Genomic DNA, 144,179 nt, shown 5'->3' on the forward strand with positions numbered 1-144,179 from the left:
TGGGTACACACACGGCAACTAGAAGGCACATGGCCTGACTATACTACAGAGCCGACGTAGGGCCAGATCGTAGCTGGGACACCAGCTACTCGTCGTCGTCGATGTCTACGAAGAACCCTCCATTAGGGTCATTAGCAACCTCTCCAACATTTATTAAGCAAACATGAGTACGAAGGTACTCAGCAAGACTTTAGGAGAACTAACTACTCATGCAAGGTATCAAAAGGTATTGTGGGGTTTCATGCGGGAAGCCAGCATATGACTCGTGGCTAGACACTTGCATTTTTTAAATAATTTTGACAACTTGACTTCTCGCACACGAGTCCACTAACACCACAACAATACACTATCGTGGAATCATTCCGTCGCCGTACGGAAATGCCGTCCACGACACTCATGCTTATCTTGGCAATTTTAATAGTAGCCGTTGAAGTTATCTATGAACAACATATGTCTCCAAGTAGTCCATATCCGCGGACGCGGCTATTCGAATAGATCATAACCCTGCAGGGGTGTACTTCGTCACACATGCTCTCGCCACTTATCGCCATGTGCACGTCATGCACCTCGGCAACCTTCAAGCGGAAGCCCAGCGAGGGAGTCGGCCACGACCGTTAACCACACTAGTACCTAGTCCAGGTTTATCGCCTATATGAGAGTAACCCGTACGGAAGTCCGGCCGAGGTTTCCGCCATGGCCTCAAACGATGTGCGCAGGGTTCCCAAGCCCACCATCCGGGTGCCACTTGGTACACCGTGCCACTGCCTACCGCATCACGGCCCACCTCTCAGGTCAGCACCATGCACGACCTCCAGCATTACTATAAACACCAGAAACTACATGCAACTCCTGGACCGGGTACTACACAATTAATAGGCCGAGCGGGGTCATATTTCAGGGCCCAGCATGTGGTAGTATCTAGTCTTGGATTACATACACGGAACTCAGTTACTAAGGACGGTTCCAATGAAACAACCCGCCATGTACTCCTACACAGCCTTTCACCGGTACCTTACCAAATCAAGTTCAACACACAACCTTTGCTCACCAAACACATTCCACAATTCTGTTCATCTCCCAGATGACAGACCATACACAACTCTAAGCATAGCATGCATAACAGATAAGGCACATCATAGCTCAAGCAACTACCAGGTATGCTAGGTTGCAAGGTTCGGCTATTTATTGTGACAAGGTTAGGTCATGCAAAGGAGGTGGGTTCAGCTATCGTGGCGAAAGCACTTGAAGCATTTGATCCTAATGCAATAAATAAGTGCAGGAGCAAGAGCATGGGAATTATCGGGATGATCAAAAGGGGTTGCTTGCCTTGTTCCTCAGAGGAGGAACGATATCCATCAGACGGATATTCGGTGGAATCCGGGGGTGCGGAGCCTACCGAAATGAATGGCAACATTCAATAACAATCATATGCACTCAAAATGATGCATGAGCATGGCATGAGAATGCAAGGTGATAAGTTATTATTTTCAACATGTATTAGGTTTAGAGTTGATTTGAATCACATTCGAATAGCAATTCAAACGGGTATTCTCGGATACCGGTTTAATTGATTCGACCTGATGCTCAGATCAACTTGATGTTAACATGCATGAAATGTCATGTTATGGTACTGATTTGTAATTAGGACAGTGGTGAACACTGTATATATAATGGAATTTGAATATTTTTGCAATTTCCATTTAAAAAGTGATTATAAGAATTGAGTTATTCCTTATTCCACAATTTAGGGTTCTGTAACTTTTTCAAACATAGTTGAAAATAGCATATTCAGAATCCTTGAATTTTTCTGATACTTTTTCATATATAAATTATTTTCATTGGAGTTATAGATTAATTTCTATGAATTTTACAAGTTTTAGCAATTTCCTGGAATTATTTCTATACTGGAAATACTTTTATTGCATCAGCATGACATCAGCAGGTCCATCTGGCCGTTGAAAGTCAAACCTGACCAGTGGGACCCACTCGTCAGTCTCTCTGGTCAAATTTAGATTAAGATTAAACTTAATTATCTGATTAACCTTGCTGGACCCACATGTCAGTGACTGATTAACTTATTTGATTTATTTTTATTAGTTTTAAACTTGCCAGAGGCTGGCCCCACTAGTCAGTGGCTCAGGCCAGCCGAGATCCACCGGCGGCGAGGTCGTCCTCGCCGGCGGGGAGCCTCCGGCGACCACCAACACGTCGGAGGGGCTCGGAAACGACGCACAGGGGGCCAAATGCTGCGTGGAGAGCACCAGAGGAACGACACGTCTCCCGCAGCTCCATTTCTACACTTAGCCGGGGCTGATCTGGCCGGAGATGACGCCGGCGACGAGCTTGGCGGCGGCCAAGGCTCGGGCGTCATCGGGGTCTTTGATCCAGAGGAAACTACGCTCGGTTCTTAGCTGCTACAGCATCTACGCGTCGACCTGAAGCTGCTGGGGCCCTCGGAAGGACGAGCTGATCATTGGAGGGCTACCGGCGACGAGCGGCAGCGGCGGTCCTCGTCGGGCTCCGGTGAAACTAGAGCTAGAGGAGGGGATCGACGGGAAAAACTTACGGGAAACGACCGCATGCCCACGGGGAGTGCAGAGCAGGGCTTAGACGGCTCGGGGAAGGCCTGGGGGCGACGAATCGACGGGAGAGGTCCGGTGGCCGGAGGTGGAAGACGATGGCGTCGCGGGCGTTGCAGGGCTCGGGGTGGCTTCGGCTTCTGCAGGGATGACCAGGGCGACGAGGCGGAGCTAACAGCGTGCTCTGGGAGGGGATCCTATGGCTAGAGGTGCTGCTGCTCGAGCTCGAGCTCGGCTCCAATGGCGGCAGCAAGGAGGAGAAAGAGATCTGGGAGGAGGGAGAGAGCCGATGCGGGGAATGGATAGGGGAGGTCTCAGGGGGCTTATCCCCGGCCTTGCCAGCGCGAGGCGGCGGCCAGGCAGGCGCACAGGTGCGTGGCCGCGCCAGAGGAGGCGGCGGCCACCTCCTGCTGCCTACTGGCGCGAGGGAGGGGACGAGCCAGGGATGGGCCGGGCCAGGCTTAGGTGACAGGTAAGGATTTCCCAATTTTTTTCTGTTTTTGTTTTTCTGTTTTGCTAACTATTGTTTTGCTAATTATTTCAGCTCCAAAACAAAAAGTAAAAGCTATTTTAGACCTCCTGAAATATTGTTATAACATTCCCAACCATTTCCAAAGTTTTCAACATTTTTGGAAAATTATAGATTCTGATTTCAAATTTAAAGTTTGAAACTAGTGGCTTTTGTAATAATTTAAAAATACTTAAGGTGTCAAGAAAATAGTTTTCTCCAATGCTCATTTACTTTCATGATTTATCAGAAAGTTTGAACATTTCTTGAGGCCATTTTGGGTTCATTGATTTGAACTAGTTTGAGATTTTCTTTAATTGAATTAGTGGCTAGGGTTTTGAGTTTTTCCTTTGCCACTTTGTTGTTTTTGTTGAAACTTCTTAGATGCAAATGCAAAGAAGACATGAGCACAAGACTAACTTGCTTAAGGGTTACGGATGTGACAGCTAGCCTTCACCTCTACTTAGTGGGCATACTGCTTGTGCATCCAAACTCCTAAACCCATGTTTTTTCACATGAGACACCATACCTACATATATGCGGTATTACCCTCTTGTTCCAAGTAAATTTCCATGTGCACCTCTAAACATTCAAATAAACAACTATTTTGTGTGCTTGTACTGCTCATGGAGCGATGGAGTTGCTGGTATCTTCCATGCTAAGTGAGTTATTCTCAAGATGGTCATTTATTTGCCTTCCATTGCACGAGAGAGGCTTGTAAAAAGGATGCACGTTCTTACATAATCAAAATAAATCAAACAAAACTCCTAGGGCAATTAGTATGTTGGAGGGTACCTATGAATTCGGCTAGCCATGGCTTGTGTTTGGATGGTGGAATAGGAGTAAACATTATATTACCGCTTGGGAAACGCCAATAATGTGTTTAGCATGGAAGATATCAAAAACTCTATCGTGGCATTGGCAGGAAAAGTATACCACCCAAAATTACAATTTCATCTCTGTTTTGAATATTGAGCTCTAGCACCTCTGCAAATCTCTGCTTCCCCTGTGCAAAGGGCCTTTATATTTACTTTTATATTTTGAACTTTCATGTTATTTTATCTTATTTGAGTCATCACCCTCTTACTAAAAGCACCATACCTGAGAGCACCATTGTCATTCTTATGCCTTGAGTATAGTTAATTTTGGATGTGAGCATGACTGGATCTTTTCTACCCTAAATTACAATGTTTAGTCGCGCCTTAGATTTCAAAGGTGCTCTGCATTTATATTCTATAGTATCAGAAACGGCTAGCGAGATACCATATCATCATATTATATAATGATTGTTTTGACAAATTGTTTGCATGTGATATATTTTATTATTGCTCGCTAGTTGGTTATGTATTGCCATGAATGAATATGATGTCTATTTTTATCAAGGATATGGTTATTTATGGTCTATGTTGAAAATGTTAATACTAGCTAAGCATATATATATAGGAATAAGAACAAAAGAGTTTGTAAAAGTTTATCAACTAAATTGCTTTAGGGCAAGCAATGAGTTCAGCTTGGGGGAGTTTATATGTGTGAAATGTATCTACTTTTCCGAACACTTTTGCTCTTGTTATGGACTCTAATTTGCATGATTTGAATGAAACTATCCTGGAGTGATGCAGTTTTTAGCACAAGTGCCGTGGTGTCTTTTTTTTCAAAAATAGAAGTTCTCGGATTTGGCCGAAACTTTTTGTGTATTTTTTCTAGAATATACAAAGAATATGGTGCCAAGAACTTCCGGAGGGGGGCTGCGTATGGGCCACAAGTCAATAGCGCGTGCGCACCCCCCCAGGCGCGCCTCGTTGTTTTGTGGGGCCCATGTGGCTCCCGTGACCCTAATTCTAGTCCTATAAATTCGGAGTATCAAAGAACAAAATAGAGAGAAGTTTTCATCGCTTTTTATTAGACGGAGCCATCGCCACCTCACGTTCTTCCTCGGGGGGGGGGGGGGAGGGGAGGGGGGCTGATCTGGTGTCTGTTTGGGGCTTCGGGGAGGGGAATTCATCACCGTCCCGCATCACCAACCCTTCTCCATTAACAATTCCATGATGCTCACCATTGGGAGTGAGTAATTCCTTTGTAGGCTTCCTAGATGGTGATGTTATTAGCTGAGATTGATCATGTAATCGAGTTATTTTGATAGGGCTTGATCCATAGTATCCACTATGTTATAAGATTGATGTTGCTATGAATTTTCTATGCTTAATGCTTGTCACTAGGTCGCGAGTGCCATGATTTCAGATATGAACCTATTATGTTTTCTCCGAATATGAAAGTGTTTAGGTCCTATCTTGCAAGTTGTATGCACCTATTATGTGTTATGATCCGCATACCCCAAGGGGACAATAATTGGGATTCTTTCCGGTGATTGTCATAGTTTGAGGAGTTCATGTATTCACCATGCGATAATGCTTTTTTCTAGTTCTCTATTAAAAGGAGGCCTTAATCTATCTTAGTTTCCTTATGGACCCTGCTGCCATGGGAGGGTAGGACAAAAGATTTCATACAAGTTCTTATCGCAAGCACCTATGACTATATACATAATACATGCCTACATTATATTGATGAATAGGAGATAGTTCTGTGTCGCTCTAGTGTGTAATTGTTACATGATTGATGTCTTCTAAATCATTATCCATCACCGATCCACGTGCCTACGCTTTTCATATATCGAATCTTGCTAAGTTACTATTGCTGCTCCTACTGTTACAATCACTACAAAATTGTTGTTGTTATCGCCCCTACTACTATTTTACTGTGCTACTAAAATATTTGCTGGAGCGAGATATCCCATCTATGTCTGAATTTACAACTCTGCTGCTATGACCAATAAATATACTTTTGCTCCCCTTGTGTCGAATTAATAAATTAGGGTGTAATACTAGCCGCAAAGACTGTTGCGATCCCCTATACTTGTGGGTTATCACCGTGATCATGGGAACGAAAAACGAAGAGAGAGATAGCCATCTAGGTACTAACTATTGACCCATAGCTGCGTGGTGAACTACTCACACATCACCATGGGAGCAGCAAGGTTGATGTAGAGGTGCTCCATGATCGGCTTCCCTTTGACAGGGCATCGGAACATGACTCAAGATGGGCACACAGTGGAAGAGAGACTTGCGGGGACGGAAATAGAGTTCCGTGAAGGTCCTTAGGGTTTTGGAAAAATTGTGAATTAGTAGGATAGATAGGAGATCAAGAGGCCAAGGAATTGCAAAGCCATTAGGGAGCCACCCCCTTGGGCACGCTCTATTAGCTTGGCGCCATCTCGTGGGGCCTCTGATCTCCTTCTGAAGCTTCCATATCGTTATTTTGTCCAGAACAAATCATCAAAAAGTTTCGGGGTATTTGGACTTCATTTGGTACAGTATTCCTGAAAAGTCAAAAATATGTAGATAACAACAACTTGCACTTGGAACTAGGTTAATAGGTTAATGAAAAAAAATAATATAAATTAGCAACTAAATATCTAAAAATCGTCATGGAATGATAATATAATAGCATGGAACAATCAGAAATTATAGATACATTGGAGAGGTATTAGCAAGAAAGTGGGATGCACACCCACTTAGCTTCAATTGAGCTTTCATACACTTATAGCTCTAGTGCATCAGTTGCATCGCAATCCTTACTCCTTTAATTTATATCAATTGATGGGCATCTCCATAGCCAGTTGATCCTCCTAGTTGATTCGAGACTTTGTTCTCCACTTTTACCTCTTTGAAACCTACCACCATATTCTATTCCACGTATATGCTATATCCATGGTTCACGCTCATGTATTGTGCGTGGAATAAAAAGTTGAAGCGCGTTAAAGAGTAAGATCCAATTGTCTGGATCAACACCATGGTGCTTGCAATTTTTATTTCTGTGGTGAAGATGGAGTGATGCCATGCTAATAAGAGAAAATGAATGGGGGGGTAAACATTCTTTAAGGATTATATATTTTGGAAATTGATTATTGTTTTACTTATGTTCATGGATATTACTATGTTGATATTTGTTAATTCATCAACTCTCAATGATCATACATGCAAAATATTACATGTTGGGTAGCATGTCACATCAAAAATTCTATTTTTATCATTTACATACTCGAGGACGAGCAGGAATGCTGATATGTCTCCAACGCATCTATACTTTTTTATTGTTCCATGCTATTATATTATCATTCTAGGATACTTTTTAAGGATTTACTTGCTGATTTATATTATTTTTAGGACTAACCTATTAACCCAGTTTCATGTGCCAGTTGTTGTTTTTTTTGCGTGTTTTTGGCTTTTCAAGAATACTCTACCAAACGAAGTTGAAATACCCCAAAACTTTTTTATGATTTTTTTGGACAAAATAAGGACCTGTAAGCTTGGGAGGAACACCTGTGGGCACACGAGGCGCCCCCAAGCCAACAGGTCAAGCCGAGGGGGTGGCCATGCCCTAATGGCTTGGGGACACCTCCTAGCCCTCCATCCCTCGTTCTCTGGCTTACAAATTCCCTAATATCCCAAAAGAACCTAGAGATCCACCCACAACACTTTTTCCGCCACTGCAAGTCTCTGTTCATCCATGTTCTTATCTGAAGCTCTATTCTAGTGCCATGTTGGAGTGGGAATCAATCACAAAGGGCCTCTAGATCATCCTTGTTGCTCGCATGGTAAAGTGTGAGTAGTTCACCACAGCCTACGGGTCTGTAGTAAGTACCTATATGCCTATATCTCTCTATTTTCGTTGTTTCCATGATCACCGCGATTCCCGCGGTGATCTATCTTTTGTAATCACTCTTATGTGGTCCATTTTTTGGGATCCTATGAATTTTGCATCTATGTTCAGATTATTCATGAATAATATTTGATTCTTCTCTGAATTCTTATATGCATGATTGTGATAGCTTCGTAATTCTAACCGATCTATTGATTTGGTTTGGCTAACTATATTGATCTATCTTTAGTGGGAGACGTGCGTTGTAGTGGGTTCAATCTTGCGGTGCTCAATCCCAGTGATAGAAAGAGACATGACATGTATCTATTGCTACCACTAAGGTAAAGCGATGGGGTTCATTCATAATAATTGGATTTACTTTGTCTGCATCATGTCATCAACCTCCAAGCATTACTTGGTTTTCACTTAATACTCTATATGCATGCTGGATAGCGGTTGATGGTGCAGTAATAGTTGTATATGCAGGCAGGAGTCGATCTACTTGTTTACGGACATGATGTATATGTTAATGATCATTGCCATGAATAAATATTGCATAATGATAACCCACAAGTATAGGGGATCACAACAGTGTTCGAGGGTAGAGTATTCAACCCAAATTTATTGACTCGACACAAGGGGAGCAAAAGAATACTCTCGAGTATTAGCAGTTGAGTTGTCAATTCAACCACACCTAAAAGACTTAGTATTTGCATCAGAGTTTTAGTAGCAAAATGGTAGTAGTAACGATAGTGGCGGTAACAGTAGAGTAGTGATTTGTATAGCAAGTGTCACAGCAGTAGCGGTAAAGTAACTTAGCAAGGACCAGTATAGGAAAAGCTCATAGGCATTGGATCAGTGATGGATAATTATGTCGGATGACATTCATCATGTAACAGTTATAACATAGGATGATATGTAACTAGCTCCAGTTTGTCAATGTAATGTAGGCATGCATTCCGTATTTAGTCATACATGCTTATGGAAAAGAACTTGCATGACATCTTTTGTCCATCCCTCCCGTGGCAGCGGGGTCCTAATGGAAACTAAAGGATATTAAGGTCTCCTTTTAATAGAGAACCAGAACAAAGCATTAGCACATAGTGAATACATGGACTCCTCATACTATGGTCATCTCCGGGAGTGGTTCCGGCTATTGTCACTCCGGGGTTGCCGGGTCATAACACATAGTAGGTGACTACAACTTGCAAGATAGGATCAAGAACACACATATATTGATGAAAACATAATAGATTCAGATCTGAAATCATGGCACTCGGGCCCTAGTGACAAGCATTAAGCATAGCAAAGTAGTAGCAACATCAATCTTAGAACATAGTGGATACTAGGGATCAAACCCCATCAAAACTAACTCGATTACATGATAGATCTCATCCAACCCATCACCATCCAGCAAGCCTACGATGATATTACTCACGAATGATGGAGAGCATCATGGAATTGGCGATGAAGGATGGTTGATGATGACGGGTCGATTTCCCCTCTCCGGAGCCCAGAACGGACTCTAGATCTGCCCTCCCGAGGAAGAACTGGAGGTGGCATCGGCTCCGTATCGTGAAACGCAATGAACTCTTCTCTCTTAATTTTTTCTGGGCGAGAGAAAATGTATAGAGTTGGAGTTGGAGGCTGCGGAACCACGTGGACCTCACGAGCCTGCCAGGCTTGCCCTAGGGGGGCGCCTCCTGGGCTCGTGGGCTCCTGGCTCCGTGTCTTCGGGTAATTGTCGCGCCAGTATTTTTTGTATATTCCACAAAAAATCCACGTGAGTTTTTAGGTCATTCCGAGAACTTTTATTTCTGCACAAAAATAACACCATGGCAATTCTGCTGAAAACAACGTCAGTCCGGGTTAGTTCCATTCAAATCATGCAAATTAGAGTCCAAAACAAGGGCCAAAGAGTTTGGAAAAGTAGATACGATGGAGACGTATCAACTCCCCCAAGCTTAAAGCCTTGCTTGTCCTCAATCAATTCAGTTGACAAACTGAAAGAGACAAAATAAAAACTTTTACGAATTCTGTTTGATCTTGTTGTTGTAGTTATGTCTAACTCATATTCGGATTTTCAGCAAGATCATAAGCTAACCACATAAGCAATAACATTTAGGTCTCATGGTGTACTCATATCAATGACATAATCAACTAGCGAGCAATAATAATAAGTTTCAAACGTCAACACTTCAATCAAAATAATCATTATACAATATGAACAAATGGTATCTCGCTAGCCCTTTCCGAGACCGCAAGACATAAATGCAGAGCACCTTCAAAGACCAAGGGTTGAGTGAACATTGTAATTCATGGAAAACAAGATCCAGTCACAGTCAAACTCAATATCAAATAATAGCAAAGCATAAAAATGACGGAGGTGCTCTCTAACTGGTGCTTTTTAATAAGAAGAGGATGGAAGCATTGATTTGCAGAGGTGCCAGAGCTCAAGCTTTTTAAAACAGAGATAAATAATTTTGGGTGGCCTACTTTCATTGTCAATGCGATGACCAAGAGTTTTCATCATCTTCCATGCTACACATATTATAGGCGGTTCCCAAACAGAATAGTAAAGTTTTGACTCCCCCACCACCGATCAATCACACTCCACGACTAGCCGAATCCTCGGGTGTCGTCCATACAAACAACAATCCAGGGGGAGTTTTGTTTGCAATTATATTTTTGATTTGAGCATGAAACTGGGCATTCTGATTACCAGCCCCTTCATCGTGAGTGATAGTGAATAAACATGTATCGAGTATAACACACCTAGGATGGAAGATACTGACCGCCCCTTGTCACCACATGAGCGGTTCGGGCATACAAAACAAATTTATTTGAGGATTTCGAGAGTGCCACATGCAAATTTACTTGTGGCGGCAAGCAGATACCGCATATAGGTAGGTATGGTGGACTCAAATGGAACAATTTTGGGTTGATGGAAGTGGTTGCACAAGCAGTATTCCCGCTTAGTACAAGTGAAGGCTAGCAAAAGACTGGGAAGAGACCAACTAAAGATTGACAACAATCATCAATATGCATTGAAATTAACCAATGTTGAGTGCAAGCATGAGTAGGATATAAATCACCATAAACATGAATATCGTAGAGGCTATATTGATTTTGTTTCAACTACATGCATGAACATGTGCCAAGTCAAGCCACTTGAATCATTCAAAGGAGGATACCATCCTATCATACTACATCATAATCATTTTGAAATTCATGTTGGCATCCAAGACAAACCATTATAAGCTCCTAGCTAATTAAGCATGGCATCAAAAACTATGATCTCTAAGTTCTCATTGCAAACATGTTTCTCTCATAAAAATGCTGAATTAGGAACGATGAGCTAGTCATATTTACAAAAAAAAAATAGGTCGAGTTAATACCAGCTTTTCCAGGCTCAGTCACTTAATCATATATCGTCATTATTGCCTTGCACTTGCAAGACCGAATGATGTGAATAATAATAAGAGTGTTCGTGCATTGGACTAAGCTGGAATCTACAAGAAAATTCAGTGGAGAAGACAAAGTAATATGGCTCTTTGACGGATAAACAATAATGCATATGAGAGCCACTAATCATTTTAATCATGGTTTTCTACCTTGACCAAAAGAAAAAAGCTCCCAACAAGCAAAAGAAGAATGTGAAATCTTTTTCGGTTTTCTTTTTAATTACCACTAAGCAAGCTGGAAAGTAAACTTACAACTAATTTTTTTTGTTTTTCTCATTTTTAAACAAACACACGAGAAGAAAGCGAGAAAAAGATATAATCTAGCACGGATGATACAATGGAAAAGTGTGAACACCGACTATCAAAGTGAATGTGTGAGCATGAATATAAAGTCGGTGAGAAACACGTACTCCCCCAAGCTTAGGCTTTCGGCCTAAGTTGGTCTACTCCCAAGGAGGGAAGTAACCGTCTCCAGGGTACTCCGGAGTGTACTGAGGGTGCCACTGCTTGGTGAGCTCCTCTGGCTCCCACTGATAAACTGGCGTCTGGTATTCGACTGGTGGCTCGGGCATGGGCGCCTGTGGTGGCGCTATACCCCAATATGCGTAGATGTCCGAGGGAATAATAATGTACCTGCCTAGATGAAGGTTGAACAAAGAAGGAGCAGGCAAAGTAATAGTCTCACGAGTACCCTAGCTAAATACCAAGTTATAAATCATACGCTTATCATTATCTTTATCAAGAAAATCATGGCGAACCATGCTATCATCATCTAAATATCTTTCAGGAAGAAGCATCTCTTCTTCCTCGCACAGTCTAATAGGTATCTCAAAATGTTTAGCAAGACGGATATCATAGATACCTCCATAAACAGCACCTTTGGTACGGTTCGTGTTCAACCGGTGAGCCACTATAGCGGCCAAGCTATAAGTTTTATCATTATAAAGAGCTTCGTGCAAAACCGCAAGATCTGGGGAGCTAAGAGCCCTAGCTTTCCCATGGCCTATCAAACATTTTCCCACGAATAATGAGAGATACCGAAGCACGGGAAAAAGTACACTAGCAACTCTAGCGCGAGACACTCCTCTCTCCTCTCCTACATCAATAGTATCAATGAAAGCCTCCAAGTCCCATGGACGATGTTCATGAATATCCCCAACATAAGGTAAATTGCAAACATTGCAGAAATCCTGAAGTGACATGAGCTGGGGGATATCATCCATAGGAGGGCTCTTCCTCGGATAAAAATTAAAGATTTGCACGAAAGTATTAGTGAGGAGAAGGTATTGTGGACACTTATCTTTGACAAACGCGGTAAGGCATGCGTTCTCCACCAAGTAATAAAAATCCTCATAAAGACCGGCGACATGTAAGAACACATCGCTTGGCCACTCGCATGCTCGAACTTCTGCAACTCGGGGGACCGGATACTTGGGTTTCTTCTTCTCATTTTCATCTTCCTTGGGGTCATGGCTCGAAGAGCCTCTTAGGAACCTCCTCATCTTGGCCTTTTTCTTTCTTTGAAAATTTCTGAAATTTTTACTCACTCAAAATAAAAGTGAACAAGGCTTAACAAAACTCATAGGAACTACTCCTACAAGTGCCTAGAGGCCAAATGATGCATCAAAACTACTTGGGACCAACTAAAATTAACATACAAAGCTCAAGAACAGGGTCACCAAGGCAGCAATAATATGCAATGAATAAAGGACTAGAACAAAAACTAATTGGACCAATGGAGGAGTCACATACCAAGGAACAATTCCCCAAAACAGTTTGGTGAATGGGGCTTTGCACAAGGAGATCGAAAAATGCAGCAAAATGAGCAAGAACACGGGTTTAAGCTGTGAAATGATTTTTTCTGAAGGTAGACGAAGGAGATGGGTGCTAGAATAAGTGGAGGGGGCCACGTGGGACGCACGAGACTGCCAGGTGCGCCTAGGGGGGTGGGCGCGCCTCCTGGTCTCGTGGCCCACTGGTGCATCCCCCTCACTAGTTATCTATCTCAGGAATTTTTAAATATTCCAGAAAAAATCATACTTGAGTTTCAGGGCATTTTCAGGTCACTTTTTTTTGAACGGATCACGCGGAAAATAGGAAAATAAAGCTAAATTTATTATTTTTCTTCTAAACAACACAAAGTAAAAGTTGGGAACAGAAGGTTGTGACTTCTACATTTCATCCATCTCATGGTCATCAAAAGAAATCCGTCAATGAGATTGATCAAGTCTCCTTCACAAACTTTTTTCGAATCACATAAAACCAGAGAAATTTCGAATAATCACTAGGTTACCTCAACGGGGATGTGCATATCCCCAATAAGTATATCATATTTCATCTTGATAGTAGGAATAGGGCATTCAAAGCTTCCAATAATAATTGATGAAGATTTTTCAATAGCATTAATGCAATGAACTCGATATTGTTTCTTCGGAAAGTGCACCGTGTGCTCATTACCATTAACATAGAAAGTGACATTGCCTTTGGTGCAATCAATAACAGCCCCTGCAGTGTTTAAAAAGGGTCTTCCAAGCATGACCGCCATGGCATCATCCTCGGGAATATCAAGAATAACAAAGTCCGTTAAGATAGTAACGTTCACAACCACAACACGCACATCCTCGCAAATTCCGATAGGAAAAGCATTTGATTTGTCGGCCATTTGCAAAGAAATTTCAGTAGGTGTCAACTTATCCAATTCAAGTCAACGATATAAAGAGAGAGGCATAACACTAACACCGGCTCCAAGATCACATAAAGCAGTTCTAACATAATTTCCTTTAATGGAGCAAGGTATAGTGGGCACTCCGGGATCACCTAGTTTCTTAGGAGTCCCACCCTTGAAAGTGTAATTAGCAAGCATGGTGGAAATCTCAACATCAGGTATCTTTATTTTATCATTCACAATATCTTTCATGTACTTAGCATAAGGAGACATTTTAAGCATATCAGTCAAACGCATTTGCAAAAAGACAAGACTAATTATTTCAACAAAGTGCTCAAAATCCTCATCATCCTTTTTCTTGGATGGTTTGGGAAGAAAGGGCATGGGTTTCTGAACCCATGGTTCTCTTTCTTTACCATGCTTCCTAGCAATAAAATCATTCTTATCATATCTCCTATTCTTAGGTTGTGGGCTATCAAGATCAACAGCAGGTTCAATCTCCACATCATTATCATTACTAGGTTGAGCATCAACATGAACATCATTATCAATATTATCATTAGGCTCATGTTCATCACCAGATTGTGTTTCGGCATCAGAAATAGAAACATCATTTGGATTCTCAGGTGTAACAGCAACAGGTTTACTAGCATGCCAGTTCCTATCATATTTCTTTTTCTTCCTATTACCAGGATGACTAGATGCATCAGTGTTAACTCCTTGAGAATCTTGTTCAATTCTCTTAGGATGGCCCTCAGGATACAAAGGTTCCTGAGTCATTCTACCACCTCTAGTAACAACTCTAACAGAATTGTCATTCAACTCATTAAGCAAGTCATTTTGAGCCTGAAGTACTTGTTCTACTTGAGTAGTGACCATAGAAGCATGTTTACCAATAAGCTTAAGATCATTAACATTTATATCCACATAAGCACTTATATGATTAATCATATGAGCATTTTGTTTCAGTTGTCTGCTAACATAATCATTAAAACTTTGTTGTTTGGGCACAAAGTTATCAAATTCATCTAAGCATAAGCTAACAGGTTTATCATAAGAATTTACCTCTACTACCTGTGTCGGGTTATCAAGGCCATGTATTTCTTCAATAGGTGGTTGATACGTCTCAAACATATCTATAATTTTTGATGGTTTCATGATGTTATCTTGTCTTCTTTGGATGTTTTATGTACCTTTTATATCTTTTTTGGGACTAACTTATTAATTCAGTGCCAAGTGCCAGTTCCTGTTTTTTCTTTGTTTTTGACTCTTTTCAGATCTGATTTTGGAACGGAGTCCAAACGAAATAAAAACCCCGAAATGATTTTCTCCCGAACGGAAGAAGATCAGGGGGCCTCTGGGCCAAGCCAGGTGTTCTCCAGGGAGCCCACAAGCTCCCACTCCGCCACCAGGGGAGGCGGCGGTGTCAGGGCTTTGGCCTCCCAGGCCGCCCCCAAACCTAGATCCTTGGCCTATATATTCCCAAATATTCAACAAAAAATCAGGGGATCCTCGGAAATACTTTTCTGCCACCGCAAGCTTCCGTTTCCGCGAGATCTCATCTGGACACCCTTCCCGGCGCCCTGCCGGAGGGGACTTTGGAGTTGGAGGGCTTCTTCATCATCATCATCGCCCCTCTAATGACTCGTGAGTAGTTCACTTCAGTCCTACGGGTCCGTAGTTAGTAGCTAGATGGCTTCTTCTCTCTCTTGGATCTTCAATACAAAGTTCTCCATGATCTTCATGGAGATCTATCCGATGTAATCTTCTTTGGCGGTGTGTTTGTGGAGATCCGACGAATTGTGGATTTGTGATCAGATTATCTATGATATATATTTGAGTCTTTGCTGATTTCTTATATGCATGATTCGATATCCTTGTAAGTCTCTCCGAGTCTTGGGTTTTGTTTGGCCAACTAGATCTATGATTCTTGCAATGGGAGAAGTGCTTGGTTTTGGGTTCTACCATGTGGTGACCTTTCCCAGTGACAGTAGGGGCAGCAAGGCACACATCAAGTAGTTGCCATCAAGGGTAAAAAGATGGGGTTTTTATCATTGGTTTGACATTATCCCTCTACATCATGTCATCTTGCTTAAGGCGTTACTCTGTTCTTATGGACTTAATACACTAGATGCATGTTGGATAGCGGTCGACGTGTGGAGTAATAGTAGTAGATGCAGAAAGTATCGGTCTACTTGTTTTGGACGTGATGCCTATAGATATAATCATTGCATAGATATCGTCACGACTTTGCGCGGTTCTATCAATTGCTCGACAGTAATTTGTTCACCCACCGTCTACTTGCTTTCATGAGAGAAGCCACTAGTAAACACTACGGCCCCTGGGTCTATTTACATCCATCGTTTACACCTCCGCTTTTACATTGCTTTGTTACTTTGTTGCTTTCAGTTCTTACTTGGCAAACAATCTATAAGGGATTGACAACCCCTTCATAGCATTGGGAGCAAGCTTTTGTGTTTGTGCAGGATGTTGAGATACTCCTCCACTGGATTGATACCTTGGTTCTCAAACTAAGGGAAATACTTACCACCGCTACGCTACATCACCCTTTCCACTTCGAGGGAACACCAACGCAAGCCTCCAAGGGCATGGGGGAAATCCTTTCCATACTTGCCTAGGAAGTCCCTTAAGGCGTAGCCGCAGCGGAAGGATCAAGCCAAGTATTCTCCCGTCGACGTGCCTATTTCTGGCGGCATTGGAAGGTCTTTTGTTGCAGTTTCAAAAGTATTTCTGGCGCCGTTGCCGGGGAGGAGAAATCAAGATCTATCCAAGTAGGTCTCACAAACTCTTCTCTTGCATTTACTTTTGTTGCGAGTTGCCTCTCGTTTTCCTCTCCCCCACTTCACATTTGCCGTTTTCATTTGCCTTTCTCCTTCGCCGTTTTCTTTTGCCTTTGCCATTTTCCTTTGTCGGTTCTCTTGCTTGGTTGTGTGCTTGTTTGTTTGTTGAAGTCATCATGGCTGAAAACACAAGACTTTGCGACTTCTCGAGCACTAATAATAATGATTTTATTAGTACTCCGATTGCTCCCGCCACTAGTGCCGAATCATATGAAATCAACGCACGTTTGTTGAATCTTGTTATGAAAGAGAAATTCTCTGGCCTTCCTAGTGAAGATGTCGCATCCCATCTCATGCCTTCATTGATCTTTGTGATATGCAAAATAAAAGAGATGTGGATAATGACGTGATTAAGTTGAAACTTTTCCTTTCTCGTTGCGAGATCGCGCAAAAACTTGGTTTTCTTCTTTGCCTAAAAATAGTATCGATTCTTGGGATAAGTGCAAAGATGCTTACATATCCAAGTATTTTCCGCCGACTAAGATCATCTCCTTTCATAACGATATCATGAATTTCAAGCAACTTGATCATGAACACGTTGCACAATCTTGGGATAGGATGAAGCTTATGATTAGAAATTGTCACGCTCATGGCTTGAGTTTGTTGATGATTATATAAATCTTTTACGCTGGCTTGAATTTCGCTTCTCGCAATATCATGGACTCCACCTCAGGTGGAACATTCATGGAAATCACGTTAGGAGACGCTACAAAACTCCTAGACAATATCATGACCAACTACTCTCAGTGGCACACTGAAAGGCCGCCTGCTAGCAAAAAGGTGCATGCTATAGAAGAGATTAACTCGCTTAGTGCTAAGATGGACGAGTTGATGAATTTGGTTGCTAGTAGAAACGCTACCATAGATCCTAATGACATGCCACTATCTTCTTTGATTGAGAGTAGAAACGCTAGTTTGGACGTGAATTTTGTTTGTAGGAACAATTTTGGCAACAACAATGCTTTTAGAGGAAACTATGTTCCTAGGCCTTTTCCTAGTAACTCCTCTAACAATTATGGCAATTCCTATGGCAACACTTATGAAAATCACAACAAATTACCCTCTGATCTAGAGAGTAATATCAAAGAGTTCATCAACTCTCAAAAGATTTTCAATGCGTCCAAAGAGTAAAAACTACTTAAAATAGACGATTTGGCTAAGAGCGTTGATAGGATGTCTTGTGATATTGATGCTTTGAAAGTTAGATGCGCTCCTCCCAAGGTCAACTTGGATGAAACTTTGAAAGCTATGCGTATCTCCATGAATGGGAGCAAAGAAAGAACCGCCCAAATTCGCGCTAGACATGAATGGTTTAAGAGGGTGCGTTCTAGTGATGCAAATCACGAAGATCTTAAAGTGCTTGGTGTGTCTCCTCTTGAATCTTTGTTTTCGCGTGTCAAACGTACTTATGGAGGGGCTGGATATGAATCCACTTTGGTTGAAAAACGCCCCAATGATTTGGAGTCCACCTATCTTGATGATAAAGGTGTGGAGAGTGGAGTAGAAGTCAAAATTTTGGGTAGTAATGAAACTCCCACTTTGGATTTCAAGGAATTCAATTATGATAATTGCTCCTTGTTTTAATGCATTTCTTTGATTCAATCCATTGCAAACTCTCCACATGCTTATAGCCAAAGCAAAGCCTTTACCGCGCATATCGTAGATGCTATGATGAAATCTCTTGAAGAGAAGCTCGAACTAGAAGTCTCTATACCTGGAAAACTTCATTATGAGTGGGAACCTACTATCAAAATCAAGATAAAAAACTATGAGTGCAATGCTTTGTGTGATTTGGGTGCTAGTGTTTCCGCGATTCCAAAGTCTTTATGTGATATTCTTGGTTTTCATGAGATTGAAGAGTGTTCTCTTAATTTGCATCTTGCGGATTCTACTGTCAAGAAACCCATGGGGAGGATCGATGATATTCTTATTGTTGCAAATAAGAACTATCTACCCGCGTATTTCATTGTACTTGACATAGATTGCAATCCTTCATGTCCCATTATTCTTGGTAGACCTTTCCTAAGGACTATTGGTGCTATCATTGATATGAAGGAAGGGAATATTAGATTTCAATTTCCTTTAAAGAAGGGCATGGAGCACTTTCCTAGAAAGAAACTAAGATTGTCTTATGAATCTATGATGAGGGCTACCTATGGTTTGAGCACCAAAGATGACTATACGTGATTCCATCACTTTTTGCCTAGCTAAGGGCGTTAAACAAAAGCACTTGTTGGGAGGCAACCCAACGAATCTATCCTTTTTTCTTTCTGTTTTGTGTTTTCCACACTTTCATAATTCTGTGATGATTGTGTTTTTTGTGTTTCTTTTTGCGTTTGTGCCAAGCAAAACCATTATGATTAGTCATGGGGATGATCGTTTGGTCATGCTGGAAAAGACAGAAACTTTCTGCTCACAAAAGGAATTTTCATTTTTTTCCTGTAAGAGCTTTTGAGTTGATTCTTTTTTTCTGTTGATTGCTACAAAAATTATTCAGACTGTCGTAATTTTTCAGAATTGTTGAAGTACCAGAGGTATACGAAATATACAGATTGCTACAGACTGGTCTGCTGTTAACAGATTCTGTTTTTGTTGTGTTGGTTGCTTATTTTGATGAAACTATGGATAGTATCGGGGGTTATTAGCCATGGAAGATTGAAAGTACAGTAACCCAACATCAGCACGAGTAGAATTTAAGGTTGCTACAGTACCTAAGGAAGTGGTGGTTTGCTTTCTTGTACTAATGTTATCACGAGTTTCTGTTTAAGTTTCGTGTTGTGAGTTTTCAAGTTTTGGGTGAAGTTCTTATGGACAAAGAGATAAAGAGTGGCAAGAGATCAAGATTGGGGATGTCCAAGGCACCCCAAGAGATTCAAGGATGTCGTAAAAGCCTAAGCTTGGGGATGCCCCGGGAAGGCATCCCCTCTCTCGTCTTCAATCCATCGTTAACGTTACTTGGGGCTATATTTTTATTCACCACATGTTATGTGTTTTTGCTTGGAGCGTCTTGTATCGTAGGAGTCTTTTATTTTTTTGTGACACAATCATCCTTGCTGCACACCTAGAGAGAGAGAGACATGCACACACCGTGATTTTGTCGAGCTTCACTTATATCTTTTGGTAGACAATTCAGCTCATATGTGCTTCACTTATATCTTTTGAGCTAGATACTTTTGCTCTATGTGCTTCACTTATATCTATTAGAGCACAGTGGTGCGTGGCTTGGTAGTTGATCTATGCTTTGAAAGTAGTCTCAAAGGGGGTAGTTATCCAAAGGGATACGAAAACTTCCACCTTCATGTGCATTGAATAGTTAGAGAAGTTTGATTCATCTCAATTAGTTTTGAGTTGTGGTTATGGTAATATTGAAGTCATGCTAGTAAGGTGTTGTGGATCTAGAAATACTTGTGTTGAAGTTAGTGATTCCCGTAGCATGCACGTATGGTGAACCGCTATGTGATGAAATCTGAGCATGATTAGTATATTGATTGTCATCCTTTGCGTGGCGGTCGGGATCGTGCGATGGTTTATACCTACCAACCCTTCCCCTAGGAGTATGCGTTGAATGCTTTGTTTCGATTACTAATAAAAATTTTGGAACTAGTATATGAGTTCTTCATGACTAATGTTGAGTCCATGGTTTAGATGCACTTTCACCTACCACCATCACTATCTTCTTAGTACCGTGCAACTTTCGTCGGTGCACAAAACCCACCATTAGCCTCCCTCAAAACAGCCGCCATACCTACCTACTATGGCTTTTTCAAAGTCATTCCGAGATATATAGCCATGCAACTACCACCATGACATGTTCCACCACGTCTACATTGCCATTGCATGATCGTAAGATAGCTAGCATGATGTTTCCATTGATGTCTATGCCATGCTAGATCATTGCCACGGTACACTACCGAAGGCATTCCATATAGAGTCATAGTTGCTCTAAGTTTTGAGTTGAAAGTGTGATGATCATTATTAATGGAGCATTGTCCCATGTGAGGAAATAAAAGAGGCCAAAGAAGCCCACCAAAAAAAGGAGGCCAAAGAGCCCACCAAAAAAATGAGAGAAAAAGAGAGAAGGGACAATGCTATCACTTTTTCCACACTTGTGCATACTATGCACCATGATCTTCATGATTGAGAGTCTCTCGTTTTGTCACCACCATATAGCTAGTGGGAAATTTTCATTATATAACTTGGCTTGTATATTCCAATGATAGGCTTCCTCAAAATTGCCTTAGGTCTTCGTGAGCAAGCAAGTTAGATGCACACCCACTAGTTTTCTTTAAGAGCTTTCACATACTCGTAGCTCTAGTGCATCATTTGTATGGCAATCCCTACTCATTCACATTGATATCTATTGATGAGCATCTCCACAGCTCATTGATATGCCTAGTTAATGTGACTATCTTCTCCTTTTTTGTCTTGCAACCTCCACCACACTCCACACCGTCTATAGTGTTATAACCATGGCTCACGCTCATGTATTGCGTGAGAGTTGAAAAGGTTTGAGAAAGTAAAGGTGTGAAACAATTACTTGGCCAATATCGGGGTTGTGCATGACTTAAATTCGTTGTGCAATGATGATAGAGCATAGCCAGACTATATGCTTTTGTAGGGATAACTCTCTTTTAGCCTTGTTATTTTGAAAGTTCATGATTACCTTGCTAGTTTTCTTGAATTATTATTGTTTCCACGTCAATAGCAAACTATTGTTTTGAATCTAATGGATCTGAACATTCACGTCACATAAGAGGAATTACAAAGGACACCTATGCTAGGTAGCATGAAAGCATCAAAAATTCATTCTTTATCACTTCCCTACTCGAGGACGAGCATGAGTTAAGCTTGGGGATGCTTGATACGTCTCAAACATATCTATAATTTTTGATGGTTTCATGATGTTATCTTGTCTTCTTTGGATGTTTTATGTACCTTTTATATCTTTTTTGGGACTAACTTATTAATTCAGTGCCAAGTGCCAGTTCCTGTTTTTTCTGTGTTTTTGACTCTTTTCAGATCTGATTTTGGAACGGAGTCCAAACGAAATAAAAACCCCGAAATGATTTTCTCCCGAACGGAAGAAGATCAGGGGGCCTCTGGGCCAAGCCAGGTGGGCTCCAGGGAGCCCACAAGCTCCCACTCCGCCACCAGGGGAGGCGGCGGTGTCAGGGCTTGTGGCCTCCCTGGCCGCCCCCTAACCTAGATCCTTGGCCTATATATTCCCAAATATTCAGCAAAAAATCAGGGGATCCTCGGAAATACTTTTCCGCCACCGCAAGCTTCCGTTTCCGCGAGATCTCATCTGGACACCCTTCCCGGCGCCCTGCCGGAGGGGACTTTGGAGTTGGAGGGCTTCTTCATCATCATCATCGCCCCTCTAATGACTCGTGAGTAGTTCACTTCAGTCCTACGGGTCCGTAGTTAGTAGCTAGATGGCTTCTTCTCTCTCTTGGATCTTCAATACAAAGTTCTCCATGATCTTCATGGAGATCTATCCGATGTAATCTTCTTTGGCGGTGTGTTTGTGGAGATCCGACGAATTGTGGATTTGTGATCAGATTATCTATGATATATATTTGAGTCTTTGCTGATTTCTTATATGCATGATTCGATATCCTTGTAAGTCTCTCCGAGTCTTGGGTTTTGTTTGGCCAACTAGATCTATGATTCTTGCAATGGGAGAAGTGCTTGGTTTTGGGTTCTACCATGTGGTGACCTTTCCCAGTGACAGTAGGGGCAGCAAGGCACACATCAAGTAGTTGCCATCAAGGGTAAAAAGATGGGGTTTTTATCATTGGTTTGACATTATCCCTCTACATCATGTCATCTTGCTTAAGGCGTTACTCTGTTCTTATGGACTTAATACACTAGATGCATGTTGGATAGCGGTCGACGTGTGGAGTAATAGTAGTAGATGCAGAAAGTATCGGTCTACTTGTTTTGGACGTGATGCCTATAGATATAATCATTGCATAGATATCGTCACGACTTTGCGCGGTTCTATCAATTGCTCGACAGTAATTTGTTCACCCACCGTCTACTTGCTTTCATGAGAGAAGCCACTAGTAAACACTACAGCCCCCGGGTCTATTCACATCCATCGTTTACACCTCCGCTTTTACTTTGCTTTGTTACTTTGTTGCTTTCAGTTCTCACTTGGCAAACAATCTATAAGGGATTAACAACCCCTTCATAGCATTGGGAGCAAGCTTTTGTGTTTGTGCAGGATCTTGAGATATTCCTCCACTAGATTGATACCTTGGTTCTCAAACTGAGGGAAATACTTACCACCGCTACGCTACATCACCCTTTCCGCTTTGAGGGAACACCAACGCAAGGCTCCAAGGCCACGGGGGAAATCCTTTGCATACTTTCCTAGGAAGTCCCTTAAGACGTAGCCGCAGCAGAAGGATCAAGCCAAGTATTCTCCCGTCGACGTGCCTATTTCTGGCGCCATTGGAAGGTCTTTTGTTGCAGTAGCAGTGGTGGATTCTTAACATCTTCAGATTTAATACCGTTCTCTTGCATAGATTTCTTGGCTTCTTGCATATCTTCAGGATTGAGGAATAGAATACCTCTTTTTTTCGGAGTTGGCTTCGGAGGTGGTTCGGGAATGGTCCAAGCATTATCATTTCTCAAGATATTATTCAATAGAATTTCAGCTTGTTCCATAGTTCTTTCCCTGAAAACACAACCAGCACAACTATCTAGGTGGTCCCTAGAAGTATCGGTTAGTCCATTATAAAAGATATCAAGTATTCCATTTATCTTAAGAGGGTGATCAGGCAAAGCATTAAGTAACTAGACAAGCCTGCCCCAAGCTTGTGGGAAACTCTCTTTTTCAACTTGCACAAAGTTATATATATCCTGCAAGGCAACTTGTTTCTTATGGGCAGGAAAATATTTCTCAGAGAAGTAGTAAGTCATATCCTAGGGACTACGCACACAACCAGGAGCAAGAGAAGTAAACCAAGTTTTAGCATCACCCTTTAGTGAGAAAGGAAACAACTTAAGGATATAGTAATGGCGAATTTTTTACTCATTCATGAATAGGGTGGCTATATCATTCAGTTTAGTAAGATGTGCTACAACAGTTTCAGATTCATACCCATGAAAAGGATCAGATTCAACCAAAGTGATTAACTCAGGATCGACAGAGAATTCATAATCCTTGTCAGTAACAAAGATGGGTGAAGTAGCAAACTTAGGATAATATTTCATTCTAGCATTCAGAGATTTTTCTTTCCACTTGCGTAATAAATTCTCAAGATCATAGCTATCCTTACAAGCAAGAATGTCTTCAGGTACCTCTCCCTCCATAACATAACCCTTAGGTATATCAGGAAATTCATATCTAGGAGAGCTAGGTATAACAGGTGAAATAGCAGGTTCCAATTCAATAATTTCATCAGTTCCAGAAGTATCATCAGATTCAGTAGTAACTCTAGCAATTTGTGCATCAAGAAATTCACCTAGTGGCATATCATTATCAAGCAAATCATCATCATAAGCATCATGGATAGAAGAAGTAGCATCGTCAAGCACAGGCGACATATCAGAATTACTAGTAGGTGGTGGTGTCGCAAATTTACTCATAACTAAAGGTGAATCAAGTGCAGAGCTAGATGGCAGTTCCTTACCTGTCCTCGTAGTTGAGGGAAAGACTTTAGTTTTTGGATCTCTCGGATTCCTCATGGTGATCAACAGATATAAATCCCAAGTGACTCAGAGAATAGAGCTATGCTCCCCGGCAACGGCGCTAGAAAAAGGTCTTGATAACCCACAAGTATAGGGGATCGCAACAGTTTTCGAGGGTAGAGTATTCAACCCAAATTTATTGATTCGACACAAGGGGAGCCAACAAATACTCTCGAGTATTAGCTGTTGAGTTGTCAATTCAACCACACCTAAAAGACTTAGTATCTGTAGCAGAGTTTTAGTAGCAAAATGGTAGTAGTAACGATAGCGGCGGTAAGAGTAGCAGTAGTGATTTGTATAGCAAGTGTGACAGCAGTAGCGGTAAAATAACTTAGCAAGGACCAGTATAGGAAAAGCTCGTAGGCATTGGATCGGTGATGGATAATTATGTCGGATGGCATTCATCATGTAACAGTTATAACATAGGGTGATATGTAACTAGCTCCAGTTCGTCAATGTAATGTAGGCATGTATTCCGTATTTAGTCATACGTGCTTATGGAAAAGAACTTGCATGACATCTTTGATCCATCCCTCCCGTGGCAGCGGGGTCCTAATGGAAACTAAGGGATATTAAGGTCTCCTTTTAATAGAGAACCGGAACAAAGCATTAGCACATAGTGAATACATGAATTCCTCATACTATGGTCATCTCCGGTAGTGATTCCGGCTATTGTCACTCCAGGGTTGCCCGGTCATAACACGTAGTAGGTGACTACAAGTTGCAAGATAGGATCAAGAACAATTATAACACATAGTAGGTGACTACAACTTGCAAGATAGGATCAAGAACACACATATATTGATGAAAACATAATAGGTTCAGATCTGAAATCATGGCACTCCGACCCTAGTGACAAGCATTAAGCATAGCAAAGTAGTAGCAACATCAATCTTAGAACATAGTGGCTACTAGGGATCAAACCCCATCAAAAGTAACTCGATTACATGATAGATCTCATCCAATCCATCACCGTCCAGCAAGCCTATGATGAGATTACTCACGAACGATGGAGAGCATCATGGAATTGGCGATGAAGGATGGTTGATGATGATGATGGCGTCGATTTCCCCTCTCCGGAGCCCAGAACGGACTCCAGATCTTCCCTCCTGAGGAAGAACAGGAGGTGGCGGCGGCTCCGTATCGTGAAACGAGATGAACTCTTCTCTCTTAATTTTTCTGGGCGAGAGACAATATATAGAGTTGGAGTTGGAGGCTGCGGAGCCACGTGGGCCTCACGAGCCTGTCAGGCGAGCCCTAGGGTGGCGCGCCTCCTGGGCTCGTGGGCTCCTGGCTCCGTGTCTTCGGGTAATTCATGCGCCAGTATTTTTTATATATTCCACAAAAAATCAACATAAGTTTTCAGGTCATTCCGAGAACTTTTATTTCTGCACAAAAACAACACCATGGCAATTCTGCTGAAAACAGCGTCAGTCCGGGTTAGTTCCATTCAAATCATGCAAATTAGAGTCCAAAACAAGGGCAAAAGAGTTTGGAAAAGTAGATACGATGGAGACGTATCACATAACTATGTGCTTTTCTATCAATTAGCCAACAGTTACTTGTTTTCCCACCATATGCTTTGTATGAGAGAGAAGCCTCTAGCAAAAACCATGTCCTTCGGGTATATTCACAAATATATTTACAAAAACTCAAAATACCTTGCTGACTTTAATTATTTTTATTTAATTTTTATATTCAATATTTGAAATATCTATCTATCACTAATTATCACTTGTAAGTCACGAGCTCAAGGCGATTGACAACCCTCTTGCCCGCGTTGGGTGCAAGTGTGTGGTCTTTTGTTTGTACGTATTAAAGAGGGGAAATTGTATGGTCCTCATATTTGTTCGATAACCTTGGTTCTTACAGCGGTAAATACTTACTTATATTGTGCTTCATCCCCTCCTTTGCGGGGAAAACCCAACGCACATCACAAGTATCACACTACGAGGGTCATTCATATACAGTCACCTTGTATATCTTTATCGAGGTGTAATATCGAGTTGTAGGTAAATAAAAGCGTGATGATCATCATTACTATAGCATTTTCCCAGTGTGTAAAGGATGATGAAGACTGTGACTCCCCCAAAAGTCATGGTGAGACTCCAGAAAAAAAGAAAAAAATGGGCGAGGCGAAGAAGAGCCCACCATGGAAAAATGAGAGACAAAGAGAGAAGGGGCAATGTTAGTATATTTTACCACATTCGTGCTTCAAAGTAGCACCATCTTCTTCATATGGAGAGTCTCCTGAGTTGTTACTTTCATATACTAGTGGGATATTTCATTATATAACTTGGCTTGCATATTTCGATGACGGGCTTCCCCAAATGCTAGAGGTCTTCATGATAAAGCAAGTTGGATGCACACCCACTTAGTTTCATTTGAGATTTCATACACTCATAGCTCTAGTGCATCTGTTGCATGGCAATCCATACTCCTCGGATTGATATTGATTGATGGGCATCTCCATAGCCCGTTGATCCGCGTGTTTGATGTGAGACTTCCTTTCTGTTTTGACTCCTTTGATATTTAGCACCATATTCTATTCCACCTATATGCTATGTCCATGGATCATGATCATGTATTGCATGGAGTTGAAAATGTTGAAGCGTGTTAAAAGTACAATCCAATTGCCTAATTTGACATTGTGGTGCTCATGATTTATACTATGCGGTGAAGGGGGAGTTATGCCATGCTAATATGATAAAATGTATAGGGAATAACATTTTTGAAGGATCATATATTTCGAAAAAGTAATGTATATGCTTCTTATGTTCATGAATATTATTATGTCAATATCAATTACTTCACCGTTTCTCGACACTTATACATGAAAAAAATTACATGTTGGGTAGCATGCCACATAAAAAATTCCATTTTTATCATTTACCTACTCTAGGACAAACATGAATTAAGCTCGGGGATGTTGATACGTATCCAACATATCTATAATTATTTATTGTTTCATGCTATTATAGTATCAGTCTTGAATACTTGATATGCAATAATATGATATTTTATGTAATTTTTGGAACTAACCCATTAACCCGGTATGGAGTGCTAGTTCTCTTTTTCATTTTTTTGACTTTTTTACAAAACACGATGAAACTTTTAATGACTTTTTCGAAACCAATTCAGACCCATGAAGCTTCAGGAGGAGTCAGGAAGCTACACAAGGGAGTGGTGATCCTGGTGGGCGCGCCATGGGGGTAGGGCATGCCCACCAAGATCGTGGCCCCCTCGCATAGCTCCATGACATAATTCCACTTCTATAAATCATCAAAAATTCTCAAAACAATGGAGAGCCACCAGAAGCACTTTTTTTGCCGCCACTAAGTCTATTTCCCTCCATGATCCTATCTGGACACATTTTCCGGTACCCTGTCGGAGGGGGAATTGATCACAGAGGTCGTCCACATAAACCTTGTTTCCTCCATGATGATGTGTGAGTAGTCCACCATAGAACTATGAGTCCATACCTAGTACCTAGATGACTTCTTCTCTCTCTTTTATTTTCAATACCATATTCATCGCGATTCCCGCGATGATCTATCTGATGTAATCCTCTTTTGTGATGTGTTTTCTAGCATCCGAGAAATTGTGGTTTTATGATTAGATTATTCAGTGAAAGTAGTTGAGTCTTTTCTGAAGTTTATTATGCATGATTCTTATAGCTTCATACTTTTCTCTTATCTAGTTGTTTGGTTTGTCCAACTAGATTGGTTTATCTTCACTCGGAAATGTGCGTTGTAATGGGTTCAACCTTGCGGTGATCTATATCCTAGTGACAGAAGGGGGAAGGCACGTATTTCTATTGTTCCCACTAAGGATAAAACAACAGGGTCTGAACATATTGCTTGTTTTAATTTTCTACATCATGCCATTTTGCTCCAAGCATTACTCTATTTTTCATGAACTTAATAACTAGAGAGGCAAGCATAGAAGTGCTCTCGAAGTGGAGTAATAGTAGTCGATGGGGGTTGGTTTCAGTCAACTTTTTTATGGACTTAATGCCTATATGGATGATCGCTACCATGAATAACATGTCATAACTATGTGTTATTATCTCAATAGCCCAATAGTAATTTGGTTACAGACCGTATGCTATATTTAAGAGACAAGCCTCTAGCGAAACCTATTGGCCCCAAGTCTACCTAATCATATTTACTAAAACCATCAAAATTCCTTGCTGGAATTTATTATTTGTTTTCATCTTTAAATGTATATATCTATCTCTATTAGAATAAATCCTTGCAAATAACAAGTTCAAGGGGATTCCCAACCCTCTTCCCCGCGTTCGGTGCAAGTGTTTGGTTTTGTATGTGTACATGTTGATGACAAGTGTTTGACTTGATTATCCTACTAGTTTGATAACCTTGGTTTTCACTAAGGGAAATAATTATCGCCACTATATTGCTTCACCCTTCCTTTTTGGGGGAAACCCAACACAGCTCACAAGTAGCAACCTACGCAAGAAGATCCTCGATGGTGTGAATCCAGTCATCGGCATCCAAAGGATCAGCAGTCTCTGTGAAGGTTGGATACGAATTCCCCATGAACTCCAACAGAGTGGAGTGGCCATTGCCTTTCCTTGCTTGATGCGGGTTGTTCACAAGGGTGTGAGCCAACTGTTGGATGGCAGCGGTGTTGACTTGGCGCTCCTCTCAAAGAAGTTGGAGAAATTGGTCCATGATCTTGTTCTCTGGTGGGGGTGGGGTGGGTGGAGTAATGTCCCCTTGTGTCTACTCCTGGTAGTCTCTAGCCTGAGCGGATCCGTGAGCTCCTTGCTACTGGCTAGCTCTACCCACATTAGTGTTGGCAAAGGTGAAAGTGCGGGTTGTAGTCATCATCCTATCGGGGGAGCCGAAGTCACATGGTGGGGATAGATGAGAGGGAAAAGAAAAAATGTGGGAGGCACCTAAGGGGAGTGGTATAGTGCAAGTGTGATCAAACAAAGGCCGAAAAGGAAAAACACATTTATTAAGATAAGATAGGTGATAAAGTAGCTTACATGTTGCCTAGGGAAAAAAGCACGGCTTATATCAAAACATAAACATCAAAATCAAACAACAAGATTACATGGTTTCATTAGAACCATTACACGGACTCGACTTTGCATGCGGGGATCATAACATATCCTAATTTAGGTGATCTTCAAATGACTAGCAAGTTTTCAACTTAGGTGGTGGAGTGTTCAATCTCGTACTCATGCTCTTCTGGTCCTTCCTCCTTGTCGTCATTTGTAGAGTTACCATTTCCAGTCGAAGGGGTTCGAGAACAAAGAGGTCAATCCTGACAACGCTTCATTGATGGTCCGGTGAAGATCTCTCGGTACTCCTTCACACTCCAGCCATGACGCTGAGATGATCCATCAGCAGGTGCATCTTTGGCTACGGGTACTCCTCCTTGGTAAGCGATGGTTGGACATCCATCGGGGGCACCTTCCTTTTTGATATGATCTGACTTCTCTTGGGCTTGGCGAAATAGCTCCCACGTGTGGTGAAGTTCCTTCCGGAGATTCCTGGACTCCTTAGTTAGGTTCTCAGTGAGACTATCAGCGCAAAAGTGGAATTACGCCTAGAACCTGAGCGATGGTCCATCCTCCTTTGACGGGGTCAACGTCCAACTCTCCCCAATATACTCCTTTCTGAAAGGTTGGTGGCAGGTGGCTGGTTCGTCTCCCTTCTCTCGGAGTATGTCTCGAAGGTCGGTGAGTGCCTTCCATGTTGTTGTCTCGCCTGTGATCACGAGGGTCTTCATCTATGGTCCATCAAAGAACCAACTTGCAGGGGCATAGTTCGCCATCACTATCACATCTACGTGGTGTCCTTCGTGGTGGCATCGACCTAGTGCTCGTGGTAGAGGAAAATGGGAGGTCGGGGGAAACTTGCACTTGTGTAGGTTGTCCTCAAGGAGTAGGGGGAATCGGTGGCTAGTAGGTCCTCGGGTACGACAACCATCTACAAAGTATTAAGGGGAGTGGAGTCGATAAGGTTTTGAAAAGGAGACAAGAAGAGGTGAGAAGTATAAAATATTTTGAACATAACAACTAGGCATAGTTTTCGAAAATTATTTTATCCTATCTAATGTCTATGCTAACTAAGGCTTCCTACAGTGAGGATGGATTTGATACGAGATTTGTGGGGACCCAGACTCATGAGTTGAAGCCTCCGGTTGTGCATGCATAGTGATCCCAAGATCAATGCTCATTGAACACAGCAAATTGAATATCAATAGGTTACATCCATTACATAACGTATTACACAAATAGGACCATTATGGTCAAGTCTTACAGAGATAGAGCCACGGGGTCTAATCCTCCAATAAAGAACTTGAAGCGGACATGTTCAACGATAACTTGGACCCATGCCATCTGCCTTAACACTATGGGCATTCTGACTGGGAAATCATCCTAGTTCGCATTTTTGTTACCCAAGTACTCTTCTTAAAATTCTTGTTCCTCCATGCCTTGCCAAGTAAATAGCCAGGGGTAAGCCAATGAGTACTTTAATGTACTCTCAAGCAACCCAAGATTTGAAACAAAATAAACATGCATGGTATAACACTAAGTTGGTGTGTATGGGGAAAGCTAGTTTTGAGTGCAATGACATGTCCTATCATTTTGAGAACCATGTATCATGAGGTTCTATATATCGATATAAATAGTTTAATTATCTCGACAAGTCATATTTTATTGATCAAGAATTTCTTTCTCGTACTCCAAAGTTTGTAAAACAGTGGACATAGTTTAAGCAGCACCACCTAGTTGTCCTTGAGCGTGGACACGGTTTTTGGAATAGTTTGACACCCTGCAAACATTTTACACTTTATGCACAAGGCTCGAGGAAATTCTATGTCACCATGACTGATGGTACATTAACAACCAGAGGTAAGCACTCAAACAATACCTTTCCCAGACAACACTAACATAAAGTCCACGCGTTGGTACACATCCCTTGTTTTCAAACGTCACATTAAACAAGTTCAAAATTTCATTTCCACGAAGGGACTCAACAGTGTGCCTAGTGTTTATACAAATCGCCATAGTCGTCCATTTTGGCATGACCCCGCCTCAAGAGTGCACGAATCACTCCCGCCACTAGTAATGTTGGCTCTTAGCTAGTAGTGAGCAAGGTAGTCAATAAATCCCCATCTTATAAGGGGTAGTGTGGTGTATGTGTTGGGTTGGGTCGGTGGAAAAACCTTAAATCTAATCCGTTTTTGGAAACAACACACAACTTCCTCGGTACACCAGTTCTTTATCAGGTGGTGACCTAGCTCAACATCTCCCAAGGGCATTAGTGGCCCCCATTAGGGTTTTCAAAAGTCTTTCATAAATATCATTTGTTTAGCATAATGCATATCCCTAAACATTTTATGTAGCCACTACTTTAGCACCTATATACCTCCCACCAAAACCACTCTAAGTAAGGATAAAGTTGTGAATAATGCTAGTATCAACGGGAGTATGCAACGGAGGCAACCTAGCAAGTTAGACATCTCAAAAAACCATGCTTTTGATGCAAACAGTAAATACAATAATGAGAGGAAGGGTTCCAAGATCATGGTCAAAGGGTTGCTTGCCTTAGTTGGCTTGATCTTCAAAGTCTTAAAATCCTTCTCCTTCTATTCCTTGGTCACAAACGTGATCTGATGTCACGAAGTAACGAGACAACATAAGTTAATAGAAAAATAGAAGTGGTTACAAAAATGTCAAACCATTTTTATTAAATACTAGGGTAAAAATTAAAAAAACCAATGATCTTAGTTTTGGAGTTGGACTGGCAGAAATCAGGATTTAGATTTTTATGGATGACTTATATGTTCAAATTTGAATATAAATTTGAACCATGCAAAATGTGTGATGGACAGTTATGAACGTTGTACCGTTAAATAGGTGATAGTTTTAGAGGGGTATAGGTATTGGAATTATTACATTTGGGAAAATATTCATTAAGTTGTGATTTTTGAAAATCTTTGAACAAAGAAAAAGGAAAAGTGCACTATGCACTCTGGGCCGAAAGGACTAGCTAGGCTAGGCAAGACACGCAGCACGGCGCTGTGGGGCCTCGCCAAAGGCATATATGCAAAATATGCCTTCACTCAAGCGATACACGTGCGACCGACAGGTTTAAATCCGACATGCGGGCCCCATACACAAGTGAGAGGGAGAGAATGGTGAGGATGATAGCTGGGCCCCGCCTATCATATTCAACCTCGCGACGCGAACGTTGTCGTGCTCACCGGAAGTGTAACAGACCAGAACCGACGCTCCAGAAGATTCCCCTTTTATCCGTTATTGCTGTGTGATTATTTTGTTTGTCACATTCATCATCACATCATGCACATCATCCACATTGCATCGGCACTTTGTTTCTCTCATTTTTCAAAACTTTCATCCGTTGTTAGTTGCCGATTCAATCCATTATTTTCATTGACCATTTGAGACCAATCAATCAAGCACGCGCCCGCAACATCATTGAAATATTGTTTTAAATGGTGTGTAGAAATCTTTCTCAGAATGGGTTAAAAGTTGGCATGCGGTCTTATTTTTATGTGGGTAGGCCGCCGGCCAAATTTCATCACAATCGGAGTCTGTTTGATAGCCGAACCATTAAATGTATAGCGGCATTATAGCTGGTCAAAATGTCGGAAATTTTCCGTGTTTAAAACCTGTGTCGAGATGCACAATATGCCTCTCATCTCAGCCTATCACATCTACATAGCCCACTACCACCTAGCCTAAGCCCCCTTCGCCTGGAGCCGTCGGATCGCTATCCTACCGCTAGAAAACGGAGCAAAAATCCCTAATCTATCCCATCCTGCCTATAAAAAGAAGGGCATCCCATGTCATTTTAGCACTCTCCCTCCTTACTCGGGATCCATGCCACCAGCCACCTCTCCACCGCTGCCACTTGGCACCCAGAGCCGCCACAGCTGCTCCCGTACCCAACGGGAGGGCGACATGTTGCCTCCAGCAGCCCTCTCCCCCACGGCTGTGTCGGCCCATCGTATGCCCGCTAGAGCCCGATGTGGGTCAGGAACCCGTGCCAGAGCTCCTTGCGTCATTGACCTCGTCGCCCGTGCTGGCCCAGCTTCGTTCATCCATATCAGCCACCTCACCACTCGTGGGCCTCCTCCACAGGTCGGCCTGCTTAGCCCCCTGGTGAGCGCCCTCCTCTAACCTCGCTCATGTGCATATTTTAGTATATGTCGCCGAGTGGACTACAAAGATTTGACCAAGTATCAATTTTTTCCAGCATTTTCAACTTTGTCTATTATCTACTAAATTAAATAATTTTAGAAAAATCATGATTTTTAAAACACTCGTAAATAAATAGCCGAGCATCGGATGGGAATGTTTTGTACATGTCAAAATGTCCAGAATTTTGTGTAGATTAATAATATTCCACTTTCATGCATGTGTAAAATATTTAAACTTGTTGTTTTCATTGTTTTAAGTAAGTGCCGTGTTAAAATGATTTATTTAATAACTAAATAACCGTAGCTTCGATCGAAATAAACTCAATATGAAAAATGTTCTACTCTTTGCGCTTTACAAGTTTGTGATATTTCCATGCATAATAGGATGCATTTATGTGCTCATATATATGTTGCAAGTGCTTCGTGAATACGTCTAAACTATTATTTTATTCAAAATTTCGTGGGTGATTGCAAACAAACCGTTGGCCTTTTGCATGTGGTTTCTTCGTGATATGTGCTCTATAATATGTCTACTATGATGCCATGCCTCTGGTTGTCATGTAGATTAGCATTAACATGCTCATCTGTTTGTCCCAATATGCTTTCATGTTAAAAACTGCAAACTATTTTCGTAAAGTTCGACTTTGTGGAGCTCGATTTAAGCAAACCATGCCTATTTTGAACGTGTGAAATGGAGTGATTTGTAGTACACTATGACTAGTTGTCGTTAGTAAGTTTCCCATGTCACATCCCTCACACCTTAATCAAGTTAGCTTTGTGCTCATGTTTTCTTTGCATTGCATCTAGGAAATTTTCAACAAGAACAAAGCAAGTGGTGAAGGAAAACTCAAAAACCCTAGCCACTTCTCAAAATAAAGGAAAATTCAAACTACTTAAAATCAATGAACCCAAAATGGCCTCAAGAAAAGTTCAATCTTTGTGATAAATCATGGAAGTAAATAAGCAATGAAGAAAACCATTTTCTTGATACTTTAAGCATTTTAAATAAATGAAAAAAGCTACTGGTTTCAAGTTTAAAATTTGAAATCAGAAACTTTAAGTTTTCAAAAATGTTGAAAATTTTAGGAATGGTTGGATACATTCCAACTAATATTCTGGTGTGTTCAAAATGTTTTTTACAAACTATTTTGGGAGCTGAAATATATAGCAAATCAATAGTTAACAAAACAGAAAAGAAAAGAGAAAGAAAAGAGGAAAAAACCTTATCTGTCGCCGGCCCAGCCCACCAGGGGCTCCCGGTCATCTTCCTGCTCCTGCCAGTAGGCAGGGGAGAAGATGAGCACGGCGGCCAAGCCGGCCACCTCCTGCCTGCCTGCTCGATGCTGGAGGCCTCCAGGAGCGCCAGCGCGACGCCTGAGCCTTCTTATCCTCCTCCCCGCGGCTCTATCCTCTCCCCTAGGCCTCGATCCCCTTTTCCCCTCTCGGATCTCTCTCTCCCCGAAGCTCCGGTCGCCGTCGATCCGTCATCTCCCGGTCCTCCCCGACCCTGACGGCAGCCTCACAAGATCCGTTGTGAGCTCCTCTTTCCGTTCCCCCTCTTCCCGAGGCTTTCCCCCTCCTTTAACCACGTTAGCCGCCGGAGCCCGAAGGACCTCGTCGTCGGCCATGTCATTGCCGTCGTTGTGGTACTCAGCTCGCGAGGCCGAGCTCAGAAATGAGCTCCTCGAGCTCTGTAGATGGCGTAGGGCCCCTCTCCCAGCTCGCTAGTCCCCTGCATCGGCACTCCCGTCGATGCCCGAGCCGCAGCCGCCGCTGATCTCATCGCTGGCGTGGATTCCGGTGACCACTGGGTCGAGCTCCTCTCCCTTTAGATGCGACGTGTCTCTAGCTGTCCGTAGCACTAAACCGCGTCCAAAACCGACGCCCGTAGCGCCGTTTAGCTCACTCCGGCGAGCCCTTCGCCGCGCCCGTGGTCGCCGCCGCCATATTCCGATGGGGGTCGACGTGGCCAGCTTAACCTAGTAGGTTTAAGCCTAATCTCTCGCTGACAGTGGGCCCAAGGCCAAGTCAAACTCAGTTAGGGGCTGTTCGGCGCGGGATTAGCCCCTGAGACGCTGACCAGTGGGTCCCCCCTATCAGGTTTGACCCACTTCCTTTGCATGACCTATCCTTGTCACAGTAAATAGCTGAACCTTGCAACCTAGCATACCTGGTAGTTGCTTGAGCCATGATGTGTCTTATCCTGTTATGCATGCTATGCTTAGAATTGTGTATGGTCTGTCATCTGGGAGATGAACAAAATTGTGAGAAGTGTTCGGTAAGCAAAGGTTGTGTGTTGAACCTGATTTGGTAAAGGTACCGGTGAAAGGCTGTGTAGGAGTACATGGCGGGTTGTTTCATTGGAACCATCCTTAGGAACAGAGTTCTGTGTATGTAATCCAAGACGAGATACTATCACATGCTGGGCCCTGAAATATGACCCCGCTCGACTTATTAATTGCTTAGTACTCGGTCCAGGAGTTGCAAGTAGTTTCTGGTGTTTATAGTCATGCTGGAGGCCGTGCATGGTGCTGACTTGAGAGGTGGGCTGTGATGCGGTAGGCAGTGGCACGGTGTACCAAGTGGCACCCGGATGGTGGGCTTGGGAACCCTGCGCACATCGTTTGGGGCCGTGGCAGAAACCTCGGCCGGACTTCCGTGCGGGTAACCCTCAGATAGGCGATAGACCTGGACTAGGTACTAATGTGGTTAACGGTCGTGGCCGACTCCCTTGCTGGGCTTCCGCTTGAAGGTTGCCGAGGTGCATGACGTGCACATGGCGATAAGTGGTGAGAGCGTGTGTGATGAAGTACACCCCTACAGGGTTATGATCTATTCGAAAAGTCGCGTTCGCGGATATGGACTATTTGGAGACATATGTTGTTCATAGATAACTTCAATGGCTACTAATAAAATTGTCAAGATAAGCATGAGTGTCGTGGACAACATTTCCGTATGGAGACGGAATGATTCCACGATGGAGTATTGATGTGGTGTTAGTGGACTCGTGTGCGAGAAATCAAGTTGTCAAAATTATTTAAAAATGCAAGTTGTCTAGCCACGAGTCAAATGCTGGCTTTCCGCATGAAACCCCACAATACCTTATTGATACATTGCATGAGTAGATAGTTATCCTAAAGTCTTGCTGAGTACCTCCGTACTCATGTTTGCTTAATAAATGTTGCAGAGGTTGCTAATGACCCTAATGGAGGGTTCTTCATAGACATCGACGACGACGAGTAGCTGGTGTCCTAGCTACGATCTGGCCCTAGGTTGGGTCCGTAGTATAGTCAGGCCATGTGCCTTCTAGTAGCACCTGTCTATACTCAGACAGTGTTAAACACTTCCGCTGGCTTGTAACTGAATGACTGTTATTATGGGTTGTGAGACCCTTACTGTGTAATATTATGTGTGTGGCTCTTCCGAGCCTCTTAAATAAAGCTTGTATGTTTATGGTTATGTTGTGATGCCATCGATGTATCTATACATATCGGTATGCCATGCGTACGTGCGTCGTACTTGATATGTATGGGGTTCGACTACCTAGCCGTGAACTTTAGTAGCACTCCTTACAAGGAAATGCCCCTTTGTGATCCAACGAGCCATGGTAGCTCGCTACTGCTCCGGACACATTGGTTGACCGACATGTGTCCTTCTTAGCTGTTGTGTCTGTCCCCTTTGGGGAAATGTCACGCGATGTAATGGAGTCCTTGTAGCTTGCTACGACTCGTCTACACTCGCTGGTGACCGACACCTGCTTTGTTGGTTCATGTATGCCTGTCCTTGTGCGGTACTGCCACTTTGGTTTATGACTAGACTTGTCGATCCGGGTTCTTTGACATTGGAATGCTAGGGACACAATTGCATACGTGAGTCAAAAGGTGCAAACGGTCCCGGCTAAGGTAAGGCTGCAACCGTGGGGTTAACCGTGCGTGAGACCGCAAAGGGATGCGATGTGTTACAGGCTGGATTCCTATGGCTTAGGATCGGGGTCCCGACAGCGTTGGTATTAGAGCCTGACTGACTGTAGGATTACTAAGCCAAACTTGTCGAAGTTGAGTCTAGAATTTCTTTATTTATATATAAGGGAATTGTTTGTGGAAGGGAACGTAAGACTCTTGTTCTCTTCTCAAGTTATTCTATTCTGGTCATCCTCGTCTTTTCTGCGGGAATTAAGGACTAGGTTACTCATCTTCTTCTAGGCTCGTGTTTCTGATCGGTAGATTATAGGACTATGGGTCAAGAGATATTTGGGTTTCTTTCTTTCCTAGGAAAAAGGAAGTAAGTTTGATGATTAGAGAATTGAACTTGATAGTTCAGTGGTTACGCTATTCCATTTTGGGTTGTCTCAAAATTTGCTTTTGAGCATTTACAGCCGTTATGCTGCCCAATTTTGCATTCAGAGCTCTAATGCTTTTGCATTACTCTCTATTTACAGATGCCTGGCCGTCCTTCTCGTCAGGTGGTACGTTTGACCAGGTGCATTGATGTACCGGGTCATACGGCCATGCTGGTCAGGGTGATGTCGGTGTGCAGTTACCGCTGGTACCCCGAGTTCACAGTGGAGGAACACTACCGAGACTTCAACCAGAGCGAGTATATCTGCACTGTTAGGGTATTTCCAGACTACCCTAGAGCTGAGGAGCCAATCCATTGGTCCTATGGGTTGGGAGTCACTGTTGACATGGCAGTACAAGATGCTGCCTATTCAATGCTGACCATTATGAGGGCGAGACATGCACCGCTGCAGAATTCAGAGTTCTGCTATGTTCCGGCCTCTCAGCCTGGTGAAGAGGGATACCTCAGCGGAGTCTATTTTGATTCTTCTATGGAGGATCCACTACTGCAGTCCACTGTTGAGATGCTAGAGAACAGAGACAGGGATGCTCGTGCTCTCCGCATGGAGCTTTATGCTACCCGTGCCCGTGTGTGGACGGCTTTGACGCAGCTGGCACCGGTAGTCCAGACAGGGTACGGAGATATGGAGATGCTGAACCCTGTTAGGACCCATCTTCCGGCCCACGTTGACTGGCCAGCTATAGGAGGAGTCACCCCTCTTCGGGGACCCCTCTTACCACCAGTCAGGGGACCAAGGCCACATTCGTGTCCTTATGGGTCCCAGGGATCTCAGGCTAGAGTGTTTCCTGATCTGCAGGTTGAGCTTCCAGGTCATGGAGGTAATCTCTATGAGATGTTCTATGCGGATGCCTGAGCTTTGAGCGGAAGGATAGTATGGTAGTAGCCGTACGTTCACAGTCTTGTGTGACTTGTTAAGTATGCCTGTGATGTGAAATGAATTCCGTAGGCCTAGATAAATAATGTATAGGAAGCTTGTAAGTCTCTGATGAGTAGTTTCATAATTTCAGTAGTTTGCTCTTCGAGTAAGGTTGTACTGAACTATGTAAGGGTGTGTATGAACCATGGTGTATATATAGCAGATGCTTGTTACCATGTTGTTCGGATATTCATTTCTGCATTCCGTGTGTTCAGTACATTCTTAATCCATAGCCAGTATTGATATGACGTTGGTCTAAACTGTGAGTTTGTTTGTCAGGATGGTGTTCACCAGGTTGAACCGTGCCCCTGCTCATGAGCAAGGCGAGGGTAGTCAAGCGTCGTAGGAAGACCTGCCTCACCCCCCCTCTTTGGCGGAAGTTATGCTTGAGGCAGAGAGAAACAAAAGGGAGACCAATCGACTGTTAGAGCATATTGAGCAGAATACGGCTCGTCAGCCTAGGAATGCTGCAGTGTCCCTCAACGACTTTGTGAAGCTGAATCCTCCAAAGTTTCATCACTCCATCGATCCCCTCGACGCTGATAACTGGTTGTGCAGCATCTCGCGCAAGATCCGCTCTGCGAATGTTTCTGAGGCCGACAAGGTGACCTTTGCGGCGTATTTCCTGGAAGGACCCGCCAATCTATGGTGGGAGAACTTTGAAGCTATGCGTCCTGCTGAACCAGCAGCCACATGGGCAGACTTCAGTGCAGCCTTTCATCTGCACCATATTCCAGAGGGCCTGATGGACAGAAAGAGAGAGGAGTTCTGTGCCTTCACTCAGGGCAAGTTGACCGTGGATGCCTATAGCCGCGAGTTCGGTAACCTCGCCCGCTATGCAACAGAGGAGGTGTCTACTGATGCAAAGAACCAAGCAAGATTCCGTAAGGGTCTGAGCCCTGAGCTTCGTCGTGATCTGCGCCTCCACGAGTGTGCAAGCTTTCAAGCCCTGGTCAACAAGGCGATCAGTGCCGAGACTGGTCATACTGACTTTGAAGCCACAAGGAAGCACTCCCGTGACTTTGGCTTGTCTTCTGGTTCCGCGTTTCCAAAATGCAGGCTGTGGGTTCCAAACAGTTCTCTGCCGCCAAGATACACTCCGAGGCCATCCTACGTGGCGCCTCAGACGAATCAGACCAACCCTCCAACAAAAACTTATGGTGGTCCAGCTAGCAATGCTGCACCACGTGCCAACCAAGTGATATGCTACAAGTGTGGAGAACCAGGGCACTATTCCCGTGAATGTCCTCAAAATGTGGGTGCCAAGCAACCTGGAAAGTCCGTCGGGCAAGGCAAGTCAGTCAAAGCTTACTATGTGAAGCCAACTCCTGCAGGTGGCCGTGTGAACTATGTCTCGGCAGAAGAAGCTGCAGAGGATCCCGACGTCATTTTGGGTACGCTTCTTGTTAATCATCACCCAGCGTCTGTTCTCTTTGACACTGGGTCTTCTCATTCCTTCATTTCAGAAAGTTATGCACAGTTGCATAACATGTCTTTTTGTGATATGCCAATTCCATTGGTTGTCCAAACTCCTGGTAGTAAATGGCAAACCTCTAGGATAACCTATGACATTGAAATTCTAGTAGACAGGCTAGTTTTTCTAGCCTCATTGATAGCCTTGAAATATTCAGATATTAATATCATCTTGGGTATGGACTGGATGTCAGCTCACTATGCCAAGATTGATACTCATTCTAGAAATGTCCAGCTTACCCATCCCTCGGGTGAGATAGTAAATGTCTCTACTCAAGTTGACAAATGCCAACTCAATTCCCTAAATGCCAACCCTATTCCGGAACTTGAAGACATTCCGGTAGTCCGTGACTTCCCGGATGTTTTTCCAGAGGAACTGCCAGGAATTCCATCTGACAGAGATGTAGAGTTTGTGATAGATCTTGTTCCTGGAACTGTTCCAATAGCCAGAAGACCTTATAAGATGGCACCCCTGGAGCTAGCCGAACTTAAGAAGCAACTAGATGAGGCCTTGAATAAAGGTTTCATTCGTCCTAGCTCTTCTCCTTGGGCTTGCCCCGTCCTATTCGTCAAGAAGAAAGACGGAACGGATCGGATGGTTGTAGATTATCGACCAGTTAATTTGGTCACCATAAAGAACAAGTATCCGCTCCCTAGGATCAACGATCTATACGATCAGCTCGCTGGATCCTCAGTCTTCTCCAAAATGGATTTGAGCTTGGGATACCATCAAATCAAGATCAAGAACGGGGACATTCCAAAAACGGCTTTTGTTACTCGATATGGCCAATACGAGTACACCGTCATGTCCTTCGGTTTAACCAATGCCCCAGCCACCTTCTCTAGTCTGATGAATTCAATCTTCATGGAGTATTTGGATAAATTCGTCGTGGTATACCTCGATGATATTCTCATCTACTCGAAGAACGAACAAGAACATGCCGAGCATCTAAGGCTGTTATTGATGAAACTTCGAGAGCATCGCCTTTATGCCAAGTTTTCAAAATGTGAATTTTGGTTACCAGAAGTGACCTATCTAGGTCACATAATCTCTGGTAAGGGTATTGCTGTCAACCCCGAGAGAGTTCAAGCTGTCCTTGATTGGACTCAACCTGAATCGGTTAAGCAAGTTAGGAGTTTTCTTGGTCTAGCGAGCTATTGTCGCTGCTTTGTCGAGAATTTCTCCAAGGTTGCAAAGCCTCTAACTGAACTCCTCAAGAAGGATAAAAAGTTCGAGTGGACACCATAGTGTGAGCATAGTTTTCAGGAACTGAAAAGACGCCTCACTTCCGCACCTGTGTTGCTACCACCAGATTTTTCTAAGGACTTTGTTATCTATTGCGACGCCTCGCGACAAGGATTAGGTTGCATTCTCATGCAAGATCGTCATGTGATCGCATACGCGTCTTGACAGTTGCGTCCACATGAGGATAATTATCCCACACATGACCTTGAGCTTGCAACTGTAGTCCATGCACTAAAAACCTGGCGACATTACCTTCTGGGTAATCGTTGCGAAATATTCACCGATCACCAAAGTCTGAAATATATCTTCACCCAGACGGATTTGAATCTCAGGCAAATACGGTGGGTTGAGTTGATCTAGGATTACGACTTAGGGATAACTTACACCCGGGGAAGGCCAATGTTATGGCTGATGCACTAAGTCGTAAATCTTATTGTAACAATTTGACGCTACAGCAAGGTCAACCACATCTCTATGAGGACTTTCGGAAGTTGAATCTTCATATTGTTCCTCAAGGATTCCTTTCTACACTGGTGGCGAAGCCTACCCTTAAGTTTCAAATTATAGCTGGCCAAAAGCGTGACAAGGGTATATCACGGATCAAGGAGAATATTTTTAGCGGAAATGCTAAAGAATTTTCCATGAACGATCAAGGTGTGGTGTTCTTCCAAAATCGTCTAGTGGTTCCTAAGAGCCCACATCTAAGGCAGTTAATCCTTAAGGAGGCCCATGATTCTCCTCTCACCATTCATCCCGGTAGTACTAAGATGTATCAGGACCTACGCCAGAGGTTCTGTTGGACTAGGATGAAGAGAGAAATTGCTGAGTTCGTTGCTAACTGCGACGTTTGTCGTCGAGTTAAGGCAGAACATCAAAGGCCTGGTGGCACCCTTCAACCTTTAGCTATTCCTGAATGGAAATGGGATAAAGTTAGCATGGATTTCATTACCGGATTTCCCAAGACCAAGAAAGGAAATAATGCTATCTTTGTGGTCATTGACCATCTTTCCAAAGTAGCTCACTTTCTTCCCGTTCGTGAGAGTATAACAGCTAGCCAGCTAGCGGAGTTATATATCTCTCGAATAGTGTCTCTTCATGGCGTTCCCCTGGAGATTAACTCGGACCGTGGGAGTATCTTTACTTCTCGCTTCTGGGAAAGTTTTCAGAATGCCATGGGGACTCACCTATCTTTTAGCACTGCTTTCCATCCCCAATCAAGTGTTCAAGTAGAAAGAGTGAATCAAATCCTAGAAGATATGCTCCGAGCTTGTGTTATATCGTTCGGTATGAATTGGGAGAAGTGCCTTCCATTCGCCGAATTCCCTTATAACAATAGTTATCAATCAAGCTTGGGCAAAGCTCCTTTTGAAGTTCTCTATGGACGAAGATGTCGAACACCTCTTAATTGGTCAGAAACCGGAGAGAGGCAACTCTTTGGCCCAGATATGATCCAGGATGCAGAAGAGCAGGTTCGCATTATTCGTGAAAAGTTGAAAACACCTCAGTCTCGTCAAAAGATCCAATATGATCGTCGTCATAAGGCTGTGACCTTTGAAGTTGACGAGAAGGCTTACCTTCGGGTTACACCTTTGAAGGGTACCCATCGATTCGGTATCAAGGGCAAGTTGGCTCCTCGTTACATTGGTCCTTTTCGCATTCTTGCCAAACGAGGAGAAGTTGCCTACCAGTTGGAACTTCCTCCACATCTTTCCAAGGTTCATGATGTTTTCCACGTCTCGCAACTCAGGCGTTGCTTTTCGGATCCTATCCGTGAAGTGGACCACGAAACGCTTGATCTCCAAGATAACCTTTCATACCGAGAATACCCCGTGCGTATTCTTGATCAAGCTGAGCGTACCACTCGACGTCGAAGCCTCAAGTTTCTTAAAGTTCAATGGTCAAATCATTCTGAAAAGGAGGCAACTTGGGAAAGAGAGGATCGTCTCCGACTTGAGTAACCTGCGTTATTCCCGACGACTTCTAAATCTCGGGACGAGATTCTTTTGAGTGGGGGTGAGTTGTCACATCACTGACACCTTAATCAAGTTAGCTTTGTGCTCATGTTTTCTTTGCATTGCATCTAGGAAATTTTCAACAAGAACAAAGCAAGTGGTGAAGGAAAACTCAAAAACCCTAGCCACTTCTCAAAATAAAGGAAAATTCAAACTAGTTAAAATCAATGAACCCAAAATGGCCTCAAGAAAAGTTCAATCTTTGTCATAAATCATGGAAGTAAATAAGCAATGAAGAAAACCATTTTCTTGATACTTTAAGCATTTTAAATAAATGCAAAAAGCTACTGGTTTCAAGTTTAAATTTTGAAATCAGAAACTTTAAGTTTTCAAAAATGTTGAAAACTTTAGGAATGGTTGGATACATTCCAACTAATATTCTGGTGTATTCAAAATGTTTTTACAAACTATTTTGGGAGCTGAAATAAATAGAAAATCAATAGTTAACAAAACAGAAACAAAACAGAAAAGAAAAGAGAAAGAAAAGAGGAAAAAACCTTATTTGTCGCCGGCCCAGCCCACTAGGGGCTCCCCGGTCATCTTCCTCCTCCTGCCAGTAGGCAGGGGAGAAGATGAGCACGGCGGCCAAGCCGGCCACCTCTTGCCTGCCTGCTCGCTGCTGGAGGCCTCCAGGAGCGCCAGCGCGACGCCTGAGCCTTCTTATCCTCCTCCCCACGGCTCTATCCTCTCCCCTAGGCCTCGATCCCCTTTTCCCCTCTCGGATCTCTCTCTCCCCGAAGCTCCGGTCGTCGTCGATCCGTCGTCTCCCGGTCCTCCCCGACCCTGCCGGCAACCTCACAAGATCCGCCGTGAGCTCCTCTTTCCGTTCCCACTCTTCCCGAGGCTTTCCCCCTCCTTTAACCACGTTAGCCACCGGAGCCCGAAGGACCTCGTTGCCGGCCATGTCATTGCCGTCGTTGTGGTACTCAGCTCGCGAGGCCGAGCTCAGGAATGAGCTCCTCGAGCTCTGTAGATGGCGTAGGGCCCCTCTCCCAGCTCGCTAGTCCCCTGCATCGGCACTCCCGTCGATGCCCGAGCCGCAGCCGCCGCTGATCTCATCGCCGGCGTTGATTCCGGTGACCACTGGGTCCAGCTCCTCTCCCTTTAGATGCGGCGTGTCTCTAGGTGTCCGTAGCACTAAACCTCGTCCAAAACCAACGCCCGTAGCGCCATTTAGCTCACTCCGGCGAGCCCTCCGCCGCGCCCGTGGTCGCCGCCGCCATATTCCGGTGGGGGCCGACGTGGCCAGCTTAACCCAGTAGGTTTAAGCCTAATCTCTCGCTGACAATGGGCCCAAGGCCAAGTCAAACTCAGTTAGGGGCTGTTCGGCGCGGGATTAGCCCCTGAGACGCTGACCAGTGGGTCCCCCTATCAGGTTTGACCTGATCTGGTCAGTTGACCTGCTGATGTCATGCTGATGCAGTAAAAGGGTTTTTCTAGTATAAAAATAATTCCAGAAATGTTTAAAACTTCTAAAATTCATAGAAATTAATCTGTAACTCCAATGAAAATAATTTATATATGAAAAAGTATCAGAAAAATTCAAGGAATCTGAATATGTCATTTTCAAACTTGTTTGAAAATGTTACAGAACCCAAACATTTAGATTAATGAATAAGTTAATTCTTTTAATTACTTTGTAGATGGAATTTGGGAAATATTTAAATTTCACTATAAATGACATGATCAAACACTGTCCAAACTACGAACTAGCAACCTAACATGTCATACCATGCATGTTAAAAGCAAGTTGATCTGAGCATCAGGTCGAATCAATTAAAATGGTATCCGAGAATACCTCGTTTGAAGTGATATTTGAATTTGATTCAAATCAACTTCAAACCTAATACATGTTAGCTATAATAGTATACCACCTTGCATCCTCATGCCATGCTCATGCATCATCTTGATTGCATATGTTTGATATTGATTGTTGTCATTCCCTTCGGTAGGCTCCGCTCCCCTGGATTCCACCGAATATCCGTCTGACGGATATTGTCACTCCTCTGAGCAACAAGGCAAGCAACCATTTTGATCATCCCGATAAATCCCATGTTCTTGCTCCTGCACTTACTTATTGCATTAGGATCAAATGCTTCAAATTCTTTTGCCACGTTAGTTGAACCCACTTCCTTTGCATGACCTATCCTTGTCACAGTAAATAGCTGAACCTTGCAACCTAGCATACCTGGTAGTTGCTTGAGCCATGATGTGCCTTATCGTGTTATGCATGCTATGCTTAGAGTTGTGTATGGTCTGTCATCTGGGAGATGAACAGAATTGTGAGAAGTGTTCGGTAAGCAAAGGTTGTGTGTTGAACCTGATTTGGTAAAGGTACCGGTGAAAGGTTGTGTAGGAGTACATGGCGGGTTGTTTCATTGGAACCGTCTTTAGGAACTGAGTTCCGTGTATGTAATCCAAGACGATATACTATCACATGCTGGGCCCAGAAATTTGACCCCGCTCGACTTATTAATTGCTTAGTACTCGGTCCAGGAGTTGCAAGTAGTTTCTGGTGTTTATAGTCATGCTGGAGGCCGTGCATGGTGTTGACCTGAGAGGTGGGCTGTGATGCGGTAGGCAGTGGCACGGTGTACCAAGTGGCACCCGGATGGTGGGCTTGGGAACCCTGCGCACATCGTTTGGGGCCGTGGCGGAAACCTCGGCCGGACTTCCGTGCGGGTAACCCTCAGATAGGCGATAGAGCTGGACTAGGTACTAATGTGGTTAACGGTCGTGGCCGACTCCCTCGCTGGGCTTCCGCTTGAAGGTTGCCGAGGTGCATGACGTGCACATGGCGATAAGTGGCGAGAGCGTGTGTGACGCATTAAACCCCTGCAGGGTTTTGATCTATTCGAATAGTCGCGTTCGCGGATATGGACTATTTGGAGACATATGTTGTTCATAGATAACTTCAATGGCTACTCATAAAATTGTCAAGATAAGCGTGAGTGTCGTGGACGGCATTTCCGTATGGACACGGAATGATTCCACGATGGAGTATTGTTGTGATGTTAGTGGACTCGTGTGCGAGAAATCAAGTTGTCAAAATTATTTTAAAATGCAAGTTGTCTAGCCACGAGTCAAATGCTGGCTTTCCGCATGAAACCCCACAATACCTTATTGATACATTGCATGAGTAGATAGTTATCCTAAAGTCTTGCTGAGTACCTCCGTACTCATGTTTGCTTAATAAATGTTGCAGAGGTTGCTAATTACCCTAATGGAGGGTTCTTCATAGACATCGACGACGACGAGTAGCTGGTGTCCCAGCTATGATCTGGCCCTAGGTTGGGTCTGTAGTATAGTCAGGCCATGTGCCTTCTAGTTGCACCTGTTTGTACTCACACAGTTTTAAACACTTCCGCTGGCTTGTAACTGAATGACTGTTATTATGGGTCGTGAGACCCTTACTGTGTAATATTATGTGTGTGGCTCTTCCGAGCCTCTTAAATAAAGCTTGTATGTTTATGGTTATGTTGTGATGCCATCGATGTATCTATACATATCGGTATGCCATGCGTACGTGCGTCGTACTTGATATGTATGGGGTTCGACTACCTAGCCGTGAACTTTAGTAGCACTCCTTACAGGGAAATGCCCCTTTGTGATCCAACGAGCCATGGTAGCTCGCTACTGCTCCGGACACATTGGTTGACCGGCATGTGTCCTTCTTAGCTGCTGTGTCTGTCCCCTTTGGGGAAATGTCACGCGATGTAATGGAGTCCTTGTAGCTTGCTACGACTCGTCTACACTCGCTGGGGACCGACACCTGCTTTGTTGGGTCATGTATGCCTGTCCTTGTGCGGTACTGCCACTTTGGTTTATGACTAGACTTGTCGATCCGGGTTCTTTGACATTGGAATGCTAGCGACACAATTGCATACGTGAGTCAAAAGGCGCAAACGGTCCCGGCTAAGGTAAGGCTGCAACCGTGGGGTTAACCGTGCGTGAGACCGCAAAGGGATGCGATGTGTTACAAGCTGGATTCCTATGGCTTAGGATCGGGGTCCCGACATCCCATGCCATGTAAGACATGCTAAGATGATGTTGCTATTTGGTAGGGTTAAATAATTCTAAGTCTGAGAATCTGATTATTTCAGAGTGTCATGTTGTAGGGATGCTAGCTATGAATGTGTGCATATCTAGACCTTGCTAGTGTGGAATGAAATGAATTGCATCATGCCTACTACCATGTAGTAAAACAATTATGCCATTATATGACATGTAGCATATGCTTTTCTTACTGGCAGTATGTCCTCATGATAAAACTGCATTGCTAAAACTGGTAATTTCACTAAGTATGAAAGGGTGTTCAAGTAGCCGTTTTGTGAGCTCGTTTCCTTGTGATTCATGCTTCTATTCAATTTGTCGTTAGGAGATGGTTGTGTGCATCTTTTCCACTGCTGCCTCATGTATTGTTTGAGCATTCTGGATCCTTGTTGCTTCTTGTTTTGATGTGTGCAAAATGTCATGTTGTTGTTTTTGGGCTGATTAAGTCTATTTCTTGTATTGGTTGTATTTCTTGAACCGTTGCTCCGTTTTGAACATGCCATATATGAAACTTGCTTGGAATCTCATGTAGTTTCATAATATCTTGTTTAATCATTGATTTAACATGCTTGTGGCTATCATTTGCATACATTTTGCATTCATGACATATTATCTTGTGTTGGTCATATCTTTTAGACCGTAACTCCGTTTTAGACAATATATATATATATATGTGTGTGTGTGTGTGTGTGTGTGTGTGTGTGTGTGTTAATCGACTAGAATAATGTGTAGAATCACATGCTAAAATTGTTTCCTGTATAAGAACTATAAAATACGTTTGGTACAGATCTGGACCAATTTCGAACTTAACATATGGGGTCGCTTCGGAAATACTATAAGTTGTTTCCGACCTCATTTTAAAATACCTAGATAGTGAAGTTTATTTATTCTTCATCTCTTGCCATGTTTAAAAACATTTAACATTGTCGTGTACCTAAACAGTAGTGAACTAAGTAATTCAAAAATTGTAGTTTTGTCACTATGCAACTCGTTTCATATTGAGTTTCACTTAATGTGTAGAAGTTGACTGTTGTGCTTTACCGTGTCATGCATAATTACATGCACATGCATCATATTTGATTGTCCATCGTGTCATGAATATGTTGTGATTTTATCGTGTGTTGATTGTTGTTTCCGGATTGTTTCTTCTGGATAGAGTTCCGAAATCGCTTCGGAGTGTGAGGATTCGTTTGACTACGTTGGTTCGTCTACTTCATGGATTCGTTATTCTTCCAGGCGGGATCTCTAGCAAGACGATCATTTCCCTAGATACCACTATTATCATTGTTATGCTAGTTGCCTTGATTCTATTGCTATATCTTGCTTCCTACCACCTGTTATGTCACGCCTCCCGACATTTCCATGATAGCCTCTAACCCCCTCCATATCCGAGCAAACCTTTGTTTGGCTATGTTACCACTTACTCAACCCTTCTGATACCGTTGCTAGTTGCAGGTGTAAGTTCCTTCCATGTGAAAACATGGGTTCCTTATTATATCACCATATTTCTGCTATTTAATTTAATGCACCTATATACTTGGTAAGAGGTGGAAGACTTGGCAATCTTGCTCGGTGTTTTGTTCCACCTTCGCCGACCTAGTTACTGTTGTACTCGTGCTATGTCCATAATTAGCGCTGCTAACATGTTTGGGGTTTTTATACGGACCCCCTTGATTTTCGTTTTTGGATAAAGTTCTTCTCGCAAGGCCCAACTTTGGTACTACATTTCCCTAATAACTAATAAAATTGCATAGGAACTGGTCGACCCCCATGGATAATTAATCAACCCCTGGCGAGTGCTCCACATGAGTTTTTGACCAAAACGAGCGATGCCCGGCGCCCCCTGGTCACCCGGGGTCCCAGCCAACCCAACAACTAGCTCATCCGGTCGTGCCCTGAGAACTAGATACGCGGCTCCTATCGGGTCTCTCGGCTCGTCGGGCGACCTTGCTAGATTTGTTTACCTTTCTCGAACGTCTGTGCACGGGATTCCGAGGTTACTTTGGGCTATCTCGAGGTTGAGGTTTTCCATCGGAATTTCCGAGGAAACTACGAGTCTTTCGTGGTTGAGATAATTCCACTCAGCTTGTGGTAGTTTGTGATGGACTAGTTGGTGCATGCTTGCAGGGATAAATCTTTCTGACAGTCATGCCCACAATTATGTGGCAACTTGGAAACTTTGTTTAACACCCGGTCATAGAAAGCTTGAAGTAAACTGAATTAAAATATACGAACTATGTGGTTAATCGTGATTGTCTCTACTCGTGAGTTCTGAATCCGAGAGAGGACATAGTGTGGTTATGTTTGAGTCGTAAGTATGTGTTTAGGATCACTTCGGGATCATTGTTAGCTCACGACCGTTTAAGCATAGATCACCCCCCTCTTATTCCTTTCCTCGTAAGTAAGGCACCCAAATAAATGCTTAGTGCTTGCTACAGCCTCACCACTTAATCGTACCTCGCCCATTAAGCTTTGATAGTCTTGATACCTTCGGAAATGAGATTGATGAGTCCGTGTGGCTCACAGAATACTACAACAACTGTTGCAGGTACAAGTAGAGCGATACTTTGACGTGAGCATGATGATTGTTCTATTTGGAGTTTCTTCTTCCTCTTCTTCGTCAATCATAGGATGGGTTCCAGGTCAACAGCCTCAGATAGCAAGGATGGACGTCAGTTTTATCATTTGATTTCGTCTTTAATCGGACCCTGCTCTTCTGAATGGTGATTAAATGTATGTTTGTATTGATATGATCATTATTAGCTTGTGGCTATTGTAAGCCAATTCCATATACTCATCTCTTCTTCACTTGTACTTGTAACAATATCCACTCTTGCAAGACAACATGATGCGCTTCTATCCCTATCGAGGCCCTCATGCCAAAATAAGGATATGGTCGCATATTGGGTGTTACAAGTTGGTAGCAAAGCAGTACTCACATAGGAGCCTCCTTGATTGATCGCCCTTGACTGAGTCGAGTTGAGTGAAAAACTACTTTCAGTCCAGTTATACATATATATATATATATATATATCAAAAAGTAGGATTATTTTTACTCCTCTTCAATGCTCCAGTGAGGAATACTGACGTAGGAATTTTAATTCTACCCCTCTTCTCACTCAAAAAATATAGGATCATGCGGGTATTTTGGAATCTATATGATGCCGATGTGACAGAGTTCAGACTTGGTGCCTCCTGTTATCAAGGAGTAGAGCTCCAAGGGGTTTTCGAGCCTTGTTATCGTTCAGCTTCCTTAGTATCTCAGGACGCGGACATCGAAATGCTTCAATACTATTGCTTGGTGGCAAATAGTGTCGTGAATTTTCCCCAGTACTGGTGGAGATAGCTCGGATGGTCTATCAGGTCTAGAATTGTAGTTTTTTCGAAGCTCTGATGTAGATGAGTTTGCGAAACTTCTTGGATATGTATTGATAGTTGCAGGAAAGGTCATGCAGTTGATTACATTGAGTAGGTTCCTGGACCTTCAACCTGATAGCATAACCAAGAAATCTTTGAGAAGTTCTTAGGTGGGAATTCAAGTATGTACCTAGGCTGCCTTCCACCAGATGCATGATGTGAGGTTGGGATTCGACATCTAGCGAATTCATTTGTTCATGGTCTTTCTTACAGAGGACCGTTGGGGTTCGCCATATGTGTCGTCAGATATGCTTCATCAAGCCTTGTGAAAGGACGTGGATGTCGCCTAGAGGAGGGTGAATAGGCGCTTTAAAATAATTATGGTTTAGGCTTGAACAAATGCGGAATAAAACTAACGTTTAATTTGTCAAGCACAAAACCTAAAACAACTAGGCTCAACTATGTGCGCCAACAACTTATGCTAAGCAAGATAAACAACTAAGTGATAGCAAGATATATGACAAGAAACAATATGGCTATCACAAAGTAAAGTTCATAAGTAAAGGGTTCGGGTAAGAGATAACCGAGGTACGTGGAGACGATGATGTATCCCGAAGTTCACACCCTTGCGGATGCTAATCTCTGTTGGGGTGGTGTGGAGGCACAGTTCTCCCCAAGATGCCACTAAGGCCACCGTAATCTCCTCACGCCCTCGCACAAAGCAAGATGCCATGATTCCACTAAGGGACCCTTGAGGGCGGTCACAAAACCCATACAAATGGTAACCCTTGGGGGCGGTCACCGGTACCCGTACAAATTGCTCGGGGCAATCTCCACAACCTAATTGGAGAACCCGACGCTTGCCCAGAGCTTTACACCACAATGATTGAGCTCCGAGGCACCACCAAGCTTCTAGGACGCCAAAACATCCACGAAGAACAATCTCTAGGGTTCTAAGTACCAAAGGGTAATAAGCTTCTCAACTTCTCACTTCCACGTATCACCGTGGAGAACTCAAGCCGATGCAACTAATGCAATGACAAGAACACACGAAATGGTCAAGTCCCTCACACTCAAATCCCTCCACCACAACAAAAGCTATGGATAAATATGAGAGGAAGAACAAGGAGCTCACAAATAACTCCAAGATCTAGATCCGAGGGGTTCCCCTCACATAGAGGAGAAAGTGATTGGTGGAGATGTGGATCTAGATCTCCTCTCCCTTTTCTCTCAAGAACTAGCAATAATCATTGGAGGGATTGAGAGTTAGCAAGCTCAAAGAAGGTCAACAATGGAGGAAGAACACGAGCTCAAATAGTCGGATTGGTCCAAGGGGGATGAAGACCCCCTTTATACAGTGGGGGAAGGAATCAGACCATTACCCCAACTTACAGCCGGCGCACAGCGGTACTGCCGCTGACAAGGCGCGGTACTACCGCTGGCGAGGAGTGGTAGTACCGCTACACCTAGTGGTACTACCGTTAGGCCACGGTAGTAAAGATATTACTGTCGGGCCTACCACCGCTTGGAAAAGTATTCGCAAAAAGTCCGACGAAGTACAACCGCTCAGAGAGAGGTACTACCATCCCGAAGTGGTACTACCGCCAACTCAGAGCGGTACTACCGCCCACCCGGAGCGGTACTACCGCTTGGCACAAGCGGTACTATCGCTCGCCACTGAAACAGCCATAACTTTTGCATACGAGATCCAAATCGACCAAACCCAAGCTTGTTGGATTCAGGAGGAGAAGTGCTATCCAAACAGTGAAAACTCAAGACCATAGATATATGAAAATGCCAACGATATAGAGATGTGAGACCTCTATGAATGAAGAACCGGCAAAAACTCCAACATCGAAAACATCATAGTAGATGCATATGGACTCCGTTTTCGATGAACTCGAGCTTATCATGAAGATGACCATAAGCTCTAAAACTAACAAAGAGAAACACCAAACAAGAACCAATAAGTATGATGCAAGGATGCAAATGGTTCGAGTCTCAACGAACGATACGATCGATCTACTCACTTGAGAGCCCCCCTTGACAGTACGACAATCTATCCTAAAACAGAAAACCTATCAAGGGAAAACCTATACCTTGCACCTCGTCCTCTTGAGCTAGATGACGATGATCTTGGCATCCTCAAGATGGACAACCTTCTTGATTGTGTTGGCTTGATGAAGAGTACTTGATTGCTCCCACATACACAACATGGGTGAGCCGCTCTTCAGCATATCTTCACAAGTCCATTGCCACCACAATGGAGGGCAAGCTTCAAGCATGATATCTTCATGCTGATCCACTTGAACTTGCACACCGCAATCTTGATGACGATCACCACTTAATGTCATCCTTCATGGGTTGTATGAGATCTTCCTCTAGACGCAAGACCATGGAAACACACCTAACCCCACATAGAACTCTCATGAGGACCATGAGTTAGTACACAAACACGTAGTGGACAATGATTACCATTCCATGGGATCAGTTGATCGCTCTCGTTACATCTTGTACGCTTTGTGTGTTGATCATATTGATTTACTCTTTGTCTAACAATCTTGATCAACCTTGTGTCTCTATGACCATTCTTTGGATAGTACCTTGAATACCACCTTGGTCATCATATAAACTCCTTGAACCCAACACAAGGACTTCAAGAAGTGCCTATGGACAAATCCTATAAATATAACTTAAGGCAACCATTAGTCCATAGGAATTGTCATCAATTACCAAAACCAAATATGGATAAATATGCTCTAATAATCTCCCCCATTTTGGTAATTGATGACAACCACTTAAAGAGAGTTTATATAAGGAAATAAGCATAACCAAGCACACACATGCAAAGCAGTAATGCATGCGCACAAGATGTAAATGCTTATGAAATAAAAGAAAAACCCTCTAAGGATAACCAAACTAAACTCTCCAAACTTCTCCCCCATTGGCATCGATTGCCAAAATAGACAAAAAGTTAAGAAAGCCAATAATGTAGGAATATAAGATACGCACTCAAGAAAAATCCTTTCACAAAGCCACCAAAAACTGAAAAACGAAATGCAACGGTGGACGTGAAAGAAAAGAGGATATCAATTAGAGATGTAACTTCTCTGATGTGTAAAAGATTCTAAGCAGAAGACAAGCATGATGATATATATCCACAAAGAAGGATGTACACACGAAATGGTTACAAGAAGGAACAAACAATATATCCAAAAGGGAGTCATAAATATATCAATAAGATCTTTGCTTGGAAGCATAGCACATGGCCTAATATTTTCTTATTGTACAATATGAACTTCCAACATACGAACATCAAAGACATCCCAACTAGCAATAAGACATCATCGTTCGGATGCTTTGAGAAAGGAAACAAGAATTACAAGAAAGAATCAAGAGATTCATGCCATGATGCAACCTGGCCAAGAAAAGACAGGTTTGGGCCTTTGCAGGAAATAAATGCATGAAGTAGATACTTGTTACTGAGACAACATTGGATTGATGTAGTAGATAGTTGTTCGTTGATCATCCTAACTTGGCTCCAATAATCACATGGTCTCAACACCTTCCTTGTAGGTGAACCAAGCATCAAACGCATCTCCAATTGTTCCTGGAACAACAAAACAAACAAAATGGTGCCCAAACTCATTGGGACCAAAGAGTTAGAAAAAAAAATACATAGGACAAACTCCACATACATATGTGCACATCGATATGAATTTGAATTTCATGCACACTTTAGCAAACTTATGACAAGGTGGAGTTTCCCCTATATATTGGGTCAAAGAAAGAAAGCAAGCAAAAGAAGCTATATATAGTAAATATGCATGCTCAAGGCTTTCAAGAATCAACTCAACACAAAGTTGATAATACACCAAAAGACAAGGTATCAAATGATAATAAGATACCAAACGAAAAACTATCACTTGAAGGATATGAATTAAAAGATACCTCAAGGAATGAGATATCCATTGACATATGCCAAATAAAAGGAAACAAGATACCAATTGAAGGAAAACAAACACGAGGTATCTAGTTTCCAAAAGAGAGCTAGGTTCCAACAAACCAAACCCTCGATAAATTTTCATGATGGCACAAAGCATCATAAAGAGCAAGACTTGCCTCCCATCAACACACACTTGATGGGGATCAAAATATTTTATGATGGGCGAATAAAGAGAGTGTTCTAAAGTAAATAGGATAGCTCCCCCAAGAGATGTGCATTATATAGAATTTGCATTTAAATACAAAATTCACAAGATGGGATCATCACTTTCTCCATATCTATAAAAACACTAGACATGTTAAAATAGATCCACAAGAGGCAAGGAAGACAAACGGAACACAAAATCCAATGTAAAGACGATTAGCAATTTCTACCACATGATGGGAATACCAATTGTCAAGGACAAGAAGTATGTTGGAAATAATACTCATTGGTAGATTGCAAATATATCCAACATCATCTTTACCCCTAAAACACAAGCAAATGACACTTGTAGAGCTAACATGCCACCTAGGAACAAGATAATTTACAATATCAACATTAAGTGGCAATACCTCAAATGTACACATTTTCTAGGCTTGTAATATGCACATAGCATATTACTCACCATAATGTGATAACCCAACAATATTAACAAGTGGCAAATTAATACCAACAAGAGATAATTAATCCACCATATAGAAATTGAATTTCTCATGAGTAAGACATACCACATAGAAACTAGATAATCTTGAAATATCAATACTAAGTGGTATTCCTCATGTATACACATTTATAGGATTGTGAGGTGTGCAAATAACATCACTCCCCCACAATGGGATAATCCATTAATCTCTCACAAGAGCCAACAAAGATACAAACAAGATGCAAAAAGGCTCAATACAAGACTCACATGTACATGATGTGCAAACCAACATACACATACTCGATTACTCAAGATAAGCAGGTTGGAAGCACAACATATACAAACACATGCAAGGTACAAAACCACAATGCAAAGGGGCAAGTAACTAACAATGTAAACAGTTTAAGTACAAGTTACCGTAAGAAGGCATATTGGATATAAGATAAAAACTCGATAATCCAAATGACTTGGCTTGAGATAATATGAATGATGAAGGCCCCTTAATTCTTCATTATGTATCCAAATATCCAATGTCCTCCACAATCACCTATTGATCAAGTTTCGGATTGTTGATCCCCAACCATGTTGGGTCCTAAGAGGTTGGTCACAATAGGCTTGGCAACCCAAATGGTACTTTTCTTGACACCACTTTGAGTACCAACAAACTTGACAAACACATTGCGAACCTTATCCTTCCCAAGAGAATAGATATCATCAATAATTATTGGGTTGGATAAATTACCTCTCGTGCAAGAAGAAGTGAAGTGACCCTTCTCACGACATAAGTAGAAACATCTACAATTTAATTTCTTCCCTATTGATTTCTCAACATGAGGAGTGTTGGCTTGGGTCTTCTTGGGATAAGGCATTTCTTCAACTTGTAGTTGAGTATGTGATTGAACTTGTGGCCGCTTTGCTTTATGCTTCTGGCTTTGGGGCTTCTTCTTTAGTGGCCAAAATCTAACATGGTGCCCTTCAATTTTGCACTTGAAACAAATAATCTTGGCAGAATTCTTGACTTGTTGTTGGCCCTTCTTCTTGAAGCTTTTGGACTTCTTCTTCTTGTTGTAGTTGAATCCAAGTCCTGTTTTGTCATTCGGGGATTTTGCCCACACAAGACATTGTTGAGTGTGGACATCCCTTCATGACTCTTTTCCAAGTCTTTCTAAAAAGAAGTGACTTGGGCCTTGAGCTCTTTGATTTCCTCTACATGGTTAGTATCAACATAAGTACTAGAGGAAGTATAAGCTTCATTGTTAGAGCAACAAGGCATGGAAAGTAATTCATCACAAGAGGTAGCAACATTATGAGTAGATGAATTACGAGGACTAGCACATGGCAATTTAGCATTTTGACTAGAAGTAGTGCCATTGTCCACATGAGGCTCACTTGATGTTACCTTGGTAGTAATAGCCCCATGAGCTAATTTTAGCACATTATGGGATGCTAGAAGATCATCATGAGAGCTTGTGAGCATTACATGATTTTCTTCCAATTTGCCATAATTTCTAGATAGCAACTCAAGTTGAGCCGTTAGCTCAACATTCTCCTTTAAAATGGATGCTTCACAAGAAGTAGAGTTAGTAGCACAAGCATCATCATTAGCAATAAGAGGAGAAGGCAACTTGGCAAGCTCTTTAGCATGTGAAGCTTCAAGTTGAGCATGAGACTCCGTGAGTTCGATGAGCGAACTCTTAATAGCCCTTGAGCCATTTTTTAGGTGCTCATAGTCCTCAAGGAGTTTAGCATGTGCAACTTCAAGATTATCATTTTTAGTTCTAAAATCATTAGCCACCTCGAGAGCTCTATCATGGGATTCCTTTAATCTAGATAATTAGAGAGCAAAGGTCTCCTCAAGAGATTCCTTGGTGGTTTGTTCATTTTCAAGAGCTTGAGATAGCTCTGCGATCTCATTAGTGTAATCACGCTCATGACCTTCCATTCTCTCAATGGTGGCCTCATGCAAATCAAGATAAGCTTCCAACTCCTCAGTATATTTCTTTCCATCAGTTGCAATAGACATGATTTCCATGAAGTTGGAACAAGCAAGTTTATTCTTATAAAGAGATTTAAAAATAATTTCACCCTTAATTTTTAAGGATGCAATATCATCACTCTCTTCATATTTATCCTCATCCTCATTATCATCAACATCATCGTCATGAGATTTATTTGGATTCAAAGAAGGAGATACCTTTAAAGCCTTAGCCATAAGGCAAAAGTGAGAAACAATAGATGATTGTGTGGGATCCCTTGAAGCACAACAACTCGAGGAAATAGATACATTTTTTATCATGGCAACAAGATATAGAAAGCATATCATCATGAGATTTAGTCAAGCCGATTTTACATGATATACACGGACTATCAACACAAGCATGTAAAACATTTAGAGTTCTCGAAGTGTTACCACTCAAAGATGAAGCATTCCAATAATATAGTGATGAAGGATCATCAACAATAAGCCCACTATCATCATTGCAATGATCTCGACTACTCACAATGTCATTACCTTGTGGCAATCCACATGTACGTGAAGTAGATGAAGTTGAGAAGACCACATGACCGGAGGTGGATGGACAACAATAATTCCCACGAATCTTTGACATACCATATTGATCTTGAAGCTTTGTCCACAACTCATGAGCATCCCGGAATGGCATGAGTTGAAATATAACTACATTGCTCAAAGCATCAAAAAGCACATTAGAAGCTTGAGCATTGAGATAAGAGTTTTTCTCATCCTCTAGAGATATATTTTGAGAATCCTTTGGAGGATAAAAACCCATATCTACAATTCGCTCCAAGTTTGGGTCCATGACCCAAAAGTGATTAAGCATGCAAATTACCCAAACATCAAAATTTGAGCCATTGAAACTAAGTGTCAAAGAATCCTAAACCCCTAGTCGACATCCTTACTCTCTAGGTGGTTAAACCTAATAAAGAGAGACCTAGCTCCGATACCAATTGAAAGGACGTGGATGTCGCCTAGAGGGGGGGTGAATAGGCACTTTAAAATAATTACGGTTTAGGCTTGAACAAATGCGGAATAAAACTAACGTTTAATTTGTCAAGCACAAAACCTAAAACAACTAGGCTCAACTATTTGCACCAACAACTTATGCTAAGCAAGATAAACAACTAAGTGATAGCAAGATATATGACAAGAAACAATATGGCTATCACAAAGTAAAGTGCATAAGTAAAGGGTTCGGGTAAGAGATAACTGAGGCACGTGGAGACGATAATGTATCCCGAAGTTCACACCCTTGCGGATGCTAATCTCCCTTGGAGCGGTGTTGAGGCACAATGCTCCCCAAGATGCCACTAAGGCCACCGTAATATCCTCACACCCTCGCACAATGAAAGATGCCGTGATTCCACTAAGGGACCCTTGAGGGCGGTCACCAAACCCGTACAAATGGTAACCCTTGGGGGAGGTCACCAGTACCCATACAAATTGCTCGGGGCAATCTCCACAACCTAATTGGAGACCCCGACGCTTGCCCGGAGCTTTACACCACAATGATTGAGCTCTGAGCCACCACCAAGCTTCTACGACGCCAAATCATCCACGAAGAACAATCTCTAGGGTACTAAGTACCAGAGGGTAATAAGCTTCTCAACTTCTCAGTTCCACGTGTCACTGTGGAGAACTCAAACATATGCAACTAATGCAATGGCAAGAACACACGAAGTGGTCAATTCCCGCACACTCAAATCCCTCCACAACAACAAAAAAGCTATGGAGAAATACGAGAGGAAGAACAAGGAGCTCACAAAGAACTCTAAGATCTAGATCCAAGGGGTTCCCCTCACATACAGGAGAAAGTGATTGGTGGAGATGTGTATCTAGATCTCCTCTCCCTTTTCCATCAAGAACTAGCAAGAATCATTGGAGGGATTGAGAGTTAGCAAGCTCTAAGAAGGTCAATAATGGAGGAAGAACACGAGCTCAAACAGTCAGATTGGTCCAAGGGGGAAGAAAACCCCCTTTATATAGTGGGGGAAGGAGTCAGACCGTTACCCCCACTTAAAGCCCGCGCACAGCGGTACTACCGCTTGAGAGGCGCGGTACTACCGCTGCCTCTAGCGGTACTACCGCTAGCGACGAGCGGTACTACCGCTAGGCCACGGTAGTAAAGATATTACTTTCGGGCCTACCACCGCTTGGAAAAGTATTCGCAAAAAGTCCGACGAAGTACAACCGCTCAGAGAGAGGTACTACTGTCCCGAAGCGGTACTACCGTCCATCCAGAGCGGTACTACTGCTAGGGAGCGGTACTACCACTTGGCACAAGCGGTACTACCGCTCGCCAGTGAAACAGCCATAACTTTCGCATACAAGCTCCGAATCGAGCAAACCCAAGCTTGTTGGATTCAGGACGACAAGAGCTATCCAAACAATAATAACTCAAGACCATGCAGATATGAAAATGCCAATGATATAGAGATGTGAGACCTCTACGAATGAAGGATCAAAAAAAACCCAACATCGACAACAACATAGTAGATGCATATGGACTTCGTTTTTGATGAACTCGAGCTTGTCATGAAGATGACCATAAGCTCTAAAACTCACAAAGAGAAACACCAAACAAGAACCAAGAAGTATGATGCAAGGATGCAAATTGTTTGAGCTCTCAACGAACGATACGATCGAGCTAATCACTTGAGAGCCCCCCTTGACAGTACGACAATCTATCCTAAAACAGAAAACCTATCAAGGGAAAACCTATACCTTGTACCTCGTCCTCTTGAGGTAGATGACGATGATATTGGCTTCCTCGAGATGGACCACCTTCTTGATTGTGTTGGCTTGATGAAGACTAGTTGATTGCTCCCCATACACAACATGGGTGAGACGCTCTTCAGCATATCGTCACAAGTCCATTGCCACCACAATGGACAACAAGCTTCAAGCATGATATCTCCGTGCTGATCCACTTGAACTTGCACACCGCAATCTTGATGACAGTCACCACTTGACGTCATCCTTCATTGGTGGTATGAGATCTTCCTCTAAACGCAAGCCAATGGAAACACACCTAACCCCACATAGAACTCTCACGAAGAACATGGGTTAGTACACAAACACGTAATGGACAATGCTTACCATACCATGGGATCACTTGATCCCTCTCGGTACATATTGTACTCTTTGTGTGTTTTTCACTTTGATTTACTCTTTGCCTGACGATCTTGATCAACCTTGTGTCACTATGACCATTATTTGGATAATACCTTGAATACCACTTTGGTCATCATACAAACTCCTTGAACAAAACAGATGGACTTCAAGAAGTGCCTATGGACAAATCCTATAAATATAACTTAAGGCAACCATTAGTCCATAGGAATTGTCATCAATTACCAAAACCACATAAGGAGAAACATGCTCTAACACCTTGTAGTTATCTATGCCTAGGGAGCAAATTCGAGCGTCATTTCAATACGACAATCCAATGTACGGTCGAACCCGTGCGAGCCTTAGCTAAAAAATATCGGACGAAATCTCTATCATGAATATGTTTCTCGCTTAATTTGCAAGCCTCATCCTTGTTTTGTTGGAGTATGGTCATTCGAGTTGCTTCAATGTCAAGTTTGTATTTCATACCTTTTCTAAGTGGTGTTCTCATATTTCTATGAGAGTGCTAGTCCTTTTCTCAATCAAATTGTCATGTTAATTATTTTCCATCCAGAGTGCTTCTCTTCATGTTAATTCAATCCATTTCAATATTTCGAAGATCCATCCTCATATTTCTTTCCGAAGTGTGTCTCTTCTGTCCCAAGTTGTCTTTGTTTTTTCCCACCCTCCTGTCCTTTTTATTCAATGATTAAATAATCAACCATGTACCTTTCCTTCATTATTGCTTCTGCTATCTTTTCATTTCGTATAGTATCTAATGATTCCTTATGAATATTGTAAGGAGTTTCGAATTCATCTTTCTTCATTCTTGTTTTCTTCTCCGTTGGATTCACTTCAAGCTTCCGGTGTCCATCCTATCCTTTGAATTTGTTCAATGCTTCCCATGTTGGAAATTCTTATCCAAGCCTCTCTTGTTTCTTCAACCTCTGTATTCTAGCCGTAGTGCTGAAGATATCTCAGAATATTCATGTTTTCATTCAAATCCTTCAAATTATTTCAAGGTTGTCACCTCACCAAGTTCTTAATTTATAGCGGTGCAATATGTCCTTCTAACTAATTGTTTCAACGGTGATTTCTTTTGAGTGGGACCATTACCCACAGGTTTTTCCAGGATCTTACCTCGCTCTTCCAGTTCTCTCAAGTAAGGCGTAAGAATGATGTTCATCAGTCATATCCCTTCTCCAAGATCGTTTTCAAATTATTTTCATCGTTGGCTGAACCGTTCTTCATTCATTATTCCGGAGTGTCTCGGTAATTCATGGTGTTGTTGCTCGTCATAATTCTCAGCTTGGAAAACCGAAGAAGTGGTTCTCTTAAATCTTGTCCATTCTTTTGAAGATTGTCACCTCATCTTCGTGCTCTCCCTCAAATTGGTTTTGATCATGAGTAATTCCTTCCATATCTATCTGTTGCATTTCAGATTTGCTTTCATTTCTTGATCCTCCGAGGGCCATCATTTCAGAAGATTTCTTCACTCTCAGCTTTCAGCTTTCGTTCTCAAAATATTCTGGACTGTTGTCTCTTCGTTCCTATCTCAATTATTCGAGTTACTTTTTGAAGTTTTATGATAAACAGATCATGATCTCTTCATTCTCATGTATTCCATTCATTTGTGTTTCCTCGTTCAGTTGTGAATTCTTACCGGTGTTTCGTAGAAGACTTCTTCAAGTTTGTGTAGTGGTATGCCAAATGCCTTACTTGTCATCAATTTAACTTGGTGAAGGATAAGCATAATATAATTCTTATTCTTCTTTCCTTGAGGTGAGTTCAATCCTTATTCTGGAGTTGTTCATGATATCAAATTCTAGATTTCAAGTGTTCACATTTTTTTACGGAATTCCAAGTCTTCTAAAGTATCTCTCCGTGAAGCTTCATCTAAATCTTTGCAAGGCCATATAATCTTATTCTTTTCAACCTTCATTTTGTTTTAGCATTCTTTTGTGTATGGAGATTCTTGAGGGTGGTTCTTCAAGGATTTAATTCATTCTCAAGGTGCCCTTCAAGATTTATGTTGGAGAACCTCGAGTGTTCTTTCTCTTGCATTTTGAAGTGCAATTCTTCCTCCATTATCCATTGAGGTGGTGTTCCAGCATTTTGATGCATGAGGCTTCTCAAAAAGAATTTGTTTCAAGAATGAGATATTTGAACCCACCAATTCTTTGATCATGAGATATTTTCAAGCCATGATTACTTCATTGAAGTTATCTTGGATTATATTTCACCTGAAGCTTTTCATAAGGATTGTTGCTATTATGGTGATTATCGTTGATCAAAGTTCTTAATATGTCCTTTGGTGAAAGGAGTTTTGCATCTCTTGTTTCTCCCAAGCAATCAATTATTTACGTTAGTGGATGGTTGTCACCTCATAATTTGTAGATGGTTTCCATAAGCCCACAACGGGCTTGTTCTTTTCGATGTTGATTTTCCAACAACTCCGCTCAATACTTCTATTAAGGATCCTTTTCAAATCCAGTTGTGGTAGAAGTTGTCATTTTCTTCTCCGTCGAATGATCTAGTTTCCATTCTTTTGTTCTGGAGGCTTTGTGATGTTGCTCCCTTTGAATAAATCATTTCGTCTTATCAAGATCTTGTTTGTTCCTTATTCTTATCCATTTAATTGGAGTATTATGTCCTCTTTTCAAGATCCTGCATCTTATCAGTTTTGCCTCTCTTTTGTACTAAAGTGTTGCCCAAATTTCTACTGAATTCTTGCTTGTTCCTCATATCATTCTTCAACCTCTTTGCAACCTTCAAATATTATTGGTTTCACTCGCTGTCAAAGAAGCAACCAAGTTTTACCTATTTCTCTTTATCTTTCTCTTCTCATTCTAAGATCTCGGGTGGATGTCTCTTGTTAGTGGAGGAGAGTTGTAACAGCCCGGAACCGACGCTCCAGAAGATTCCCCTTTTATTCCGTTGTCGCTATGTGATTATTTTGTTTGTTGCATTCATCATCGCATCACGCACATCATCCTCATTGCATCGGCACTTTGGTTCCGTTAGTTTCCAAAACTTCCATCCGTCGTTAGTTGTCGGTTCTCTCCGTTTATGTCATTGACCGTTCGAGACTAACCACACACGCACGCCGCCCACGACATCATTTAAATTTATTTTTAAAAGGTGTGTATAAAACTTTCTCGGAATGGGTTCAAAGAGAGTGTGAGGTCTTATTTTTATGTAGCTAGGTTGCCTACCAAATTTCATCGCAATCGGAGTACATTTGATACCTGAACTATTAAATGTTTAGCGGCAGTATAGTAGGTCAAAACATCAGACATTTTTGGTGTTTAAAACCTGTGTCGGGCTGTACAACCTCCCTCTCATTTCAGCCTAGCCCATCTACACAGCCCACTACCACCAAGCCTAAGTCCCCTCTGCAGGGAGCCGTCGGATAGATATCCTACGGCTCGAAAATAGAGCAAAAATCCCTAACCTAGCACATCCTTCCTATAAAAGGAAGGACCTCCCATGCCATTTTAGCCCTCTCCCTCTTTCCTTGGGACCTGCGCTGCCAATCAACTTTCCACCGCCGCTACTCCCGCGGCCAATGGGAGGGTGCCATGTCACCTCCAGTAGCCCCCTCCCTGCTATGGCCGTGCACGCCCATCGTAGGCCCGCCTGCGCCTGATCAAGGCCGGCCACCCTTGCACGAGCTCCTCACATCACCGAGAGTGTCGCTCGAGCCGGCCTAGTTTGTTTGCCCAGCCCAGCCATCTTGCCCCTCGTGGTCCTCCTCCACAGGTCGGCCTACTCAAGCCCGTGGTGAGCGCCCTCCTCTATCCCCGCTCATGTGTGAATTTAGTATATGTCGCCGAGTGCACTGCCTAGATTTGGCCAACTATCCATTTTTTCCAGGGTCTACGATTTTATCTATTGTCCACTGAATTTCATAATTTCAAAAAAGCATGATTTTTAAAACACTCGTAAATAAATAACCGTGCATCGGATGGGAATGTTTTATTTATGTAAATATCCAGAATTTTGCGTAGATTACAAATATTCACTTTCATGCGTGTGTAAAATATTTAAACTTGTTGTTTGCATTGTTTTGCATAAATGCCATGTTAAAATGAGTTATTTCATAACTAAATAAGTGTAGCTCCGATTGAAATAAACTTCATATGAAAAATGGTCTACTGTTCGCGCTCTACAATACGACGCATTTGTGTGCTCATATATATGTTGCAAGTGCTTAGTGAATACGTCTAAACTATTATTTTCTTCAAAGTTTTGTGGGTGATTGCAAATAAACCGTAGGCCTTTTGCATGTGGTTTCTTCATGAGATGTCATCTATAATATGTCTACTATGATGCCATGCCTCTGGTTGCCATGTATATTATTATTAACATGCTCATTTGTTTCTCCCAATGTTCTATCATGTTAAAAACTGCAATCTGTTTTCTTAAAGTTCCATTTTGTGGAGCTCGATTTAAGCAAACCATGCCTATTTTGAACGTGTGAAATGGAGTGATTTGTAGTAGACTATGACTAGATGTTGTTAGTAGGTTTCCCATGCCATGTATGACATGCTTAGCTTTAGTTTTGTTCATGTGAACATGATAAGATGATGTTGCTATTTGGTAGGGTCAAATAATTCCAAGCATGATAATGTGATTATTTGGGTGTCATGTTGTAGGGATGCTAGCTATGAATGTGTGCATATATAGACCTTGCTAGTGTGGAAATAAATGAAGTGCATCATACCTACTACCACGTGGTAAAAACATTATGCCATTATATGACCTGTAGCATATGTTTTTCTTGCTGACAATATGTCCTCGTGATAAAACTGCATGGTTGAAACTAATAATTTCACTAGGTCTGAAAGTGTGTTCAAGTAGCCATTTTGTGAGCTCGTTTCCTAGTTATCCATGCTTCTAATCAACTTGTTGTTAGAAGATGGTTATTTTTCATATTTTCTACTACTGCCTCATGTCTTGTTTGAGCAATTTAGATCCATGTAGCTTGTTGTTTTGATGTGCGCAAAATACCATGTTCTTGTTTTTGAGCAGATTATGCCTATTTCTTGTATTGGTTGTATTTGTTGAACCATTGCTCCATTTGGAAGATGCCACATATGAAACTTTCTTATAATCTCATGTAGTTTCATAATATATTGTTTCATCATTGATTTAACATGCTTGTGGCTATCATTTGCATACATTTTGCATTCAAGACATATTACCTTGTGTTGCTCATATCTTTTAGACCGTAACTCTCTTTTAGATGATCTATATATGTTAATCAACTAGAATGACGTGTAGAATCACATGGTGCTATTTGTTTCCCTATTTAACAAATATAAAATATGTTTAGTTCAGATCTGGACCAATTTCAAAATTAACATATGGGGTCGCTTCGGAAATATTATAATTTCTTTCTGAGCTCATGTAAAATGCCTAGATAGTGTGGTTTATTTATGCTTCACCTCTTGCCATGTTTAATAAAATTTAACATTGTCGTGTACCTAAACAATATTGAACTAAATAATTCAAAACTTGGAGTTTCATCAATATGCAACTCATTGCATATTGAGCTTCACTTAATGTGTAGAAATTGATTGTTGTGCTTTACTGTGTCATGCGTAATTACATGGAGATGCATCATCTTTTATTATGCATCTTGTGATGAACATGTTGTGGTTTTATCATGTGTTGATTGTTGTTTCTGGATTATTTCTTCTCGGTGTGAGGATTCGTTTGACTACGTTGGTTTGTCTTCTTCACGGATTCATTCTTCTTCTAGGCAGGATCTCAAGCAAGAAGATCATTTCCCTAGATACCACTACTATCATTGGTATGCTAGTTGTTTTGTTTCTATCGCTATGTCTTGCTGCCTACCACCTTTTATGTCAAGCCTCCTAACATTGCCATGAAAGTGTTGGAAATATGCCCTAGAGGCAATAATAAATTAGTTATTATTATATTTCCTTGTTCATAATAATCGTTTATTATCCATGCTAGAATTGTATTGATTGGAAACTCAAATACATGTGTGGATACATAGACAACACACTGTCCCTAGTGAGCCTCTAGTTGACTAGTTCGTTGATCAAAGACGATCAAATTTTCCTGGCCATAGGCAAGTGTTGTCACTTGATAACGGCATCACATCATTAGGAGAATCATGTGATGGACAAGACTCAAAATTATGAATGTAGCATATTGATCGTGTCGTTTTATTGCTATTGTTTTCTGCGTGTCAAGTATTTATTCCTATGACCATGAGATCATATAACTCACTGGCACCGCAGGAATACCTTGTGTGCATCAAATGTTGCAACGTAACTGGGTGAATATAAAGGTACTCTACAGGTATCTCCGAAGGTGTCCGTTGAGTCAGTATGGATCAAGATTGGAATTTGTCACTCCGTGTGACGGAGAGGTATCTTGGGGCCCACTCGGTAATACAACATCACACACAAGCCTTGCAAGTAAGTGTAAGTCACGGGATCTTGTATTACATAACGAGTAAAGAGACTTGCTGGTAACGAGATTGGAATAGGTATGCGGATACCAACGATCAAATCTCGGGCAAGTAACATACCGAAGGACAAAGGGAATGACATACAGGATTATATGAATCCTTGACACTGAAGTTCAAACCGATAAGATCTTCATAGGATATGTAGGATCCAATATGGGCATCCAGGTCCCGCTATAGGATATTGACTCACGAGTACCTCGGGGCATGTCTACATAGTTCTCGAACCCACAGGGGTCTGCACACTTAAGGTTCGGCGATGTTTAGTATAGTTGAGTTATATATGTGTGGTTACCGAATGTTGTTCCGAGTCCCGGGTGATATCACGGACATCACAAGGGTTTCCGGAATGGTCCGGAAACGAAGATTGATATATAGGATGGCTTCATTTGGTTACCGGAAGGTTTTCGGGCATTACTGGGAATGTACCAGGAGTGACGAATGGGTTCCAGAAGTTCACCGTGAGGGGGGCAACCCTCCCCGGGGAAGCCCAAAGGCCCTATGGGTGGCGCACCAGCCCTTAGTGGGCTGGTGGGACAGCCCAAGATGGCCTAGGCGCCATAAAGAAAAAACCAAAGAAAAAGGAAAAAAAGAAAGGTGGGAAGGAAGAGAAGGACTGCACTTTCCAATCCTAGTTGGACTAGGATTGGAGTAGGACTCCTCCTCTCCTCTTCGCCGGCGCCCCTTCCTCAAGGCAAGCCTCCTCCCCCTCCCTCCTATATATAGTGGTGATTTAGGGCTGATTTGAGACAACTTTTGCCACGTGCAACTCAGATCTAGACACCAGAGTTCTTCCTCTAGATCGTATTTCTGCGAAGCTCGGGCGGAGCCCTGTGGGAGTAGATCCTCACCACCACCGGAGCACTGTCACGCTGCCGGAGAACTCATCTACTTCTCCGTCTTGCTTGCTGGATTAAGAAGGCCGAGAACATCATCGAGTTGTACGTGTGCTGAACGCGGAGTTGCCGTCCGTTCGGCACAAGATCGGGACGGATCGCAAGACGGTTCGTGCAACGGATCGCGAGACGATTCGTGGGACGGATCACGGGACGGTTCGTGGGATGGATCGTGGGACGGTTCATGGGACGGTTCGTGGGGCTGATCGAGGGACGTGAGGACGTTCCACTACATCAACCACGTTTCTTAATGCTTCTTGTTGTACGATCTACAAGGGTACGAAGATCCAAATCTCCTCTCGTAGATGGACATCACCATGATAGGTCTTCGTGTGTGTTGGAATTTTTTTGTTTCCCATGCAACATTCCCCAACGGTGGTATCAGAGCTAGGTTCATGCGTAGATGTTATCTCGAGTAGAACACAAAGGGTTTTGTGGACGGTGATGTTCGATTTGCTGTCCTCCTTAGTCTTTTCTCGATTCAGCGGTATTGTTGGATTGAAGCGGCCCGGACCAACATTATTCGTATGCTTACGGAAGACTGGTTTTATCAATTGACATGCAACCTCGTTGCATAAAGATGACTGGCGGGTGTCGGTTTCTTCAACTTTAGTTGAATTGGTTTTGACCGAGGCAGTCCTTGGAGAGGTTAAATAGCAATGTGCACATCTCCGTCGTGGTTTTTGCATAAGTAAGATGCGATCATACTAGATACCCATAGCAGCCATGTAAAACATGCAACAACAAATTAGAGGACGTCTAACTTGTTTTTGCAGGGTCTGCTTGTGATATGATATGGCCAATGACGTGATATGATATATTGGATGTATGAGATGATCATGTTGTAATAGGTAATATCGACTTGCACGTTGATGGTACGACAACCGGCAGGAGCCATAGGGTTGTCTTTAAACTAACATTTGTGTTTGCAGATGCGTTTACTATATTGCTAGGACGTAGCTGTTGGAATTATGCCCTAGAGGCAATAATAAATGTATAGTTATTATTATAATTCCTGTATCAAGATAATAGTTTATTATCCATGCTATAATTGTATTGAATGAAGACTCATTTACATGTGTGGATACATAGACAAAACACCGTCCCTAGCATGCCTCTAGTTGGCTAGCCAGTTGATCGATGATAATCAGTGTCTTCTGATTATAAACAAGGTGTTGTTGCTTGATAACTGGATCACATCATTAGGAGAATCACGTGATGGACTAGACCCAAACTAATAGACGTAGCATGTTGATCGTGTCATTTTGTTGCTACTGTTTTCTGCGTGTCAAGTATTTATTCCTATGACCATGAGATCATATAACTCACTGACACCGGAGGAATGCTTTGTGTGTATCAAACGTCGCAACGTAACTGGGTGACTATAAAGATGCTCTACAGGTATCTCCGAAGGTGTTAGTTGAGTTAGTATGGATCAAGACTGGGATTTGTCACTCCGTGTGACGGAGAGGTATCTCGGGGCCCACTCGGTAATACAACATCACACACAAGCCTTGCAAGCAATGTAACTTAGTGTAAGTTACGGGATCTTGTATTACGGAACGAGTAAAGAGACTTGCCGGTAAACGAGATTGAAATAGGTATGCGGATACTGACGATCGAATCTCGGGCAAGTAACATACCGAAGGACAAAGGGAATGACATACGGTATTGTACGAATCCTTGGCACTGAGGTTCAAACGATAAGATCTTCGTAGAATATGTAGGATCCAATATGGGCATCCAGGTCCCGCTATTGGATATTGACCGAGGAGTCTCTCGGGTCATGTCTGCATAGTTCTCGAACCCGCAGGGTCTGCACACTTAAGGTTCGACGTTGTTTTATGCGTATTTGAGTTATATGGTTGGTTACCGAATGTTGTTGGGAGTCCCGGATGAGATCACGGATGTCACGAGGGTTTCCGGAATGGTCCGGAAACGAAGATTGATATATAGGATGACCTCATTTGATTACCGGAAGGTTTTCGGAGTTACCGGGAATGTACCGGGAATGACGAATGGGTTCCGGGAGTTCACCGGAGGGGGGCAGTACACTCCGGGGAAGCCCATAGGCATTTGGGGGGGGTCACACCAGCCCTTACTGGGCTGGTGGGACAGCCCACCAATCCCCTATGCGCCAAGAGAGAAAAAATCAAAGGAAAGGAAAAAAAAAGGAGAAGTGGGAAGGGGGAAGGACTCCCTCCCACCAAACCAAGTAGGACTCGGTTTGGGGGGGGAGAGTCCTCCCCCCTGGCTCGGCCGACCCCTTGGGGATCCCTTGGACCCCAAGGCAAGGTTCCCCTCCCTCCTCCTATATATATGGGGCTTTTAGGGCAGATTTGAGATGACTTTCTCACGGCTGCCCGACCACATACCTCCATAGTTTTTCCTCTAGATCGCGTTTCTGCGGAGCTCGGGCGGAGCCCTGCTGAGACGAGATCATCACCAACCTCCGGAGCGCCGTCACGCTGCCGGAGAACTCTTCTACCTCTCTGTCTCTCTTGCTGGATCAAGAAGGCCGAGATCATCGTCGAGCTGTACGTGTGCTGAACGCGGAGGTGCCGTCCGTTCGGTACTAGATCGTGGGACTGATCGCGGGATTGTTCGCGGGGCGGATCGAGGGACGTGAGGACGTTCCACTACATCAACCGCGTTCTCTAACGCTTCTGCTGTACTATCTACAAGGGTACGTAGATCACTCATCCCCTCTCGTAGATGGACATCACCATGATAGGTCTTCGTGCGCGTAGGAAAATTTTTGTTTCCCATGCGACGTTCCCCAACAGTGGCATCATGAGCTAGGTTCATGCGTAGATGTCTTCTCGAGTAGAACACAAAAGGTTTTGTGGGCGGTGATGTGCGTTTTGCTGCCCTCCTTAGTATTTTCTGGATTCCGCGGTATTGTTGGATTGAAGCGGCTTGGACCGACATTACTCGTACGCTTACGAGAGACTGGTTTCATCGTTACGAGTAACCCCCTTTGCTCAAAGATGACTGGCAAGTGACGGTTTCTCCAACTTTAGTTGAATCGGATTTGACCGAGGAGGTCCTTGGATGAGGTTAAATAGCAGCTCATATATCTCCGTTGTGGTGTTTGCGTAAGTAAGATGCGATCCTACTAGATACCCTTGGTCACCACGTAAAACTTGCAACAACAAAATTAGAGGACGTCTAACTTGTTTTTGCAGGGTATGATTGTGATGTGATATGGCCAATGATGTGATGTGATATATTGGATGTATGAGATGATCATGTTGTAATAGAAATATCGACTTGCACGTCGATGGTACGGCAACCGGCAGGAGCCATAGGGTTGTCTTTATACTAACATATTTGTGCTTGCAGATGCGTTTACTATTTTGCTAGGATGTAGCTTTAGTAGTAATAGCATAAGTAGCACGACAACCCCGATGGCAACACGTTGATGGATGATCATGGTGTGGCGCCGGTGACAACAAGATCGTGCCGGTGCTTTGGTGATGGAGATCAAGAAGCACGTGATAATGGCCATATCATGTCACTTATGAATTGCATGTGATGTTAATCCTTTTATGCACCTTATTTTTCTTAGAACGACGGTAGCATTATGAGGTGATCTCTCACTAAAATTTCAAGACGAAATTGTGTTCTCCCCGACTGTGCACCGTTGCTACAGTTCGTCGTTTCGAGACACCACGTGATGATCGGGTGTGATAGACTCAACGTTCACATACAACGGGTGCAAAACAGTTGCGCACGCGGAACACTCGGGTTAAGCTTGACGAGCCTAGCATGTGCAGACATGGCCTCGGAACACATGAGACCGAAAGGTCGATCATGAATCATATAGCTGATATGATTAGCATAGGGATGCTTTCCACTGAAACTACTCTCGACTCACGTGATGATCGGACTTGGGATAGTGTAAGTGGATCAGGAACCACTCAAATGACTAGAGAGATGTACTTTTTGAGTGGGAGTTTAGCATATAATTTGATTAAGTTGAACTCTAATTATCTTGAACATAGTCTAAGTCCACTTTGAATATATTTGTGTTGTAGATCATGGCTCACGCAAGTGTCATCCTCAATTTTAATACGTTCCTAGAGAAAGCTAAGTTGAAAGATGATGGAAGCAACTTTGTAGACTGGGCTCGTAATCTTAAGCTAATCTTACAAGCTGGAAAGAAGGATTATGTCCTTAATGCTGCGCTAGGAGATGAACCACCCGCTACGGCTGATCAGGATGTTAAGAACGCTTGGTTAGCACGTAAGGAGGACTACTCAATAGTTCAATGTGCAGTCTTGTATGGCTTAGAACCGGGACTTCAACGTCGCTTTGAGCGTCATGGAGCATTTGAGATGTTCCAGGAGTTGAAGTTTATCTTTCAGAAGAATGCCGGATCGAGAGATATGAGACCTCCGATAAATTCTATGCTTGCAAGATGGAGGAAAACTCGTCTGTCAGTGAACATGTGCTCAAAATGTCTGGGTACTCAAACCGTCTAGCTGAACTAGGGATTGAACTCCCGCAAGAAGCTATCACTGACAGAATCCTTCAATCACTGCCGCCAAGCTATAAAGGCTTTGTGTTGAACTACAACCTGCAAGGGATGAACAAGTCTCCCGGCGAGTTGTTTGCGATGCTGAAAGTCGTAGAGTCTAAACTCCGTAAAGAGCATCAAGTGTTGATGGTGAGCAAGACCACTAGTTTCAAGAGAAACGGCAAAGGCAAGAAGGGCAATTCCAAGAAGAGCGGCAAGCCTGTTGCCAATCCACCGAAGAAGCCCAAGGTTGGACCTAAGCCTGAAACAGAGTGCTTCTATTGCAAGGGTATGGGTCACTCGAATCGCAATTGCCCCAAGTATCTGGCAGATAAGAAGGCGGGCAAAGGAAAATCAGGTATATTTGATATACATGTTATTGATGTGTACTTAACCGGCTCTCGTAGTAGTGCCTGGGTATTCGATACCGGTTCTGTTGCTCACATTTGCAACTCGAAGCAGGAACTGCGGAATAGACAAAGGCTGGCGAAAGACGAAGTGACGATGCGCGTAGGAAACGGTTCCAAGGTTGATGCAATCGCCGTCGGCACAGTGTCACTTCAACTACAATCGGGATTAGTGATGAACTTAAATCATTGTTATTTAGTGCCTGCGTTGAGCATGAACATTATATCTGGATCTTGTTTAATGCGAGACGGTTACTCTTTTAAGTCTAAGAATAATGGTTGTTCTATTTCTATGAGTAACATCTTTTATGGTCATGCACCGAATGTGAGAGGATTGTTCATATTGAATCTTGATAGAGATACGCATATACATAACATTGAGACCAACAGAGTTAGAGTAAACAATGATAGCGCCATATTTTTGTGGCACTGCCGCTTGGGTCATATTGGTGTAAAGCGCATGAAGAAACTCCATGCTGATGCACTTTTGGAGTCACTTGACTTTGATTCACTTGACACGTGCGAACCATGCCTCATGGGCAAGATGACTAAGACTCCGTTCTCCGGAACAATGGAGCGTGCAAGTGACTTTTTGGAAATCATACATACCGATGTGTGTGGTCCAATGAGCGTGGAGGCACGCGGCGGATATCGTTACTTTCTCACCTTCACTGACGATTTAAGTAGATATGGTTATGTCTACTTGATGAAGCACAAGTCTGAAACATTTGAAAAGTTCAAGCAATTTCAGAGTGAAGTGGAAAATCATCGTAACAAGAAGATCAAGTTCCTACGGTCTGATCGTGGGGGTGAATATCTGAGTTTCGAGTTTGGTACTCACTTAAAACAATGTGGAATTGTTTCGCAGTTAACACCGCCTGGAACACCACAGCGTAATGGTGTGTCCGAACGTCGTAATCGTACTTTGTTAGAAATGGTGCGATCTATGATGTCTCTTACTGATTTGCCGTTATCGTTTTGGGGTTATGCATTGGAAACAGCTGCATTCACTTTAAATAGGGCACCATCGAAATCCGTTGAGATGACACCATACGAACTGTGGTATGGCAAAAGGCCAAAGTTGTCGTTCCTTAAAGTTTGGGGATGTGATGCTTATGTCAAAAAGCTTCAGCCTGAAAAGCTGGAACCCAAAGCGGAAAAGTGCGTCTTCATAGGTTACCCAAAAGAGACAGTTGGGTACACCTGCTATCTCAAATCCGAGGGCAAAGTGTTTGTTGCTAAGAACGGAACTTTTCTCGAGAAGGAGTTTCTCTCGAGAGAATTGAGTGGGAGGAAGATAGAACTTGACGAGGTTGTCAAACCTCTCATCCCTCTAGATGGTGGCGCGGGGCAAGGGGAAACCTCTGTCATTGCGACGCCGGTTGAGGAGGAAGTTAATGATGATGATCATGAAACTCCAGTTCAAGTTTATGTTGAACCACGCAGGTCGACGAGATCACGCGCTGCTCCAGAGTGGTACGGTAATCCCGTCTTATCAATCATGTTGTTAGACAACAATGAACCTGCAAATTATGAAGAAGCAATGGTGGGCCCAGATTCCAACAAATGGCTAGAAGCCATGAAATCCGAGATAGGATCCATGTATGAGAACAAAGTGTGGACTTTGGAGAGGCTGCCTGAAGGCCGCAAGGCTATTCAGAACAAATGGATCTTTAAGAAGAAGACGGACGCTGACGGTAATGTGACCGTTTATAAAGCTCGACTTGTGGCAAAGGGTTTTTCACAAGTTCCAGGAATTGACTACGATGAGACTTTCTCTCCCGTAGCGATGCTTAAGTCCGTCAGAATCATGTTAGCAATAGCTGCATTTTTCGATTATGAAATCTGGCAGATGGATGTCAAAACGGCGTTCCTTAACGGTTTCCTTAAGGAAGAGTTGTATATCATGCAACCCGAAGGTTTTGTCGATCCTAAAAATGCTGACAGGGTGTGCAAGCTCCAGCGATCCATTTATGGACTGGTGCAAGCATCTCGGAGTTGGAACAAACACTTTGATGAGGTGATCAAAGCATTTGGGTTTATACAAGTGGTTGGAGAATCTTGTATTTACAAGAAAGTGAGTGGGAGCTCTGTGGCGTTTCTAATATTATATGTGGATGACATATTACTGATTGCGAACAACGTAGAGCTTTTGGAGAGCATAAAAGGTTACTTGAATAAAAGTTTCTCTATGAAGGACCTAGGAGAAGCTGCTTACATTCTAGGCATTAAGATCTATAGGGATAGATCAAAACGCCTGATAGGACTTTCACAAAGCACATACCTTGATAAAGTTTTGAAGAGGTTCAAAATGGAACAGTCCAAGAAAGGATTCTTGCCAGTGTTACAAGGTACGAAATTGAGTAAGACTCAGTGCCCAGCAACTGATGAAGATAGAGAGCATATGCGCTCCGTCCCCTATGCTTCAGCCATAGGCTCTATCATGTATGCAATGTTGTGCACTAGACCAGATGTTAGCCTGGCCATAAGCATGGCAGGTAGGTTCCAGAGTAATCCAGGAGTGGATCACTGGACGGCGGTCAAGAATATCCTGAAGTACCTGAAAAGGACTAAGGAGATGTTTCTCGTGTATGGAGGTGACGAAGAGCTCGCCGTAAAAGGTTACGTCGATGCAAGCTTTGACACAGATCCGGACGACTCTAAGTCGCAAACCGGATACGTATTTATTCTTAATGGGGGTGCAGTAAGCTGGTGCAGTTCCAAGCAAAGCGTCGTAGCAGATTCTACATGTGAAGCGGAGTACATGGCTGCCTCGGAGGCGGCTAAGGAGGGTGTCTGGATGAAGCAGTTCATGACGGATCTTGGAGTGGTGCCAAGTGCACTGGATCCAATAACCTTGTTCTGTGACAACACTGGTGCCATTGCCTTAGCAAAGGAACCAAGGTTTCACAAGAAGACCAGACACATCAAACGACGCTTCAACCTCATCCGCGACTACGTCGAGGAGGAGGACGTAAATATATGCAAAGTGCACACGGATCTGAATGTAGCAGACCCGCTGACTAAACCTCTTCCACGGCCAAAACATGATCGACACCAGAACTGTATGGGTGTTAGATTTATTACAATGTAATTCACATGGTGATGTGAGGGCTAGATTATTGACTCTAGTGCAAGTGGGAGACTGTTGGAATTATGCCCTAGAGGCAATAATAAATGTATAGTTATTATTATAATTCCTGTATCAAGATAATAGTTTATTATCCATGCTATAATTGTATTGAATGAAGACTCATTTACATGTGTGGATACATAGACAAAACACCGTCCCTAGCATGCCTCTAGTTGGCTAGCCAGTTGATCGATGATAATCAGTGTCTTCTGATTATAAACAAGGTGTTGTTGCTTGATAACTGGATCACGTCATTAGGAGAATCACGTGATGGACTAGACCCAAACTAATAGACGTAGCATGTTGATCGTGTCATTTTGTTGCTACTGTTTTCTGCGTGTCAAGTATTTATTCCTATGACCATGAGATCATATAACTCACTGACACCGGAGGAATGCTTTGTGTGTATCAAACGTCGCAACGTAACTGGGTGACTATAAAGATGCTCTACAGGTATCTCCGAAGGTGTTAGTTGAGTTAGTATGGATCAAGACTGGGATTTGTCACTCCGTGTGACGGAGAGGTATCTCGGGGCCCACTCGGTAATACAACATCACACACAAGCCTTGCAAGCAATGTAACTTAGTGTAAGTTACGGGATCTTGTATTACGGAACGAGTAAAGAGACTTGCCGGTAAACGAGATTGAAATAGGTATGCGGATACTGACGATCGAATCTCGGGCAAGTAACATACCGAAGGACAAAGGGAATGACATACGGTATTGTACGAATCCTTGGCACTGAGGTTCAAACGATAAGATCTTCGTAGAATATGTAGGATCCAATATGGGCATCCAGGTCCCGCTATTGGATATTGACCGAGGAGTCTCTCGGGTCATGTCTGCATAGTTCTCGAACCCGCAGGGTCTGCACACTTAAGGTTCGACGTTGTTTTATGCGTATTTGAGTTATATGGTTGGTTACCGAATGTTGTTCGGAGTCCCGGATAAGATCACGGACGTCACGAGGGTTTCCGGAATGGTCCGGAAACAAAGATTGATATATAGGATGACCTCATTTGATTATCGGAAGGTTTTCGGAGTTACCGGGAATGTACCGGGAATGATGAATGGGTTCCGGGAGTTCACCGGAGGGGGGCAACCCACTCCGGGGAAGCCCATAGGCATTTGGGGGGGTCACACCAGCCCTTAGTGGGCTGGTGGGATAGCCCACCAATACCCTATGCGCCAAGAGAGAAAAAATCAAAGGAAAGGAAAAAAAAAGGAGAAGTGGGAAGGGGGAAGGACTCCCTCCCACCAAACCAAGTATGACTCGGTTTGGGGGGGGGGAGAGTCCTCCCCCCTGGCTCGGCCGACCCCTTGGGGATCCCTTGGACCCCAAGGCAAGGTTCCCCTCCCTCCTCCTATATATATGGGGCTTTTAGGGCAGATTTGAGACGACTTTCTCACGGCTGCCCGACCACATACCTCCATAGTTTTTCCTCTAGATCGCATTTCTGCGGAGCTCGGGCGGAGCCCTGCTGAGACGAGATCATCACCAACCTCCGGAGCGCCGTCACGCTGCCGGAGAACTCTTCTACCTCTCCTTCTCTCTTGCTGGATCAAGAAGGCCGAGATCATCGTCGAGCTGTACGTGTGCTGAACGCGGAGGTGCCGTCCGTTCGGTACTAGATCGTGGGACTGATCGCGGGATTGTTCGCGGGGCGGATCGAGGGACATGAGGACGTTCCACTACATCAACCGCGTTCTCTAACGCTTCTGCTGTACGATCTACAAGGGTACGTAGATCACTCATCCCCTCTCGTAGATGGACATCACCATGATAGGTCTTCGTGCGCGTAGGAAACTTTTTGTTTCCCATGCGACGTTCCCCAACAGTAGCTTTAGTAGTAATAGCATAAGTATCACAACAACCCCGATGGCGACACGTTTATGGAGATCATGATGATGGAGATCATGGTGTGGCGCCGGTGACAAGAAGATTGTGTCGGTGCTTTGGTGATGGAGATCAAGAAGCACATGATGATGGCCATATCATGTCACTTATGAATTGCATGTGATGTTAATCCTTTTATGCACCTTATTTTTCTTAGAACAACGGTAGCATTATGAGGTGATCTCTCACTAAAATTTCAAGACAAAATTATGTTCTCCCCGACTGTGCACCGTTGCTACAGTTCGTCGTTTCGAGACACCACGTGATGATCGGGTGTGATAGACTCAACGTTCACATACAACGGGTGCAAAACAGTTGCACATGCGGAATACTCAGGTTAACCTTGACGAGCCTAGCATGTGCAGACATGGCCTCGGAACACATGAGACCGAAAGGTCGAGCATGAATCGTATAGTTGATATGATTAGCATAGAGATTCTTACCACTGAAACTATTCTCGACTCACGTGATGATCGGAGTTGAGATAGAGAATTTGGATCATGTACCACTCAAATGACTAGAGAGATGTACTTTTTGAGTGGGAGTTCTATCTAATATGATTAATTGAACTAATTATCATGAACATAGTCTAATGGTCTTTGCGAATTAAGATGTAGCTTGCGCTATAGCTCTACTGTTTTTATATGTTCCTAGAGAAAATTTAGTTGAAAGTTGATAGTAGCAACTTTGCGGACTGGGTCCGTAAAACTGAGGATTGTCCTCATTGCTGCGCAGAACGCTTATGTCCTTAATGCACCACTCGGTGTGCTGCACCTCGAGCGTCGTATGTGGATGTTGTGAACATCTGACATACACGTTTTTGATGACTACGTGATAGTTCAGTGCTCAATACTTAATGGCTTAGAAGCAAGGCGCCGAAGACGTCTTTGAAAATGTCACGGAACATAAGAGATGTTCTAAGAGATGAAATTGAGATTTCATGCTCGTGCCATTGTTGAGAGGTATGAGACCTCCGACAGGATTCTTTGTCTCCAAAGTAAAGGAGAAAAAGCTCAAATCATTGAGCATGTTCTCAGATTGTCTGAGTACAACAATCGATTGAATCAAGTGGGAGTTAATCCTCCAGATGAGATAGTGATTGTTCTCCAAAGTCACTGTCACTAAGCTGCTAGAGCTTCGTGATGAACTATAACATATCAAAGATAGATATGATGATCCTTGAGCGATTCACAATGTTTGACACTACGAAACTAGAAATCAAGAAAGAGCATCAATTGTTGATGGTTAGTAAAACCACTAGTTTTAAGAAGGGCAAGGGCTAGAAGGGATACTTCATGAAAGGGCAAACAAGTTGCTGCTCTAATGAAAAAAACCGAGATTGAACCCAAACCCGAGACTAAGTGCTTCTGTTATGAGGGGAACAGTCACTGAGATAGAGCTACCCTGGAGACTTCGTAGATAAGAAGGCTGGCAAAGTCGAAAGATGTGTATTTGATATACAAGATATTGATGTGTACTTTACTAGTACTCCTAATAGCACGAGGGTCTTAGATACCGGTTCGGTTGCTAAGTGATTAGTAACTCGAAATAAAAAGCTACAGAATAAACGGAGACTGGCTAAAGGCGAGGTGATGATACGTGTTGGAAGTGTTTCCAAGGTTGATGTGATCAAACATCACACGCTCCCTCTATCATCGGGATTGGTGGTAAAACCTAAATAATTGTTATTCGGTATTTGCGTTGAGCATGAACATGCTTGGATCGTGTTTATTGCAATACGATTATTCATTTAACGAGAAAAATAGTTATTCTATTTGCTTGAATAATTACCCTCAATGGTTTATTGAATCTCGATCGTAGTGTTACACATGTTCATAATATTGGTGCCAAAAGATACAAAGTAATAATGATAGTACCACTTAGTTGTGGCACTGCCACTTGAGTCATGTTGGTGTAAAACGCATGAAGAAACTCCATGCGGATGGATCATTTGGATTCACTTGATTTTGAATCACTTGAGACATGCAGATCATGCCACATGAAAAAGAGAGTAACTTGTTGGGAGTAATACATTTTTGATGTGTGCAGTCTAATGAGTGCTGAGGCAAGCAGTGGATATCGTTATGTTCTTACTTCACTGACGATTTGAGTAGATGCAGGAGTATTTACTTGATGAATCACAAGTCTGAAATATTGAAAAGTTCAAAGCTATTTCAGAGTGAAGATTGTCGTGACAAGAGGATAAACAGTCTACGATACGATCATAGAGATGAATATGTGAGTTACGAGTTTTGGTACGCACTTAAGACAATGTGGAAATTGTTTCGTAGTTCATGCCACCTAGAACACCATAGTGCGATGATGTGTCTAAATGTCATAGCCGCGCCCTATTGGATATAGCACATACTATGATGTCTCTTATCGAATTACCACTATCGTGTGTGGGTTATGCATTAGAGACAACCGCATTCACTTTAAATAGGGCACCGTATATTTCCATTGAGATGAGACAGTATAGATTATGGTTTGGAGAAACCTAAGATGTCTTTTCTTAAAAGTTTGGGGCTGCGACGCTTATGTGAAAAAAAATTAGTCCGATAAGCTCGAACCCAAAAGCGTATAAAGGCATCTTCATATGATATCCAAACTAGTTGGATACATCTCCTATCTCAGATCCGGAAGCAAAGTGTTTGTTTCTAGAAACAGGTCCTTTCTCGAGGAAAGGTTTCTCTCAAAATAATTGAGTGGGAGGGTGGTGGAACTTGATGAGGTTAGTGAACCGTCACTTCAACTAGTGTGTAGCAGGGCGCAGGAAGATGTTCGTGTGGCGCCTACACCAATTGAAGTGGAAACTGATGATAGTGATCATTGAGCTTCGGATCAAGTTACTACACACCTCGTAGGTCGACAATGTCGCGTACTGCTGTAGAGTGGTACGGTAACCCTGTCTAGGAGGTCATGTTATTGAACAACAATGAACCTACGAGCTATGGAGAAGCGATGGTGGGCCTGGATTCCGACAAATGGCTGGAGGTCATGAAATCCGAGAGAGGATCCATGTATGAAAACAAAGTGTAGACTTTGGAAGAACTACTTGATGGTCGTAGGACTATTGAGTAAAGATGGATCTTTAAAAGGAAGACACACGATGATGGTGACTATTCACCATTAAGAAAAGTTCGACTTGTCGCAAAGATGTTTCCGACAAGATCAAATAGTTGACTATGATGAGACTTTCTCAGTCGTAGCGATGCTAAAAGTCTGTTAGAATTATGTTAGTAGCTATTGCATTATTTATGAAATATTGCACATAGGATGTCAACACATTGTTTCCTCGATGGTTTCCTTGAGGAAAGGTTGTATGTGATACAACCAAAAGGTTTTGTCGATCCTAAAGATACTAAAAAGTATGCAACCTTCAGCGATCCTTTTCTGGACTGGTGCAAGCATCTCGGAGTTGGAATGTACGCTTTGATGAGATGATTGAAGCTTTTGGGTTTGTACAATGTTTATGAGAAACTTGTATTTCCAAAGAAGTGAGTGGGAGAACTATAGTATTTCTGATAAGTATATGTGGTAGACATATTGTTGATCGGAAGTAATGTAGACTTTCTGTAAAGCATAAAGGTTGTTTGAAAGGGTTTTTTCAAAGGAAAACCTGGATAGAGCTACTTGAACATTGAGCATCAGGATCTATGCAGATAGATCAAAATGCTAAACAGAACTTTCAAATGAAATGCATGCCTTCACAAGTTTTTGAAGGAGTTCAAAATAGATCAGCAAAGAAAGAGTTCTTCGTTGTGTTGTAAGGTGTGAATATGAGTAAGACTCAAAAGTCCAACCATGGCAGAAGAAAGAGAAAGGACGAAGGTCGTCTCCTATGCCTTAGCCATAGACTCTACAGTATGCCATGCTGTGTACCGCACCTAATGTGTGCCTTGCCCCAAATCTGTTAAGAGGTACAGAGAGTGATCCAGGATTAAATCACTGAGTTGTGGTCAAAGATATCCCGAGTAACTAATAGACTAAGGAATTTTTCTCGATTATGGAGGTGGTTAAAGAGTTCGTCGTAGAGGGTTGCGTCGATGCAAGCTTTGACACTAATCCGAATAACTATGAGTAGTGAACAGGATTCGTATAGTAGAGTAGATATTTGGAGTATTTCCAAATAGCATGTAGTAGCAGCATCTATAAGATGACATAAAGATTTGTAAATCACGCACAGATCTGAAAGATTCAGAACCGTTGACTAAAGCATCTCTCATGAGCAAGACGTGATCAGACCCCAGAACTATATGGGTGTTGGATTCGTTAAAATCACATGGTGATGTTAACTAGATTATTGACTATAGTGCAAGTGGGAGACTGTTGGAAATATACCCTAGAGGCAATAATAAATTAGTTATTATTATATTTCCTTGTTCATAATAATCATTTATTATCCACGCTAGAATTGTATTGATTGGAAACTCAAATACATGTGTGGATACATAGACAACACACTGTCCCTAGTGAACCTCTAGTTGACTAGTTCGTTGATCAAAGATGGTCAAGGTTTCCTGGCCATAGGCAAGTGTTGTCACTTGATAATGGGATCACATCATTAGGAGAATCATGTGATGGACAAGACCCAAAACTACGAACGTAGCATATTGATCGTGTCGTTTTATTGCTATTGTTTTCTGCGTGTCAAGTATTTGTTCCTATGACCATGAGATCATATAACTCACTGGCATCGTAGGAATACCTTGTGTGCATCAAACGTCGCAATGTAACTGGGTGATTATATAGGTGCTCTACAGGTATGTCCGAAGGTGTCCGTTGAGTTAGTATGGATCAAGACTGGGATTTGTCACTCCGTGTGACGGAGAGGTATCTCGGGGCCCGCTCGGTAATACAACATCACACACAAGCCTTGCAAGCAATGTGACTAAGTGTAAGTCACCGGATCTTGTATTACAAAACGAGTAAATAGACTTGCCGGTAACGAGATTGAAATAGGTATGCGGATACCGACAATCAAATCTCGGGCAAGTAACATACCGAAGGACAAAGGGAATGACATACAGGATTATATGAATCCTTGACACTGACGTTCAAACTGATAAGATCTTCATAGGATATGTAGGATCCAATATGGGCATCCAGGTCCCGCTATAGGATATTGACTGAGGAGTATATCGGGGCATGTCTACATAGTTCTCGAACCCACAGGGGTCTGCACACTTAAGGTTCGGCGATGTTTAGTATAGTTGAGTTATATATGTGTGGTTACCGAATGTTGTTCCGAGTCCCGGATGATATCACGGACATCACAAGGGTTTCCGGAATGGTCCGGAAACGAATATTGATATATAGGATGGCTTCATTTGGTTACCGGAAGGTTTTCGGGCATTACCGGGAATGTACCGGGAGTGACGAATGGGTTCTGGAAGTTCACCGGGAGGGGGGCAACCCTCCCCGGGGAAGCCCAAAGGCCCTAGGGGTGGCGCACCAGCCCTTAGTGGGCTGGTGAGACAGCCCAAGAGGGCCTAGGCGCCATAAAGAGAAAACCAAAGAAAAAGGAAAAAAAGAAAGGTGGGAAGGAAGACAAGGACACCACTTTCCTATCCTAGTTGGACTACGATTGGAGTAGGACTCCTCCTCTCCTTTTGGCCAGCGCCCCTTGAGGACTTGGTCCCCAAGGAAAGCCTCCTCCCCCTCCCTCCTATATATAGTGGTGATTTAGGGCTGATTTGAGACAACTTTTGCCACGTGCAAGTCAGATCTAGACACCATAGTTCTTCCTCTAGATCGTATTTCTGCGGAGCTCGGGCGGAGCCCTGCAGGAGTAGGTCCTCACCACCACCGGAGCGCCGTCACGCTGCCGGAGAACTCATCTACTTCTCCGTCTTGCTTGCGGGATCAAGAAGGCCGAGATCATCGTCGAGTTGTACGTGTGATGAACGCGGAGGTGTCGTCCGTTCGGCACTAGATCGGGACGAATCGCAAGACGGTTCGTGCAAAGGATCGCGAGACGGTTCGTGGGACGGATTGCGGGACAGTTCGTTGGACGAATCGTGGGACGGTTCATGGGACGGTTCGTGGGGTTGATCGAGGGACGTGAGGACATTCCACTACATCAACCGCGTTTCTTAACGCTTCCTGCTGTGCGATCTACAAGGGTACGTAGATCCAAATCTCCTCTCGTAGATGGACATCACCATGATAGGTCTTCGTGTGCGTAGGAAAATTTTTGTTTCCCATGCAACGCTCCCCAATATAAAGCCTCTAACCCCCTCCATATTCGAGCAAACCTTTGTATGGCTATGTTACAGCTTGCTCGACCCTTCTTATATTGTTGCTAGTTGCACGTGTAAGTTGCTTCCTTGTGAAAACATGGGTTCCTTATTATATCACCATGTTATTGATATTTAATTTAATTCATCTATATACTTGGTAAGAGGTGGAAAGCTTGGCCTTCTAGCTTGTTCCCTTGTTCCACCTTTGCCACCATAGTTACTTGTGGACCGGTGTTATGCTCCTAACATGCGTGGTTTGTTATGGGGACCCACTTGATTTTGTTTTGGGATAAAACTCTTCTAGCAAGGCCCAACTTTGGTACTATGTTTGCCTGATAACTAATAAAATTGCATAGGGACCCATCGACCCCCATGGATGATTAATTAATCCTCGGGCCAGTGCTCTTCATGAGCGTTGGTCCAAACTGAGTGATGCCCGGCGCCCACTAGTCACCCGGGGTCTCAGCCAACCCGGCGTCAAGCTCATCTGGTCGTGGCCTGAGAACAAGATACACGACTCCTATCGGGTATGTCGGCACACCGGGCAACCTTAATGGATTTGTTTTACCTTTCTTGAATGTCTTGTGCATGGGATTCCGAGGATACTTTGGGCTATCTCGAGGTTGAGGTTTTCCATCAAAATTTCTGAGGAAATTATGGGTCTTCCATGGTTGAGTCATTCCACACAGCTTGTGGTAGTTTGTGATGGACTAGTTGGAGCACCCCTGCAGGGTTAAATCTTTCTCAGAGTCGTGCCCGCGGTTAAGTGGCAACTTGGAAACTTTGTTTAACAACCGATCATAGCAAACTTGAAGTAAACTCAATTAAAATATACCAACTGTGTGTGTAATCGTGACTGTCTCTGCACGTGAGTTTTGAATCCGAGAGAGGAAACAGTGGGGTTATGTTTGACTCATAAGTAGGTGTTCATGATCACTTCGGGATCATTGTTAGCTGACAACCGTTTATGCGTAGATCACCCCCCTCTTATTCTCGTACTCATAAGTTAACCACCCACATAAATGATTAGTGCTTGCTATAGGCTCACCACTTAACCATACCTCACCCATTAAGCTTTGCTAGTCTTAATACCTTTGGAAATGAGGTTGTTGAGTCCCTGTGGCTCACAGATTACTAAAACAACAATTGGCGGTACAGGTAAAGCGTTACTTTGACGTGAGAGCGATGATTGTTCTACTTGGACTTCCTTCTTCTTCTTCGATCATAGCATGGGTTCCAGGCTGGCAGCCTGGATAGCAAGGATAGACGTCGGATTTGTCATTTGATTTCGTTCGTAGTCGGACCCTTCTCTTCTAAATGGTGATTTAATGTAAGGTCATTTGCAATTACGTCCCTAACTCGAACCACCCACTCATATTTACCAATAATTTTCAGCTATGCTCAAATTTACGCCTCTGCTATCAAATCCCCTTATAGAAATGCCCATTTGTGTTGTTACCATCCGGTCAAGATGCTTTGACTGTCTCGGTCAACAGTAACTCAGTGAACTGTAAAATAAAAAATAGCAAACATATTAAAAAAAGCTGAAATTTTGAGGGATCATAAATACTCGGGCGCGCAAGGTGCGTGCAAATTTGCATGCTATTTGAACATTCCAGGACCTCGTACGAAAGGAAAAAAATTAAAAATTGTACACCTAGAAATACTAAATTCGAAAAAATAGCAAAACAATTCAAAAATATTTGAAATTTTTTAGAGTCCAAGATGCTTGGATGCGCAAGGTGCGTGCAAATTTTTGTGATCAGATGGCATGCAAGGAACTCTAGCAAAAAACCAAAATAGTGCATTTTTTCAATGTTTGTTCTCCAGCCAAATTTTGTTTTTTCTCCACGAGCTCCTAAAATGTCCAAACACAACAAAAATTTGCACGCACCTTGTGCACCCAAGCATCTTGGACTCCAAAAAATATCAAATTTTTTTGAATTTTCTTGCTATTATTTGGAATTTACTGTTCATAGGCGTATAATTTTTTTCCTTTGGTACGAGCTCGTGGAATGCCCAAATAGCACGCACCTTGCGCAGCTGAGTATTTTGATCCCACAAAATTCCAGATTTTTTGAATTTGTTTGCTATTTTTTGAATTTACTATTCACTAGGTTACTATTCACGAGCCGGTCAAAGCCCGTTGACTAGGCGGTAATGACATAGAAGGGTATTCCTATAAGGGGGCTTGACGGCAGAGGGGCAAATTTGAGCAGGCTTCGAAATTGGGGGCAAATCTGAGTAGTGGGTTTGAGTTAGGGACACACACGTAAAAGACCCTTGAATGTATGTTTGTATTGAGATGATCATGATTGGCTTGTGGTGAGTGTAAACCAATTCCGTCTACTCGTATCTTCTTTACATCTACTTGTAACGATATCCAGTCTTGCATAATGACAAGATGGGCTTCTATCCATTTCGAGGCCCTCATGCCAAAATAAGCATAGATCGCATCCTGGGCATTACAAGCAGTGACTCTAGCAGCGGTTCAAGGTGGTGATGGCACCGGCGTGCTTGGGAGGGAACCACCATTCGGGTGGAGGTGGATACACTCGGCGGAGATTCGTGAGTCGCCTGACATGCTGAAGTATGGTGGCGGCGCTTCAGGAGGTGCTTTCTCCAGTCGGCTCCGACTGCAAATGAAAGGGAAAATGATGGGGAGTAAGGTCAGCTGGCTAATGAGGTTTCATATATGAGGAGAATGGGGAAGGATTTGGAATGTATGACCCACTGGCTGGTTAGCCAAAGAGACAGAGTTGTGGCTCGATCTCGAGTACCGGGGTTTTCGGAGAAGAATTGCTGGTCTAAGGGCTCGATTAGGAGTGGGTGAAGGTGGTAGGGGAAGAGAGATGTCCCGGGGGCTTATATGGCGAGCCGATGCTGCACCATGGGCCGAGCTCACGGCCATGGCCTAGGGACCACAGGGCGCAACTATGCTATGGGGAGTTTATACGGCCTTGTTGGGTGCGGTCTTGGGTCAGGGGAAGGAGTTGGAGAGCGGGGGCATTCTGTGGCGGACCCGAGCATGTGCGCTTACTAGCCGAGACGGGTGGCAACGGGTGAGAGAGCGAGAGGAGGGAGGGGTTCAACCGCTTGGCATGTCATAGACGCTAAGGGGAGGTCGCTAGCGAGTGGGGGAAGTTGAGGTGGTTGGGAGGTGGGAAGGGCGCCCCTACAGTGCTCTGATGCACTGTAGCATGCTCCAGAAAGCCCATATGGCTGGCAGGGCCATGTACCACGCACTTTGACTTGTTTAGTAGCGCCGAGAGGTTCTAGTGATGCCCTAGGGTGCTTAAGAGCTAAGGGAGAGGTAAGATAAAAGAAATGGAGGGGGTGGGAGGTTGTGTCCTTGGTGAACAAAGTGGACAGATGAGGATTTTACCCTTCAAATGATTGAGCTTTGGCAAGATCTAGTTGTCGGAGGTAGAAGGTTATTAAGGAGAGCTCTGGTAAAAAATTGAGCTCAAGGAGAATAGTGGAAGGCGCCAGAATAGCAACATTTGCGTTTGATGATGTTTTGGACTAGGTAAAGCAATCCAATGGCCTTGAAAATTAAATATAACTCATGTTCAAATCCATGTTGCACTATTATCCTTCTTGAACCACTTGGATTAGATGAAAGATTATAAAATTTGAGCATGCGTACCAAAGATCGGCACAATTGTAGAAACTTGACATTGCAAAATTGTTCAAACTTGGAAATGGTCACACACGGTTTTGGGATACTTTGATGATCCAAAACAATTAGGATTGGGATGAAACTTTGCAAGATCATCATTTGAGGAAAATGTGATTTTCTAGAATTTTTCTAGATTTATTTGCCAATATTTCTTATAAAAATATTTCAAAGACATGAAATATCCACAAAGGGTTTTGCAGGGTTTTGTCCAATATTTTGAATATGACCATGTGTTGAAACTCATATATATGGAAAATATATGTCCACTAAGTCTCCCTAAATTTTCTCAACCATTTTTCGAACTTCAAAATAATTTCCCCTATAAAAGACCATTTGTGGCTCAGGAAAAAGCGTTTCAATAAAGGGTTAATTTTTTTATGCCCCTAGATGCGTCACACTCGGCTTGTGTGCCCCTAGTTTTTGAAAACACGTGTTCCTTCCCAAACAACTTTGCTCATCTTATGATTTTGCCCTTTAACTGTTTGACTGACACTTTCAAAACTTCATCACAAATTCGTACTAACTCGGGAAAATGCAAATAAGATATCAAAATGTTCAAAAATACATCACCTAGATGTGCATGTCATTTGCATTCTTGACAAAAGTATTGTAATGTGGGCACCCCGACTTACGAGTGAAGATCGCAGAATGAACATGCTCAGTGATCCGAGACATCAATGCTCACCAAACACACAGATACTGAATATTAAGAGTCTTACATCCAACATATCGTTTAATACAACAAATGACCATCATGGTCAAATCTCACTTAGGTAGGGCCTATAAGGCCAATCACACCAATACAACTACTAGCAGAAATCTTGGGAATAAATGGGGGCCCATGCCATCAGCCTTCACCAACAGGCATTCTGACTGGGAAGCGTCCTAGTTCATGTGTCTGTGTCTGATGACGAATTCTTCTCTAAACTCCGGTTCTTCCATGTCTAGTGAATAACATAACCAGTGGCAAGCTAGTGAGTACTTTGAATGTACTCGCAAACAGCCCATGATATCGATAATGCAGTTGGTATGATAATAAGTGATATGCAGCATTGGTGGAAAGCAAGCTTGGATGTAAATAAACATGGTCATAGACAGTTATGGATATGCATCATAAGCTAGATGATATTCAAAGAACGGGTTACAGATATCAACATATCTGTTCAGGGCTGAACACTTCGGGTTCACCCGATATGCCAAGTCACCAAACTTGGTCATATCAACTCTTTCACATAACTCCTGCAACACACACACACACACACACTTGGTTTATGTGGAAACGACTGGACGTAGTTTAAGAAGGATTACACAACTGTCCTTGATCGTGGACACGGCTATTCGAATAGTTTTACACTCTGCAGAGGTTGTACGCTGTACCCACGAGATCCGGGAAACTTCTGGGTCATCCACAACTCGCGGTATATAACATACCCGAAGTAAGTACCCGATCGTTGCCTTTCCCCTGACGATACTAGACAAAGAGTTCCACTCGATTGGTATCCAGCCCACATGATGTACGTCTTACGAGCACCGACTCTAGACTGTATCATCCATGCGGATACCAACGGTGTGCTCGGAACACGTAAAAATGACATAGTCGACCTACCTGGTATGACCCCGTCACGACAGTGAGCACATATCACTCTCGCCACTAGTAATCTGGCTCTTTGCTAGCACCAACCAGAGTAATCAACAAAGCCCCGTCCTATAAAGGGGTAACATGATCGCACAAGTAAGGTTGGGACGGTCGACACATCATAAAATTAATCCCATTTATGAAACCACTCACACCAATATACCCAGTGCACCACTTGCTCATAAGTGCCACCAACTCAACATCATCACCCTCGGGCATTAGTGGCACCCTGCGGGATTTTCATAAACCTTTGATATTAACTTTACCCTCATCATGCTCATGCTTCTACTATGCGTAGCTCTACTATCTACTTGTCAACATAATATCAGCGTGATCCCCATAGGTGGTAGGATCATGCTCAAAATGCAAGAGCTCCAGAGGAGCCATCGGTAACACCTTATCGACGATTTACCGAATACTCATGATCATATGCAACGGGAATATTACTCTACTTGGCAGGCAAATAATATTTTTCTCAAACATGGTCAAAGGGAAGCTTGCGTTGACCAGCTAAGTATCTAGGATCTTCGAGTCCAACTCCTTCATCAAACGCGGAATCTATCGTCGTAGTAATAGTAAAGAAATAAGTAGCTCACTCAAAAATAGAGCACAAACTTACTTTAAAAATGTTAACCAATTCTGATAATTCTATATAATAGTTTTAAAAATATTTGTCTATTGTTTTGATGAAAAGACCATTTTAAAAAAATCAAATTAACAAGAGCTAAAGTATTCAAAATAAGCCTTTTAATTATAACTATGCAGAAAAGTTTTCATAAAAATTAGTATAACAGGTCTATTAAATTCTACACATTTTTAGAAGAATTGTGGTGGAAAAATAATTAAATTTGATTAAATAATAATCTCTGCAAAAATATTTTCAAAATAGAATAAAAACAAAAAGAAAAAGGGGGCTCAGCCCTGGCCTGGCTCGGCCAGTGGCTGGGCCAGCCCAACTCGCCAACCGGCTAGTCAGCCAAAAAGCAGCCGAGGCGCGCACACTATCAGGTTCAGACCTAACGCGCGGGCCCCTGCGGTCAGCGGCTCAGAGAGGAGAGAGGGGGAGAGACTAGCCACGGATACGTGGGGCACGCTTGTCGGTGTCATCTTCCTCCTCTGGACAGAGGGGAGGGGAGGCACGTTTGCGGCGACACCGACGCCCTCATGCCCCAACGATGGCAGGAATGGAACGAGTGCATCGCCCCCTACCTGCTGGTGGTCGAAGGAACGACGGGAAGGCCCTGGTTCACCGGCGACGACGAGGCCACGGCGGAGCCGATTCGGGAGGTGGAGGAGAAGGGTGCTACGGACAGGGATTCGCTCGGGGGAGAGGTGGAGAAGCTCCCTGAGCTCACTACGGTCACAGAGGAGGTGAGAGGAGCGCGAAAACTGGCCTATAGCCCTAGATCGACGGAGCTCTGAAGCGGCGGGGCCTCAGTCGATCTCGAGCACGGGAGCTCTCTGTGCTCGGATGGGGTGGCTGTGGGCTCGATTGGGGCTCTGGAGGAGTGGTGTGAGGTGCTGGAGCAAAGGGGGAGGCCTATTTATAGGCTAGCAACGGTTCACCGAGCGAGGAGCGCCGATGGTTTCACCGTGGCTTGCAGGAGAGGCGGAGAGAGCTCGGTGTCGATACCATGGTTTCGCAGACGTGGTATAGGACCCCAGAGACTCAACGAGAGAGAGAGGACGACGTGCACGCGTGTTGTGTGGCTGCATTCTTGTGGTCGAATCTGGCACGCGCGGGCACGCGTCGCCCTAGTCAGCAGAGAGGCGGAGGAGGGGCCCTGAGGCTTCCCTGATTCAGGTGGGTTGTCGGAGACGCGGAGGGACACCGAGGGGAGGTGAGAACCGGACGGTGCTAGCCACCTTTGCCTCGGGTGCGTGCTGTAGCGCACGAAGAGTGTAGTATTGGCATGCCACGGCATGCTGGCGCGCTCTGGGGTGCTTTGGCTGTGTCTGGCTTGTCTGGGGTTGTGTTAGATGCTCCTTAGCCTTTTGAGAGCCAAGCGTCTCACTGCTTGTAAAAGGAGGTGATTAAAGAGGAGCTATCAGCCTTGAACCAGAGACTAAAATGAATATTTTTGGCTCTTCTGCTTGGAACCAGAGAGGGGCCACTCGTCTGCAGTTGAGGACTAGTGATGGAAGCTTGCACTAAGAGTTTATTGGAAAGGATGTGGGTGTAGAGGGGGTTAAGTCCTGTTTGACCATGCAGGCAGAAGGTATTCAACAGGTGTTTGGGGTAGTTAACCTTCACCACTAGTGCTGAAAGTTAACATGGTTGAGTTTGATGCGGAAATAGGATGCTCCACCATATTTCAGTTCCATTGGACAAGTTTGGCAGTGCAAACTTTAAATCACCCCCAAATGGGCAGTTCTGTCCATTCAAAAGTGAATGTGGGTAAATTAATCCCCATAAATCCATTTTTTGGTAGGGTCTCCTCATTTGGGGTGTTGAACACTCCTCCAAAGTTTCAAGCCATTAGGACAAACTTTGCTATGTAGAGTTGCTTCAACTTGGTTCTGCACAGAGAGGGTTTTAGGATTATTTGGTGAACCAAAAGACCTTGTAATGAGGTGAAATTTGGCATGGCCATCAAATATATCTTGGGAAACAAGCTATAATTTTATGGGAATTTATTGGAAATATTTCCTTTGGAAATATTTCAAAAGATGAAAACAGACAGAATAGGTTTTCAAGCTTTGGCTAAAATATTTTGTACATAAATAGGGGTTGAAAATCTTATGTATGGAAAATATATGTCCTGTGAGTATTTCCAAATTTTCTCTGATTTTCTAAGGCAGAAAAATAATTTCCCATACAGAAATATCATTTCTGGCCTCAGAAAAGGACATGCAAATAAAATAGAAAAATATTATATAAAATAATTATTTTATGATATTGGAGAGTTATAATAGTGCCAAAACTAGAATGCAATCTTTGCTTGAAGGCACTCCCTAGAAATCAATGACTTGTAGTGCAAACCCAAAGCAAGGTTTTGAAATAGTCAAAAATGAGAAAAGGACCTTTTTGGAAATATTAGGTTATAAAAATATATTTCTTGTATCCACTCAATCAAGCGTACATACAAACAATGGAAATCATGGCATTCATAGCACTTGCTTAAAAAGTTTTAATAAACTCAGATTTTTGAAAAGCCTTGAATTGAAGTAAGGTAAAAACAGGGTGCGACATGTAAAGTACCCATCTCAGTTTTGAGATAAAACCGAGATTGGGACTTTCCAACACCTTTGTCATGAATGCAAATGATATGCATGTATAGGTGGTTGTTTTTTGAACATTTTGATATCTTATAGGCATTTTTCTGAGTTAGGGAGAATTTGTTATGAAGTTTTTGAAGTGTCGGTCAAATGGTCAAATGGTAAAAGCATAAGACGCGAAAAGTGGTTTGGGCAGGAATGCGTGGTTTCAGAAACTAGAGTAAATCAGCCGGGTGTGACCGAACTAGATGCATAAAATAAATTATCCCTTAAATAAAATAAAAAAATAAATTTAAAAAAATTATTTTTGTGGTTTTGGGAGGTCCTATAGATAATAAGTTCCAAATATGATTTTTTTAAATGATTTATATACTCTAATTTAAGGACATGTAGTTCAAGCCTTAACTTAGGGGGTTTTGAAAACCCTAATTTAGGAAATGCATTTTGGCCAAGCTATGTTTGTACAAAAATAGTTTTACAACCTATACACATGGCATGATCATTGGCCAAGGTTTTAGCTCAAGTGAAGAAGTTATGACAGTAGGAGAGCTTTATGAATTAGGAGCACACTCAAACAACAAGAAAATAGCAAATCAATTCGAGCATCAAATCCACATAAAACTTTTTTTTGGTCCAAAGTTTTGAGCTTTATTAATAATAGTGATGTGACACAAAACATAGGGTGTGACACCATCACCGGTAGGTTTGGGCCAAGGTCACCTCTATCATATATTCCTCTTGTAAGCCACATCATGGGATAAGTTGATCTGTTGTAAATCCCTGGTGTTTGTACCCTCTCCCGATATGGTGACCTTCGCTGGCTAGTGCCCGTGGTTTTCTTCCTTCGCTTCGAAGGGGTTTTCCATTTTAAAATCTTGTGTCTCTTGTGTTGGTTTCATTCTTCGTCATTTTATTTGCGTGTTGTATCTCTAACAAGAGGCATTGCAGCCTTGCTTATGTCTAGGGTTTCGACGACATCGCATCGATGAAGTTTGATCTCCTGATGTTGGATTACGACACAAGGTTTTCCCTGTGGCAAGTGAAGATGTGGGCAGTGTTGGCGCATCCCGATCTTGATGAGGCACTCGATGGGTTTGATGATAAAAAACAAAAGGCATGTAATGATGGTGAGAAGCATATATATCATAAGGTTGTTCCTATGATTCATCTTCATCTATCTAACAATATTTTGCAAGAATTGTTGGAGGAGAAAACTACACCAGTGTTCGGGCTCAAACTGGAATCGATCTGCATATCCAGTGATCTAACTAGTAAGATGCCCATGAAGATGAAGTTGTCGATGCACAAGTTACATGAAGTTCGTTTGATGCAGAACCACTTACCGATATTGAAGGAGTTTGTCTGAATTACAGTATATGGAGGTAAACTATGATGATGAATATTTAGGTCTCTAATTTTATGCTCTCTGCCTAGTTACTTTGCAAATTTCTAAGATGCCATATTATATAGCCATGATGAACCAATTGTTGCGGAAGTATGTGAAGCCCTTCAACAAAAGGAAAATATGAAAGATGTGTTGAAATCTGAGGAATCATCCTCCAAGGAGAAGCTTTGTGGGTACAAGGCATACATGAGAAGGAAAATGTTAAGGTTAATGTTCGTTCGAAGTCCGTGGGATATGGAAATAACCAATTATACATGTATTGTAATAAAGAGGGTGGCATCATTGATGATTGTTGTAAGTTGGAAAATAAGAAGAAACCGAATAGTATGTGGAAACGTAAAAACAAATCTGAAGGTGATGCTAAGGTTAATGTTACATCTGGTAATAATCCTGATTTAGATGATGATCTAAATGTTTTTGTTGTCTGTGTTTCATGTCATGATGAATGTATATCTGATTCTACATGTTTGTTTCATATATGCTCTAATAGAGATTGGTTCCGTAATTATTAGTTTGTGCAGAGTGCAATTGTTGTGCATATGGTAGATGACAATCCAGGTGAGATTGTGGGCATTGGTTCTTTTCACATCAGGATGCATGATGGCATGATACGTACATTGACAGATGTGAGACACATACCAGGCTTGGCCAGAAACCTCATCTCGCTAAGTGCTCTTGACATCAAAGGTTACAAACACTCCGGTTTAGGTGGAGTTGTGAAAGTAAAATAAGTTTCCCTCATTCATATGATAGGTGATCTAAATTCTGCGAGGTTATATGTTCTTAATTAGAGGAAGCACTATTATTGGTACTGTTGTTGTTGTTGTTGTTGTTGTTATTACTTATGATAAATCTAGTAAAAATAATACTTGGCATATGCGCCTTGGGCATATGAGTAAACCTGGCATGGAAGAATTGACCAAGTGGTAACTCCTCGATGGTAAGCACATGAAGGTAAAATTCAATGTTGTTGTTCATACCATAGAAGGTATAACAGATTTTGTACATGCTGATTTGTGGGGACCTTCTCGTAAACCCCTGGATGTTGGTGCTCGATGTATGCTTATGATTATTGATGATTACTCCATAAAAGAGTGGCCTTATTTTCTGAAAAAGAAATATGATGTGCTTGATGCCTTTAAGGATTGGAAAGTTATGGTAGAAATGCAAACTAAGAGGAAGGTAAAAATACTTCGTACTAACAATGGTATGAAATTATGTTCAAAATCTTTTAAAAATGATTGTATAAACTTTGTCATCGTCACGCACCACACCATCTCGTACACTCCTTAACGGAATGGTGTGGTTGAGTGCATGAATAGAACCATCATATCCAGAGCTCACTCCATGTTGTCTAATGCTCGCATGGGAAAACGCTTTTGGATTGAAGCAAACTCCACCGCCTGCTACATCATCAATAGGTCACCACCCATTCGACTTAAGAATAGAACTCCCACTGAGGCATGGTCTGGTACACCAACTGATTATTCACAATTGAGAGTTTTTGGTTGGACTGCATATGCACACGTTGAATGAATAATTTCTGTATAATGATGATTTGTCCACATATACTTTTGATGTAGAGCCACACCAAGTTATTGTGCATGTGAAGCACCTTGATGACAAGGAAAATTAAATTGTTCATAATGATGTTGCTACTACAGATGCACATGTTCATGGTAATGTTGATGATGCTCGAGATACCAAGGTTCATGATGATGATGATGTTCTATAGCACTCACCCCCTGTTTTGCGGCGAAAATTCAATGACATTGTTCATTATGCTTTTTGTTGTGCAGAACAAGTTAAGAACATTCATGAGCCGTCCACATACACTAAAGTCATTATTTCGGTCATAGCAAGAAGTGGATTGCTGCTACGGAAGAAGAGATGTAGTCACGTGAGAAACTGGCATATGGGATGACGTGCCCTTGATTTAAAAAAATAATACCATTCACTGCAAATGAATCGTCAAAATAAAGTAAGATTTGTCTCCTAGTTAGCCCACGCGGTTTAAGGCAAGGTTAATGGCTAAGGGCTTCAGTCAGATACCTGGTATTGATTATAATGGTGTGTTCTCTCCAGTTGTCAAGAGTAGTTCCATGTGTGAATTTTTCGGTATTATTGCTATGCATGATCTTGAGCTTGTGCAATTATATGTCAAGATTGCTTTTCTGCATGGAGAACCGGAGGAGGAAATTTATATGGATCAACCAAAAGGTTTCATAGCATTTGGTAAGGAGAAGTTTGTTTCCAAGTTAAAGAGGTCCCTATATGGTTTGAAACAGTCTCCAAGACAGTGGTATAAAAGGTTTGATTCATTTATGATAGCACATGGATTTAAGAGGTTTGTATATGATAGTTGTCCTTACACTAAATTTGTTGATGGATCATTGTGTACTTGTTATATGTTGATTGCTTTCAAGGGAAATGACGAGATCACTTCTTTAAAGGCACAGTTAAGTAGTGAGTTTGGCATGAAGGATCTTGGTGTTGTTAAGAAAATTCTAGGTATGGGGATTACTCGGGACAGAAAATATGTTTTGATATTTCTTAGCCAAACAAAGTTAAATTATGAAAATTATTCATTGTTTTAACATGCATGATGCTAAGTCAGAAGCACTCCCATTGCTCCTCATTCAAATTAATCATCTTCTCAATGTCCTTGTACGGATGATGATTTTGAGTATATGTCAAGAGTTCTATATTTTAGTGTTGTTGGTTCTTTAACGTATGTTATCGTGTGTTATAGGCCTGATTTGTAATTTGCAATGAGTTTGGTTAGTAGATATATGGTAAACCCAGGTAAAGAACATTGGAGGCTTGTTTAGTCGATTTTCCGATACCTTCGTGGCACTTCCGTTGCGTGTTTGAAATTCATCACGGCTGGTGAGGGACTAGCTGGCTATGTGGATTAAGATTTTGTTTCCAGCGATTTGTACAACAGAAGGTCCCTTACAGGTTACGTGTCCAATCTTGGTGGTTGTGCTGTGAGTTGGAGGACTGTTAGGGATATGACCCCGGGTATGCTCAATGAAAGGAGTCAACACTTCTAAACATTTTAGGCGGCTCCGCTTCACCGGCCAGGTTGCCCTTTGGCTAGCTCCCTTCGTCAACAACGAGTTGGGTGCTGTGTCTAGCTCCTTCGCCAGCTGCAACCAGCAGCTAGCCGGGTTAGACCTCGTCCCAAACATTCATACCAGGTACGATGACAAGACAACACCCACGTCACTGGGGAGTGTGGCTATAGTGTTTTCGGTACCGTTAAACTCGATGGGGCGGTCTGGCACTGTAGTAGTGTCGTGACGAGCAAACGAAAGGCCCCCCGGCCGATGGGACCCGGTAGTTGGCGGGCCTCATAGCCCACAAGACCCTACAGCCAATGGGCCCCATGGGCAATCAAAGTCGTTGGCAGTCGAGATCTGCCCCCATTTGCCATGTATTTTGTAACATGGGAGGTCCAAGTATAAGACCTGCCAGGAGTCGCACTAGGTGGGGGCGACTCATTCTCACCAACCCAGATGTACATTGGAGCCAGAAGCATAGCTAGATATCTCGTCTTCCTCCACCCACACAGATCAAGGGGCATCCATATATACATTGCGATCTCCATAACTATCCTTGAAGAACTAGGGGCGTTACCACCCTCAGAGGGACCTAAACCTCGGTACGTCTTGTGTTCATTAGTGCCTTGCGCTCACACCCACTTCCAAAAGCCGTCGGTGTTCGTCGGCCCCTAACCACGTGATAAGCCACCACGTGGCATCTGTCGTGGAAATAGCACGATAGTTGGCGCCCACCATGGGGCCATCAGTGATGCCGGTCGGAGTCACATTTCGGACGGGACCCTTCACTCCCTCTAGTGAGCGTGTTGTCAACGGCTTGTCCATCAGGTACGGCACACTCGACTATGTCAATGACAATGTGGCACACTTCGCAGACGCTCCCAAACGGGGACCACCGCATCTATGTCGCGGTCGTCTCCCACGTGTACTATCACGAGGTGCTCTCCATCAATGACTCGCTACCGGCTAGCGTCTGCAGCATCTCCCATGATGTGGAGGATCTCTTCACCTGCATGGAGGTGCTCACCACAAGCTCTAGTTTCGCCGCTTGCAGCCTCGCTGCAGAGTAGGACACAGCTGCGGCGTGAACCTCCCATGAGGATCCGCTACATACAAGAATGCATACTTTGCGCTTTCCTGTCATTTCGATTGTTGATCCCACCACCACTATCATCGAGCTCGACAATGGGCACAAGCACCTTCTCGACGAAGCCCGAATCTAGCCGTCATGCAATACATGCACGAGTCAGTGCAGCGCGAGTACAACACCACTAACGAACTCATGTCGGCACGCGACGGCCCCAGTCGGCTAGGCGATATCTAACACGTCCTTTTTGCATCATGATTTCTTATTAGTATGTATATGATTCTTGATCATTATTCCACTTTATGATACAATTATTATGCCTTTTTCCTATGAATTTAGAAGGTACATCACAAAGAGGGAAATTGCCGGAAACTGGAATTCTGGACCGGAAAACAAAGAAGGCTGAAAATTTACTGGACTCCAAATGACCTGAAACTTCACGAGGAATTTTGTGGAATATATGTGAATTTATGGAGCAAAAACATACCAAAGGGGGGCACCTACTGGTGCCAAGCCAACAGGGCACGACCACCCCCCTATGCGCGCCCTAATGGCTTGGGGCCACCTCCCAGGTGCTCTGGCCTCCCTCTTCAACTATAAGTTGGGGTTTCACCTAGAAAATAAGAAGATACTTCCGGGGTGAAGCACTACTGTCTCGAGACAAAAAACTGGGGAGAGGCCCTTTTGCTCTCCGGTAGAGTGATTCTGCCGGGGAAACTTTCCTCTAGGAGGGGGAAATCAAAGGCATCGTCATCACCAATGGTTCCTCCTTCATGGGAGGACCAATCTTCATCAACATGTTCACCAGCACCATCTGATCCCAAAACCTAGTTCATCTCTTGTATTCAATCTTTGTCTCAAATCCTTAGATTGGTACATGTGGGTTACTAGTAGTGTTGATTACATCTTGTATTTGATGCTAGTTGGTTTATTTGATGGAAGATAATATGTTCAGATCCTAATTCATAATTATTATGCCTCTGATCTGGAACATGGTGATGATTTGTGAGTAGTTACTTTTGTTCCCGAGGACATGGGAGAAATCTAGTTATAAGTAATCATGTGAAGTTGGCATTCGTTTGATATATTGATGATATGTATGTTGTTGCTTCTCTTAGTGGTGTCATGTGAACATCGACTACACGATACTTCACCATATTATGGGCCTAAGGGAAGGCATTGTGGAGTAATAAGTAGATGATGGGTTGCTAGAGTGATAGAAGCTTAGACCCTAGTTTATGTGTTATTTCAACAAGGGGCTGATTTCGATCCACATGTTTCATGTTATGCTTAGATTTATCTTAATCCTTCTTTTGTAGGTGGGGATGCTTCCGAGAGGGGGTAATCATAAGTGGGTTACTTGTTCAAGTAAGAACAACACCTTAGCACCGGTCCACCCACATATCAATTTATCGAAGTAACGAGCGGGAATCAACTCAACATGATGAACATGTCTAGACGGAAACTCCCATGTGTCCTCGGGAGCGCTTTCCTTCATATAAGAGTATTTTTCAGGCTTTTCCTTTGCTGCAAAAAGTATTGGGCTATCTTGTTGCACACTTAATACTATCATTACTTGTCACTCGTTATGAATTATCTTTCTAAAGAACTATCTATCACTGTTACTTACAGCATTAGTAGAGAATACCTTGCTGAAAACTGCTTATCTTTTCCTTCTTCTCCTCGTTGGGTTCGACACTCATACTTATCAACAGGACTATGATTGACCCCCTATATGTGTGGGTCATCAAGACTCTTTTTGGCGCCATTCTGGGGAGTGAAGCACCTTTGGTAAGTGGAATTTGTTAAGGAAACATTTTTGGGACATGCTGATATTTACTGTTTCTTGTTGCTATGGATAGTAATCTTTTGAAGGGCCGGTTTTCTTTATCTTCACCCCGACCAGAAGTGGAAAAATGTGCCACTGAACATAGTGAACTTTGTGAAAGTACTTATTGTGAGATTCCTCCGGGTATGTTTGGGAAATTGCTACCTAATCCTTATGCAGGAGACACTGCAACTCATCCCCGTTACGACTTGATATATGTAGATGGGATTTGTGGATTATTTAATCTTACAGGTTTATCCGAGGACAAAGTCAAGAAGAACGTTTTCCCTTTAACTTTGGAGGGAAAAGCATTGATTTGGTAGTGTTTATCGGATGTTATTAGATCATGGGACTAGAATCGCTTGAAGCTCGCATTTCACAAGAGTTTTCTCCTATGCATCTAGTTCATCGTGATCGGAACTCTATATATAATGTATAGCCTCGTGGAGGAGAAAGCATCGCTCAAACTTGGGGAGTCTTAAATCTATGATGCAGACTTACCGCAACCATCGGTTCTTAAGAAAATGATTATACAAAACTTTTATGCTCGACTTTCTCATGATGATCAATTAATACTCAATTCTTCTTCCATTGGTTCCTACATGAACAGAACGAGTGAATTCAAATGGGATCATCTGGAAAGAATTAAACGCAACTCTAAATATTGGGAACTCGAGAAAGGTAAAGAGTCGAGTATAAAGCTTGAGTTTGATTGTGTCAAATCTTTTATGGAAACTGATACATTTTATTAGTTTAGCAATAAATATGGGCTTGACTATTAGATAGTCGATTCTTTTTGTGAATCATTTTCTACTCATGTTGATATTCCTAAGGAGAAGTGGTTTAAATTTCACCCCCTATTGAAAAATTATTAGATTAACCCATTATAGTTAAGGAAGATATAATTGTTTACCACGTTGATCCAGTTTTGCCTACTGCTTATATTGAGAAACAACAATTTCCTGTTACCATTAAGCAACATGCAAATGCTGCAACTTTGGTTAATAAAATCCATATTAGAACACCCAAACTGTAACACCCAAGATGCAGTCCTATCCTTATTTTGGCTCGAGGTCCTCGATAGGGATAGAAATGCATCTCGTTGTTTCGTAAGAATGGATATCGTTACAACTACATGTAAAGAGGATATGAGTATAAGGAATTGGCTTACACTCGCCATAAGCTAAATCATGATCATCTCAATACAATCATTAATATCAATCATCATACGTAAAGCAGGGTCTGACTACGGAAGAAATCAAATGATAAAGTGACATACATCCTTGCTAATACCAGGCTACCGGCATGGAACCCAACCTAGATCAATGAAGACGAAGAAGAAGAAGAAATCCTAGTCAAACAAGCATCACTCTCACATCAAATCATCGCTTTACCAGTACCTACAACTCTTGTTGTAGTAACCTGTGAGACACAAGGACTCAGCAATCTCATTTCCAATGGTATCAAGACTAGCAAAGCTTAATGGGTGAGGTATGGTTAAGTGGTGAGGTTGCACCAAGCACTAAGCATCTATTTGAGCGGCTAACTTACGAGTACAATAATAAGAAGAGTATTCTATACATAAATGGACATGAACTACTAATGGTCAACAAGTGATGTTGAACACCTACTTATGAGTCAATCATAACCCCATTGTGTTCCCTCCTTGGTTCAAACCTCACAAGAAGAGACAGTCACGGTTACGCACATGGTTGGTGTATTTTTTAGTTTACTTCACGTTCGCTATGACCGGGTGTTAAAAAAATTTGCAAGTTCCCATATGACCGCGGTCATGGCTCTTAGAAAGATTTAACTATGCCTCACAAACTATCCACAAGCTACGATCAAAAACTCAACCTCGAGATAGCTCAAGGTATCGTGGAAATCCTAGTGCACAAGACGTTCAAGAAGGGTAAAACAAATCCAGCAACACCATCCAGCACGCCATATTCCAATAGGAGTCGTGCATGTCTCTATCTCCAGGCACTACCAAATTAGCACTATGTACGATGGCCTCACAGAAATCCCCCGAGTTTCCCCGGGGTGGCTCCACACGTCGTTGTGTTAGGACTAGCACCATCAGCACTGGCCCTCCTTGTATTAGGTTGAATTAAAAGCCACGGGTTCATGATGCCCTATGTTCGAAATATGACCTAGAGGCAATAATATAGTGGTTATTTTTATACTTCCTTGTTCATGATAATCATTGATTATCCATGGTGGAATTGTATTGATTGGAAACTCAAATACATGTGTGTGGGTACATAGACAACATTGTGTCCCTAGTGAGCCTCTAATGGACTAGCTCGTTGATCAAAGATGGTCAAGGTTTCCTGGCCATAGACATGAGTTGTCATTTGATAATAGGATCACAACATTAGGAGAATGATGTCATCGACAAGACCCAAACTATGAATGATGAATCTGATCGTGTCAGTTTATTGCTATTGTTTTCTGCATCTCAAGTATTTGTTCCTATGACCATGAGATAACGCAACTCACTCACACCCGAGGAGTACCTTGTGTGTATCAAACATCGCAACGTAACTTGCTGACTATAAAGATCCTTTACAGGTATCTCTAAGGGTGTGTATTGAGTTGGCATGGATTAAGACTGGGATTTGTTACTTCGTGTGACATAGAGATATCTCATGGCCCACTCGGTAATACAACATCATAGTGAGTTGGCAAGCAATGTGACTAAAGAGTTAGCCACTGGATCTTGTATTACGGAATGAGTACATATACTTGTGGGTAACAAGATTGAACTAGGTATGGATATATTGACGATCAAATCTCGTCCAAGTAACATACCAATGAACAAAGGGAACTATGTATGGGATTGACTGAATCCTTGACATCGAAGTTCAAGAGATAAAGATCTTCATAGAATATGTAGGAACCAATATGGACATATAGGTCCTGCTATTGGTTTTTGGTCGTAGAAGTGTCTCGGTCATGTCTACATAGTTCTTCAACCCGCGGGCTCTACACACTTAACATTTGGTGACGATATAAGCATAATCTATGGGCCACCACAATCCCTAGCCCCTTGGCCGCCGGCCCCTAGGGGAAACCGTAGGGAGCCCTCCCCTCCTCCCTTCCCCCTATATATAGAGAGCAAGAGAGAGGGAAGCACCACCACAATGTGCTACGGTGCTCCTCCTCCTCTCCCTCGTAGTTCTTCTCCTCTCCATAGCGTGCGGCAAAGCCCTACTAACTTGTCACCACCACCACCTCACCACGCTGTCGTGCTACCGAAGGACTCGGGCCGCTACTTCACCATCACTCACTAGATCAAGGATGTGAAGGCGTCACCAAGCTGTACGTGTCTTGAACGAGGAGGTGTCGTCCGTTCAGTGCTAGATCGGGAGTTCGTGGGGCGGATCCTGATTGGATCACGAAGACGTTTGACTACATAACCTACGTTTCTTAATGCTTCCTCTTAGCAATCTACAAGGGTATGTATATGCAATCTCTCCTATCGTAGATGTTCATCTCCTAGATTGACCTTGGTGAGCATAGAATTATTGTTCTTTCCCATGCAACGTTCCCCAACAGTGGCATCATGAGCTAGGTTTATGCGTAGATACATCACGAGTACACACAAAGGAGTTTGTGGGCATTGATATTCAGATTGCTTCCTTCCTTAGTCTTTCCTTCATTCAACGGTGTTGTGGGATGAAACGTCCTGGACCAACCTTACTCGTCCACGTATGAGAGACCTGTTCCGTCGATTCACACGTGAATTTGTTTCATAAGATGGCTCGCGGGTGTTTGTCTCTCCCACCTTAGTTGAATCGGATTCGATGAAGGTGGTCCTTGTGGAAGGTTAAATAGCAACTTGTATATCACCTTGTGGTTTTGCGTAAGTAAGAATCGTTCTTGCTAGATACCCATTGCATGCATGTAAAACATGCAACAACAAATTAGAGCACCCCAAACTTGTTTTTGCAGTGTATGTTGTGAAAGGATATGGCCAAAGACATGATGAAATATATTTGATGTATGAGATGATCATGTTTTGTAATAGTTATTATCGACTTGCAGGTCGATGCATACGGCAACCGGCAGGAGCCATGAGGTTGTCTTTAATTATTGTATCACTTGCATGTCAATCATTAAGCGTTATGTAATGCTTTACTTTATCGCTAAACAGTAGCAATAGTAGTAGAAGCATGGTTGGCGCGACAACCCTGATGGTAACACATTGAAAGAGATCTGGATGATGGAGATCATGGTGTTATGCGGTGATGATGGAGATCATGCCGGTGCTTTGGAGATGCATATCAAAAGCACAAGTTCATGCCATATCATGCCACTTACGATTTGCATGTGATGTTAATCCTTTTATGCATCTTATTTTGCTTAGGATGACAGGAGCATTATAGGTTGATCCCTCAATAAAATATCAAGATAAAATTGTGTTCTCCCCGAGTGTACACCATTGCGAAAGTTCGTCGTTTTGAAGCACCACATGATGATCGGGTGTGATAGACTCTACGTTCGCATACAACGGGTGCAAGCCAGTTTTGCACATGCGAAACATTCGGGTTAAACTTGACGAGCCTAGCATGTATAGACATGGCGTCGGAACACAAGAGATCGAAAGGTCCAACATGAGTCATATAGTAGATATGATCAACATGGAGATGTTCACCATTGAAACCATTTCATATCGCATGATGATCGGACTTGGGTTGGTGAATTTGGATCATGTAACACTCAGATGACCGGAGGGATGTCAAATTGAGTGGGAGTTTTAAGTAATATGATTAACTAAACTCATTATCTTGAACAATAGTCAAAGTAATCTTTACAAAATTATGTTGTAGATCAATGTCTCGCGCAATAGCACCCCTGAATTGCAATGCGTTCCTATAGAAAGACAAGTTGAAAGATGATGGAAGTAACTTTGTAGACTGGGCCCGTAATGTGAGGATTGTCCTCATGGTTTCCCAAAAGGATTATGTCCTTGATGCACAACTAGGTGCAGCACCCCTTCCAGAGTCATCTGTAGACGTTATGAACGTCTAGGAGGCCCGTTCTGATGACTAGTCAATAGTTCACTGTGTTGTGTTGTATGGCTTAGAATCGGGACTTCATAGACATTTTGAATGTAATGGAGAATATGAGATGTTCTAGCTGTTGAAGTTTATTTTTGAAAAGAATGCCTGGATCGAGAGGTATGAGACCTCCAATAAGTTATATGCTTGCAACATGGAGGAGAACAGGTCTGCCAGTGAGCACATACTCAGAATGTCTCTATGTTCCAACCGTTTGGCTGAGTTGGGAATTACTCTCCCGCTAGAGGCGATCACTGACAGAGCTCTTCAATCACTGCCACCTAGCTACGAAAGCTTTGTGATGATCTATAACATGCAAGGGATGAACAAATCAGTCACCGAGCTGTTTGCGATGCTGAAAGTCCCTAAGTCGGAAATTGAGAAGGAGCATCAAGTGTTGATGGTCAATAAAACCACTAGTTTCAAGAAGAATGGCAAGGTCAAGAAGGGTGACTCAAAGAAGAGTGGCAAAGCAGTTGCTGACGGGGTTGTACATTAGGGGAAGCCCTACGGACCTGCATCCCTAGGCCTGCATAAGAACCTACATGGACATCAGTGTCCCAAAAGCCACCGATGCAAACATGACCTCACTCGGGCAAGCATATCTTCATTCGGCCGGCACAAGGTCACTCGGATCATCTCATGTCAGTCGGATGTGCCTCGACACTCGGATTGCAGCAAGGCATGGGCAACGAAGGGACTGCAACGGCAATAGACTTAAACTATCACATGAAGTGCAGTGAAGATGTGCATTACGTGTAACATTGGAATTAGAGCAGTCGTTACTAGTAACTTCGGTAGATATTAGCATTTACACGCCCTTGTAATAAGGCTCGCTCGGTCGTGGTGCACTCTATATAAGACACCCCCGAGCTCCTGACCGAGGGTTCAGCATCCTGTACTATTACACACCCCATAAGCAAACATCAGCCTGAGGGCTCGAGACATAGGGTTATTACCACTCCCGAGTGGGGCCCCAACTCATACATCTGAGTGTATCTACTACACCATAGTTAGGCTCTGCCCCTCATTCATACCCCTCATATTATCGCGAGGATCATTCCCACGAAATTTGGCGCACACCATGGGGCTGCGCGTTTAGCAGTTGGAGTTTTACCCTTTTTCATCATCATGATGACACTCGGCGAAGACATCCTCTTCGGCTCCCTCAGCTTTGTCATCGACGAATCGGCATGGATGCACGAAGCACCGCTAGACACCGATGCCCATCCCTCACTAGGCACGCCGAATTTCAGCGCAGTTGCGCACGGGGTCCTCATCCGGCAGCCATCGGTGGATCCGGCAGCCATCAGGTCCCCATCCACTATCACTTGGTGCCCCCACTTCCCGCTACAATTCCTCACAAGATCTATGGGCGCTTGCGACTGCAGCAATGGATCAAGCATGTGGTGGCCCACCAGGCCACTTCAGGACAGGTGGCTATGCTCAACTCAGATGAGCCCACTGTCAATCTCTTCCCGTCATCAAGCGACGAAGCACTCGGCGATTCCGATTGTGAAAGCAGTGGACATGTCGTGAAGGCCTTGATGGCCGATGTGACCAGGGGAGGCGCCCCTGGATTCGCCATGGAGAAATCTCTCGGGCGCGATGAGAAAGAGCATCATCACGGCGACGACAGTCATCATGTCCCACAGCCGCTCACAGAGCAGCAACGGGAGGAACTTCGGTCGATGAGCAACCAAGCTCTTCGTACCCCATCACCGGCAACGCTCTGGAGGAGATAATGTTAGAAAAGGCGGGTCAGGACACTCTCGCCGAGTGCAAACGTCTCGAGTGGCTCCAGTAGTCACTCGACGCTCGGGCCACGAGGAATCAGCCTAGCTCCTGTCGCAATTGCCGGGAGTTGTTTCTGGATGATCGCTTGGGCCACAATAAGGTGATGCGAACACCTCTACTGAACCTGGCCGCCGCTACTCGTATCGCTAATTCCATTCATCCGAGTGCGTCCGCAGCCAGGGAAGGCATACGGAAGATCCAGGCTCTACTAATGACTGACATGCAGAAAAACTCTGAAGTGTCGCAATCGAGGCACCGTAATCACAGCATGTCCGTCTAGGCACACACGGTGTAGTCGGCTCATAGCCCGCATGCACTCGGAAGACCTTAAAGATCTCTGCCTCTTCCGATCATTGAGTTCATAGCATAACACCTCCTCTGAGGAGTGTTTCACTCGGACACCGACCCCATGACCGCATGCCAAGCCCCAATCGGCACACGGCTTATGGGGCCGACGGCAACCGGGCCGCTCAATTCAACGCGAGGTCCATAATCACACAAAACGTGGTCAATCGATCACGAGCAGGTCGTGGAGTATCTGGCTTCGAGTGCTTCGGTCGGCACATCCATGAAGCGGATATCCCCTCCAATTATCGATTGGCCACGGGGATCGGCAAGTTCAATGGTGAGTACAAGCCGGAGACCTGGCTCGAGGATTACTGAGTGGCCTTCCAGATAGGTGGTGGCGACGACTTCGTCGCGATAAAGCATCTGCCCCTCATGCTAGAGGTATTGGCAAGGGCATGGATCAATCAGCTTCCCTCCAGCAGTATCCACAGTTGGGGAGATCCAGACTGAGTGTTTTTCAAAGCATTCTAGGGCACCTACAAACACCCGAGTAACTTAACAAAGATACAACATTGTGTCCATAAGATCAACAAGACCCTCCAAGAGTACATCCAGTGGTGGACTACGTTGCATAACACGGTGGAGAACGTCACCGAGCATCAGGTCGTGTGTGCTTTCAAAGCGGGCACTCGATACCGGGAGCTCATCCTCAAGTTTGGACGATCGGGGGATCTGTCCCTTAGTCGGGCGATGGAAATCATCAATCGCTACGTGAATGGTGAAGAAGAACACCGCCACTGCAGCGGCAAAGGCCGAGACAGGAAGCCCCTTAGTCGGGCAACATTTGGAGAAAAATACAAGCGAAAGGGCGACCCATCGGGAAAAGCCGAAGTAGTTGTTGTCATGTGGCAAAGCCAAAGCAAGCCCAAGCATAAAAAGAAGAAACATTGGGCAGACAAGAAGAAGGCCGATTCCAAGAGCCACCTTATGGAGCAACCGTGTCCATTCCATGCCAGGAAGGATGAGGAAGGGAAATCATCCCCGCCAAGCACATGGCTCGAGACTGTCGCCTGCTCCGGCAAGATATGGGCGGAGAACCCTCCGGGGATAAACGCAACGAGGACGATCAAGAGGATACCCCTGGGTAACCAAACATCGAGAAAGTCCTCATGATTTTCGCTGACATCAAGAGTAAGAGCCAATTGAAAGTCATCAATCAGGAGGTAAACATGGCAGCCCTAACTGTCACAAAGTACCTCGATTAGGCAAAGACGTCCGTCATGTTCCACCAGTCGGACCACCCGGCTAACATTGCCACCCCAAGGCGGAAAGCGTTGATCATTGATCCGGCTGTCAACGGGGTCCGACTAAGGAAGGTCCTCATGGATGGCAGCGGCGGCCTCAACATCATCTACGTCGACACGTTCACGGCCATGGACATTCCATTGTCCCAGTTGATCAAGAGTAATATGTAGTTTGACGAGGTCATCCCCGGGAAGAAGGCCGAATCACTCAGGCGGATCACCTTGAATGTTGTATTCGGCGATGAGAAGAATTACAGGAAGGAAAGACTGACCTTTGAGGTGGTCGACTTCTGAAGCGCCTATCACGCCATCCTGTGTAGTCCTGCCTACGCGTGTTTCATGTCCCGTCAATGTTACGTGTATCTTAAACTTAAGATGCCAGGGACCAAAGGCGTGATTACAGTAAGAGGCAATAGGAATATCATCGAAGAATGCCTACAACAAGGCTCTACGATCTCCAACGAGCAAGTCCTTGCAGCCGAGCTCGAAGGGTAGAAGAAGGCGGTGGACTCTCCTGACTTGCTCAGGTCCTAACGACCAGCTATTGAGTCTGCCTTTGAGTCGGCCAGTGAGACCAAACATGTTAACATCCACCCTACTAACCTGAGTGCCTCCAGGACATACATTTCCACTTCACTCGGCGACAAATAGTAAGCTGAGCTCATCCAGTTCCTCCATCAGAACTGGGAAATCTTCGCGTGGAAGCCTTGTGACATGCCAAGTGTTCCCATGGAATTGGCTGAGCACCGCCTCTGAGTGGACTCCAAAGTCAAACCCGTCAAAGAACACTTGTGTCGCTTCTCCATGGAGAAGCGCAAGGCTATCGCTGAGGAGATTGCTCGCCTCCTAGCTGCCGAGTTCATCCGCGAGGTTTATCACTCCGAGTGGTTGGCAAACATGGTCATGGTGCCTAAGAAGAAAAATTCACTCAGAATGCGTATTGACTTCAAGCACCTCAATCGGGCCTGCCCGAAAGATCATTTCCCTTTACCTCACACAGATCAAATTGTAGATTCAACTGCTCGATGAACGCCTATCATTCCTGGATGCATGCTCCGGGTACCACCAGATCCGAATGTATGGACATGATGAAATAAAGACGGACTTCATCACCTTGTTTGGGTATTTTTGCTACATCACCATGCCATTCGTCCTATTAAATGCTCGAGCTACTCTTCAGCGCATGATCCGAAGTGTCTGCAGGAACAGATCAGCCGGATCATCGAAGCGTACGTGGATGACATCGTGGTCCAGTCCAGGAAAGGTTCCGACCTCCTGGATAACCTCACCGAAACCTTCACCAACCTCCGACACTTCGAGATCAAGCTTAATCCACCCAAGTGCACTTTCGTAGTGCCAGCCACTAAATTACTCGGTTTCCTCATTTCCGAATGAGGAATTGATGCCAATCCCGATAAAATTAGCACCATAGTCCAAATGAGATGCCCAGAGCGCATCGATGACATGCAAAGGCTTACAGGTTGCCTTGCGGCTCAAAGCCACTTCATCTCAAAACTCGGTGAGAAGACACTACCTCTTTACATATTGATGAAGAAATCTGGCAGATTCGAGTTGACCAACGAAGTGCAAGTCGCTTTCGACCAACTCAAGGCTTTGTTATACACCCAGCCGGTGTTAGCTGCTCCGAGCAGCCAGGAGCACTTACTCATGTACATTGCTGCCACTAGCCAAGTGATTAACACCGTTCTCACCATGGAGTGTGAAGAAGCGGGCAAAGCATACAAGGTTCAATGGCCCATCTATTACATCTTAGAGGTACTAACCCCCCCCCCCCAAGCAAAGGTATCCGCATTACCAGAAGCTGGTTTACGATATCTACCTGACCGTGAAGAAGGTAGTCCATTACTTCCAAGATAACTCCATCACTATCATCAATGACTGTTCCTGGGCAGAAATCCTACACAAGAGGGACGCCACTAGCCAAGTGGCTAAATGGGCAATCGAGCTCCTTCCGTTGGAGATCAAGTTTGAAGCCAAAAAAGTGATCAAGTTTGTGGCACTCGCTGACTTCCTAGCTGAATGGATAGAACAAGAGCAGCCGGCTCCTACCGTCCCAGAGCATTGGACCATGTCCTTCGATGGGTCCAAGATGCTTCATGGTTCAGGGGCTGTAATAGTTCGCGTTTCCCCCCAGAGGAGATCAGTTGAACTACGTGCTCCAAATCCACTTCAACTCATCTGACAATGAGACCGAGTACGAAGACCTCCTATACGGACTTCGCATGGCCATCTCACTCGGCGTGCGACGTTTGATGGTCTATGATGAATCGGACCTCATCGTCAATCAGTTGATGAAGGAATGGGACATTTGAAGCCCAGCCATGATAGTCTACTGCAACACAGTTAGAAAGCTAGAGAAGAACTTCGAAGGGTTGGAATTGCACCACGTGTCCCGAGCCAAGAATCAAGCGGCTGATGACTGGGCGAAGATCGGTTCCACTCGGAAAGTCATTCCAAAAGGCGTGTTCCTCGAACACATGCGTGCCCCCTCAGTCAAAGAAGATCCTTTTATGGAAGAACTTCCGCAGGCAATCGTTTTGTCAAATCTGAATGAAATCATTGTCCCGGCCGTGGTCGACCTCATCCACGAGATGTTGGTCATCACGTCCAAATGGACTTAGCCTTGTCTGGCTTACTTTCTCTAGCAAGAGCTCCCTGAAGACGAAGAGGAAGCCTACCAAATCGTTCGACCGTCTAAAGCTTTCGAAGTCCTCAGAGACAAACTATACAAAAAAAGTGTTACAGGAGTGAGTCAAAAGTGCATTTACCCAGAGGAAGGACTGCAGATCTTACACAAGGTTCACTCGGGAAGCTGTGGAAGCGTCCTCTCGGACACTAGTCGCCAAGGCATTCCGAGCAGGTTTTTATTGGCCCTGAGCCAATGAGGCAGCAAGACACCTGGTCGAGCTATGCGTAGGATTCCAGTCATATAAAAATGAGTCACACAAGCCTGCATCCATGCTGAAAACGACTCCGCTCACCTGTCCATTGCCTTGTGGTGTCTCGACATGGTTGGCCCTTTACACACTGGGACGAGTGGATTCTGCCATATGCTAGTTGCGGTTGATAAGTTCACCAAGTAAGTCAAAGTGAAGCCCATCAAAAGCCTGGATTCAACGATTGCCATGAACTTCATTCGACAGATTTTCTTTGGATTCAGAGTTCCTCACGATGTGATCACCAACAGTGGGTCTAATTTCGACTTGGATGAGTTCCATGAGTTCTGTCACTCTCACAACACTCGGGTCAATTACACCTCTGTGGCTCACCCGCACTCGAATGGGCAGGCAGAACAAGCAAATGGCATGATACTGCAGGGACTGAAGCCCCGACTGATGAGAGATCTCAAGTACGCTGCGAGCGCATGGGTAGAAGAATTACCATCTGTCTTGTGGGGTATGCGGATGACTCTGAATCGTTCAACCAAGCGTACTCCTTTCTTCATGGTGTACGGTTCCGAAGCTCTTCTGCCAAGTGACTTATATCACAACTCCCCCTGAGTGGAGCAGTACAATGAAGCTGAAGTCGAAGCAGCACGACAAGACAGTTTGGATCTCTTGGAAGAGGATAGAGAGCTATCCTCATTCGGTCCACACTGTATCAGCAAAACATGAGGCGCTACCACGACAAACAAGTGAGAGGCCAAGCTTTTCAGGGGCAGGACTTGGTCCTCCGACTGGACCAATAAAAACCCCATAAGTTGGCACCTCCATGGCAAGGACCCTACGCCATCTCCAAAGTCCCGCACAACTAAGCTTATCGATTATACAACCTCGAGAATGGAGTGGAAGATCCCATAACCTGGAATGCGGACCTACTCCGCAAGTTCTATACTTAGAACATGTATTTTCATTCATGTAATGAATTAAAATGGTTAGAGGAATAAAGTACTACCTTTCTTAAACTATGGTTAGACCTTTCACTCTGGTGAAACACACCCCCAGTGGGTGAAAATCCTTAGCTACGAACCTATTTTCGCCTAAGGTAAAACATGTCCCATTTGAGGACTGCTTCCACACTCGGGGACTTAGCCACCAACCGGCCTTTACCTAAGTGAAAACGGTCCCGAATGAGGACACGATCTTCATTCAGGAACCAAGATGGATAGGACCATCATCAAGTTCGCAAGAACTATCCTCTCATCTTGGTAGTGAACCTATTTTCGCCTACGGGAAAAACCTTCCCTGAATGAGGACAAGCTCCATGATTGGGGACTTTACTGTGAACCAGACTTTGCCTAAGTTAAATCGGTTTTGAATGGAAGCAAGTTCTTCATTTGGTCGCCAAGATGAACAAAGCAATCATCCCTTAGATGTGAACTTATTTTCTCTTAAGGTGAAACCTGCCCCGAGTGAGCACAGCTTCCACACTCAGGGACTTAGTCGCGAACCAGCCTTCACCTAAGTTGAAACGGTCCCGAATGAGGGCAGGATCTTCATCCGGGCACCAAGATGGACAGGACCATTGCCAAGTTCGCAAGAACTATCCTCTCATCTTGGTAGAGAACCTATATTCGCCTAAAGGAAAAAAACTACCCTAGTGAGGACAGCCTCCACGTTGTGGGGCTTAGCCATGAACCAGCCTTCGTCTAAGTTAAAACGGTTCCGAATGGAAGCAAGTTCTTCATTCAGTCGCCAAGATGAAGAGAACAATCATTCCTTAGCAGAAAACCTGATTTCGCTTAAGGTAAAACCTTCCTCGAGTGAGGACAGCTTCCACACTCGAGGTCTTAGTCGTGAACTAGCCTTCGCCTAAGTTAAAACGGTCCCGAATGAGGGCAAGATCTTCTTTCGGGAGCTAACATGGACAGGACCATCATTGAGTTTGCAAGAACTATCCACTCATCTTGGTAGAGAACCTATGTTCTCCTAAGGGAAAAACCTACCCCGAGTGAATACAACCTCCACGCTCGGGGACTTAGTCGCGGACCAGCCTTCGCCTAAGTTACAAACGGTTCTGAATGGAAGCAAGTTCTTCATTCGGTCGCCAAGATGAACAAAACAATCATTCCTTAGCAGCGAACCTGTTTTTGATTAAGTTAAGACCTACCCCGAGTGAGGACAACCTCCACACTTGAGGGATTAGCCGCGAACCAGCTTTCGCCTAAGTCAAAAACGATCCTGAGTGAGGACAATCTCCACACTTAGGGGCTTAGCCGCGAACCAGCTTTTGCCTAAGTTAAAAACTACCCCGAGTGAGGACAGCCTCTACACTCGGGGCTTACCCGCGAACCAACTTTTGCCTAAGTCAGAAACAATCCCTAGTGAGGAAAACCTCCAAACTCGAGGGCTTAGCCGTGAACCAGCTTTCGCCTAAGTCAAAATCAATGTTGAGTGAGGACAACCTCCACACTCGGGGGATTAGCCACGAACCAGCTTTCGCCTAAGTCAAAAACAATCCCGAGTGAGGACAACCTCCACACTCGGGGGCTTAGCCGCGAACCACCTTTCGCCTAAGTTAAAACTAGCCCTGAGTGAGGACAACCTCCTCACATGGGAACTCAGTTGCGAAATTGCTTTCACCCGAGTAAAAGTGACCCCCAATAAGGATAATCAAGCAAATAAGATCCAAATTCAAATGAAGTTGAACACAATCGAGTTCCAGTTCAAGCAATAGGTGCGTATAAGAAGGAGCTCAAGGCTCGCTCAAAGTTTGGGGGGTTACATTAACCACTCGACATCTCGAGGCAAATTGAAAATTAATGTTTTCTCTCTGAGTATCACTCGAAGGTTGAAGACACCACCGCTTCCACGAAGGTGTCGAGGTCGATCCCATCGGTGATCCGAGTGGCATATGCCATGAACATCTCCATGAAGTCCTTGAACTTGGCGCTCTTCCTATTGACGACCCAGAGATTCTTCAGTTTCTCTTCGTCCACTCCTTTACAATGGATGCGAACGAGTGAGAGGGCGATGTCGGATCCAGCCCGCGCCGCTGATTTCTTCCAAGATTGGAGCTCCCTGGGGATTGTTTTCACTCAGTTCATGATAGTCTGGGTGTCCTTAGGAAGTTCATCATCAGGGATGGTATCTTGATCTATCTCTCCCACGGCCGATTGGAGCCACTTGAAGTAACCCAGCACGTAGTCGACGTGGGCTTCCAGCCTGAGAAGAGCTAAAGCAGTACAGTCCTTCAGGAGCCCTGCCTTATGGTCCAGCTCCTTCTCGATTCATGTCATCTCCTCTTCGATGTCGATGGAGAAGGTTGGGTTCAGTCGGAAAAAGAAGGATGAGAAATACCATTCGGAAACTACATGGCAACAACATGAGACCATTCGGATTCGTAACTTACCTTTAAGTTTCTTGCAGTGTTCCTTGCTAAAGTCGTCAATGAACTGCTCTAGTTCGTCTTTCTTGGCGATGATCTCCCCGAATTTGGTCTACCACTCGGCGTAGTGCTTTTTTAGCTGAGCAAGCTCATCAATAGATTTCTCCACGCCAGCTTTCAAAAGTCGGTTCTCTTCTTCAAGTGTCCCGGCATTCTTGAGCTTGGTTTTGTCCACGTGGATTTTCTGTTTGGCCTCTCTCCAGGTCGATGCAAGATCTTCAACCCTCTTTTCGAAGGCATCCTTCATGGTAACTAAAGAAATGGAATTATTCAACCTCTCAAAAAGGCGATTTGACAAGATAACCTTAGTCGGATGAGGAGGAAAATCAAATCATGAGGCAGTCGCACAACAAAGGCTTACCTTCAGCAACACGCTTCTCCTGTTCCACACTCTTGCTCTTTTCCTTTTCTGAATCAAGGCTGGGACGCAGTGCTTGCAACTCCCTCTCCACAACATCATCACGGCCCCTGGGCCCGCAAGCAGTCTGCCATCAACAAACACAAGTCAAGTAGAATACAGAAATGATAACTTTAAGACAACCGCCGACTGATGTAGTCAATGGTAGCCTCGGGGACTACACCTAGAGGGTGCCCTCAGTGCGCCCCCACTGGAAAGATAACAGGAGGAACAAAGGGCCCCGTATCCTATCAACCTTTCTCAAATCAACATGAACAAAGACTACCGCTGACTGCTCCATTCAATGGTAGCCTTAGGGACTACACCCAGTGGGTGCGCTCAGCGCGCCCCCACTAAGAACTTACACCCAGTGGGTGTGCCTCGTTGGAAACCCACTCGGGGTCGAGTTCATAAACAAAAAATATATGTGCACGAAAAGAACTCACTCGAATGTTCTTCTCCATGGCTTCGCTAGCATCAGACACTTCCTTCAGTCGCTCAACCATCACTTCCAGCTAGGCTAGGGCCTCCTTGCGGGCCCCTTCTTGGTCCTCCGGGATATGGTCCAGATGGAAAATGTTGCGGTCCATGGGAAGAAGCGACGGAGTGATAGACGGACCAAGTTTGAATGACGATCCAGCCAAAGAAGCCTCCCAAGCCATAGGAACCTAAACCTTGGCAGTCGAGGGCTCAATCACTTGGCCAGAACAGAGCTGACCAGCCCTATAAAAGCGTGTCGAGTGGTGGAGTCAAAATTACAAACAGGAACGATAAGCGACAAATAAGTTCACTCGGTCCAAGCACATGAAGCCTTACCTCATTCGACGGGTACCCTTGGAATTGTCTCGCATGGGAGTTATGACTTGAGCTTTTCTTCCAGCTGCTCCGCCCCGATCTCCTCCGGCTGGCCATGGGTTGGATCATCTGGACCACTATACATCCACATGGGGTGAGCCCTCGCATGTAGAGGTTGGATCCTACGCTGGAAAAAGACTTCTATAAGGTCCATCCCGTTGATATCTTCCATAAAAGAGCAACCAACGCTATCACGAGGATATCGATGTCCGTCCTCTCTTCCTTCGACACAGTTAGTGAAGGAGCTGACTGAATTCGCTCAGGTTAATAAGGTGGAAGGCTTGACTGAACCTCACCGAGTGGAACATCCTGTCAAGATAACCAAGAGTCCTGCCAACCCTTCATTGAGTCGGGGAAGGACATCTGAGGAAAACTACTTTTACCCCTGAGTTGTATTCCTAAACCCTCGCAGAGTTGCACTACATGTGTCTTTCCCCCCGACTGAGAAGACTTTTTCACTATCATCACTCAGCACGTGAACAAATGCTTGAACACTCCCAAGTGTGGATAGCACCCGAGGAAGTTCCGGCACAAAGATACTGAAGCGGCTAGGTATGAGACAGCATTGGGGGAATATGGTGAAGCTGCACACCAAAAAAGTCAAGGAACGCGAGGAAGAACGGATGTGGGGGAAAATAAAAACCTCTTTCCACATGGGTGACAAGGAGCACTCGCTCTTCACCTCACGGCGCAGGATCCAACTCGCCATCTCCGGCAGCCACCAGCTCCCCGGAGTCACCAGGCCTTCGCTCTCCAGCTCCTACAGGCGCTCCTTGGAGACTCAGGACGACAGCGAGTCGCCCTGAATTCAACCCGGTGTGAGCGTCCCCGCACTCGAAGAAGATCCGCGCGAACCCTTCTTGGCCCGCTTGGCTTTTGCTATCGTGCCCTTCGCCATGCTACGTGGCGGAGCAGACAACGAGGGAGGACGCCGAAGCTGGCGAGGAGCTCTCAGCCACAACGGCTAGGTTCGGGAGAGGGGATGGAAAAGAATTAGATCGGGCGGCATAGTTCCCTCCCCTCGCTTCCTTGTCCCATTTATATGCTACACGAAGATACCCCATCGAGTACTTCGTCAACACGAGAAAGATGCGCAGGATCCCGGGGAGAGCGCTCCTGTATCACGACAGCGACATTTTAAGTGCGGGAATCGAGGTGTCTCTCCACTACCTCCACTACCAACGTCACTGCTAATTCCTCTACCCCTACGTGCTCCATCAATTGAAAAAATTGCGGAGAAACAACCTCCCTCATAGCCCGAATGCATTCCTATCAACATCGCATAATGAAGGGATCCGAATACCCTTCCACTCGTCCTTCCATGGGACCCCAAACATTCGGACCACATAAGAAGGAAATGATATCACCCATACCATAGCACGAGTGGGACCCATCCTACCACGTCGATTGAACGATTGGAGCTCCGAGCTCGCGATCATCTGAATCATTGAAACTATCTTCTCGAAAGATATTCAATTATTATCGATTGGAAGCATGTCGGCATGCCCCAACACTCGAAATCTTTCGCTCTTGAATCCTTAGTGGTTTACTGAGAGCCCGAGTGATGTAGCCCCAAGCTACAACCTCGGCGTCCCTGAGACACCAAGGACACTAAAGAGTGTCTACCACTCGGTCAGTACAACCTCTACTGATTCGGGGGCTACTAACGGGGTTGTACATTAGGGGTAGTCCTATGGACCTACATCCCTAGGCCTACATAAGACCCTACAAGGACATCAGCGTCCCAAAAGCCACCGATGCAGTCATGACCTCACTCGGGCAAGCATATCTTCACACGGCCCGCACAAGGTCACTCGGATCGTCTCGTATCTGTCGGATGTGCCCCGACACTCGGACAGCAGCAAGGCGTGGGCAACAAAGGGACTGGAACGACAATAGACTTAAACTATCACATGAAGTACAGTGAAGATGTGTGTTACCACTAATGCTAGAATTTGAGCTGCCGTTACTAGTAACTCCCATAGTTATTAACATTTACTTGCCCTTGTAATGAGCCTCAGTCGGTCGTGGCGCACTCTATATAAGCCACCTCCAAGCTCCTGACTGAGGGTTCAGCATCTTGTACTATCACACACCCCATAAGCAAACATTAGCCTCAGGGCTCAAGACGTAGGGTTCTTACCACTGCCGAGTGGGGCCCGAACTAGTATGTTCGAGTGTATCCACTTCGTCTTAGCTAGGCGTTGGCCCTCATTCGTACCCCTGGTATTATTGTCAGGATCATTCCCATGACAGTTGCTCCTCCTGTGAAGAAACCCAAGGCTGGACCCAAGCCAGAAACTGAGTGCTTTTATTGCAAGGGAACTTGCCACTGGAAGCAGAACTGCCCCAAATATCTGGCCGACAAGAAGGCGGCCAACACCAAACAAGGTATATATGATATACATGTTATTGATGTGTACTTTACCAACTCTCGTTGTACTACCTAGGTATTTGATACCGGGTCGGTTGCTCACATTTGCAACTCAAAGCAGGAACTACGGAATAGATGGGGGCTCACGAAGGATGAAGTGACGATGCGTGTGTGAAATGGTTCCAAGATTGATGTGATCGCATTCGACATGCTCGCTCTTTGATTGCCATCAAGATTAGTGATGAACCTAAATAATTGTTATTTAGTGCCTGCGTTGAGCATGAACGTTATATCTGGTTCTTGTTTGATGCGAGACGGTTACTCATTTAAATCAAAGAATGATGGTTGTTCTATTTATATGAGTAATATCTTTTATGGTCATGCACCCAGCGTGATGGGTTTATTCTTATTGAATCTTGATAGTTATGATACACATGTTCATAACATTTATGCCACAAGATGTAGAGTTGATAATGATAGTACCACTTTCTTGTGGTACTGTCGCTTAGGTCATATTAGTGTAAAATGCATGAAGAAACTCCATGGTTATGGAGTTTTGGAGTCACTTGATTTTGAATCACTTGACACATGTAAACCATGCCTCATGGGCAAGATGACAGAGACCACGTTCTTGTGAACAATGGAATGGGCAAGTGACTTATTGGAACATACTAATGTGTAAGGTTCGATGATCATTGAGGCACACAGTGGATATCGTTACTTTCTAACCTTCACCGATGACTTAAGTAGATATGAGTATATTCACTTAATGAAACACAAGTGTGAAATATTTGCAAAGATCAAGCAATTTTAGAGTGAAGCTGAGAATCATCATAACAAGAAGATTAAATTCCTATGATCCGATTGAGGAGGAGAATATCTGAGTTATGAGTTTGGCAATCACCTAAGACAATGTGGAATTCTTTCACAGTTGATGCCACCTAGAACACCACAGCGTAATGGTGTGTTTGAACATCGTAATCGAACCTTATTGAATATGGTGTGTTCTATGATTTCTCTTGCCGATTTGCCACTATCGTTTTGGGGTTATGCGTTAGAGACAACTGCATTCACTTTAAATAGGGCACCATCTAAATCTGTTGAGACGATGCCATATGAACTGTGGTTTGGCAACAAACCAAAGTTCTCGTTTCTTAAAGTTTGGGGATGTGATGCTTATGTCAAAAATCTTAAGCCAGAAAAGCTCGAACCCAAAGCTGAGAAATGCGTCTTCATAGGATACCCAAAAGAGATAGTTGGGTATACCTTCTATCTTAGATCCGAAGGCAAAGTGTTTTTCACTAAAATTGGATAATTTCTCAAGAAAGAGTTTCTCTCGAAAGAATTGAGTGGGAGGAAGATAGAACTTGATGAGGTTGTTGAACCTTTACTTCAACCATAGAGTGGCACAACGCAGAAAGTTGTTTATGTGGAGCTTGGATCAGTTGAAGAGGAAGCTAATAATGATGATTATGGACCTTCGAATGAAGTTACTATCGAACCTTGTAGGTCGACAAGGACACGCACTGCTCCTGAGCGGTACAGTAATCTTGTCTTAGAGTTCATGTTGTTGGACAACGATGAACCTACGAGATATGGAGAAGTGATGGTGGGTACGGATTCCAACAAACGGTTAGAGGCCATGAAATCCGAGATAGGATCCATGTATGAAAACAAAGTATGGACTTTGGAAGTATTACCTGAAGGGCGAAAGGCCATTCAGAATAAATGGATCTTTAAGAAGAAGATAGACGTGGACGGTAATGTCACCATCTATAAAGCTCAACTTGTGGCGAAAGGTTTTTCATAAGTTCAAGGAGTTGACTACTCTGAGACTTTCTCACCCATAGGATGCTTAAGTCCGTCAGAATCATGTTAGCGATAGCTGCAATTTTTCATTATGTAATTTGGCAGATGGATGTCAAAATAGCGTTCCTTAACGGTTTCCTTGAAGAAGAGTTATATATGATGCAACCAGAAGGTTTTGTCGATCCAGAGAATACTGACAAAGTATGCAAGCTCGTGCGATCCATTTATGGACTGGTGTAAGCATCTCAGAGTTGGAATCATCGCTTTGATGAGGTGATCAAAATGTTTGGGTTTGTACAAGTTTATGGAGAAGCTTGTATTTACAGGAAAGTGGGTGGGATCTCTACAAGGTTTCCTATATTATATGTGGATGGCATATTACTGATTGGAAACAATATAGGATTTTTGTGAAGTGTAAAGGAATATTTGAACAAGAATTTTTCAATGAAGGATCCAGGAGAACCTGCTTTCTTATTAGGCATCAAGATCTATAGAGATAGATCGAGACGCTTGATAGGACTTTCACAGAGCACATACCTTGACAAAGTTTTGAAGAAGTTCAAAATGGATCAGTCCAAGAGAGGGTTCTTGCCTGTGTTGTAAGGCATGAAGTTGAGTAAGACTCAATGCCCAGTGATTGCAGAAGATAGAGAAAAGATGAGTGTCGTCCCCTATGCTTCTACCATAGGCTCTATAATGTATGCAATGTTGTGCACAAGACCAGATGTCAGCCTTGCCATAAGTATGGCAAGAAGGTTTCAAAGTGATCCAGGGGTGGAATAATGGACGGCGGTTAAGAATATCCATAAGTACATGAAAAGGACTAAGGAAATGTTTCTCGTTTATGGTGGTGACCAAGATCTCGTCATAATGGGTTACATCGCTGCAAGCTTTGACACTGATCTGGATGACTCTAAGTCTCAAACCGGATACGTATATATTCTCAATGGGGGAGCGGTAAGCTGGTGAAGTTCCAAGCAAAGCGTGATAGCTGATTCTACATGTGAAGCGGAGTACATAGTTGCCTCGGAGGCGGCTAAGGAAAGTGTCTAGATGAAGCAGTTCATGATGGATCTTGGAGTTCTGCCCAGTGCACTTGACCCAATGACTCTGTTCTATGACAACCTCGAGCCATTGCTTTGGACAAGGAACCAAGGTTTCACAACAGGACGAGACACATAAAGCAATGCTTCAATTCCATCTGCCGTTACATCAAGGAGGAGGACATAAATATTTGCAAAGTACACACGGATCTGAATGTCGCGTACCCGTTGATTAAGCCTATTCCACGAGCGAAACATGATCAACACCACAACTTTATCGGTGTTAGATACATTACAATGTAAATTACATAGTGATGTGAGCTAGATTATAGACTCTAGTGCAAGTGGGAGACTCTTGTAAATATGCCCTAGAGGCAATAATAAAGTGGCTATTATTATATTTCCTTGTTCATGATAATCATTTATTATACATGCTTGAATTGTATTGATTGGAAACTCAAATACATCTGTGTGGGTACATAGATAACATTGTGTCCCTAGTGATCCTCTAATGGACTACCTCGTTGATCAAAGATAGTCAAGGTTTGCTGGCAATAGACATGAGTTGTCATTTGATAACGGGATCACATCATTAGGAGAATGATGTGATGGACAAGACCCAAACTATGAACAAAGCATATGATCGTGTCAGTTTATTGCTATTGTTTTCTAAATGTTAAGTATCTCTTCCTATCACCAAGAGGTCATGCAACTCACTGACACCGGAGTAGTACCTTGTGTGTATCAAGCATCGCAACGTAACTAGGTGACTATAAAGATGCTCTACAGGTATCTCCGAGGGTGTCTGTTGAGTTGGCATGGATCAAGACTGGTATTTGTTACTTCGTGTGATGGAGAGGTATCTCAGGGGCCACTCGGTAATACAACATCATAATTAGCCTGCAAGCAATGTGACTAAAGAGTTAGCCATGGGATCTTGTCTTACGTAATGAGTAAAGAGACTTGCTGGTAACAAGATTGAACTAGGTATGGAGATACCGACGACCGAATCTCAGGAAAGTAACATATCGATGAACAAAGGGAACTACATACGGGATTGATTGAATCCTTGACATCGAGGTTTGACAGATAAAGATCTTCATAGAAGACGTAGGAACTAATATGGACATCCAGGTCCCTCTATTGGTTATTGGCTGTAGAAGTGTCTTGGTCATGTCTACATAGTTCTTGAACCCGCAGGGTCTACACACTTAACGTTTGGTGATGATATAAGCATAGTCGAGTTACTATGTTGGTGATCGAAGGTTGTTTGGAGTCTCGGATCATATCCCAGACATGACGAGGAACTCCGGAATGGTCCGGTGGTGAAGATTGATATATAGGATGAAGGGCATCGAAGTCTAGAATTGTTTCGGGGCATGCTGGGGAATCGATGGAGTACCGAAAGGGGTTTCGAGGGGCCCCGGGAAGTGCTAAGGGCCTCATGGGTCAAGTAGACGGGGCACACTAGCCCACAAGGTGTCGGGCACCATCCTAACTTGATCCCACCACGGCTAGGATCTGGCCACACCCCTAGGGTCGTCGGCCACCACAAACCTGGGAGGCAAGACGCCTTGGGGAGGGGCCAGCACAAGCCCTAGTCGTGCCCCCTTGGTCGTCGGCCCCTAGGGGAAACCGTATAACACCCTCCCCTCCTCCCTTCCCCCTATATATAGAGAGGGAGGGAGAGGTAAGCAACACCACAATGTGCTACGATGCTCCTCCTCCTCTCCCTCGTAGTTCTTCTCCTCTCCATAGTGTGCGGTGAAACCCTGCTGAGCTGTCACCACCACCACCACACCACGCGTCTTGCTGCACGAGAAATCGGGTTACTACTTCACCATCGCTCTCTGTATCGAGGAGGTGAAGGCGTCATCAAGTTGTATGTGTGCTGAACACAGAGGTGTCGTCTGTTTGGCGCTTGATCGGGAGTTCGCGAGATGGATCGGATCGCGGATATGTTCGACTACTCAATTGTGTTCCTCGACGCTTCGGCTTAGTGATCTACAAGGTTATGTAGATGCAATCTCTCCTTTCGTAGATGTTCATCTCCTATATTGATCTTGGTGAGCGTAGAATTTTTTTTCCCATGCAACATTCCCCAACACCCTAGGCATTAAAAGATGTTCGGTATCATTATGTCGGGAAAATATAGTATCAATGTGGGCCTTGTCGAAAGAGTTTTATCCCAAAATTAAAATCACGGGGATCCCCATAACCACCCCAAGCATGTTAGGAGTGCTCAATATGGAAAATAACACCGGTACACAAGTAACTAGAGCGTCAAAGGTGGAACAAAACACCGAGCAAAAGGCCAAGCCTTCCACTTTTTACCAAGTGTATATGTGCATTAAATTAAATAGCAATAATATTGTGATATCCTAATATATCCATGTTGTCACATGGAAACAACCTTCAGCTACAACTAGCAATGCTATAAGAAGGGTTGAGCAAGCGGTAACTTAGCCAAACAATGGTTTGCTGGGTTGTGGAAGGTAGAGGCTTATCATGGCATTTTGGGAGGCTTGGCATATAAGTGGTAGGAAGCGAGACATAGCGATAGAAACGGGACAACTAGCATGACAATGATAGTAGTGGTATCCAGGGAAATGGTCATCTTGCCTGAGATCCCGATTGGAAGAAGAAAAAATCAATGAAGTAAACGAACCGGCGTAGTCGAATGAATGCTCAAACTCTGAATTGGTTTCGGAACTCTATCAAGAAGAAGCCATCCGGAAACAAACAAATGACACAGTAAACTCCACAACATATTCACGATATGATGCACAAACAAATATCATGTGTGTTACAGTTTAAATAAGCAAGACATTGGAATCACAATAATCAAACAATACAGATTAAGTGAAGCTCAATATGCAACGAGTTGCATATTGACAAAACTCCATATTCTAATCATTTAGTTCACTCTCGATTATTTATGCGACAAGTTTAAATGTTGGTCAACATGTCAAGAGATGAAGCACAATTAAACTATCTATCTAGGCATTTTAAATGAGGCCGGAAACAACATATAGTATTTCTGAAACAACCCCATATGTTAATTTCGAAATTGGTCCAGTTCTGAATTAAGCATATTTCATATTTATTATTGGAAGGCATGTGGAGCGTCGGTCTCGGATTGTTACATAAACCTTCTGAAGAAATAAATGTAGAACCTAATATTGCTATGGTTAAAGATCTCCTAGTTGATAATATAAATGGACATGTTTTTTACTTGTGTGATGAAGCTACTAGAATTGTAAAACCTATTAGAAACAATTAGGATGAGTTAGATAAAAATAAATCATTTTTTGGCATGCTTGTTGTTTCTGCTAAGATTGGAGATCATTGTTATCATGGCTTGTGTGAGATGGGTATTAGTGTTAGTGCTATAACTTTTACCTTATATCAATAAATTATGAATGACATAGCAGCCTCTAAGATTGAAGATATTGATGCCACGATTGAACTTGCAAATAGAGACTTGATTTCACCACTTGGGATTGTTAGAGATGTTGAAGTCTTGTGTGGAGAAGTTAAGTACCCTACTAATTTCTTAGTACTTGGTTAACAACAAGCTGATTTTTGTCCCATTCAATTTGGTAGGCCTTTCTTGAATATCGTTAATGCTGAAACTAATTGTGTTAAAGAGAAGGTTAAACTAAGCTTTGGTGATGTGTGTCATGAATTTAATTTCTCTAATTTGGTAGACAACCACATAAGAAAGAATTATCTAGTAAAGATGAAATTATTGGTCTCGCTTCTATTGATGCGCCTCCTACTGATCCGTTAGAAAAATACTTGCTATACCATGAGAATGATATGCATACGAATGAAAGGAATGAAATAGATGAAATATTCTTGAGACAAACACCTATTGTTAAACACAACTTTCTTGTTAGCATTTTAGGGTATCCTCCTCCACCTAAGGAGATCTCGTGTTTGAGCTAAACAAATTACCTGATATTTTCAAATATGCTTATATTGATGAAAAGAAGATATATCATTTTATTATTATTGCTAAACTTTCAGAGCATGAAGAAAATATATTACTGAAAACTATGAGGAAGCATCGCTACTATTGGATATACTCTTGATAGTCTTAAGGGCATTAGTCCCACTCTATGTCCACACAAGATTAATATAGAATGAGAGGCTAAATCTGTCATTGATCATCAATGCCGCTTGAATCTTAAGATGAAAGAAGTGGTAAGAAATTAAATACTACAACTTCAGAGGCAGGTTTAATTTATCCTATTCTCATAGTAGATGGTTAAGTCTTGTTCATTTTGTTCCTAAGAAAAGACGCATAACTGTTGTTTTAATTATAAAAATGAACTTATCCCACACAGGATTGCAACTAGTTATAGGATGATAATTGATTTCATAAAATTAAAGAAAGCTACTAGAAAAGTTCATTACCCCTTCATTTTTATTGACCATCTGTTAGAAAGATTATGTAAGCACAAACATTTTTTATTTCTTGATGCATACTCTGGGTTTTTTCAAATACGTATGTCAAAGGAAGACCAAGAAAAAACTAGTTTCACATGCCCATTTGGAACTCATGCTTATCTACGTATGCCTTTTGGTTTATGCAATTCTTCTACTACCTCTCAAAGATGTATGACTTCTATATTATCTCACCTTCGTGAAAAGATTATTGAGGTATTCATGGATGATTTTTCTGTTTATGGGACTTCTTTCGACGATTTCTTAAGCAACGTTGATTGTGTTTTGCAGAGATGAGAAGAAACTAATCTTGTATTGAACTAGGATAAGTGCCACTTTATGGTGAATGAAGGTATAGTACTTGGGCATAAAATTTTGGAACGAGGTATGGAGGTAAACAAAGCTAAAGTTCATGCAATAGAGAAAATGTCATGTCCTAAAGATGTTAAAGGTATAAGAAGCTTCCTTGGTCATGTTGGTTTCTATAGGCGTTTCATCAAAGATTTCTAGGCTATTAACTAATCTTATTTAAAAAGATATTCCATTTATTTTTTATGATGATTATGCAGAACCATTTGAGATACTTAAGAAAGCCTTAATTTATGCACCTATTGTACAACCACCTGATTGGAATTTACGATTAGAAATTATGTGTGATGCTAGCGATTAGTGCTCTTCTAGGGCAAAGAGTAGACAAGAAATTTAATGTTATCCATTATGCTAGTAAAATCTAGACAGTGCCCAAAGAAATTACGCTACTACTCGGAAGGAATTTTTAGCAATTGTGTTTGCATGTGATAAGTTTAGACATTATATTATTGATTCCAAAGTTACCATTCACATGGATCATGCTTGTATTAAATATCTTATGGAAAAGAAAGATACTAAGACTAGACTTATTAGGTGGGTGCTTTTACTTCAAGAGTTTGATCTACATATTGTTGATAGAAAGGGGGCTGAAAACCGAGTAGCGCATAATTTGTATAGAATGGAAAATGTTCTTGATGACCCACTGCCTATTGAGGATAATTTCTTGATGAGCAATTAGCTATTATTAATGCTTCCTATAGTACTCATTGGTATGCTGATTATGTTAATTACATTGTTGCTAAATATATACCCTAGTATCACCTACAAACAAAAGAAAATTTTCTTCCATGATTTAAGACATTACTTTAGGGATGACCTATATCTTTATAAAGAAGGATTATTTGGTGTTATTAGACGTTATGTGCGTGAGCATGAACAAGAACATATCCTATAGAAGTGTCATTCCAAGGCCTACGGAGGGCACCACGTTGGTGAGAGAACTGCACACAAGGTATTATAGAATGGTTTTTATTAGCCTACTCTTTTTAAAGATGCTCGTAAGTATGTCCTTATTGTGATGAATGTCAAAGAAGTGTTAAAATTGATAGACATCATGAAATGCCAATGAATTATTAACTTTCTAGTGAACCATTTGATGTTTGGGGTTTTGATTATATGGGACCTTTTCCTTCCTCTAATGGGTATACTCATATTTTAGTAGTTGTCGATTACGTTACTAAGTGGGTAGAAGCTATTCCAACTAGTAGTGTTGATCACAAAACATCTATTAAAATTATTAAACATATTATTTTCACGAGGTTTGGAGTCCCTAGATATTTAATGACTAATGGTGGTTCACATTTTATTCCTGGTGCTTTTCATAAACTTCTAGCTAAATATGATGATTACCATAGAATTACGTCACCTTATCACCCTCATTCCAGTGGCCAAGTCCAGTTGAGTAACCAAAAAATAAAATTGATCTTGCAAAAGACTGTTAGTAGATCTAGAAATAATTGGTCTAAGAAACTTGATAATGCTTTATCGGCTTATAGAACTGCTTATAAAAATCCTATCGAATGTTCCCATATAAAATGGTATATGGAAAATTATTGCATTTACCCCTTGAGTTAGAACATAAAGTTTATTGGGCAATTGAAGAACTTAATTATTATTTCAAACTTGCTCGTGAAAAGAGGTTATTTCATATTATCTCCTTGGATGAATGGAGGACACAAGCTTATGAAAATTCCAAGTTTTTTAAAGAAAAGGTTAAAATATGGCGACACAAGAGAATTCAAAACGGGAATTTGATGTAGGAGACTAGTTCTTTTGTACAATTCGCGTTTCAGATTTTTTGCACGTAAGATTCGCTCCAAATGGGAAGGACCTTTTGTCGAAGAGGTTTATCGCTCTGGTGCTATCAAGATCAATAATGCCAAAGGCAGAAATCCTAGAGTGGTAAATGGTCAAAGAATTAAAAACTACATCTTAGGTACGCCCATTAATGTTGAAACTAATATTGTTCAAGTGATGACATCGGAAGAACACATAAGAGTGACTATCCAAAACACTTTAGAAACCTGAAAATGGGTTAGGTATGTGATAGGGTAAGTAAACCGACTCCAAAAATTCCATAAAAATATTTTATGTTGGTTTTGGTATTTTAGAAAAATTGCAAAAATAAAAACGAGTCAGGGGAACCCACGAGGGACTCCCAAGCCAACGCGGCACGTCCACCCCCCTAGGCATGCCATCCTGGCTTGGGAGCACCTCGTCTGCCTCCCAGACTTCGTTTTCTTCCTGGACACTTATTTTGGCCTATAAAAAATCATTATATTTACTCATATATGTTTGGACCACCGCATCCCAAGTTTCTCCAGTATTCTTGTTTCGGGCTATTTTTCTGACATACCTAGATCGCCATGACGCCATCAGGCTCCTTCAATGTCAAGTTCTACGAGAAGGTCATCAACCCCTACCTTTCGGAGGTGATGAAACATTATCATGCCATTGAGATGCATGAGGGGGTGCTTCACATGTGCGGCGTTCAAGGACCAAAGGAGGGAAGCGAGAACGCTAGGCTTGCAGCAGTGGAACATGAGATCTTCAAGTGTCAAGGGATGGTAGAGTGTGGACTCAGCGCCAATCACTCTACAATCACGGATTTTATTCATTATTATAACATGGACAACAAGAAGATTGTGGAGATGATTTTCAAGCTCCACGACAAGCTTCAATATATCCAGGCTCAAATCTTTGACCTACAAAACCAAAACTGTGTGTATGAATCTCATTTCAAGAGGATGTGTATAGCTGCAAGTTTCGGTATCCTAGATACAAGCTCTTCCTTCTTCAACGGGGAACCTATGCCATGGAATATGGAGGATAAGCCTACTACATCATCACCATCATCACCCAAGAAGGACACCTGAGTACATGGGTATGGGCACTACCCTTAGCTTGTTCCAAGCTTGGGGGAGGTTCCCCGGTATCGTATCACCATCACTTTTACCATTATCATCTATCTTAATTCGATCCTTAGTTATATCATGATTTAGAGAAATAAAATTTCAATATTGCTTTGCTTAGAGTGTTTTCTATGAGATCTATCTATCATTGTAATCAAGTGGGAGAGTTATATAATAAAGACTAGTTTGAGTTTTCTTGTTTTACTCTCATGCGTCAATCATAGCAATGAAATAAAAGAAATAGCAAAATCATATGCTAATCCCATGGGGAGTAATGACTTCACATAGAAAAAGTACGATTGATAAAAGTTATTGGGAGTTAACAAACATAACATTAGTCATTGGTACAATCCATGCAAAATTACAAAATAGGAGAGGAGATTGAGATTCACATACAAATATACTAGCTTGGACATCTTTTATAATTGTGAGCCCCCATCAAACATTATACAATGATCGAACTATTGATGTTGGACAAGGAAGACAACGTAATGAGTTATGGTTGTTTACATTCAAATAGAAGTTATATTTTCATGGGTCCTATAATATGTGGTGCTTGATTAGGACCTTTTGCTAGCCCAAACATTTGCACTAAGTAGAGATAATACTTGTCCATCCATAACCCTTAAACCCAGTTTATTGCCATTATCCCATCATACCAACTTATGTATTGAATAAGATCCTTCAAGTAAGTTGTCATCGATGCATAAAGCAAGAAAAATTCTCCTAAATATGTATTGTCGGTGTACTAAAGAATGGATCATTTAGTACCCTCACTTATTCATACACAGTAGCAGCCTCCATCCCCGCAAGCTTTGTGTCGGGACCCCGATCCTAAGCCATAGGAATCCAGCCTGTAACACAACGCATCCCTTTGCGGTCTCACGCACGGTTAACCCCACGGCTGCAGCCTTACCTTAGCCGGGACCGTTTGCGCCTTTTGACTCACGTATGCAATTGTGTCGCTAGCATTCCAATGTCAAAGAACCCGGATTGACAAGTCTAGTCATAAACCAAAGTGGCAGTACCACACAAGGACATGCATACATGACCCAACAAAGCAGGTGTCGGTCACCAGCGAGTGTAGACGAGTCGTAGCAAGCTACAAGGACTCCATTACATCGCGTGACATTTCCCCAAAGGGGACAGACACAGCAGCTAAGAAGGACACATGCCGGTCAACCAATGTGTCCGGAGCAGTAGCGAGCTACCATGGCTCGTTGGATCACAAAGGGGCATTTCCCTGTAAGGAGTGCTACTAAAGTTCACGGCTAGGTAGTCGAACCCCATACATATCAAGTACAACGCACGTACGCATGGCATACCGATATGTATAGATACATCGATGGCATCACAACATAACCATAAACATACAAGCTTTATTTAAGAGGCTCGGAAGAGCCACACACATAATATTACACAGTAAGGGTCTCACGACCCATAATAACAGTCATTCAGTTACAAGCCAGCGGAAGTGTTTAAAACTGTCTGAGTACAGACAGGTGCAACTAGAAGGCACATGGCCTGACTATACTACAGACCCAACCTAGGGCCAGATCATAGCTGGGACACCAGCTACTTGTCATCGTCGATGTCTATGAAGAACCCTCCATTAGGGTCATTAGCAACCTCTGCAACATTTATTAAGCAAACATGAGTACGAAGGTACTCAGCAAGACTTTAGGATAGCTATCTACTCATGAAATGTATCAATAAGGTATTGCGGGGTTTCATGCGGAAAGCCAGCATTTGACTCGTGGCTAGACAACTTGCATTTTTAAATAATTTTGACAACTTGATTTCTCGCACACGAGTCCACTAACACCACAACAATACTCCATCGTGGAATCATTCCGTCTCTATACGAAAATGACGTCCACGACACTCACGCTTATCTTGACAATTTTATGAGTAGCCATTGTAGTTATCTATGAACAACATATGTCTCCAAGTAGTCCATATCCGCGGACGCGGCTCTTCGAATAGATCATTACCTTGCAAGGGTGTACTTCGTCACACACGCTCTCGCCACTTATCGCCATGTGCACGTCATGCACCTCGGCAACCTTCAAGCGGATGCCCAACGAGGGAGTCGGCCACGACCGTTAACCACATTAGTACCTAGTCCAGGTCTATCACCTATCTGAGGGTAACCCGCACGGAAGCCCGGCCGAGGTTTTCGCCACGGCCCCAAACGATGTGCGCATGGTTCCCAAGCCCACCATCCGGGTGCGACTTGGTACACCGTGCCACTGCCTACCGCATCACAGCCCACCTCTCAGGTCAGCACCATGCACGGCCTCCAGCATGACTATAAACACCAGAAACTACTTGCAACTCCTGGACCGAGTACTAAGCAATTAATAAGTCGAGCGGGGTAATATTTCAGGGCCCAGCATGTGATAGTATCTCGTCTTGGATTACATACACTGAACTCAGTTCCTAAGGACGGTTCCAATGAAACAACCCGCCATGTACTCCTACACAGCCTTTCACCGGTACCTTTACCAAATCAGGTTCAACACACAACCTTTGCTTACCGAACACTGCTCACAATTCTGTTCATCTCCCAGATGACAGACCATACACAACTCTAAGCATAGCATGCATAGAAGGATAAGGCACATCATGGCTCAAGCAACTACCAGGTATGCTAGGTTGCAAGGTTCAGCTATTTACTGTGACAAGGATAGGTCATGCAAAGGAAGTGGGTTCAACTAACGTGGCAAAAGCATTTGAAGCATTTGATCCTAATGCAATAAGTAAGTGCAGGAGCAAGAACATGGGATTTATCGGGATGATCAAAATGGTTGCTTGCCTTGTTGCTCAGAGGAGTGACAATATCCGTCAGCCGGATATTCAGTGGAATCCGGGGGAGCGGAGCCTACCGAAGGGAATGACAACAATCAATATCAAACATATGCAATCAAGATGATGCATGAGCATGGCATGAGGATGCAAGGTGGTATACTATTATAGCTAACATGTATTAGGTTTGAAGTTGATTTGAATCAAATTCAAATATCACTTCAAACGAGGTATTCTCGGATACCATTTTAATTGATTCGACCTGATGCTCAGATCAACTTGCTTTTAACATCCATGGTATGACATGTTAGGTTGCTGGTTTGTAGTTTGGACAGTGTTTGATCATGTCATTTATAGTGAAATTTAAATATTTCCCAAATTCCATCTACAAAGTAATTAAAAGAATTAACTTATTCATTAATCTACATGTTTGGGTTTTGTGACATTTTCAAACATGTTTTAAAATGACATATTCAGATTCCGTGAATTTTCTAATACTTTTTCATATATAAATTATTTTCATTGGAGTTACAGATTAATCTCTATGAATTTTAGAAGTTTTAAACATTTCTAGAATTATTTTTACACTAGAAAAACCCTTTTACTGCATCAGCATGACATCAGCAGGTCAACTGACCTGATTAGGTCAAACCTGATAGGGGGGACCCACTGGTCAGCGTCTCAGGGGCTAATCCCGCGCTGACCAGCCCCTAACTGAGTTTGACTTGGCCTTGGGCCCACTGTCAGCGAGAGATTAGGCTTAAACCTACTGGGTTAAGCTGGCCACGTCGGCCCCCACCGAAATATGGCCGGCGGCGACCACGGGCGCGGCGGAGGGCTCGCCGGAGTGAGCTAAACGGCGCTACGCGCGTCGGTTTTGGACGCGGTTTAGTGCTACGGACAGCTAGAGACACGCCACATCTAAAGGGAGAGGAGCTGGACCCAGTGGTCACTGGAATCAATGCCGGCGATGAGATCAGCGGCGGCTGCGGCTCGGGCATCGACGGGAGTGCCGATGCAGGGGACTAGCGAGCTGGGAGAGGGTCCCTACGCCATCTACAGAGCCCCAGGAGCTCATTCCTGGGCTCGGCCTCGCGAGCTGAGTACCACAACGACGGCAATGACATGGCCGGCGACGAGGTCCTTCGGGCTCCGGCGGCTAACGTGGTTAAAGGAGGGGGAAAGCCTCGGGAAGAGGGGGAACGGAAAGAGGAGCTCAGGGCGGATCTTGTGAGGCTCCCGGCAGGGTCGGGGAGGACCGGGAGACAACGGATCGACGGCGACCGGAGCTTCGGGGAGAGAGAGATCCGAGAGGGGAAAAGGGGATCGAGGCCTAGGGGAGAGGATAGAGCCGTGGGGAGGAGGATAAGAAGGCTCAGGCGTTGCGCTGGCGCTCCTGGAGGCCTCCAGCAGCGAGCACGCAAGCAGGAGGTGGCCGGCTTGGCCGCCGTGCTCATCTTCTCCCCTGCCTACTCGCAGGAGGAGGAAGATGACCGGGGAGCCCCTGGTGGGCTGGGCCGACGACAGATAAGGTTTTTTCCTCTTTTCTTTCTCTTTTCTTTTCTGTTTTTTTCTGTTTTGTTAACTATTGATTTGCTATTTATTTCAGCTCCCAAAATAGTTTGTAAAAAACATTTTGAACACACCAGAATATTAGTTGGAATGTATCCAACCATTCCTAAAGTTTTCAACATTTTTAAAAATTTAAAGTTTCCGATTTCAAATTTTAAACTTGAAACGAGTAGCTTTTTGCATTTATTTAAAATGCTTAAAGTATCAAGAAAATGGTTTTCTTCATTGCTTATTTACTTCCATGATTTATCAGAAAGATTGAAGTTTTCTTGAGGCCATTTTGGGTTCATTGATTTTAACTAGTTTGAATTTTCCTTTATTTTGAGAAGTGGCTAGGGTTTTTGAGTTTTCCTTCACCACTTGCTTTGTTCTTGTTGAAAATTTCCTAGATGCAATGCAAAGAAAACTTGAGCACAAAGCTAACTTGAGTAAGGTGTCAGGGATGTGACAACTCACCCCCACTCAAATGAATCTCGTCCCGAGATTTAGAAGTCGTCGGGAATAACGCAGGATACTCAAGTCGGAGACGATCCTCTCTTTCCCAAGTTGCCTCCTTTTCAGAATGATTTGACCATTGAACTTTAAGAAACTTGAGGTTTCGACGTCGAGTGGTACGCTCAGCTTGATCAAGAATACGCATGGGGTATTCTCGGTATGAAAGGTTATCTTGGAGATCAAGCGTTTCGTGGTCCACTTCACGGATAGGATCCGAATAGCAACGCCTGAGTTGCGAGACGTGGAAAACATCATGAACCTTGGAAAGATGCGGAGGAAGTTCCAACTGGTAGGCAACTTCTCCTTGTTTGGCAAGAATTTGAAAAGGACCAATGTAACGAGGAGCCAACTTGCCCTTGATACCGAATCGATGGGTACCCTTCAAAGGTGTAACCCGAAGGTAAGCCTTCTCATCAACTTCAAGGGTCACAGCCTTATGATAACAATCATATTGGCTCTTTTGACGAGGCTGAGCTGTTTTCAAGTTTTCACGAATAATGTGAACCTGCTCTTCTGCATCCTGGATCATATCTGGGCCAAAGAGTTGCCTCTCTCCGGTTTCTGACCAATTAAGAGGTGTTCGACATCTTCGTCCATAGAGAACTTCAAAAGGAGCTTTGCCCAAGCTTGACTGATAACTATTATTATAAGCGAATTCGGCGAATGGAAGGCACTTCTCCCAATTCATACCGAACGATATAACACAAGCTCGGAGCATATCTTCTAGGATTTGATTCACTCTTTCTACTTGACCACTTGATTGGGGATGGAAAGCAGTGCTAAAAGATAGGTGAGTCCCTATGGCATTCTGAAAACTTTCCCAGAAGCGAGAAGTAAAGATACTCCCACGGTCCGAGTTAATCTCCAGGGGAACACCATGAAGAGACACTATTCGAGAGATATATAACTCCGCTAGCTGGCTAGCTGTTATACTCTCACGAACGGGAAGAAAATGAGCTACTTTGGAAAGACGGTCAATGACCACAAAGATAGCATTATTTCCTTTCTTGGTCTTGGGAAATCAGGTAATGAAATCCATGCTAACTTTATCTCATTTCCATTCAGGAATAGCTAAAGGTTGAAGGGTGCCAGCAGGCCTTTGATGTTCTGCCTTAACTCGACGACAAACGTCGCAGTTAGCAACGAACTCAGCAATTTCTCTCTTCATCCTAGTCCACCAAAACCTTTGGCGTAGGTTCTGATACATCTTAGTACTACCGGGATGAATGGTGAGAGGAGAATCATGGGCCTCCTTAAGGATTAACTGCCTTAGATGTGGGTTCTTAGGAACCACTAGACGATTCTGGAAGAACACCACACCTTGATCGTTCATGGAAAATTCTGTAGCGTTTCCGCTAAAAATATTCTCCTTGATCCATGATATACCCTTGTCACGCTTTTGGCCAGCTATAATTTGATCCTTAAGGGTACGCTTCGCCACCAGGGTAGAAAGGAATCCTTGAGGAACAATATGAAGATTCAACTTCCGAAAGTCCTGATAGAGATGTGGTTGACCTTGTTGTAGCATCAAATTGTTACAATAAGATTTACGACTTAGTGCATCAGCCATAACATTGGCCTTCCCCGGGGTGTAAGTTATCCCTAAGTCGTAATCTGAGATCAACTCAACCCACCGTCTTTGCTTGAGATTCAAATCCGGCTGGGTGAAGATATATTTCAGACTTTGGTGATCGGTGAATATTTCGCAACGATTACCCAGAAGGTAATGTCGCCAGGTTTTTAGTGCATGGACCACAGCTGCAAGCTCAAGGTCATGTGAGGGATAATTATCCTCATGTGGAAGAAACTGTGGAGATGTGTATGCGATCACATGACGATCTTGCATGAGAATGCAACCTAATCCTTGTCGCGAGGCGTCGCAATAGATAACAAAGTCCTTAGAAAAATCTGGTGGTAGCAACACAGGTGCGGAAGTCAGGCATCTTTTCAGTTCCTGAAAACTATGCTCACACTGTGGTGTCCACTCGAACTTTTTATCCTTCTTGAGGAGTTTAGTTAGAGGCCTTGCAACCTTGGAGAAATTCTCGACAAAGCGGCGACAATAGCTCGCTAGACCAAGAAAACTCCTAACTTGCTTAACCGATTCAGGTTGAGTCCAATCAAGGACAGCTTGAACTCTCTCGGGATTGACAGCAATACCCTTACCAGAGATTACGTGACCTAGATAGGTCACTTCTGGTAACCAAAATTCACATTTTGAAAACTTGGCATAAAGGCGATGCTCTCAAAGTTTCATCAATACCAGCCTTAGATGCTCGGCATGTTCTTGTTCGTTCTTCGAGTAGATGAGAATATCATCGAGGTATACCACGACGAATTTATCCAAATACTCCATGAAGATTGAATTCATCAGACGAGAGAAGGTGGATGGGGCATTGGTTAAACCGAAGGACATGACGGTGTACTCGTATTGGCCATATCGAGTAACAAAAGCCGTTTTTGGAATGTCCCCGTTCTTGATCTTGATTTGATGGTATCCCAACCTCAAATCCATTTTGGAGAAGACTGAGGATCCAGCGAGCTGATCGTATAGATCGTTGATCCTAGGGAGCGGATACTTGTTCTTTATGGTGACCAGATTAACTGGTCGATAATCTACAACCATCCGATCCGTTCCGTCTTTCTTCTTGACGAATAGGACGGGGCAAGCCCAAGGAGAAGAGCTAGGACGAATGAAACCTTTATTCAAGGCCTCATCTAGTTGCTTCTTAAGTTCGGCGAGCTCCAGGGGTGCCATCTTATAAGGTCTTCTGGCTATTGGAACAGTTCCAGGAACAAGATCTATCACAAACTCTACATCTGTGTCAGGTGGAATTCCTGGCATTTCCTCTGGAAAAACATCCGGGAAGTCACGGACTACCGGAATGTCTTCAAGTTCCAGAAGAGGGTTGGCATTTAGGGAATAGAGTTGGCATTTGTCAACTCGAGTAGAGACATTTACTATCTCACCCGAGGGATGGGTAAGCTGGACATTTCTAGAATGAGTGTCAATCTTGGCATAGTGAGCTGACATCCAGTCCATACCCAAGATGATATTAATATCTGAATATTTCAAGGCTATCAATGAGGCTAGAAAAACTAGCCTGTCTACTAGAATTTCATTGTCATAGGTTATCCTAGAGGTTTGCCATTTACTACCAGGAGTTTGGACAACCAATGGAATTGGCATATCACAAAAAGACATGTTATGCAACTCTGCATAACTTTCTGAAATGAAGGAATGAGAAGACCCAGTGTCAAAGAGAACAGACGCTGGGTGATGATTAACAAGAAGCGTACCCAGAATGACGTCGGGATCCTCTGCAGCTTCTTCTGCTGAGACATAGTTCACACGGCCACGTGCAGGAGTTGGCTTCCCATAGTAAGCTTTGCCCGACTTGCCTTGCCCGACGGACTTTCCAGGTTGCTTGGCACCCACATTTTGAGGACACTCACGGGAATAGTGCCCTGGTTCTCCACACTTGTAGCATATGACTTGGTTGGCACGTGGTGCAGCATTGCTAGCTGGACCACCATAAGTTTTTGCTGGAGGGTTGGTCTGATTCGTCTGAGGCGCCACGTAGGATGGCCTCGGAGTGTATCTTGGCGGCAAAGAACTGTTCGGAACCCACAGCCTGTGTTTTGGAAATGCGGAACCAGAAGACGAGCCAAAGTCACGGGAGTGCTTCCTTGTGGCTTCAAAGTCAGTATGACCAGTCTCGGCACTGATCGCCTTGTTGACCAGGGCTTGAAAGCTTGTACACTCGTGGAGGCGCAGATCACGACGAAGCTCAAGGCTCAGACCCTTATGGAATCTTGCTTGCTTCTTTGCGTCAGTAGACACCTCCTCTGTTGCATAGCGGGCGAGGTTACCGAACTCGCGGCTGTAGGCATCCACGGTCAACTTGCCCTGAGTGAAGGCACAAAACTTCTTTCTCTTTCTGTCCATCAGGCCCTCTGGAATATGGTGGAGACGAAAGGCTGCACTGAAGTCTGCCCATGTGGCTGCTGGTTCAGCAGGACGCATAACTTCAAAGTTCTCCCACCACATATTGGCGGGTCCTCCCAAGAAATACGCCGCAAAGGTCACCTTGTCGGCCTCAGAAACATTCGCAGAGCGGATCTTGCGCGAGATGCTGCACGGCCAGTCATCAGCGTCGAGGGGATCGATGGAGTGATGAAACTTTGGAGGATTCAGCTTCACAAAGTCGTTGAGGGACACTGCAGCATTCCTAGGCTGACGAGCCGTATTCTCCTCAATACGCTCTAACAGTCGATTGGTCTCCCTTTTGTTTCTCTCTGCCTCAAGCATAACTTCCGCCAGAGAGGGGGGGTGAGGCAGGTCTTCATGCGACGCTTGACTACCCTCGCCTTGCTCATGAGCAGGTGCATGGTTCAACCTGGTGAACACCATCCTGACAAACAAACTCACAGCTTAGACCAACAGCATATCAATACTGGCTATGGATTAAGAATGTACTGAACACACGGAATGCGGAAATGAATATCCGAACAACATGGTAACAAGCATCTGCTATATATACACCATGGTTCATACACACCCTTACATAGTTCAGTACAACCTTACTCGAAGAGCAAACTACTGAAATTATGAAACTACTCGTTAGAGGCTTACAAGCTTCCTATACATTATTTATCTAGGCCTCCGGAATTCATTTCACATCACAGGCATACTTCACAAGTCACACAGGACTGTGAACGTACGGCTACTACCATACTATCCTTCCGCTCACAGCTCAGGCATCCGCATAGAACATCTCATAGAGATTACCTCCATGACCTGGAAGCTCAACCTACGGATCAGGAAACACTCTAGCCTGAGATCCCTGGGACCCATAAGGACACGAATGTGGCCTTGGTCCCCTGACTGGTGGTAAGAGGGGTCCCCGAAGAGGGGTGACTCCTCCTATAGCTGGCCAGTCAACGTGGGCCGGAAGATGGGTCCTAACAGGGTTCAGCATCTCCATATCTCCGTACCCTGTCTGGACCACCGGTGCCAGCTGCGTGAAATCCGTCCACAGACGGGTACGGGTAGCACAAAGCTCCATGCGGAGAGCACGAGCATCCCTGTCTCTGTTCTCTAGCATCTCAACAGTGGACTACAGTAGTGGATCCTCCATAGAAGAATCAAAATAGACTCCGCTGAGGTATCCCTCTTCACCAGGCTGAGAGGCCGGAACATAGCAGAACTCTGAATTCTGCAGCAGTGCATGTCTCGCCCTCATAATGGTCAGCATTGAATAGGCAGCATCTTGTACTGCCATGTCAACAGTGACTCCCAACCCATAGGACCAATGGATTGGCTCCTCAGCTCCAGGGTAGTCTCGAAATACCCTAACAGTGCAGATATACTGGCTCTGGTTGAAGTCTCGGTACTGTTCCTCCACTGTGTACTCGGGGTACCAGAGGTAACTGCACACCGACATCACCCTGACCAGCATGGCCATATGACCTGGTACATCAATGCACCTGGTCAGACGTACCACCTGACGAGAAGGACGGCCAGGCGTCTGTAAATAGAGAGTAATGCAAAAGCATTAGAGCTCTGAATGCAAAATTGGGCAGCATAACGGTTGTAAATGCTCAAAAACAAATTTTGAGACAACCCAAAATGGAATAGCGTAACCACTCAACTATCAAGTTCAATTCTCTGATCATCAAACTTACTTCATTTTTCCTAGGAAAGAAAGAACCCAAATATCTCTTGACCCGTAGTCCTATAATCTACCGATCAGAAACATGAGCCTAGAAGAAGATGAGTAACCTAGTCCTTAATTCCCGCAGAAAAGACGAGGATGACCAGAATAGAATAACTTGAGAAGAGAACAAGAGTCTTACGTTCCCTTCCACAAACAATTCCCTTATATATAAATAAAGCAATTCTAGACTCAACTTCGGCCAGTTTGGCTTAGTAATCCTACAGTCGGTCAGGCTCTGATACCAACTTTGTCGGGACACCGATCCTAATCCATAGGAATCCAGCCTGTAACACATCGCATCCCTTTGCGGTCTCACGCACGGTTAACCCCACGGCTGCAACCTTACCTTAGCCGGGACCGTTTGCGCCTTTTGACTCACGTATCCAATTGTGTCGCTAGCATTCCAATGTCAAAGAACCCGGATCGACAAGTCTAGTCATAAACCAAAGTGGCAGTACCGCACAAGGACAGGCATACATGACCCAACAAAGCAGGTGTCGGTCACCAGCGAGTGTAGACGAGTCGTAGCAAGCTACAAGGACTCCATTACATCGCATGACATTTCCCCAAAGGGGACAGACACAGCAGCTAAGAAGGACACATGCCGGTCAACCAATGTGTCCGGAGCAGTAGCGAGCTACCATGGCTCATTGGATCACAAAGGGGCATTTCCCTGTAAGGAGTGCTACTAAAGTTCACGGCTAGGTAGTCGAACCCCATACATATCAAGTACGACGCACGTACGCATGGCATATCGATATGTATAGATACATCGATGGCATCACAACATAACCATAAACATACAAGCTTTATTTAAGAGGCTCAGAAGAGCCACACACATAATATGACACAGTAAGGGTCTCACGACCCATAATAACAGTCATTCAGTTACAAGCCAGCGGAAGTGTTTAAAACTGTCTGAGTACAGACAGGTGCAACTAGAAGGCACATGGCCTGACTATACTACAGACCCAACCTAGGGCCAGATCGTAGCTGGGACACCAGCTACTCGTCGTCGTCGATGTCTATGAAGAACCCTCCATTAGGGTCATTAGCAACCTCTGCAACATTTATTAAGCAAACATGAGTACGGAGGTACTCAGCAAGACTTTAGGATAACTATCTACTCATGCAATGTATCAATAAGGTATTGTGAGGTTTCAAGCGGAAAGCCAGCATTTGACTCGTGGCTAGACAACTTGCATTTTTAAATAATTTTGACAACTTGATTTCTCGCACACGAGTCCACTAACACCACAACAATACTCCATCGTGGAATCATTTCGTCTCCATATGGAAATGCCGTCCACGACACTCACGCTTATCTTGACAATTTTATGAGTAGCATTGAAGTTATTTATGAACAACATATGTCTCCAAGTAGTCCATATCCGCGGACGCGGCTATTGGAATAGATCATAACCCTGCAGGGGTGTACTTCGTCACACACGCTCTCGCCACTTATCGCCATGTGCACGTCATGCACCTCGGCAACCTTCAAGCGGAAGCCAAGCGAGGGAGTCGGCCACGACCGTTAACCACATTAGTACCTAGTCCAGGTCTATCACCTATCTGAGGGTAACCCGCACGGAAGTCCGGCCGAGGTTTCCGCCACGGCCCCAAACGATGTGTGCAGGGTTCCCAAGCCCACCATCCGGGTGCGACTTGGTACACCGTGCCACTGCCTACCGCATCACAGCCCACCTCTCAGGTCAGCACCATGCACGGCCTCCAGCATGACTATAAACACCAGAAACTACTTGCAACTCCTGGACCGAGTACTAAGCAATTAATAAGTCGAGCGGGGTCATATTTCAGGGCCCAGCATGTGATAGTATCTCGTCTTGGATTACATACACGGAACTCAGTTCCTAAGGATGGTTCCAATGAAACAACCCGCCATGTAATCCTACACAGCCTTTCACCGGTACCTTTACCAAATAAGGTTCAACACACAACCTTTGCTTACCGAACACTTCTCACAATTCTGTTCATCTCCCAGATGACAGACCATACACAACTCTAAGCATAGCATGCATAGAAGGATAAGGCACATCATGGCTCAAGCAACTACCAGGTATGCTAGGTTGCAAGGTTCAGCTATTTACTGTGACAAGGATAGGTCATACAAAGGAAGTGGGTTCAACTAACGTGGCAAAAGCATTTGAAGCATTAGATCCTAATGCAATAAGTAAGTGCAGGAGCAAGAACATGGGATTTATCGGGATGATCAAAATGGTTGCTTTCCTTGTTGCTCAGAGGAGTGACAATATCCGTCAGACGGATATTCGGTGGAATCCGGGGGAGCGGAGCCTACCGAAGGGAATGACAACAATCAATATCAAACATATGCAATCAAGATGATGCATGAGCATGGCATGAGGATGCAAGGTGGTATACTATTATAGCTAACATGTATTAGGTTTGAAGTTGATTTGAATCAAATTCAAATATCACTTCAAACGAGGTATTCTCCGATACCATTTTAATTGATTCGACCTGATGCTGAGATCAACTGGCTTTTAACATGCATGGTATGACATGTTAGGTTGCTGGTTTGTAGTTTGGACAGTGTTTGACCATGTCATTTATAGTGAAATTTAACTATTTCCCAAATTCCATCTACAAAGTAATTAAAAGAATTAACTTATTCATTAATCTACATGTTTGGGTTTTGTAACATTTTCAAACATGTTTGAAAATGACATATTCAGATTCCTTGAATTTTTCTGATACTTTTTCATATATAAATTATTTTCATTGGAGTTACAGATTAATTTCTATGAATTTTAGAAGTTTTAAACATTTCTGGAATTAGTTTTATACTAGAAAAACCCTTTTACTGCATCAGCATGACACAAGAAGGTCAACTGACCTGATCAGATCAAACCTGACAGGGGGGACCCACTGGTTAGCGTCTCAGGGGCTAATCCCACGCTGACGAGCCTCTGACTGAGTTTGACTTGGCCTTGGGCCCACTGTCAGCGAGAGATTAGGCTTAAACCTACTGGGTTAAGTTGGCCACGTCGGGCCCCACCGGAATATGGCCGGCGGCGACCACGGGCGTGGCGGAGGGCTCGCCGGAGTGAGCTAAACGGCGCTACGCGCGTCGGTTTTGGACGCGGTTTAGTGCTACGGACAGCTAGAGACACGCCGCATCTAAAGGGAGAGGAGCTGGACCCAGTGGTCACCGGAATCGACGCCGGCGATGAGATCAACGGCGTCTGCAGCTCGGGCATCGACGGGAGTGCCGATGCAGGGGACTAGCGAGCTGGGAGAGGGGCCCTACGCCATCTACAGAGCTCCAGGAGCTCATTCCTGAGCTCGGCCTCGCGAGCTGAGTACCACAACGACGGCAATGACATGGCCGGCGACGAGGTCCTTCGGGCTCCGGCGGCTAACGTGGTTAAAGGAGGGGGAAAGCCTCGGGAAGAGGGGCAACGGAAAGAGGAGCTCAGGGCGGATCTTGTGAGGCTGCCGGCAGGGTCGGGGAGGACCGGGAGACGACGGATCGACGGCGACGGGAGCTTCGGGGAGAGAGAGATCCGAGAGGGGAAAAGGGGATCGAGGCCTAGGGGAGAGGATAGAGCCGCGGGGAGGAGGATAACAAGGCTCAGGCGTCGCGCTGGCGCTCCTGGAGGCCTCCAGCAACGAGCAGGCACGCAGGAGGTGGCCGGCTTGGCCGCCGTGCTCATCTTCTCCCCTGCCTACTGGCAGGAGGAGGAAGATGACCGGGGAGCCCCTGGTGGTCTGGGCCGACGACAGATAAGGTTTTTTCCTCTTTTCTTTCTCTTTTCTTTTCTGTTTTGTTTCTGTTTTGTTAACTATTGATTTGCTATTTATTTCAGCTCCCAAAATTGTTTGTAAAAAACATTTTGAACACACCAAAATATTAGTTGGAATGTATCCAACCATTCCTAAAGTTTTCAACATTTTTGAAAACTTAAAGTTTCTGATTTCAAATTTTAAACTTGAAACCAGTAGCTTTTTGCATTTATTTAAAATGCTTAAAGTATCAAGAAAATGGTTTTCTTCATTGCTTGTTTACTTCCATGATTTATCAGAAAGATTGAACTTTTCTTGAGGCCATTTTGGGTTCATCGATTTTAACTAGTTTGAATTTTCCTTTATTTTGAGAAGTGGCTAGGGTTTTTGAGTTTTCCTTCACCACTTGCTTTGTTCTTGTTGAAA

The sequence above is a fragment of the Hordeum vulgare genome, chromosome 7H (genome assembly GCF_904849725.1).
Source record: "Hordeum vulgare subsp. vulgare chromosome 7H, MorexV3_pseudomolecules_assembly, whole genome shotgun sequence".
NCBI lineage: Eukaryota > Viridiplantae > Streptophyta > Magnoliopsida > Poales > Poaceae > Hordeum > Hordeum vulgare.